This window comes from Labrus mixtus, chromosome 13 (genome assembly GCF_963584025.1).
Source record: "Labrus mixtus chromosome 13, fLabMix1.1, whole genome shotgun sequence".
In the NCBI taxonomy this organism is placed as follows: domain Eukaryota; kingdom Metazoa; phylum Chordata; class Actinopteri; order Labriformes; family Labridae; genus Labrus; species Labrus mixtus.
Genome location: NC_083624.1, coordinates 2,999,054 through 3,143,232, shown reverse-complemented (window position 1 = coordinate 3,143,232; position 144,179 = coordinate 2,999,054). Strand labels below are relative to the sequence as shown.

Sequence of the window (144,179 nt, the reverse complement as noted above, 5' to 3'; positions counted from 1 at the left end):
CCCAGGATTTCTAAAAGGAGTAAGGTCTTGTTTGATCTTATTTAATTATGATTTTAAGTCTTCACACATGCAATGCTTTGATTGATATATAGAAAAAAAAGAACTAGCAAAGCAGAAAATTTGGGGATACAAATCAAACTTAACCCACATTATGAATGCTGCAATGTACATATAAAACTGAGTAGGTGCACCCGGTTCTAAAACAAGAAAAATACATTTTGATTACAGCAACTTACAAGAATCCGTATTTCTGGATATCAGCGCCCAAACAAAAAAATGTTGGGCTTCAATGACGTCCCTTATCGCCTCGTTACCTCTATCAAGACGTTGGTACTGAGAATAGAAAGCCAAAGCGGGTAACAGGAGATGTTATTTAAAGGCTTTCTGATAGGAGATGAAGCCTCCTCAAACAAGTTACACAGTGCAAAATAAATAATCATCCTATTAAAAGTAAAATATCCCTAATCTCGCGGCGACAGCAGCTCAGACTGTGGAGACTTGGGCTGGGAACCAAAGGGTCGCCGTTCCAAGCGCCAGTGTGGAAGAAGTATGTGCCAGGTCACTTCCCGAGTTCTGCCGAGGTGCCCTTGAGCAAGACACTGCACTCCCAACAGCTCTGGCGTGCTCCCTTTGCAGCAGTGTAGCAGCCCCGCTCTGACATCTCTCCATTAATGCATGTCCATAAGTTTGTGTGTAATTCAGGCCTGTGTGTGTGAGAAGCATGCCTCTCAATAACAGAGTGTAAAACCAGAATTTCCCCTCTGGCATTCATGAAGAATGTAAAATAAATAAATAAGAAATACAAATTAATGTTGAGACTTTCTTGTTAATTGAAGCTAGACTCTATAACCCATACCATGTGTCAATCATATATAGTCTGATTTGTCCAGATGGTTTCCTGCAGTTTGTATACAGTACACTTAATGGTGAAATACTCAAATAAACAACATGGGCTTTGTGGACACAACAGGTGCAAACAGCAAACTGGATCAAATTCGCTAAATAGTGTTGGTATTTCATCAAACTCTTCAACACAGATGGATATACTATATAGCTTCTATATCTTCAATCACAACATGATTGGTTATTAAATTCACAGATAATCACAAACCTAATAACTTCATTGGGTCTTATTTCTTCCTCTCCTTTTGCCTTAGCCTTCACCCTTGGACTCACAAACACTCCACACACTCCAAATCCGATTACAACACATCTAATTGAAGTTTATGATGCCGGGGAGAGCATATGCTCATTGAGCCAATTGAATCATTAGAAAAGCTCACAGTAGGCCGAGGACCTGCCAGGACTGCAGCTGAGGAAAATATGTGAGGGCCTGGATCCTCTGTCCGAGACTGTTAGTGAGAGGAAACATGTGAACGCATCGACACACGCGAGAAGAGACACTTCGCATGCAGAGTGACTTGCAAAATCAACATTAGGTCATGTGGTACGTTTTGGTCAGGGTTTTTTTTTTTTTTTTTTTTTTGCCTCCATATCTTCACACACCTTACTTCCTCCTTTTTTCTTTTTTTTTTTTTTGTTGAGAGCCGGCAAAGCTCCGACATCCACACACATCCACACGTTCAGTCTGACATCAGGCCCTGTGGTAAGATGCTCCTTGACCGGCCTTGATCCGCAGAGGAGAGAGTAAGTGGAGGGGAAGTAAGACAGACAGGAGCAAAGACAGCCCGTCAGAGTTAAAGGCAAACAGACATTAGGCTTTCCAGAGCTGCAGTTGCTCTGTCTGACTCTGCTCGGCTCCGCGCTTTATGAAATTTACATGACGCATCAGAAAGGCCACAAGAGCCTCTTTGATTGTGAAACCATGCCTGAAAAATACATCAGTCGCCATCTTTTTCCGGCGGAGAAGCTGGGAGATGGGATGAAAATACTCTTGGCGCGTTTCACACTCCAACTCCAGTTCCGTTCGCAAATAATGTCACAAGACAAAAAAAAGGCAAAAGACGGAGACGCAGGCGTAGACACACGACTTCTTCTACCATGTGAGTCTGGGAAACAGTGGGACGTAGCTCCTCAGTGTCACCTCTAATCGCTGTGATCTAAATGTATAAGAATTGATGGTGCCTTCCACCAAATTCTGTTATCGGGGACCTGGTTTGTTTATTTAATGAAGCCGGGTGTCAGAGCGGATCTGCGTCCTTGCCTTTGGAAACGGTGGCAGGTGTTGGTGGCAGATTTCCCTCAAACAGGGCCACGGAATTAACAAATCAAATTAACATAACACTGGCGTCAGATCTGGGGGCCTGTGTCTCTGGCACGGCTGTCCCTGTAGTTCGCCTGTACGGACGCTCCCCTCTTGTGTCCAGATGTCCCCACAGTGCCAGCATCCTCTGCCCAGAAACCACTGAACACAACCCAGGCTGGAAGGGAAACAAATCGGAGGGCAAGGACGGAGAATATCCTCACGACTTGAATCAAACTTTTTAGTGTGTTATACATCCCATCATTTGATCTCTTTCTGGATTAGGTTAAACATAATGGTTCCTGAATATGAGTGTGTGTGTGTGTGTGTTAGTAACACAATGACGATGACGGCGTGGGACACTTTGTGGTGATAATGTTCTTGGCAGTGAAGAGGTAGGCAGACTAAAACTGTCTCTTGGTCTGATGGGTTTCATACTGACAAGTTTCACGCGATCATTTCGCTGATTTTAGACACTGATTGCTGAGATTTGAGAAATTGGAGCTATTATTGGATTATAGTACCAGGACTGGATAGGACTAAGAAGAAATCAAATAACCCAAGAGGGTCGACAGAGCTTTATTGAGACTGGACTGCAATGAGAAGGGCAGCAGTAGAGTTCAACTAAACAGAAAACCATCATGTGGAGTGGACTTCATTAGAATGGAGGAGAGTTTTTACACTATCACAAAATCTAGGAACATTTCCCAAATTTTTCAGGTTGAGCTTCATGAGTGGAAGATCTCTTCATACCAACTTAATCTGGATTTTTTTCCTGCCAGTTCCTCCAAGTAAAGATTCATAATTCAGGTGAGCCGATGTGTGAACGAAAATGTAAGAATATTTCACTGCAGGCAAGACGCCAGTGAGATGACGTCTACATCCATTGTGGACCATTGTCACTAAACTCTTCTCTGCTAGCAAATTCAACAACACAGTACCATCGGACTCTGTTGCATTTCCATGTCCACCTTCTTTTGCCATGTCCTGCGTCCTCCCTCTGGTCTGACAGAGAAGTAATACATAATACACAAACTCGGTTATACAGCACAGTGTTTGGATCCGCAGAGACTTCACCTCTTCGAGCAAGTCTAGGATGCTTTTCTGCCGCAGCCTGACCGCAGAAACCTCTACCGTGAGGAAGCCAAGCATCCTCTTAATGTTGTCCACTTCCTCAGACGAGGGGATCTTCTTTGGCCCCATTTATGCAGGTTTTGCTAGTTGTTTTTAGCAGGATCAGCTGCAGCTAGGAAGCTAGACGACAACTAGCTCCACTCCCGTTGCTTAAGTCCTTTATCAGGAATCTTTGTCTCTTACCTGCCTGGGTTCAAACCGGGGGTCCCAGCAGAAGGTACAGTTTCCGTAATCTAAAAATCAGTGGACAAGATGAACAAACAGCAGTCAAAAGAAGCCAAAACCAAGCACCAAAACACAGGAATCAGATTAAGTGACGACAGGAGGCAAGATCAACACAGATAGGAAGCCTCAACACAAACAGGACTGGCACAAAATCTGAAGGTATAGTACCTGAACGGACGCTTCTTACTTGTTTTGTCCGACTCAAACAACACACTCTGTAGGAGCAGCCTGTGCAAAGATATAAACATATCCGCTAAGTGAGCGATGAGCATATTTCACCTGTTCAACATTATAAAAGCTCATGTGAGGAAACAAAATCTGTAGATTACTGCAAACTTGTAGATAGATAGATAGATACTTTATTGATCCCGAGGGAAATTCAAAGCATCCAGTAGCAGGTTACAAAGACGTACATGACATGAAACATTTGTTGCAAATTAAACCACAAAACTGACGCCCCCCCCCATACATATATATTGACCTGAAAAAAGATTTAAAGAATACCCCTCGATGAAACAAACTTAAACTGTGCAATTAAAAATAGACTTATACAAGAAATGTACATAACCCGTGCAGGGATAAAAAATATATGTGTAATTTTAAAGCAAGAACCTAAAAACAGTTGAGGAAAAAATCTGTAATTAGACCTGAATATAAAAAAGTAAAACTAAAAAAGTGTTGACCTTTTGAAGTTGTGTAGTTGTAAATTGCTACAGAAGATTTTTTTACTAATGACTATGAACCAAACTGTAAAGTTGAATGTCATGAAAACAAAACATGAGCTAAAAGGTGCTAAAACGGTCAGTGAAGGAAGGTATGTAAAGGAAGAGAACCTATATAGTCAAAAGATCATTCTTAATTCTCCGTGGATTCATCACAACATTAAACATAAAGTGTATATAAAAAGCATAAATGCAGCTTTAAATAGAGTACAGTAGTAATAGCTGTCAAATTTGCATTTTTATCAAGTGTAAAGGCAACACTTTAGATAGTTATTATTTCACATCTAGTTTAGTACAGTCAGGACAAATAAATTAGTCATTAAGTATAATAAATTACTAAAGATTTAACTTCTAAACAGCGCTGTGCAGCTGAGTGAATTTGGATCCTGCTGTTTACAGACGTAATGCAGCTTTACTGAAATAGTAGAAGCGTTTAAACTGACTGTAAACTGGCTGTCACAGTCATTTACAGCCTCTCTATCCATCGACCTGATGTTGTGGATGTGTTGGCAGCACAAACAGAGACGGCCCAGAGACTGTCTCCCAGTGTTAAAAACAGTTAGCAGCATTTAGCTGTATTAAACAGAATATTAATGGATTTGGAATGAGACTACCGAGCCCCATTAAAACCTCAAAGTGAGCTGATATGCAGATATAGATTCATTTACCTCCATTTACCTTGCCTTTTATTCACTTGCTGACAGTGGTAAACAAAGAGCAAAGAGCTTAAAAATGCGCGATTCTCTGCTCCACATACAAAACATTTATTATTATACCTAAAACTGATTGTGACGTTACATTTTCCAATCACCTAATCTCGCAGCAGCATGCCTCTGCCAACAACACTTCAATGCCACTACCTGTCCCGAGGAAAACATTCAGAGTGAAGGCTCATGTCCAACTGACTCAGAGTTACATGTGCATCACAAAATGAAGCTGGACACTGGAGCTCAAGTCAGCTGCAGCATAAATGACATGAGTTCTGATAGAATGCAGGAAGAGGAGGGGTTTTTTTATTTTTATTCGTAATTATCGGTTTCAATCTTTCACATAACGTGCGCGTACAGTGCCGCGGATGAAGAGTGACGGCTCGGAGAGTTATGCTAATGCTTGTGTACAGTGACAGCGGATGGCTCAGTCAATCATAAACACCTCTTATCTCGTAATCACAAGCCCAGGAGCAGGGCCAGGGATGCCTGCGAGATACACTGCGGCACAACTCTGACAAATATAATGATCAACAAAACCGCTGACAATCTGCAATAAACACACGCAAAGATGCAAATACACACTTTAAGATCCACAAACGTGACAGAGAAGAGCCAAACGGTGAGAAATTTGTCGTCACTGCAGCTGGATATGAGCAAAAAGAAAGGATTGCCTCCAATAGAAACCTTAAATAAGGTGCATTATGAAAGTTTACGATCATGCTTTTTTACAAAAAATGCGAATTCAGTCAGAGGTAATTTTATTTTTTCCCAATGAATCATCATCAATCTTATTTATGTAGCACCAATTCACAACAAAGGCTATCTCTTGACAATTCTGTAGGAAATACTCTCTAACATTTATCCACCAACGAGCAAGCACTTAAGAAATAAACGTCCAATCAACAGGCGACACCTCGAGCAGGACCAGACTCATTGGAACCATGTAAATTGTTGTTTTACATATGAACTTCAATGATTGCATTATGGCTAGATAAACATCATACACTACATCTCCTGCAACATTTTTTTCAACTTTTACCTTTTGGACATTTGACAAAAAAAAAAAAAAAAATGAGGCAAGCCACATTCAGAGGTCACTGGATCATCTCCTGAACAGAAAGCATATATCTGGAAGGGGTAAGTAAAACTCCAACACATGCCCGTCCCTCATTACTGTATATCACTACTGAGCCGCCTTTCAGCAAGACCCCTAACACACACACACACACATGGAAACACACACAGAAACACACACTTTTAAACCTGCAAACTCAACAGAAGATCCCTGAGCTACAGGGTCATCTTTAAAAAAAAAAACCCACACAATTAGCTTGAAAGATTTTAAATCTGGAATACAGATATTTGGACCCTTGTTTCTTTGGGGCTGAAGGTTGCTAGTTTATTTGTTGATTGATGTAAATTCTGATTGTTATCTGCTGAAACTTTGTGATGGCGTCCTGGCCGAGACTCTCTTGTAAAAAAAAAAAAAGGTTTTGTATCTCACTGGGAATATTCATGTTAAAAAAAAAAAGGTTAAACATATAAATAATGGATGAACATTTCAGAAAAATACGCCGTAACTGCAGGGGAATACGTATCTTAATTAAGATGTAAGCAAATAGAGAAGAGTGTCGGCACGTAATGACAAAAGAATCGCCAAATCCGGGGCGCAAAATGAAAGTTTGCTTAGCTCCTCTCATTACTGTGTCAGCGCTGAGGTGGCCTTAAGCAAGATCCCAAAGACACACACACACATGCAAACACACACTTTTGGGTTGAAAATTGTGTCATCCATGCAGCTAGGCATCTTAATTTAGTCAAAGCAAACGAAAGGATTGCCTTCATTAAACGACAAAAGAAACCTCAAATCAGTTCCCAAATGAAAGTTTGCTTATCTTCTTTTAACAAAGGAATGCCAAATCTGTCAGAGTACTCTCCAATTCCCTGCTGCTGGGAATTTTTTTTTTTTTTTTTTTTTTGTGGGGGGAAAACAGCAGCAGCAGCAGCCACAGTGGCTCCCTCAGCTCTGTCCATTTCCATAAATGCTGCTGGCTGTCCTACCTCCACCAAGAAACACTGCTAGGCTAAATGCCCTGGCATATCATTTCCCTCTTTCTCTGCCTCACCTTTTCTCCACCAAATGTTCATTACCATGCAGCCTGCCTTGGAGAAAGAGAAGGAGAAAAAGACTAAGAGTACAGAGCTGAGATCATTGACAGCTTGATGTGACGAAGGTCAATTGAAATAACAGGTTTTGGTGTGTTTATATTCTAAATGGGCCACTTGTGTCGGCTGTTCTTGGCGTTTCTGCAACAGGAGGGGGGAAGCTGGGGAGCAGCGTGGCTATAGGGCTGTGTTGAAAGTGTGAGGCCGACACACACACACACACACACACACACACACTTACTTACAGTAATGAGCAGGTTATGCTAAGGCACAGGCCTGCTTAAATCTGTAATTATAATCAACCTCTCTCTCCACCTCTCCGTCTCCCTTCCCTCTCTCTTTCCTTTTTTTTTTTTCCACCGTCTACATCAGTGAGCAGGCATCAGGGAATCCTTCACTAAGCACCGCAGGTAATGAGTTTATTGATTAACATGCAGAGATGAAGCGGCTCGCTCAAATTAGTGTTGTTTTACATTATTAGATGGACTCGGGGCACTTCAGAGCGATGCAAGACCATTACCTCACCTCGGTCCCAAAACTCACATGCAGCAGCTCTATTACTTTACATTACGGAAGAATGTGCACAAAGGTGTTTGCACTTTGAAACATCCCAAGCTACTTTTGGCCGACGGTTTTTTTTTTTCTACTGAAATATAGATGTGTGGTAATTTTTGATGAATGCAGCTCTGTGTTTTGAATGTGCGCGCCTTTGTATGCAGGCAGGGTGTGTGTTTGCTGTCAGACGACTGGCAGCTCTGCATCTGGTAAACCATCTGGATGGGGAAGATCACATGTGACCCACATAACTTGTGTGTGACCCCCCCTCAGTGACATGTCTCAGAGCTCGACAGTGCGCTGCGTAAGAAGTTTGAAGATGAGGTGAATGACTGTTTGGATACAAAGGACAGGTATAAATGAATAGAGTATATGATTACATGAATGGAGGGATTAAATTTCACTGTACTTAAAAGACTCTGAACATATTATAAAAATCTTTTGGGGGCTAATTCAACTAATACAAAGCGTATACCCACTTCCCCAAGCACCACTACACCGCTGTTCTTAGCAATATAGCATGTACAACCAGCTAACAGAGATCAGGAACCACTACAGTAAGTGACTTTCCAGCTAGATAAATCAACAGGTTTTAAAAAAAATAACAGAAATGTTTTAATAGCATTGCGTAATGGACATTTCAATTTGACCCCAGCTACTTTATTTTTACTTACATTTATGTTTGTGCCTTTAATGGAGCGATAGGACAGTGGATAGAGTCGGAAATCAGAGTGAGAGAGAGAGGGGAATGACATGCGGGAAAGGAGCTACAGGTCGGATTTGAACCTGGGCCGCCAGCTTGGAGGACTACAGCCTCCATACATGGGGCGCACGCACTAACCACTGCGCCAACCATTGACCTGTTTGAGATGAATGTAAAATGTATTTTTCCTGTGAATGACTCAGAAATCTTATCCAAACATACCCGATATAAGATCAGAAGGTTGCCAGGTTGGATCCCCTCACCTGCAGCTGCTACACTGGAGCAAATACAGTCCAAGAACTTTTGAGACTATAAGTGAACCGGTGCGTCGAGGCATGGTTGTAAAAAACAATGCATGTGTGAACAAAAGGTACAAAACAAAAAAATGAAGTAGAGACTATCTGCACAAATAGGTAAAAAGAAAAACAGCTTGGTTCAGCGTGACTGTTCCATTATTGTAATATTTCTTGTAATGTCTCTTCTTTGCCACACATAGAGAAAAGTCACACTGCTTTATGACCCCCACCTTTGTTCAAAACAGCCCCCCCCCCCCGTCCCCGTCAACAACACAAACACATAAACACGAATCCATTTAAACAGCCTGTCATGTCCTCTGAGTGTATCACACACTCATCCTGCAGGAAGGTTACCCACTCTCACCGCTCAGCCAGAGGGGAGTCCCTCAACTCAGGCCTACCCCCCTTCACCCCCCCCCCCCCCCCCACACTTTGCCACCTGGATACTTCCTCTGAAGGTTCCTGGTGTGCAGCATGTCAGGGGCTCTATGAAGATACCAGCAGAGATGGCAGAGCAAAGGAGCGGCGTCAATCTCTCACCACCCGTGCCTCTCTCTCGCGCCACTTTGATGTGATGGCTGCTCTTTGCTTTGTGATGTGGAGGAGCTGTCAGATTAGCGGGCCTGTCACGGCTCTGTCTGCTCGTCTGTTGGGCTTGACAGAGCCTGTGATGGAGCTCAGACTAAACAAAAGGGTTATCACCTTCCCTGTGCTCGACCCGAGATACTCTTTCGTATACGGGGGAAGAAGGGAGGAGGAGGAGGAAGAGGAGGAGGAGGAGGAAGAGGAGGAGGAGGAGGAGAGCATGTCACCTCTCAGCCACCATCAAAAAAGATGTGAGCGAGAAGTAAAAGCAAACGTTTACTATCTGCTTTTGGAAATCTACTATATCAATATCTATAACACTGAGACTGAAGATCACTATCATAGACTGGACTGAAGATGGAGCTACTGAGACTTTTCCCAAACATCGACTTTGCCATTATTGCAAAGGCCGAGGTGACCGTTTGGACAACATGTAGGCGCTGGAGAGGTTAGCAATCACTCAGTTATCTAATCAATGCAGCCAATACTCGTGGCTTATCCTCTTGATGGATTATGAGCTAGTTGGTTGGCCAAAGGGTTTTCCCACATTAAAAGATGCTGTTTGTGTTTGCTAGCCGGAAATGTAGCAAACTCTCCGACCGCTTTGACAAATCTCTGCTTGGAGAGAAAGCAGCTGATAAACAAATGTACCGGGTAACGTAAAATGACCAATCAACTCATCAATACAGCTAGCACTCTTCTCTTATGTGAAGCCAACAACAGCTCTAACTCCTGTGCAGAGGCCGCCACACAAACAGCAATGATAAGCAGATACAGAACGAGTGTACAAGAAAGGCAAAGTGAGGGCAGACACCCACACCTGCTAATGAGAGCTAAGATATAGGTCTTATTACACATGAGAAACCAAAGAAAGCTGGAGCACAGAACTTGTGGGACATCATCTGACAACAAAAACTTCAACACGTCATAATATTAGTTTGATATTAACATGAAAATGTCCAAAAGACACCAGCAATGCAAACTTGGCCGAAAGAGTGAATTTCAGTGATGGCATTAGCTGAGACAGTTAGCAGTTTCCCCTCAGAAGTTAAAGCAGCCACGACCCTGATAAGACATAACTGAAGACAGATTAAATAAGTGAGTTAAAGTATATAAAATTCTTACCCAATATTGTTTTTGTCGCAAACTCAAAACAAGTTTTATTCTGTTGCAAAGTAAGGTAGTTTAAAGTGCGATGTAATAGGGATCGACTCGCTTTGGATTGAGACCTCAAGTGGCCATTTGTGGAACTGTAGTTTTTGGCGCTACTGCGTTGGCTTCATCTTTCTCCAGTTTGCTGCTTGGTAAGTATACGTCCTTACCAAGGTACAAAAACACTGTTTGTTAATAATGACAGTACGCAAAAAAAATGGACGATCATTGTCACAAGAAGCAAAGAGCTAAGTATGTGAAATGGTAAACCAAAGCCCACGCATTCCTTTACTGGAAGTCCCTGCTGCATGGAGTTCCCTTTAAACACATCTGTTACTTGAAATGAGCCATTCAAAGAGTGATCCATTCTGCGGACACCTGGCGCTCCACAGTCTACAGGTGCAGGGTGTGTGTGTGTGTGTGTGTGTGTGTGTGTGTGTGTGTGTGTGTCGACTGTTTCAATGAGGTGAAATAACACACTAATGAGGAGAGAGTGATCACTGCTGACACAGCCAGGCTCACACAGTAATATGAATTTCCTGTTTCAAGTAATTTTGATTTCCTGTTCGACTTGTACTGTAATTAAGAGGCCTGGACTGCACTCACCGCTGCCTGCATTACTGTGGGCCTCGACAGTATAAGTTTAGTACAAAAAACGGCCCAGTCCAGGCTCAACATATCACCATCTATATGTGGAAATGAATGATTAGAGAGATTGCCTCTAGGAGTCATTCAGGTTCTCGTGAAGCACAGCTGACTCATTAGAAATCCTTCTTTTTCTATTTACCACTGTTAAAAATGCTAAATTATTCATTTTTAAACTTCAACTGTATGTCCATATGGGCACGGTTGAATTTTCCATTTTGATTATCAGCGTGCAACCTTTGAGAAACGTCTTCTTTATTTAGCTCTGACGCAAAGCTCAGACTGAGATCTGACTGCACCATGGAGACTTAAGGTTCGTCTTAACAACGTAACAGCAAAGTCATGTGACCAATCAGGGAAAAGCTTTTTTCTTCATGCAGTGTTTGTTAAGGTGCTGCTTCATGTGCCTTATTGTCACTTAAGAGGCTATCAGCTGAAGATCACTTCTGTTAACTGCCATCAATCAACAAACAGAAATTAAAACATGGCATTATGATTAGCTGGTGACTGTAAAACTGCACCTTTATTCAACCGCCAATGAGTGGTGAAATTATAACCTAAAACATAAGGTAAGTTAAGGGAACCCCATTTTGTATTTTATCATGGATGAGATGATCTCAGCTTTTAGGAGTAAACTACAAAGTCATCATAACATAGTTCTGTAATCTATCACAATAGATGCTCTGCTGACGACAAACAGTGGGTAAAACTCTCTGCTCCTCCTCATCCTACAAGTTATTCCATCTTTCAAAGCGATACACGGTGACAGCCGACGACTTTACACCTACTAGTTGTGAGATTTATGTTTATGTATTCATGCCGATGTTGGAACCATCTCAGGTGGTGCGACACCTAAATCCTTAGTAGTGTGTAAACTCTGTCCTAATAAGAAACTATGTTCAAACTAGGTTATGAGTTAACTTGTTCATAGCTGTTGCAGACCAGTGCTGGAGTTTTGGGATGATTTATAGCCCTCCTAAACATTTAGAAGAAGAATCCTGTTTTTATTCCTTATAAAGATGTACTGCTTTATTGAATATGTGAACTTGTGAACTATGGTGTATGTGTTTTATAGCATTTTAAAATCTTTTTTTTAACAATGATAATTTTTTACATCATTAGAATAAGTAAATAAATAATGTTTGAGATGTGAGATTATACAAGATCATGTGACGAGGAACAAAACCCATACAACTATTACATAGTTTCCTGCAGTGATCCGCCTTTATTTAAATATCTCGTAGTGTGTGTATGTTTTGGATTACAGAAAATAATATCTGTGACTTCAAAACTACTCTGATCCGGACTGAACAGTTTGTAAAACCAAGTTTTTTCCTAACTTTTAACTAGAACTAAACCTTTAATTTGTCCCCTTTATCAAATACACCATGTGGTCTGCCTTTGCCTGAGAGGCAGCTGAAGGGCTGATGAAGATCATTAACTGCAGATGTCTTCTTCACCTGACAAATCATGAAAGGATAAGGCAAGCCTGACTGCCTCTTCCTTCTCCTGTCCTCTGCTGGACGGGACATCTGTCTTTTAAATAACGCTTTCAAACGAGAAGGAAGACGTTGTTACCCAACACTGTCGAAGCCGCTGATGGCAGAGCGAGCAGAGTGAGAAAGAGAGGGACAAACAGAAAAAAAAAAAAAAAAAAAAAAAGAACAGTCTGAATTCAAATGACGGAGGAGGAGGTAATGAGGTGTTTTGATGTGACACGACAGACAGCGGGATCTAACAAAGGTAGTCAGCTTGTGCCGCGCAGCTGCACTACGGGTCAGCTCGCACACTTGCACACTCTCACAGAAACACGGCCAATGAAAACTAGTTGCACACGTTCAATGAAACACACGTGCACAAACACTAAACACACACACACACAGAGGCGTATCAGGTTTTACCCGCTGATCTGTGCAAAACCACATTCATACCAGTTTTTATTAGAACTTTACATCTGCATGCGTCCAATTGTTTCTCTGCAAGCTGCAGTGTGTGCATATACCACACACACACACACACACATTCATAGATAATATACAATATATGCATGTTTTGTGTGTTTTCCTGTGCGTTTACATCTGCAGAATTTCCATTTGAAAGCGTCCATCTTGGCGGCGATAATAAGAAGCAGTGAGTGAGTGTGTGTGTGTGTGTGTGTGTGTGTCTCCCCAGAGGAGTGAGCGACAGTGTGAAGGAGCGCGATGATACACTTATTCACACTGATGGAGAGATCAGAGTGAAACATGGCAGACGTTGTCATTGCAGGCTAACACCAGAGAAGGGAACGTTTCCTAGCATTGATGTTACAGGCCTGTCTGGCAGACGACAGGACGGCTTGAAAGTGGAAACAGAAGAGGACGGAGGGGCAGGAGAGAGATGAGGAAGGAGAATGTTGTTAGCGGCCCCTTTAAGCTCCTCCTTTTCTACCATTATTTTACAGCTCTTTCACTGTCGTCCCATTTCATAGAGCAGTTGACGTCCTTAGTATGTTTTTGTTTTTTAATGTTAAAGTGTGCTTGGGTGTTGAAGTACTGATGAGGGAGTGACATCGTTGCAAAGTGTCTTGACTCGGGTCACTTTGACATGCGAGTACAGGAGCCAGCGATCGAACCGCCCCAACTTTCTGATTGAGTGACAGCACACTACCACTGAGCCACAGCCGCCGTCAAGCCATTATAATGATGATCTGTGCAATTAAATTCAAAATGTAAACACTGCTCCTAATATTTCACAAGGCTAAGAGTCAGAGCAAACTTCTGCATGCAAGTGGCTTAGACTTAATGTATGCTAACATGCTGCCATTGAAATTGCTAGCATGCTAATGATAAGTATCTCTTCGGTTTAACCCTGTTGACCTTTCCAGTTTAGCACGTTGGCATGCTAACATTTGCTAATTATGAGTAAACACAAATAACAGCTGAGACTAACGGGATGGTTTTTCAAACTGTTGAGATGTTTAAATCAGACACACTGATCGGAATTTGAATTCCTTTTACCTCATCCCTATTTTAGCTAAAAAGATGCAGCGACTAAAAGATGCTATAGTCAGATAACATAGTTCTTCATATCTATTAATGGGTGTCTGGATTGATTCCTTTACAAGTATCTATAAGCGTTCAACAGAGGGGCTAAGTACAACTAAGAAATCTGTAAAAAAAAGTAAACATAGCATTAACTGAATAAAAAGTCAGGCAGTGGAAGATCGTCAAGTACTCAATGACAAACATCATAAGTTAGAGAATACGGTGTTAATAAATGTTATTGAGACAAGTTGCCTCATAATTTTATTAAAGCATGGATTAGGCCAAAGGGCCTCCAAACCACCAAGTCTACTTCAGGGTGTTTTCATCATTAGTGAGATAACCTCTCTCCTCCACCCAGCTCCTCTGCTTTAGCCATGTGATCAGCTGACATCTCTCACCAAGGATACTCTGTTGCTTCCTAGACAGACTTTAGATAAGATCTAATAGGGGTCTAATGGGGTCATGCTCCCAATTGACAGTCTGTTCGTGGGAATCAATAAATACACCATGCATGAGAACCAGAGGACGATAAGGTACAAATACACACAAATACCTGTTGGGTAAAAAAAGGACAGAGAAGAGGAGGGCTGAAGAGGAAGGAGGGGAGGAAGGAAGGGAGGAAGGAAGGGCAGGGATGGCAGAAGATTTAGACTTAGGGCCTTGGCATGGTAACAAAGGCAGCAGCGCTCTCTCATCTGTCAATTCGCTGGGACTTTCATAAGTTAGCTGCATAAGCACCGTAAGCATTACTGTCAGATGATAATGAACCGTTTGATCTTTGAGATTTAATGTCTTTTTTCAGCGGCTACTCGAGATGTTTTCTCCGTGTAAATCTCCGCAGCAGACAAAGCAAAAGTCACAATCATTATCATCTCTGTAAGTGAATAATTGCTTCAGTGTTATGCACATTTCTGGTGTAGCGAGTGTGTGTTCGAGTGGGTGTGAGAGAGCATGCATGCCTTAATTCCTGGCTGCTGTGGGACAGTGAAATAAATCAGGCCCAGCTGATGTGTGTTTACCTTCCCTAAGCCCCAGGAGAGTTTGGGTAATTGAGCATGAGCAGATCAGCAATAGAAAACCCATTTCACACAGAGACAGACACGGAATGCTACACTGCCTCGGCAAGCACCGGCACACACACACACACACACACACACACACACACACACACACACACTAACTCTTGTTGCATATTGACCCTTTGTGTCACCTGACTCCAGTTAGTGTATGTCGGCAGGTATTCTTGAGAACTTGGAGATGATGCTTAGATCAGAATAAGAATACGCATTATTATATTATTTAATACTGAAATTTACAACAGCGGGGAACAATTAAACATTTATAGGTTGTACCTTAACAATGCTACTCTGACGTCTGTCGAAGAAAAAAACACTTTGGAGTAAATGTCGCGTTTACGTCACAGCAGTTGCGAGCGTATTGTCCCGGCAGAAGCAAGTGGAGAGAAAGGAGAAGCTGGACAGAAAGCTGGTATAAGGAGGGAAAAGATATAGATTGTTGTGCTGGTGGATGTCAGAACAGGAACGCAAAAAACATGCGTTACTATAGAATAGTGTCGTCAAAGATGCCCTTTGAAGCAAATTGAGACGTCTACAGCTTCTTGTTTAGCTGTGTTTTCATGTCCGTGCTGCTGGCTTGGCAGTACTTTGGTCCTCAATATATATAAAAAAACATTTGACAAATCTCATGACTGGACATGACCACAAAGTACAAGATTGTATGCGTCAAGAGATAAACCTCTCCCTATTGCTAAGGGTTAGCTTGTCACTGGAAGACATATATCGTCCTCCACTGCCAAACAGTTAGAATGAATTCAGTTTTGTCCAAAACTTTCTGAGACGTGAATTGACCACAAGCTAATGCTAGCTTACTTTCTGTCACCAGTCGGCCTCTGGCCACAAAACACAACGTCACTGTGCAGGTTTAAAATTAGCTTAGCCGAGTGGAAATCAAGTGACAACCTCTGGTGTTGAAAGAAGACGCCGATGAGGAAGTGCAAAATTCTGCTATCAGTTAGTTGGGTGTCCGCAGAATACGGGTAGTCACATACACACCCATTCAAAAAAGCCAGTTTTTACAGCAGAAATTAACGTGAATGAATGTTTACTGCTTGGTTTTAAAAAAAAAAGGAGATAATAGACGAGATCCAAGAGCGGATTCTTAGATGCATATGTATGCAAATGTGTTTATTTAATAGAAGATAAGAGATTTATAGAAGCTAAATAGTCTTCAGATGAACACTAATTGGTTCACGGTTGCATTATGGCGATGCATTCCACCTAATTTGCTCTCCATGATGGTTTTCCTATATACAACCAAAGCATGTTTAGCCCTCTAAGCTACGCTAAATGGCTGCTGGCTGAAGCTTCGAATGAAGTGGACGGATTGAGAGTAGTTTACATTATCATTTACATTTCCGCAAGAAAGCCATCAAGGGTTAAAAACAATGTATAGATAGAGCTACATATTTCCCATATATTGCCAAGCACTTGAATGCTGCATCTCTCACTATGCACTCATTCATCTGAATAAATGCATGGGGTTTGTGTCTGGGATTTCTGTATGTGTGTATATGTGTTTCTGTCAGTTTGTGCATGTTGATGGCATCCCTGTAGTCACAGCTCCCCTGCTCTTGTAATGTACCCATGTAATGGTGTAATGAAAATTCATGATGAGAGCATGTTAACTGCATTAGCCAGTCTCCCGAGTTCCAGCACATGAATAAAACGAACAAGGGTAGGGGGAGAAGAAAAAAAACAGGGAAACTCATTTTGATGCCTAATTATTTTTGGACTTGACAGCCTGGCAGCGGCCTGGCCTGTGTATCTATGTGTGTGTGTGTGTGTGTGTGTGAGTGTGTGTGTAGGTCGTCAGTGTTGCTGAGTAGATGCACAGCGGTAAGCAGGGCCCTTCATTATGGGCCATAATGAGTACATCCACCCCAGATACAACAGCCTAGGAACCTTTGTTGCATTGTTTTGTTCCGACACCTCGAGCAACAAATCAACACATTTTACACGGCTCAAGTACCTGCATTTTTATTTTTTTTCTCTAAACAGATCCTTTCCTTCTTGTATGTTTTTTTTTTTTCCCTACACGCTCTCCTTTCATTATGTTTGTACATTTTGACACACGCAGAAAACATGATCATCATAGTATAATTTTGTAAAACAATAAAGTAACTGCAGGGAATGTGTTTCACAGTAATGGTCCCATTACACCTGCACAGATTCCAGATGTCTGCAGTTAAACATACATTGTTTTGAGCGTACAAAATAATAGCATCTAATAATCCAGATTTAAAGAAATGTAGTTTTTAAGATAGTATAATGCTGTTTCTTAATATTTTACAGTATCAGTTCTTGCATTTCTGTTGCTGCCACAGGTTTTCTTCCTTCAACATCTTCCCGTAAGAAGAAAACTGTTGACTTAAGGGTTGAGCTTCATTCAACCGTGTCGGCTGTGTCTTTGTGGTTACAGACATGGATCTCTGTAATCCTTACACAGTTGTTGTTAGTTTAGCAGAGTCAGATGTTGTCCTCTACATGTTTCACTAGTAACAAAAATAGATCCTCGGCGGAGACTGTGGTTTGTTTGATTTCTGCGACTGACGTCTCAAAGAGAGAATCAAAAAAAAAAAAGGCAAAGCTACTGGATGTGATCGCACCGTGAGAATGAATCCCTCTTCTTTCTCGCTCTATATACTCTTGGAAAAAGCAGATGTCCTTAATGCGGCTAATGATCAGCTGACTAAAGGTTTCCTACCTTAATAAGAAACACCTGTGCAGCACAAATGAACTGTGTTTGTATGTGTGTGTGTAATCAACCCCTGGGGATGCACTGAATCCTTCCTGCCCATGATGGAGACGCGCTTCAGTGCAACGGCTGCATCGCAGGATTCCCGAAATCACAGTCTCCCCGGATTAGACATGGAATGGAAGAGAAGCGGAGCATCCGGACGTTCTTTATTGGTTTATGATTGCCCTTATCCTAACCACATTAACCTCCTGATTGCTTGAACAGACATTATTAGACGCTTCCATTGGAACAAAAAGGAAGAAGAGGGAGAAAATAAGAGGCTAACAGGCAATCAAGCCCGCCGTCCTATGTAGGGAACTTAAGGCCGAGGACACAAAGAGAGAGAGAGAGAGAGAGAGAGAGAGAGAGAGGAGTGGGGGAGGAAGGGGGTGAGAGAGGGTGTTCGATCGTCGATTAAAGTGCAATTGTGCAATTTCATTCCTGTTCCAGCACAATGAGGAATGAGATTAAGCTCAATTTGGACCTGTTCAAGAGATCTCCTCACCTCTGTCTGAGGTGCAAAACACACACACACAAACTCGCAAGCACACATGCATGCACACACACACACACCTACCTACACACCCCTGGAGCCCCTCACCATGTCAGCACCCCTCCAGGGAAATCAGGCGTCTGGAGACAGGTCAGCCCAGGCCCATGTATATATTCATGGGCTTAATCTGGCATCATTTCTCTGTGCTGCCCGGAAAAAGAAATGTATTTAATTTACACAATCCCCATTTGGCCTGCTCGCCAAGGAGGAATACATAGGGAAAGTAGGCCCATAGTCAGGGCTTCACCCCTTCAGCATAAACTATTCTGCAGCAGTGTGTGCATATACAAGTTTTGTGCATGAGTGTCTGTGTACTGTATGTCAGCGTGCATAGCAGTATTCTGTCTTTGGAGGGGAGAAGAAAAAAAAACATCTTATCATATTCTAGTCCTGTACAGTACACCCAAACAGTGGCAGCTGTGCTAGTCAGTTTGAATGGGAGGATGGGAGTTGTACCCAGCAGATGCTGTGTGTGTATTAAACAGATTAATTATTAAAACATGCTTGACAGATGAAAAGTGGGTCCTCGGGCTATAAAGGAAAATGTTTATTCTTCTGCCATAGACTGTAGTACACTTAGCTTCTGCTCTCAACTTATCCAGTGCCTCAATAAAGAGAGTAAACACTTTCTGTGCTCTGTGTGGTTGGAATCACATACATAATAATTCCAAATGGCCGCCTGGGATGAACCTTCAAATGTGAATGTGTGTTGTTCAGTGATTGGGGTGAAACATGATTAGCATGCAGCACTAGCATGTGTGTGTGTGTGGAGTGAGGTAGCCTGAACACAGACCGGATCACGTTCTTACAACTGCTCGACTAATCACAGAATGTTACTATTGTCCTAATCGAACTAGTTTTTCTCTCCCTTCAAATATTAAAAAAATGTTTGATTACGATCACTGTCAGAATTTGACTCTGATATACTTTGAACATGTTGAGGGAGCTGCTGCTATGATTAGTAATCATGTTAAGTAAAGATTGTGAAGAAGAGTCACTAAGATTTAGAGTATTCATGTTCAAGTGAGCGTGTTGGAAGACTTAAGATATTGTTGAGCCTGTCAGTATCTTTATGGACCTGTTACTGTGATCTGTTAGGTAGGTTTAATGTCGGGCTGATGCACAGTAACATCACAGGAGATGTGATGTCTGAGTGACCTGAAGTATGTGCTGCCACTTTTGTAATGCTTAATCCCCCAAAACTACCAGCTCTCTCATTTCCGTGACTCATCGACATTAAAAGTCTGTCTGATATCACCATCAGTAGTATAACTGACCACTGTGCATGCAGAGTCTGTGTGTCCCAGAAATGTAAAAAAATGTACAATCTACAGGTGATGCTGTCACAGACACCACGGCTCGACGCTTAAAATGAGTGTATTCCCACTATCAGCAGCTCCCAGTCAAGTTAATGTGCTGCTGTTTTTTTTTGTTTTAGCAGCTACACCTGCAGCTGAAGTGTTGTGTACGGGTCACAGGCAACTCAAGAATGTGAGCTTTCATTTAATTATCATAATAAGCTGTAATCACAGGGCTGGTCAGGTAGACTTACTTTACCTTTAATTAAAACCTTTAAAGGCTTTATATGTGATTTTTCACACTTAAATATAATATAAATCAAGTTTATCCTCTGAAAATAACTCTGTGAGTCATGACTGTCTACAATGGGTGTAACACCCGAGTCCCACTGTCTGTGATGTTTTCAGAGTTTTCAGAGTCCTATCTTCAGTTTGTTTACATCGCCCGGACGGCCGGCTGACTCCTCCCCTCGTGAATAAAAGTTGTTTAATTGAGGGACTAGAGAAAAGAAGAATAACATACTGTACTCACTGCTTAACTGTGTTTCTAGATCACGCTCATTTCGGGTAAATTTACATGCAGTGTGAAGATACGAGCAGAATAAAGATCGCTAGCATTAGCATGCTAACACAACAATGCAGCGCGAGTTGTTTTGGTTTCATGCTGGTGCTCAAGGGCGACATCTGCTGGATCAAAAAATCACATATAAAGCCTTTAATCAAAATCGTTTTAATTGAAGTATTTTTATAGTTAGTTTTCTTTCTTTTGATGGGTTCTATCGATCATCTACCCATGCCTAAACTCAATTAGGCAAGCCAATTTCTGGAGATTTTGTGCTTGGATATGTTGTACCGTTTTGTTCAGAGCAGGACATAGAAAATGAAACATGTTACATTTCGATGCACCTTTGAGCAGGTACAGTAAAGCACGTCATTACAGACTCACAAGTACAATTCAGAACAGTAGTGCCTCAACACAAGACAAGGTCTGATTATTGTGCATCTTATTTTAGACAAAAAGAGAGTGATGCATTGAAAGAGAGCCCCAGGAGAAGACGAGAGGATGGTGGGGTGGGGGGGGGGGGGGGGGGGGGTTGTTTTCAACTAGACACATCTGTCTACGGCACCAAGGAAGAGGGAGACAGAGAGAGAGAGAGGTACCACCTGCTCTGCCATTTCTCCAGTTCTTGGCTCCATGCAAAATAGGTGACAAATTATTCAGTTCAGGATCTAAGCATCACCGCGTCTTCTGAAGGTGGAGGCCGAGAAAAACGGACCAGTTACCCTCCCAGCATCCCTTAAAGAAAGCTCCACCCTCGCTTACACCCACATATACACATATAAACACCCAATGAAATAATTCCCACCATCCCCCACACAACACACACACACAGACACGGGTTGCTGGGCCCCCTGTTGCCTCATCTGTCAGCCCCCCCAAAAGCACTCACATATACACAGTAACATCAGGCACACACACACACACACACACTCCCATGGGAGAGGGTCTCAGATGCAGATCATCAGTATTAGCAGGCGGCTGAGGGATTAGCATCCCCCTGCAGTGACCTACAGGTGTAGCCCTGGGTTAGAGCAGACACTTATCTTCCAGAGCATCACCGGGCCCCGACCCCCGGCCCACGACCAAACACACCTCACAGGAAAAACAGGGAAAGATACACAGATGGGGGAGGAGATGGGGGGTAAGGATACGGGAAATACACAGAGATAAAGACTGACAGGTAAGGAAAGCGGACACATTACATGATAGAGTCAATCTGATATGAGAGCAATATGATGCTCAATTCTGATAAATAGTTTGAAATATTTTGGTACCACATTATTCAAAGGATGGATAAAAAATAATTATTTACCATTCACTGGTTATAAAGCAACACTTTGGGTTGCCAGGTTAAGAAATATCCCTTTGGCAGGACCTAAACATATATGTTGGTAATATATGTAATATTTATCATTTGGAAAATGACAGCTCTTTTCTGCAAGTAAGCGGTCAAACAGTGAAACTTGTTGATGTGTTTTCCCAATTTTGCAATCCAAAAATGATCCAAACAGTGATTCAAGGTTCAAAAAGCATCGGTAAAGATCTTTTTTACAAACCCAAAATGAATCCTGGTAATCATTAAAGGTCCAAAAAAAAATCTAATGAATCATCTGTTGTTGTTGTTTTTACCATGAATAAAGCTTTTAGTGAGAAGATATTTTATTATATGGAAAGATAACATTTTTTAAAAGTAGTGTCATAAATCTGCAGTATTAACTTATCAAGCTGAACAATCACACTTCACAGGGTAACAAAATGACACCTGTCTGAAAGATTGTGTGACAATGGAAGACGTTTTACTTCTATCATCTTATTCTTCTGATTATATCACAACAGTATTACTAACCTCGTGCACTTCAGCTTATCTACACGCAGTAGGTGAAGGTTAAAGTAAATATAAGTCAACGTCAGGTAATCAAACCCTACTGTATGTTAAGAGAAACAAAGTAAAGCACAGAGGAACTGGCATGTGGGGTGAAATAAAGGTGAGGCATACAAACACAAAGAAAGGTTGTTTTTTTTTTCCCAGCTAAATGAACAATTAAAACTATTTCGCAGGCTTAAATGTTTGCCTCTCTATCGTTCAGTTTCATCCCCCTGGTGTGTTTTCCTTTTTGTCACATGCCTGTAAGTTATCACATTTTTTGATTGAACGCGGGGAGAAAAGGACGGCTTGATAAACAGACAAAGTCAAAGACAACGGGAAGATCGAGGCAGACAAGCAAAGGGGCCTTTGGTGGTTGACGCTCATGTTTTCTTTTGCTGTAATATCATCTGAACCTGGCTTGTGTTGTTGCCTCCCGTCGGACTCGCCTCGTTCCGTTGACATTTTGCTGTTATTTGTACACTGCAAAGCGGTCCATTTTCCCCGCATCAAAAGTGCTTTTACACGCGTGTGTCAGGATGTCTTTGGTGCTTACCTTCAGCTCCTGTCAGAGAGCGAGAGCAGGGCCTGTGCTCAGGAGCAGAGGGGGGAAGGCTGCTTTGTGCCCTAAGCGTTTTTTAGTGAAGGCGAGAACTGGCTCAAAGGCTGTCAACGCACATGGAAACACACATCAATACACACACACACACACACACACACACACACACACCAACAAGCAGTGTTTTTCGCTCTCAGCTGCACTCACAGTAAGAGCCAAGTGTTTGAAATGAACTCTGATTCGTAAAGCGCACGTACACACAAGCACGCACCCTATGCTCATTACGCAGGTTTCTTGCCTGTGTTTGCCTTTCTCAAAGGCTATAGAAACATGAGGGTGGTGAACGCAGCCCTGATCAAAGGATGTAGAGTTAGGACTTAGGACCTGACAAAAGAAAAACAACACGCAGTGTGAAACAATGTGTGTGTAGCGGAAAAAAAGGCGGCCTGACAAACGACACCGCCGTTCCTTGTGAAACCGCAATTACGAAAAAAAAAGATTTTCACACATCATCCCGTGTCGCATGGCAAATCCACCAGATGGAAACGGCAATCTGGTGCTCCGAACGGCCTTTTTAGTTTCATGATGTTGCTGTGGAGAGGACAACAGGGTCAAACCAGCACTGTGAACTTAGTAGACGCTGGGAATTCATTTCATTAGTGGGCTTTCCGAAAGGATTGTACCCTCACGCTACTCATAATAATGATTCATTATAAAGCTCTGAAAAGAAATCAGAACTGCTACTTCTTTAGCAAAAAACTTTATATGCTTGGATGGGGTTTGCTTTTATATTTCAGACAACTTTTTGTGTGAAATAAAATACATTTTCGGATGAATGTATTTTATTCTTAAAGAGACTTTGGCTCCTGGTCTTCACTGAGGTGCAGGCAGGGTAAGAAACCAGAAGAAAACAGCTTGAGTTCAATTACAAATCGGACATTTCTTTTGCCCACATTTGTGGTGAATGAAAAGGGTTGACGGTTCGTCTGGTACGCCAAATGTTGCTTTTATGTCCAGCATTCATGTCTCCTCTTCGTTTTGTATTTCAGACTTGTGTAACAGCATCTAAAGTAAGAGGCTTGATCATTGAAGCAACATTTTTACCTAAAAATGACATCCTGAAAAACATTTTGATATTGCATGGACTAGTACTGGAAGAATGGAGACTTCTATTCCACGTCTCACCTCAACAACTGCTCTTGTACTATAAAAATGGTCAATTGGATAACATTACAGAAATGTAGTGTTTGACTGGTGTCAGAATCTCTGGTCTACGTCAAGTGACATCCATTGACGTATGATCAGTTGAAATCAAAAAGCTGGCAAATATGATAATTGATTTTGGGTTATTTCTGAACAATGCCGAAGAGTCAAGTCATCTAATGCATGCAAATGGTTTGGATTTGGTCAAATAAAAAAACACCAGGTTTATTCTTGGCCCACCTGACACGGTTCCACCAAAATACAAATTGGGCTCATGGCTTTTTATAATGCTGGTTGCAAACAACCAATTGGTTCTGAAAAATGACCACCTTGTCTGACATGACACCAGGTCATCGAAGGAGCAGGTTAAGTCATTCTTAAATCATGAAGGTTGTTGAACGGGTTAGCCTTTGGAATTTGAGATTTCCGACATTAAGCAAGTACCTCTCCTGCGGACTGTCATCATCAGAACCCAACATTACGCATGCAAACAGGGGGGAATGATTTACCCTCTCCATTCCATGTAACATGTGCCCTGTCTGTGGAATTTGGGATCTCAAGCATTTCTTCCCAGCGAATGACAGCAGTGTACCCCTGGTGTGTTGGAGGCTGCCAACCACTAAGCAGTCCTGGCATTCTGCAGACAGGCCAGACTTGTGGTTGTTGTTTTGCTCGCTCCTTCTCAGTCTTTGGCTGCAGGCTATATGCAGAACACAGACAGCTAGCCTGTTCCCACACCAGGGCTCAACGCTGAAGGTGCTCAACCCCATACTCCACTCTGGGTACATTAGCAGGGAAGTGTTGTAGGGGAATGTGAGGAGCACAAACCAAAAGGGGTGAGTTGAGGAAGAGGACAGCGAACAACTGAGCGATATCAAGATGTTTGCCCCGATTCAAAAACAAAGAACAACAGGAATCTGACACCTTAAAGATGGCAGCTCTGTAGCTGAACAACGAGATAATTCCAACCATTCACTTTCTCTTTCAAAACATATTTCCTTCCCTCCGCTTCATTCCATTCTTTGGTTTCTGCCGTCAAAAAATGGCTGACCACAAGCTCAAATGGTCTCATGTCATTCTCCACAAAAGGAACCTTGTAGGCTATGTTTGGGTTCCTCGGTGAGCCACGGGCAATTGTGACTCAAGCTAATCATCCCCTGTCATATTGCTTCAATTAGAAATGACAGAGAGGCCAGAGAGTTGTCTGAAAGAAAAAAAAAAAAGAAGTATTTTCTTGTAGTGGCCTGCTGTTTTCTCTGCCCAGTTGAAGAGTACATTCCTAAACATGGCATTCACTGTAAAACAAGCAAGAAAATATCAAGCATGTTATTTAAGTATAGTCACCAAATCTATGTCGAAGATGCAAAAAAAGTTGAATCACAAGGATGGAAATAATAATCTGGAGGCACAAAGTTGTTCTGACACTAAAAGCATTATGAGTATGCAGCATCGTTTTGTATCGTACGCTTTGGTATGACATGGTATGGATTTGTTTCTCATTGTATTGTTGCGTTTCGTATGGTTACAATTTCATATCTTACTGGATTGTATTAGATCATATTGCATCATTTGAATCCTGCATCGAATGGGATTGTTTTGTTTCACATCGTCTTGTGCCATATCATATCATATTGTTTCATATCACTGGTAGTATTTCGTAGTATTGGTTTGTTCCCCGATCAACTTAAAAAAACTGTGTGATGTTGGGTAGGGAGTATATTTTAGATCAAACTAGAAATACATTAGCACAGGTTCCAGATATATTTCACACCAGTCTCGGGGCTACTCTGTTCAGCTAGGGATCAAGTAAAAGTATTGGTGGGAACAAATGAATTGGAAGACCTTTACACAAAGTATTCCTTAATCTCCCTCTAATATCTGGTAATATTTTTATCAGAACTCCAGATGGCATGTTCAGAGTCTCCTTGTCACATCATACACCTCTCTAGTTAGCAAGTGTACAATAAGCCCCTGCTCGTCTTGATCTGTCAGTGTATTCATGTCCCACTGTGCCCTCCCTCCATCCCGACTCCACGGTTCGGTCACTAAGCTCAGACAGTCTGCGGCCTCTCCAGCCCTGGCCTGTTCAAATATGCAGTTTTAATTGAGTGATAATGAAGAGAGCTTGTCTGAGATGAGGTTAACAGGAGTGTATTAATTTGAATAGGGCCCTTTGGATTATCCTTGGCTCCCCAAGCCTCTCTGTGCTCTGAAAAAAACAGGCCGTTGTGCTGTCCACATGGGGAAGCGACAGCACATCATTTCTTTATGGACCACAGGGCAACATAAGGGTCATTAGCATGAGATTCAGACCAAGTGTTTATGTGTGCATGTGTCATGGATCGGGCTAGGTTTACCCACCTTGACACAAACTTTGGCACACTTTGGTTGAAGAGGTGAGCAGTGAGGAGGAGAGCTAATAACCAGAGGGCAAAGATAAAAAAAATCTATATCTCTTAATCACAATGTAGATTTCTATCTTTCTTCCTATTCCTTTCCCCGTCTGTCCCTCTCCCTTTCTCTCTCCATCCTCCACCATTGTTGTTATCAAATGATACAGTTGCTCAAGCGCAGCGTTTGAATCCTAAGGACCTCTGGGAGCAGATTTGTCTCCACCAAGCCCCTTCTAACGGGGATTAAGAGGATTAAAAACCATAAAATGACCCCAGCTCCAAGTCCCAGGAGCCGGGCCCAGCTTGCTTCAGCCCTGCCCAGCCAGAAACGGAGCGCAGGCCGCAGGCCTTCTTTACCAACGGCCCCTTAAAGCCCCCAGTTAGCATGACAAAGGAGAGAGCAGTCCCCCGATCCGCCAAGGAGGCCGTACAATGGAGTGGCTGCTTTCGCCCCTGCTCATTTTCATGGAGACAAACAGCATTACACTTGGCAGTGACATTGTTCTAAACTCCAACATGGAGCTTCTCTTTCTCTGCAGAGCTCAAGGTGTCATATTAATTATTTAAATCTGATGTGGATTTTCAGCGAGAGATCCCTCCAAGGCCTTACCCGCAGCCAGAAGGTCTGGGATCTGCATTCGTTTGGTTAATTAGACCTGAAACCACGCTTTGATCCCGACCAAAATCGGAAAAAAGGGAAACTTCCAGAATGAATTATTTTGGCCCTAACCTATTTTTTTCCATTATAGATCTTCCCTTCCCGTTTTTATCCCCTTTATGATGTTGTGAACGCAAATGTGTGTTTGTCGCCCCGTGTGTGTGTGCGTAAGAGCGAATCGGAGGGAACAATGAGCGAGTTTAGGGTTAAGGATTTTGCAGTTAACCAGCTTCATAAGGTCAATGATGAAGGTAATTGAAGGCCACTTTAATCCACTCAGGAGGCCTGACAGAACAATTTACTCATGTCGTCTCACCAAGAGGAAGGTACAGTTGGACTCAGATGAAAGGAAAAAAAAATAGAGGGGAAGATAGAGAGAACAAGACAGCAGAGGCCGGGGTGGTCTCGCTCACGGTCTCATTTAAACAAGTGGAGACTTTGGAGGGGGGAAAGGTCTAAACGCAGGAAAGAGACAAACATTCTGTAGCACGATAGGAGAATATAAAGCTTTCATGGTTAGTGAATGTTGGGTTAATCTAGTTCTAGGTCATTTTTAATTCAACGGGCTGCTGGAAATGTGTTGCCAATAAAAAAAAGTCCTGGAGTAGCTTCATCCAAGCCAAACTAACGACAGAGCCCAGCGGGAGCGGAGCTGGCAGAAATAAAAATATATCACGGGGGTGTATGGTGGCATTTCAGTTCTTGGCTGGGTTTAAGTTTTATCAAACAAGTTTAATAATACGACTGCGAGGATGGGTCACACAGGAGTGGGTGTAGGAGACAGGACAGTCACCAAGATGTGCATTAAGCTTTCCGTTGTCACCGTCTGAGATATATCCTCAGACAGCCCTCTCCACTGGATTCCATGTCATTCCTCTTTGAACGGCCAAATTGACGACTTTATGCATAATTGAGGCTTGTATTACGAAAAGGAGAATGAGGGGAGCGTCTCTTCCTTGAATAGGGGATTGAAAGGAAGCTGGAAAGGTGGGGGGGGGGGGGGGGGGGAAGCGAGAGGCAGCTCGGTTTCGAGATGGGGGAGAAGACAGGAAGGGAGAGTTGTAGGGATGTCAGAGAGAGAGACGGGCTGATGTTTGATGGGGAATGAAGACAGCCGGGCTCATCTAACAAGAAGAGCTCTGCTTGATTTCTTCACCCAGCTCAGCTACACACTGAGCTCCCCCCCCCCCCCCCCCCCCCCCCCCTCACTATCTCCACCGAGGCCAGCCTGCAATGAGCTCTGGGGACTGTAAGTGAATTAAGCCCCTCTGGTCTACTTGGAAAATTAATTTACTCTCTCATAGCCCTCACAGCTTAGAGAGACGCTCCAGAATGCTACATAACTCTGGCGAGGGATGGGGGGAGAGAAAATCTGAGTCTTCGGGATAGAAGTGAAATGGAGAACATGTGTCCTGGACAGGAAAACCAGTTAGTCTAATATGGATTCAGAGAGTGCAGTAAAAAACACACAGTATTAAGTATGAGATGAATGGCATGTTCTTCAAGAAGCTCATGATTAGAGTGTAACAAAACATTTGTCCTGTATCAATACTATGAACAGCAATTAAACAGGATTTCTGCCGGCTGGTAAACATTTAATATTATTAACGAGAATAGATCTTCTTCAACTGTCTGGAAGTTTGCAGTATAGTTGCCACATTGTATTTTACTTGTCTATTGTAGTACACAGAATGTTACTGTAACATTATATTATATCAAATGGGCCAGTTATAATGTCTCATATTAGTCGCAAGCTTCTACATTTGTTCAAATTAAAATGATATGCAGACTGGGGCGCCAGTAGCCCAGTGGGTAGTGCACGGCCCCATGTACTGTATACGGAGGCTGTAGTCCTCCGAGGTCGCGACCTGGGTTTGAATCTGACCTGTGGCTCCTTTCCCGCAGGTCATTCCCTACACTCTCTCTCCCCGATTTCTGACTCTATCCACTGTCCTATCTCTAAAATAAAGACATAAAAAGCCCCAAAATAAGCCTTTAAAAAAATCGATCTGCAGACTCTGTGATTTCATCAATAGCGTTCTGCTGTCCATAAGATAAATGTTACAGTATTATATTGTTTAGCTTAGCGACGCTTAGAGTTACAACAATTAGTTGATATTTTAACTGTAAGAACGTCCCTATTTGGAAAACTTATTCCTTATTCTTTACTTATTCAAATATTCCAGAATACTTTCTCAAATGGGATTATTTGCTGTTTTTTATTTTTTATATCACTGCAAAGCGACTAAAGAATACATGCAAGTTTTCATTCAAGTAAAGAGTTGACGGACTTTGGAAATTAGGTTAAAAATTTGCAGAAACTTCTTAAACATTTTATTGAACTTTCCCATACCTTAAGAATCTCAGCCCAGAAATGGATTAAACGGGACAAGCGACTTATTGTCATTTTCTTACTTCTGCTCTGACTGATGCTCCAGATGGGACGACACAATGTGGTCTGACGCCGACATAACTGCAACTTCTGAAATGTCACGTACCTCGTAGGTTAAATACCTTGTGAAATAACACAGAGGTGCAGCCAATCAAATCAAATCTAACCCGCCTACGGTCACACAAAGTCATTAATGAAAGTCCAAACTTCAGGCACAGTGGGCCTGCTCTCCTCTGTTTTCCTGCCATCATTCCATCGCCTCCTGAACGAGGCCAATTTAACCTGCTCCTCTTCGCTCCATTTCTCAGATGTAGATCAAACTCACACAACAAATGTGACTCACTCTAATCTCCTATTTATTTACAAGGGATAGCCCCTAGCCCAATCACGTGCGCACACACACACACACATATACGGAGACTAAATGACAGTGAGTGAAATAATCACCCGCCTCGCCTGTAGCACCATGGGCTTGAAGTTGACCCTCTGCCCTTCAACACACACACACACACACACACACACACACACACACATCCACACTAGCAGCGGGGCCCTCTCCTCAGGCCCATACGACCAGCCCTCGATGAATACAAAGGATTGTGGGGATTAGCCAGACATTTGGTCGGGTATTGTTCTGGCTTACTAAATGAGGTTTGGCCGGTGGCAGCCGGCACGGGGGCCGGGTCCTGCGTGAAGCTGAGGCAGAGGTAGCGGCCGCCCCTTGGAGGAAGAGTGATAATTACCTCTTCCTGAGAGAGATGACAGCTTTGGCCTCTGCGTCCCTGAATCTTGGACATTAGCAACTGAATAGAGAGCTTTCATACTGTATATCATTTTAATCTTTCATGTTCAGATCCAGCAGATGGCTTATTACTGGCCCGGGTGAGGAGGCAGCGAGGGAGACAAATGGCTCATGTCTCTTTTAAGGAGGGATGCCGGGGAATGGCATTCATATAGGGCAGGAGCAGCGGATAATTGTATATCTGGCTGTTTGGAGGTGCTGCGCTGCTCACACTCTGCCAGCCTATAAATCATAAAACTATTAATCTTAGACAAATCCCACTCGGAAGGCTTGACGGAGGGCAGCGGGTTTGGAAAAATGAGATCCGTCCAAACCATGAAGGATTCCTGTGTGACAGGCATCATAAGTTCTCATGCGAGCTTCATACATTTTCATTTGTTTACATTTGCATTTAACCTTCCTCCACATTACAAAACAAATCTGATACACCAGATATCCCACAATGCATTGATTAAACGCTTTAGTATTTCCCTGTATTCGGATTATCCACCTCGTATATAAATGATCAGATCTATTTCATCACTTTTTTTTTTTTGTAGGCCTTTTTGGTTTTCAGATCTGACAATTGACTCATTCATGTTTCTTTCTGACTTATTTATTATCTTAAAATGAATAATAACTGTAGACTTCTGCAGGGAACTCACTGCAGGACACAACTTTTGATATGATACCCAGAACAAGTCGGGGCGATATATAAATCATCAGAAAACTGTCCGGGGAAAAAAAAAAAAAAATGCACAAATAAAAAAAGAATTGATAAAAAAAAGTCTTGAACTGTCTGATTTCTTTCTATTAAGGGAGGTGTGTGTGGAACATCTCATTTCTATTACATTTCGATGCACTTTGCATTTAGAGAACATACTACATCTCTCTTCCTCTCCCTCCCTCCATCCCTCTCTTTCTCTCTTTTTTTTCCCCTCCTGCTGTCTTCCCATTGACACCACACCATCCAAAAGGGAAACAATACGGTTTCATCTCCGCGCTGACAATGATGCATGAGCCTGATGGAAAACACTTTTCAGGTGTTGTCATTATAGAGCCATTTTCTTCCCATAGGCCCCATGTGAAAGAAATACAAAACTGGGCCCAAAGTGTAATACTCTAATATCTCTGAAGCTTTTCATTGGCATCTGTGGAGCCTTGGCTGTTGGATTGTCTCCCTTTCAATTACCTGATCTTTTCAACTCGGTGGGAAATGAAAAATGTGCGGCGCAGTTAGTGCTCTGGAGCAAAAAGCCTTTGCACCACCTCTCTTTCATTCTCTCTCTCTCTCTCTCTCTCCAATCATCTCTCCCACATGTTCGACATGTTTCAGTGAGTGCTGCAAGAGAGCAGTGTGTTCAGAATAAACCCCAACTTTTGACGATAAACAGTTAAAAACCACCACAACGCCACATTATTTACCGCTGACGCTAACCACAGATGAGTTCCTGCTAATACACCGAGCATCCCAATATTATGATGAATGGTTTCATTCATTCACCGAGACTTTTTCCTGGGTCGAACATCGACTGGGCACCTCCAATTTCTGACTTCACTCTCCTGTCCAGCTGCATCGACGAAGACATTGTGCAGTTCTATATTTATCAGACAAGATGTTTGAATGTTTTTCAGTGACACAGAGCCAGGAGGAGGAGGAGGAGGAGGAGGAGGAGAAAAGAAGAAGGATAAGCTGGTTATTAATAAAACTATTTGCCAATTGAGTCATGTAAGAGAGACGGTTTGAAACAGGCCAAACAGCATCTGCTTTGAGCTCATCCTGATATCCTGATTACAGCAGTTACATCATGTGAAGTCATGCTCAACACAGAGTTTTAGATATCCTGGTTCAACGCCACTTCCCTTTATCAAAATGATAAGGAGGAAAAAGATTCCATAACTCGTTCAATTAGCCTGATGTTAGCGTATTCAGCTACAATTACAAATCAATCTCCACCCACAGCCCCCTCTTCTCTGCTTTAATAACTTACAGTTCTGAGGAAGTGAGGATGAAGGATTTCATATTCGACATTATGCTGGTCGGGTATTTCACAAATAAGAAGCACAGTGGCTTACCACATCACAGCTTAGCAAATGCCTGACAAACATTTAGTATCAGACGGGGAAAAAAACAAACCCCATAGGTTTGTAAAAATGATGTGGTCGTTTTGTAAGACATGCTCTCTCCTTTTGTCTTGCTTTTTGAAAGAGACACAGCACAAATATCTTTTGTGAAACATGTGCTACACGGCACAGACAAAGAGCACAGTTTACACCTCTGCAATCCAGCACAAAAGCAGCTGCATGCTGATTAGGGGCAAATGAAGCGAGCGACGTCTTTTGATTTCTTCACGAAAAACAAAACTGCACGAAAAGAGAGCCTCGCTCTCTTGTCTCGTCAGCGCTCCCTTCAGAAGCAGAGGGAAGATTTGAGATTTCAAAGTCACATGCAACCGCAACTGCATTGTCTTTTAACTGCGGTTGGAGTTCAAAACCTTGCAGCTCCTTCGATCGCGGCAAAGTGAATTCACTACACAGGGTGCGCGCACGCACACACACACACACACACACACACACACACAACACACACACAGGCAGATGTGAGGGGAGAGCAGCTTGGCCTACTCTCCGTGGAACAGCAATAGTGGGAAATGAAGAAGAAAAAAAAAAACAGCTTGCTCGCAATAAATAGCAACATCTGATAAATGTGGTACAATCATTATTTTGTTTGTGAATTTCTAATGACTATCCCAATAGCCTCGTTGAAGCTAGCTGAAAAAACAACAATGAGATTTTCTTTTAACAAAACAAAACAGGCCTGAAATAAACACATCAGTCAATTTTGCATATTGATAATATCTTTTTTTGCTTTTGTTCTTTGCTTGCTGCTGCTCCTGCCTTCACGTGCCATCGTTCATGTTAATAAAATACCAAACAAGTTATTTTATTTTTTGCTGTGGATTCTCCCTTGTGACTAATTACTACTCGACTCTAAGTGATATTTCACCCCTAGACAATAAAGAGGGACATGCTGATTTTGCACAATAAACCAATAAATGTAGCCTGTATCAAAAAAAAAAAAAAAGTCCTGTTGGAGTGATTTGGCCGACAAATCAGCGAGCGTGTGAGCCAGTTATCCAGATCACAGTGAGTGAAGGTTACCTCCCACTGCGCCGCGTTAAGGAGATCTGAGGGAGAGGCATGGGGCTTTGCTGGCCTGCTCGCTGGCCGAGCTACAGGCTGAGATTCTAGTCTCCTGCGTGCGAGTCATTAGAGAGCTACAGCAGCAGGAACTGTAGGGTGTCTCTGGTCTACAGAGAGATCCAGCGAAGACTGTGAAACAGAGCAGGACCGTGGAAGTGCAGCAGACGGAAACAGAACAAGAGAGAGAGAGAGAGAGAGAGGGAGAGGCACGTCTCATTAGCACTATCCCAGAGGTGAGGGGAAAGGGGCAGGGCGGGCTTCCCACTGGCCTCTCTGTGACTGGTGATGTCATCGAACTGTTCCCCCCGTTTGTGACTCGGATTGAGGGAGAACAGCTGGAGCCAGGTCCGAGGCTGTGACCCCTCTAATCATAGAGCTGCAGGACCTACCACCCAAAGGTCACGGCAAGCAGCTCGATCACACTCACAACCGAGAGAACACAGATAGCATGCTAGCATGGCGCACGTGTGCAGGAAACAACTGTGTTTTTTTGAAGTATCCATGGCCCCGCGACACACCGACTGCAAACCACACACACACCTTGCTCCTCCTAACTGCCGTCATTACTGCACGTCTTACAGATCAGAATCAATTGAGCTACATGGGGAGGACAAAATCAAAGGGCGAGTATGGAGGATGGGCTTTTTCACCTGGACATTTCCTTAATTGGACCACTCTCGACATGACTCAAAAAAGCTAGAAAAAAAAACGACAACAGCAAGAATTGTGCAAGTGTGTGTGCGTAGAGTTATCATTGGACACAGAGGGGGAAGGGGAAAAAAAAAAAGCACTGAGCAGGTGTTCCAACAATTGTCCTCAGATCAGCTGACAACTGTTGCTCTTAAAGTGCAGCAGCTTGAAATAAATGCTCGGTGTCCTTTTCCAGCCGTCACAGCCACAGCCTCTGTCTCACCGCTTCCACAGCTGACAGTGAAAGACGACTGAGTAACAATTATGACAGGCTGCTAAACAAACCCCTTCCCACAGGTGGAGAGCGATCGGGGGCCAGGGCGTTTGAGCTGCTCCGTGTTTAAAAGGCTCCCGCTCTCCAGTGGGCCGCAGACTCCTCCATTATTCACACGGCTCGCGTCAACCCATGACCCCCTCGCTTCATGCACTGACAGCGTTAATCGCAGCCACAGTAATTGCATCTGATTGAGCCGTGCCAACTGTCCCGTTTGATACGGGCCCAGTCTGAGACCTCTCACTCAGCCCCCGTCCCCGGAGGTCAAGAGGTCGGGGGCCGACGCAGACAGACACGTGCAAACCGTCCCCAGAGCGCGCGGGGCAGGTGACGGAGAGATGATGTCGGATGAGTGAATGGACGCGGACATGTAGTCACGCGGAGGGGGAGGCGAGAGGGAGAGTTTCAGAGAGGGTTGGAGAGAGGACGGGTCGACAGGGTCAGAGAGGGTGATAGTGATTGATTGGATACATCACCAGGTAGCTATTTTAGGTTTTAATCAACCCTCCGAACAATGCACACATGTGCAAGCGGGCAGATATACACACACACATACACGAACACATGACCAGAGCGTGAACGACACAAAGCTGAGAACATCCCACTGCAAATAACTCCCCCGTCTGCACGTGAAAATATGATGTGAGGAAAAAAAATCATGCCATTTAATCAAAGGAAAGGTAAGTAACAATCAATCAATCAACTTTTATTTGTATAGCATCAACTCATAACAAGTGTTATCTCGAGACACTTTACAAAGAGCAGGTAAAAGACCTTACTCATTGCTATGTTACAAAGATCCGGCCTATCCATCATGAGCACTTTAGCAAAGCAGCAAAAGTTACAGTGGTAAGAAAAAACTGCCTTATTAAAAGGCAGAAATCTTCGGCTGGATCCCCGGCTCATGACGAAACAGCCTTCACAGGTCTAGACTGCGCCGGGCTTGGAAAGGGAGAGGGGGAGAGATGGGATAAGATGCAGGAAGAGGGATAGGGAGCAAGGGGGTGGGGGGAGGCAAGCCGTCCATCAACAATCCAACAATAACTTCATCATATTTCTTGAGACAGGCACAATAATCAGGACGATTCAACACTCATTTTCACTATTTTTGGGTTAGTTAGTGGCAGCAGAAATACACTTTAAATGAAATACTGACTGTTTTGCAAAACTGTAAAAGATTGCTTCCTTTGTGATGCTTGTAAGGACGTAGTTTCTTATTTACATACCCAGAAATAGGTGGGCAACATAAGCATTAAGTTGTGTTTTTTCGGCCACTTGGTTACCAATGCTGGCTCCCTTCTACCTTTGTTTTGGTCTCCACCAACTCCTGAGTAAAAATATCGAGCTCTTTACCTCTCAAACGCTCTGGTTCAGGGCAGAGTGGGAATAATTGTGTTCATAAAACTGGTTTCAAAAACAGCTGCTTGATAGAATAGAAATCATATTCTCAAACTACTGCATTCAATCCCAATTTTTGTTCAGATATTTCTCGTTAACAAAGTTGAAAGGAAGATAACAAGTTTTTAAATTTAGCATGTTAGCTTTGTTTGTAAGTATATTAGCATACTGGTTACAAATATGTTGCATTCCACTCTGTTTGTACTTGAGATTCTCATTAGCTACACCACAACGATACCATACTATACAATAAGATAAGATACCGTACAATATGATACGATACCATAAGATATGATAGCGTAGGGTATGATACCATATCATACCATGCCATACCATAAGATAAGATACGATATCCTGCAATATGATACCATACCATAAGATACAATATAATAATGTAAAGCTCTCTCTGATACAATACTCAGATTCTATGTGATGCCATACGAAACCATACAATTTGATACGATATGATACCATACTATACCATAAGATCCAAAACTGTACAATACAACTCCATACTAAACCATACCATAAGTTGCCAAACCATACCATACGATATGATATGATGCGCTTTATTGTCCCCCTTTTGGAAATTTGTGTTGGATTCGAATGCTGCACACATTTAGCTGCTCCAGTAGCAGCATCAACATATGAAACAGTTTTAAAAATAAATCCACATGTCAAAAGAAAAGCATGCACTAATTACAAAAGCTTTGTTCTCTTGGGCTCAGAAAAAGGTAAACACGGAGGCCACCGTTACAACTTTGAATGCAAAACAACCCAAAAGTCTTGGGTTTAAATAATTACAACGAAATAGAACAAAGCCTGAAATTGACAGGCAATATAAAACCCTGACAATCAATTACCAAAACGACAGTTCATGAAATCAATTAACGTTATTAGGGAGAGTGTCTTCCATGTAAGTTATTTTAAATTAACCCTTTTGAGTGCATCATATGTTCAAGATATCAATCCCAGAGGTCCAGGAGAAGGAATATCAATGTACACTTAAAGTAACAAAGGGTGTTAGCCTGAAGTCAAATGGCTTTCTGTGTGATTAGAAGAGGCCAACTGTCCTGTTTGATAAATAAATTTAAGCTTTAAAGCTGTGACCGTCATCCAATTAAGACTCAGATAATGTGTTTGTTGTATGGTTATGAGATGTAAATATAATCAGGAGCGTATGTGTTGTTTCTAAATCAATGCAGTTAATGTACTGAGGGAAGGCTTTTGTTGTAGCACTTTCACACACCCGCACACACACACACACACACACACACACACACACACACACACACACACACATACACACACTTCACCCAGCACTGCACTGCTTCAGGAGGCAGGTTGGACACATCTCACTGTATATCTTTATCAAAAACCCAACTGCATTATCATAATTGTCAGCTTTTACTGTATCTTGTCTCTTTAACATCATTTTGGTTGTATTTTTAGATCTGCAGCCTGCTTGAGATTCAGCGCCACTAATTAAATAGACAGAGGCTCTCACCATGCCAAATAAACTGATGTCTTTTCCCAGGAACTGTACGAAGACTGTCAGCTGAACCTAAACACGCAGACACACACACACACACACACACACACTTCAAAAACAAACGATCCCGCCAGCGGAGCGATGCAGAATCGGTCCTGATTACTGCGATTGTCATCGGCTGACCAGCGAAGTTGTGATGAAGCTTAAAGGGATGATTACTGAAACGATAAAAAGTTTACCTGTCTGATAAAGAGGCAGAAAGTGAGAGGGATGGAATGTGTTTGTAATCGTGTGTCTGTGTGTGAGTGTGTGTGTGAGAGAGAGAGAGAGAGTCAGCGAGATAATGACCTGCTTGATTGATAATCGATGGCCTCCCTCTCCCTCTTGTCTCGTGTTTCTGTTCCAGGCTTGTGTTTTAATGTCGCTCCTCTGCTCGCTGACCTCATTAAAGGATCTGGTTACCCTCAAACAGCTTTTTAATTTAGCCTAATGATTTTTTGCATAATAGATCAGATACTCGGTAAGCCCCGGGGAGCGGCCCTCCTCTTCAAGGTGCCTTTATAGTGAGACGAGCAAAGGTTTGGGAGGTTGTTGTTGTGCTATACATGTTTGTGTTTAATTCTGGGAGTCTTTCTTTAGCTGCTTTGCTTCTTATTGAGTTGCTTTGTTGGTAAATGATTGTGTCTGTGAAAAGAGAGTTCCCCCCCACCCTCCTTTTTCCCTTTTACCCTGACTGAACTATTGTAAGAAAATAAATCACATTATGGATCTGAAAACATTGAGACAGAGCTTTTAATTGTTTAATTGGTCATAATCAGAATCCTTCAAAAATGCTTCCTCTGTGTTTTACCATTGATGAAAGCGTCCTTTTGCCGACAGCTTTAGGCAAAGTAACTTACGGTTAATTTTAATATATTCAACTAGTCAGATGTGGAATCCAAAATTCAAGTTTAAACCCGAATTAAAAGTTGATTTCTACGTCACGAGTTCTGTTTTTTAAGTGAGAAGACAATAGAGAAAGAAGCCCAAGCATAAGGTATCCATTCAAATAACACATTTCTGTGAAGAAGAACAAAAGCACAAGTTTAAATGGATTTCCACAGAGATTTGATGATGTCACACCCTTTTGTTCAAATTTAGAGTCAATAAATTTCCCTTTTGTGACAACTCAAAAATATGGAGAGACAGAAGGAGACAGAGACAAGAAAAAAAAGGATGGTGTTTACTTACTTTAAAAACTATGTATAATGTACTACAAACAAAATCATGGCAAAATCAAACCAACAATACAACTTGTTAGGGCTGGGCGATATGGACCAAAACTCATATCTTGATATTTTTTCGCTGAATGGCGATACTCGATATATATATCGATATGTCTTTTATTAACAGTCAGTTGCACAAGTTCAACATGTACATGAAAAAAAACTACCTGTTTGTGAAATTAATTTTCTGCATAACAAAATAAACACAGTTGTGGGTTTTGTTATCCATTTGGACTTGAGCTTAGTTTATAATTTAGTTTTTTGAGTTTGGCTGAGAGAGAGAGAGGAGCAGGGTGAAGAGGGAGAGAGAGAGGAGGAGCAGGGTGAAGAGGGAGAGAGAGGGAGAGAGAGGAGCAGGGTGAAGAGAGAGAGAGAGAGAGAGAGAGAGGAGGAGCAGGGTGAAGAGGGAGAGAGAGAGGAGGAGCAGGGTGAAGAGGGAGAGAGAGAGGAGGAGCAGGGTGAAGAGGGAGAGAGAAAGGAGGAGCAGGGTGAAGAGGGAGAGAGAGAGGAGGAGCAGGGTGAAGAGGGAGAGAGAGGGAGAGAGAGAGGAGGAGCAGGGTGAAGAGGGAGAGAGAAAGGAGGAGCAGGGTGAAGAGGGAGAGAGAAAGGAGGAGCAGGGTGAAGAGGGAGAGAGAGAAGAGGAGCAGGGTGAAGAGAGAGAGAGAGGAGGAGCAGGGTGAAGAGGGAGAGAGAGAGGAGGAGCAGGGTGAAGAGAGAGAGAGAGAGAGAGGAGCAGGGTGAAGAGAGAGAGAGAGAGAGAGGAGCAGGGTGAAGACGGAGAGAGAGGAGGAGCAGGGTGAAGACGGAGAGAGAGAGAGAGGAGCAGGGTGAAGACGGAGAGAGAGAGAGAGGAGCAGGGTGAAGAGGGAGAGAGAGAGAGAGAGAGAGAGGAGCAGGGTGAAGACGGAGAGAGAGAGAGAGAGAGAGAGGAGCAGGGTGAAGAGGGAGAGAGAGAGAGAGAGAGAGAGGAGCAGGGTGAAGAGAGAGAGAGAGAGGAGGAGCAGGGTGAAGAGGGAGAGAGAGAGAGAGAGAGAGAGAGGAGCAGGGTGAAGAGAGAGAGAGAGAGGAGGAGCAGGGTGAAGAGGGAGAGAGAGAGAGAGAGAGGAGCAGGGTGAAGAGAGAGAGAGAGAGGAGGAGCAGGGTGAAGAGGGAGAGACAGTGACATGAGAAATAGGTGAACTGGCAGCTCTACAGAAGAAACGTATAACGTTATTTTAATGCAACATGAACGATATCGATATTAACGATATTGTCCTACCCTATATCTGGATTGAAAATATATCGATATATCTTAAAAACTCGATATATCGCCCAGTCCTACAACTTGTATTGCATCTGTTGCCTGTTTACCAAATTCTCAATGGTATGTTTTATTTTGCTGTTCTTTAGAGCTCCGATACTGTCGACAAACTATTAGAAATAATGTTAGCAAAAAAAGACTCCAGTTAGGGTTAGGGTTAACATTATTGTTACAGCTTTCTGGTCATTTTTCCCCTTACTACAGAGCAAAACCTTTTTTTTTTTAATCAATGAGAATATATAGCTACATGTGTCCAGCGAATAATGATTAATGCTCTTAGTAAGTAAAAAGAGCATAGGGCTCAGTGTTATGGATTGATTATTGCTGGATGAAACTCCAGCAGGCAGAAGTATCTGGAAGTCTGAGGAGAACCCGTTTAATAAGGCTGGTTTTTTATTCACAGTTAAAAAAACTATTGTTATCCTTTACCTTTTAAAAAATTGAATATTTAATGATGATTTTTTTTTTTCACATATTCAAAACAGACACTGCTATAGATCACCTTAGATAAAAGCCTTTAGTGAGCCCGATCATTTAGTAACAGTAAAGTTAAAGAGGTGAAGAGTGGACGGGTATTATGATAGTTTTTGGGTTTTCATTGTCTGTTTGCAAAGCTGCTGATGGCTCAATAGCTAAAACCTCTGTCATAAACAACCATATCATCAGAGATTGAATTATGCACAGCACTCAAGCTCAGGTTCATATGCATTCCTCAGAGAAGTGTCTTGGGATCTTAGAGTATGCAGAGCTCATTGCTTCCTTGTGTACACACTGAATGAACTGTCACACACAAAAACCCCCGGTGATGAATGGAACTCAAAATCAATTTTCTACAACTGTCCTGGGAGGGATCCATCCTCTCCATGTTGAGCAGACTGAACTGTAATCTGTGCAGTTTCCTGCAGCACACCAACACAAACATATTCCCTTCCCCACACCCACAACATAAGCCAGAAGAACCACAGCATCACACACACACACACACACACACACACACACAGTAGTGAGTGTGAGGAAAAGAGACAGCCTCCGTCCCTGATCAGCAGTCACCCAGGCCTCTTCGTCTCGACATGATCACTGCCTGTCATTAGTCAGTTACGCTGTAAATTATTTAAACATGCACATGTTTGGAAGCTTCTAAACACACCAGACACAACGCCACGCAAAGCGCTTTCATGCCGCCGAGCGACGCGCTGACACACTCTCTGAAAAACGGACTCTTGGAATGAATGAATAAGTAAGGCTGGGAAATAAATAAATAAGCGAAACAAACAAAAAACAAGCGTCGACGGGGAGGGGAGGGGAGGGGTGAGCCTGAGCAGGGGGATGACGGCGTAATTTAGCACTCCACTTCAATCCCAGTCAAATTAAAAGGGAATCTTAATGCATGTGTCTCTCCCAGCATTGATGTGTTCTCTCTCTGTGATACGGCGGCGGGGATGGTAGCGGCAATATGCTTGACAATCTATTCCCAGACTGGCCTCGCTGCCACTCAAACTAAGCAGAGCGCTACTGTAGCTATTAGACAGGCTCTTTGGGGGAACTGATAGCTTTACAGTGGAAGGAAACTATCAGCTCTTTTGTGTAGGTTTTTTGGTGTGTGTGTGTGTGTGTGTGTGTGTGTGTGTGTGTGTGTGTGTGTGTGTGTGCACATGCAGGGCTACTCATATTTATACACTGAGTTTCTGTGTGTGTGTGTGTGTGTGTTTGCCCAGTGATAGACTGAACTATGCATGTATGAATATATGCGCGTTCAGTACGAGTGTCAGAACTCCAGGGTTTTTTTTTTTAATCAGCTCTGGGCGAGCGCTCGACAAGGCCGCTCCCCACCGCCGAGCATTGTGGGGCCTCAGCAAAACCGGAACTTAAGACAACATCGCGCACAAAGTGGGTAAACAGTGTTTGACATGTTTTCAATATGGTTACATTAGAACAAGCTGCGTTTGATTGAAAAGCTAATATTCAAGCCATGCAAATCATCAATCATGGGAAAAAGAGCCCATTAATTATTCAATAAAACCGTCTTAATTCAAGAATCAATGTGGGGAAGCGGAGCGAGGGATGAGGGGGCTCCCAGCAGAGAGAGAGAGAGAGAGAGAGAGAGAGAGAGAGAGAGAGGGTAATATAAAGGAATAGGGAATTACCCCTCTCTCTCTGAGCTGTGGCCCATCTCGTCCCGAACTGTCAAAAACAACTGCCGCTCCCGCGTTTCATCTCGCCAAGTTTAAAGACGACTTTGGAAACACTTCAATTTCCTCGCCAAAAACTCGTTAGGTCTTTGTTCCTCATTAGTCCCTCTTCTTTTCTCCGTCTCGGTCTCTGTTACTCCTCCTCTGTTGTGTCCCCCCCCCCCCCCTCTACTATATCGCTTCCTTTCTTTTTTCTTCGAAGTCGTCGTTGCGGCTCTTACGACCGCCTGGCTCGGGTCGTTTTGAAGTTTGGTATTGTGCCGTCTGATCTCGGGGGGCAATTACAACTGGGCCAAAGCTCTTCCTTGGGAATTCATTATTTACGTTCAATTAAACAAATTCGTCAGCGGTCTCCTCTGTAGAGTTCGGGGCGTGTAAGTGGTCGGCTGTAACGAAGCCGGGGCGCAGACCAGCTCAATCAGCTCTAATACAAAGACTTGAAGTGTTTCCTCAAGCCAGGCCCCCGCGGCCCCCGCGGCCCCCAGCACCTCAAAGGTGTTTCACAGGCTTCATTAGTCACTGGGGACTTCTAAAGTCCAACAGTACACCCACTTCAAAGCTCATTAGTATGTATTATTAATGAATTAATATCCAATATCTTTGATAGACCCGGGCTATCGTTAAAAGTTCTGGACCCAGACTTTAACTTCATTGGGAGCTCGTTTGGCTGCCGGCGTCTGAACTTCCATTCTTGTGACTTTTTTTTGCAGATCATTTGGGCTAAAGCAGGCCTCCGCAGCTCTCAGCGCTGTGAACTCTCTATCCTCGCGTGCTCGTAAAACTCATGAGGTGTCTATGAGGCGTTTAAAGCCCACCCTTCAACCGCACGGCCACAGCTGGCCTATCTGATAACAACTGTGCGGTTCAGGAACAGGAGGAAAAGTCAATACACGGCGGTTAAAGGGGATTCAGGGGAAATACTTGATGGAAAGGAGAGCTCAAGACGGTGAAAAAGTTGACGATACACTTAATATTGAACTTTGTCCAGTGAGAACTAGCGACTAACGTGAAGTCATTGACCTTTACTGATCAACAAAATGCATTTAAAACAAGAAGACAAAATTACGATGACCATGGGCAAGAGGAGCCAAAAATATTTTTAAGGTGAAATGAAAGCTTTACATTTTTCAACTACGTCCTGAGCACAACTCAGGCACCATTTTTGCAAAGTGTAGAACTTTAAAAGGGACATAAGGTTTGGTGGAAGGATGGGGTGATAAGTACAGCAAGTTTCTGTTTCTATCTTTTTCCATCTTTGAAAATGTAAAATTGTGGTCTGAAGTTTATGATTCATGTACTCTGTGATATCAGATAGGTTTGAGGATGAGCGATGCAAAAAACACATTGTTGTTTTCTTTTCCATGAAACAAAGTTTGGACTAATGCAAGTGACGTGTTCACTTTTACAGCCGGTGAAAGATGAGTTTGTCAAACTGTGAGAAACGTTTATGAAAGTCAGTCAGCGATGCTCACAGACACACAAACAGGTCGCTGGTGTGACCGGATTTCTTCAGCTACTCCGACATGATACACTGTGATCCAAGAAGGTCAGTAGATGTAGATTATCAGTGAGTTTGAGGGTAAACCAGAATTCAGGATATTAACAAGTTAGTTCTGACCGAGTATTCTGATTGGACAAGAGGTTTTCCATGAGTGCTGACATAGGGCCTTTCTCAAACCGCTGTGAACACCGCTTGACGTCACGCCCTCAGCTGAACGAGGTACCCTTCGTTAGGATTAAGGGTATAAAAACAGCAGCAAGCTTTGGCCCTCACTCCCACAGAAACATGAACTTCATGTAACTACGACACTAAAACAGAAAGTTGTCCACATTAATACCATTAGCAGAGTCATTAAAATCACTCCATAAAATCTCATCGTTTCAATCTGATGTTAATAAGATGATCCTTTTGTAAGTCCCTGTAAACATAAAACACTTCACAGCTAAATAAACATGTGCGAAACAATGTGTATGAAAGGACTATTCGATCTTATTTAAAAGTTAAAAAATATATATATATTTAACCTTTATTTAACCAGGGTGATCCCATTAAGACTAAGAACCTCTTTTTTCATCTCCGAGGGTTTAAGCCTGTGCAGGTGATAACGTGGAACTTATTATTATGCATACAGAGTGTCTCCCATGATGATCGATGATGTCCAGTACGCCAGCATCGGTGCAGATTCGCTGCTGGAGGGTTTAACAACCCACTCTCACTCCACTCTCAGAGGTTTTGGACGTCCGCTCAATGTGGCGGACTCTCCACGTGAGGGCACAAACAGAGAGGGAGTGGTTTGAGAAAGGCCATCGGATTACAACATCACCGGGACTTTTCACAATGTGTATCACTCCACCTCAGCCAGGCGTTCTGAATACAGTCACATAACATGACAGTAACCTAAACCTGCCCTGATTATTCAAGCTGGTAAATACAGTAACTCTTATTTACAGAACCTTTTTTTTTAACACTCACATTTTGCATAAATAAAACAGAAGCAACCAGCAATCTGCACGTATTTGATTAGCCAAGGTGTGAAGTGTCCAAGTGTCCCGTAACAGGCGAGGAATGAGACTGAAGCGGATTTGAAGCTTTATAGAAAGCGAGTTTGTGAATGACCAGAGGTCAACGGAGACGGAGCACAGAAACAGGATAGAAGGAATCACTGCACAAATTTGTCCCCTTTCTCTATCTCATCACACGCACGCACACGCACACACACACACACACACACACACACACACACACACACACACACACACACACACAGAGCAGCGCACACGTTCAAGAAGGATCATGAAACACAACACTGAGGGCCCTCTCTGTGCATGTTAAACAATACCCTGACTGTCAACAATCAGGCATAAATTAGCAGCCGTGGCCTGTACTGTATTTATTCTGGTAATTACCTCCCAGGAGGGCACACACACACACACACACACACACACACACACACACACACACACACACAGACAGCACAGTGTGGCACGACACACTTGCACTGCACCAGCCCGTCGCCTCAGTGTGTGAGGGAGGCAGAGAGAGAGAGAGAGAGAGAGAGGGAGGGAGGGAGAGAGAGAGAGAGAGGGAGGTGTCTGCAGGCATCCCATCAACAATGTGTGTGTGTGAGTGTGCGTGCACAGAAACATATGCGTGCAAGGCGAAGAATTATTTGTCTCTTTGATTGTGCTTGAGAGCTTTTAAACCTGATAAATCAGTGAGCTGATTAAAGCTCATCGTTCGCTTCCATTAGGGGACAGCAACCTCCGGTGACAGATAGTGACTGATTGATTGGCAGTTCTGAAAACAGTACAGATTCGGATATCAGAGTTCAATAAAACCTGACAAAGACGAGCGGAGCAGCGAGACAGACAGAGCGAGGGAGAGAGAGACAGGAGGGGAGAAGGATGAGAGACACGGGAGCGAGAGAGGGAGACAGAGGGAGACAGGGACACAGGCAGTGACAGCCACATGAAATCTCATCTCCATTTTTGACAATGGGGGAACCATCTGAAGAGCAGAGAACAGAGGGAGGAATTTAACTGCTTTCATCTTGTCATAATTATCTCCAAGAAGCCACATGAAAGGAAAAATCTGTGTTTTTTGTTTATAAATTAGAGAACAAGGACATTTTCTGTGTCAACTTTGATGGCATTTTTCCTCTGTGCATGGCTGAGCAGTCCTGGGCTAATGATCCCTTCTCTTCTTAAAGCGCTGGAAAAAAGCGCTGATGAAAATTGCAATAAAAACGACACTAAACACAATTTAGCAAATGATCGGAGAGCCGAAGTGTCAAGATTCAGAGAGCATCATTATCAAAATTGCTTCAATTGCTGTTGCACTCAAACATCTGTGAATACACACACGAGCGTTTCACATCGGCAGCAAAACCACAAAAAAAAAAAAAGAAACAAACAGAACACGGCCATCTGGAGGGAAACGGCAGAGTTCCTACAACCTGACTCTTAGTGGGTGAAGCAGTTATTTTCTCCTGAGCTCAAACATCATTAAAAAAAAAAAAAAAAAAAGAGCCGGAGTCATTTCTATGATCCATGCAGTTGGGGCTTTCATGGGCAGATCAACAAATGGAGGCAGAAACCAACGGCAACAGCGATCAATAGTTCCCATAAAGACACACAGGAGCACTCTGGGTATCCATCAATCTCCACCCTCAGACAGCGACTTAACCACAAACTGGAAATAATAACTGCGTTGGTTAGTTTGCGCCTTGTTGCAACAACTTATTTTTTTTTCCAGTGACACTTTATTATGACTCTCCCACATCGTGTATTTAATGTGTTTCAGATGGATTGTTTACACACATAACGTACAATATATCAAAGCTATAAACACTAATTACATTTTCCCAACTAAGAGTAATTATGACACTGAAAGACTGATTTTTGATGTATTTATTTTGGGGCCTTTTTTTTTTTTTTTAAGATTTGACAGAAGATAGAGTCAGGAATCCGGAGAGAGAGATTGGGGAGTGACATGCGGGAAAGAGGCCACAGGTCGGATTCGAACCATGGGCGCACACTATGAAGGATTTAAGCCTCTGTACATGGGGCGCGCACATTAACCGCCCCTCACGCTTTTGGAATTTCTTAATCCCATCAAACTTTGTCGTTTTGCATTACAGCGGTTGTACAGAGCTGAATGCAAAGAGGCTTTAAAAAGAATATCTGTGACGAACTAAATACACAGTGTCCAACAAATATGACGTAAAAAGTACGATATAAAAGAAAATAAAACAAAGTGCAGACCCTGAGCTCAGTGGCATGTTCAATACCAATGAACAAAGACTTTAAAAACTACAGAAAAAATAGAAACAGCTGAGCCACTTGATTGTTCGGTGTAGTTACTTGAGAAGGTTCCAGGTTTAAAGGACTATACAAAGCTCGTGTGCAGCCCACATTCAAAACCAGTTCAAGTTAAAGTAACCATTACATTAAAAGTGTCCGGTACATGCAGACTTCCAAGTACAAAAAAAAAAATCCCTCTCATAAAAACTGTACTGCTATAATGGAAGTACTGAACCTATCCAAATTGCACAAACTGAAAAAACGTACATGACTTCATGGTTGAAGTGGAAAATGTGGGTGTTTTTTGTGGTTTGTGTGTGAACTGGCTTTTTAAGGACAAGCATTCTTTAAGAGAAACAAAACCCCTACTTTACACTGAAGAGAAGCACAATTCAACAGTTCTCTTCTACAAAAGAACCTTATAAAACATCTGACACTTTTAATGGATCTGTTTTGGTTCAGTTTTAAAGATTTTGATGTGTTTTGTTTTAATGTCAAAGGGGCCCTGCTGAGGTTTTTTATGTCATCTTAAAAGTTCCTGCCTACATCCAGTATTACTCACCAAACTTTGCTTTCTGTTTCCTCTCAGGACAGGCAAACATTTGGAATGCTTTCACTTCCTGTAAATACCTTTGCCATGTTCAAACGCTCTTCTTTTCCCCTGCCGTTGCTGATGCACTGTAGCAACCCTGGGCTCACTGCTGCCACCTGTGGATCAAAACGGGAACACTCATAAAAACACTGCTCCACAGTGTCAAGTAGTTGTCACACACTCCTTCTTTTCTGGGTGTCATGTTTCTGTGTTTTTCACATTATTGTAAACAACTGCGACAAAGCTTTTTCATTTGCGGGGGATCAAGCGTTTAAATGTTCATAAATATGTATTAATCTCATTGTTTTTTTTCACTTTGTAAGATATACATTCTTGGCACAGTTTTCTGGATCAATCACACACAAACAAAAAGAGCTTGTATGTGAAAATGCAGTGGCCACAGCAATGCTGCTAATTGATCTTGATCCATGTTCTTCTCTGTAATGGCCATGTAACTGGAACCTGGGCTCCTAGAAACAAAACCTAGTTTCTTCTTTTACTAATTTGACCTAATGCTGATTTAAATTCAACTTTAGCATAACCCACATGCAACATAATACTGTCAAAAAATCTCAACCCAACACAAATCCGAGCACTGTGTGTATTGTAAACATAACGTTTCACTATAACTTATATTATGCAACTATATTTGACTCTCATTTATTGTGTTTTTATTGTTTAATTTGAACATATTGGGTTTATTTTATTATTCATTTACTTGTATTATTCCATTTAAGCTTGTACAGCACTTTGGCTAACTTGATTTTAATAAATAGGAATATGGTGTTATACCATTTAACAAAAAACATTTAGAGCGAGGTAATTGGCAGTTTAAAGTGTAATATGAGCTTTAGCGTGTGTTTAATTGAAATATACGTTTGGTTGACGAGTGTTGTGCCCTATTGTTTCTAAGTTCAGACTATTACCAGTGAGAGCTCAAGAGCACTTCATTAAATACATGAGTTTATAAAAGGAAAAGAAAAAAGCCACATAATAACTCCTGTTTATTCATAAATTTACATTTAGAGTGATTGTGAAGGATACTTAAGAACGACATATTCAGGTGGATTCATTACCATCTACAAAGACAAATCAATGTTTTTGGAGGCTGCAGTGAGAAATGAAGGTGTTTAGGCGCTGACCTGCCAGAGCAAACTGGCCCTGAACCAGTGGAGCCCACTTCCCCAGACTTCCTCCATCAGTCTGCCAACTGCTGAGCCGTAGCAAAAGAGTTTACCAAAGAAACACTTCATAAAAAAGCCTGTCATCTATCACCTTATTCACATGCAAACATCCCATGTCTTTTGACCGCTTTCCAGCGCTAACGCTGTGAACTGAATGTCTATTTCTCAAACAGCTGAAGCAATCAGCGGCTGCAAGCTGAGCCTAATGTGGCCAAAAAGGATGTGAGGCTGATCCAAAACATGCAACAATGCAGACCGAACCTAATTAATGTTTATTAAGAGTCAGAGCGAGGGATACGGCCAGGTTAGCTTCTGCTACTGCGATCTTAAATCCTGATGACTCACACAAAACCACGCCAGCCTCTATTCTGAGCCAGTTGTGGTGTTCTGTTGTGCGCAGCTCTGTGCTCATGTTTAAACAGAGCTCACAAGGACGGCTCAAAGTGAGCCATATGTCCTCACTCTGCGCACATTAGGCAGCAGAATCTGTGGTCATCCATCACTGCCTTGTTAGAAAGGAGAGAATCTTGGGAAGGGCAACATATTGCAGCAACATATTGTAGGAATACCAACACAGACAGAGGGCAATGTAGATTGTTGCAGATCTGTGATTCAGACTCAGTTTCTCCTTTTGTGAAGTTGTGAAATATCTGCATCCTGTCCCTCTGTCCACTCTTTTTTTTTTTTTGGCCAGCTTTCTCCAGCCATCTGTGGCCCCCTTGCCCCTTTGACCATTAGCAGAGGTCAACACAGGTCAGGCGTCTCAGGTTTGGCTATTGTATCAGATAAGCAGACGGCTTCTGCCTCAAATACTCAGACACGTTCACAGCTTTATCCTCAACTCGAAAACATGTCACACAAAATAAACTTTTACAAGTATGTACGCTCCACAAAAAAAATAAGACAACTGCTACAATTCTGCTCTATACCCTGACCAAAATAAGTAGATAGAGCAACAAAAAAAAAAAAAAAAGCATGGCATAGAACGAGGGGAACTATCCAGAGACATCATGCAATATGTAAATCACTCTACAGCAGGGAGGCCGAGGGGCCATGAAATCTGCGGGTGTACAACCAAAACAACTCAGCAACACACCACCGAAAAGTTGTCTGCGGAAATTAGACAAACAAGCAGCCATAAACCAGCGAGGGAAAACGCTCAAGGTTTTTCCTCTTGACTTGGCGGTCGGACACGTTTTGTTTCACCAACACCTCTTTGCTGCCTTTTCTTTTTCAGCCTTAATTGCAGTTTACAGGGAAAGGGTAATCACTTGTGAAACAGGGCGTGTTATTTTCTTGCCCAGAGTGTGAATCCTAAGCAGGCCAATCGCCGGCTCTATCGCTCCATCTCTCCGCCGGCTGAATCCTAATGGCTGGATAGAGAGAAGGGAAGGAGCACGGGGAGCGGGGAAGGAGAGGGAGAGAGAGAGGCTGACAGCGGGGCTTGACATGGGCATTAAATCATGCCCCGAGGAATCCTCCATCCACGGGCTCCTGACAGCCGCGCTGTCATCACGGCCAGGCCACTTCCTATGCCTCTTGACAACACTGGAGCAGAATTAGTCAGAGCATCAGATGTAAATTGGCGCTGTTCAAGGATGATAATGAGCACCAAGATACATGTCGGTGTCACTGACGGGACGCCATCATGATTGGCTGTCCCTCACACCGCGCTCCATTAGGTCTAATGGTATTCAGGCCAGGTACGGGCAGAAGGCAGGAGGAAGTGAGGGAGGGGGGAGAAGGGATGGACAGGGAGAAAGTTTTACTGTTGTGATCAGTTTGTTCTATTTGTGCGTGTTGGTTCCTGCAGGACCCTGTGGACAAAGTGGGGGGGGCTTTTGAGCGGTGTCAGACAGCCAATACAGTGAGCTGTCCACTTATTGATATGCTGTCTTCTGTTTGTCTACGTCTCTCGCTCTATCTCTGTGTATCATCACTCAAAGTTACTCACATAGTTGATCCAATAACAATACCAGTATGAGGCGACACCGATACCAGTATTGATCTTTTGCCACACGGCGTTGTTCTGACCAGTATCAGTATTCTGCCTAAAATGACGTATTAGACAATAATGTGAGTCAATACATCAATTCAATATCCAATTACCCTCTGTACAGGGGCATGTCCAGAGGGCTGGCCAGGGGTGGCATGAAATCTTATTGGCCACCTTAAGTGCCACACCAAAATCCAAATCTATGATTGGCAATCGGCCAGAGGCGGGACTTCAGATGAAATTCAACTATTCTAGCTGTTTTCAACAGGCATGCTTTGCTTTTTACACAAAAATATCCAAGCAAAAACCTCGTGCAAACTGTCTTACTTGTGATGGACTTTAGAAGTATTTTTACAAGTTTGAAAATGTACAAGAGTTTGCATGCAATTTTGTAACTAAAAATTGTGAATTTGCACAATCATCTTTGTTTTTGAGTCCCTAAAGAATTAAGCTTACAACGTTTATATTTAAACATATCATTAGTGGTGACAGAAAAGGTAAAAAAAAACATTTAGTTAATTTGCATGTGTGCCTTTAAACTCCATGCCACCCCTTCTTAAGTCAGTGCCCCAGGTGGGCCTCCCCAGTCAAAAAAAGTCTAGACAAGCCACTGCCCCCATAATCTACTAGATTTAGTTTATTGTGTGAAACAGCAAATAACAACTGTCTCTTCTAAGGCAGGAGTAAAATATTAGTCACAGGCAGTAAAATGTCAGCAATTTGTTGTTTTCCATCATTTATTATACAGACTTTTATTTAAAGTGCTCCTCAACATTAAATATATTCCAGCTAATCAGAAAGGGAAAAAAAGGGTTTCAGAACATCTCTAGTTTGAACATCAGAACACACAGAGTCACTTACTTTAAACCTCATCATGTATTGTGTTTTATGCATCACGGTGCCATTAGCAATATGCTACCTGTCAAAGAAGACACCAGTCTGATTCCAGTCTGAACTGGTGAAAAAAAATCCACTCTCACCTCCAAATTCTTTTACAACCCATTCAGTAAAACTCTTCACTAGTTCCTCTCTCTCTCTCTCTCTCTCTCTCCCGGTGAAGTCTGTGCATACAGTGTGTACAGCTTGCTAACATAATGCAGTAATAGTTGCCTGTGTGCCCATGCTGAGGATGAGCCAGCCAGAGCCTGCCCCAGATGCATACATTTCCCATAATGAGGCAGGTGGCCTCGACAGACGGCTCGGTCGTTGTGGGTGACACTGCGTACACCGCAGCTCTGGGCATCTGACTGACAGACAGTGCCAGTCCCTTCCCTCTTCTGCTCTCTCTCTCTCTCTCTCTCTCTCTGTATGTGTCTTTCTAGCGCTTCCTCTTCTCTCTCACTTTCCCTTGTTCAGTTTTCTGTGGGATTGTGTGTGTGTGTGTGTGTGTGTGTGTGTGTGTGTGTGTGTGTGTGTGTTTCTGCAGCTTTGTTTCACAGTGGGGTTTGAGTAAATTCCTCCGCTCCACGGCAATTTCAAATGAAGATAGCTGAAGGTCATTAATTGAACTACCGCCGCTGTAACAGGGTAAAAACTCACTGTAATTAAGAGCGAATAAATAATTGATTATGTATATTTTCTTGTAATTGGCTCCTCGTTACCCTTCTACATGCTGAATGCTAATTGATGCTGGGAGTTAATTATCATTTCACTGTGAAGTCGGCAGTATATCCAGAGAGATGTTGAAGGATGAAGGTCCCGTCATGACCGGTTCTATGAGAAACCAAGGTCAAGCCAAAATAGTACCACCAAAAAAAAGAAAAAAAAAAAAAGGAGGAGTGGTCAGGACTTGGAGCGATACAAAATGCCCCGCCAGCCACCTAATTGAGAGTATTTAGAAAACTAGCACAGGAAGTGGTAAATGGCAAGGATTAAGCCAGAGGCCCTAAGCAAGAGGATCTATTAACAAGGATTCCCAAAGGCCTAACTAAAGACTTCAGATTAAGACTCCAATCTCAACGTAGGTCTAGCAACAGAGGCCGCTAGCTGATTTAAAAAAAAAAAAAAAAAACACACATCTTCATCTTCAGAAAATATCACTTGCAGCAAGACACAATTAACGTATAAATTAGATTATAGAATTTGGCATGAACTTGGTGGTTCTGGACTGGGCCGGACCAGCTTTGCATGAATTAAACCCAAACTAGTTTGAACGTAATTCCTAATTTAGTACAGAGGTTACACACTTGCTTAGATAGTTCCAACATAGGTAAAACCTAAATCTTACACCTAGCAGGTTTAAGATTAAAATACGGTCTTATAGCACATCCGTTTGAAAGGTAAGAGAACTTAAAGGGTGAAAACGAGCAGCGTTTTATCGGCTGTTTGGCGTCAGCAGTGCGTTCTTGTTTATACATTACATCTCCCTAAAAATGTATTAGTCTGTTTTTACTCCCGCTTTTGTTTTCCATGGGCAGAGAAATTAAATCAATGTAATTGCTGTTGACTTTTATACTAACTGTAGATTAAGAGTTTAGACTTTAGCTACCTAATCGTAACGCTTTGTCATATTTTTACATACATATTTGTTGCTGTTTGTCAATAGACAGCAGTTAATCATGAATGGCAGCTCTGTAACAAACACTGCATTAAGAAAAACGCTCTTCATTGATTGGTCAAATGAAGTTGGAACGCCATTTCTGCGATTTGGTTAGTTTGGACGTTACGCTCCACAAGTTAAGATGAACCTGTCGTGCAAATACTGAAATAATCGAGTTACAAACTAACTGGTTTCAAAGTAGGGTTAAGTATGAACTTGGCCGCTGAATTTTTCCGTTATTCCGTTCTGGATGTCGAGCTGAAATGTGAAATGTCTTCACTTTTTTTGTGTGCGATGACATAAAACCTAAAATGGTGCAGCAGCAATTGTGTGTATTTTTACATTGTTCAAAAAGACGATGAGGACATATTTGTGGAAACACCGTCTACGATCCGTGTCCTCGGTTGAGCTTTGCATGGCAGCTGTTGACATTTGATGGCCGGTGTCGGAGGAGACATGCTGTCAACTTTCAGGATGTGCTACTGTCGGGAGCATGTCTAAGCCCGGTATAGCTAAACGCTGATACAAGGTTTTTTTTCTGGCTTTTTTTTTTTTTTAACCAAGAAAAAGCTGCACAATTCATGACATATGTGTCTTTAGAACATTTAACGATTTAGTATGGTTTAATAGGAAAACCTTTTTTTTTAATTTCATCTCAGGTCAGCCTTCAAATTTTTGCTGCGTGCGAGAGAAGAAGAAGTCTTCTGCTAAGTTGCTTGCTCAGTCAGAACAGAGACAGCCGTTACCTTCTGCACCAGGGTTTTCTTAATGGAGTAATAACGTGTCCAGCCGGGAACAAAAGACCACAGACTCCTCTTCACACTGCCTGCCTCACAGGACCCCTTCTGTCTGTCTGTCTGTCTTACTGACTAAGGTGTCCTCTGACTTGCCTGAATTCATTTTCTACAACAGGCCAGGCCTAGGGCAGCTGTGTCAGCATTTCAGGAAGCATGGTGAGGACTGCGTTTTTTTTTTTTTCAGTACGTCTGGTCTACAGACGCTGACAGTCCTGTCAGGGAACCAGAGGCAGAGATGGTGCTCAGCTCCTCTTACAAACCCCCGTGTGATCATCTGCCTCAGTGGAAGAGCTTTCAGAGAATGGAAAAGCGGGAAAAATGCTCACTTAGCAGTGTCAAACACTGCTGGAATATAACAGAGATACAAAAATAGATTTTCACAGGCAGCTAATGGTGGCTGGGAATTCATACACAATCTAAATTTGATCTAAATTGCTTATTTTGGTAATTTTTTCACTACTGTGCTGTACTGTGTCTGTTCCTGGAAAGACTGGGATTGGAGCACCAGACAACTGCATTGTACTGTACTGAGCAACATATTTTCCTTTTTTTTTTTGGTTTTTGGATGCATTGTTTTTGTCTTTGAACGCTCCTTCCCTAGTGTCCTCCCGCTGCTTTCTGCATGTTTAATGTATCAGTCATTCAGGTGGGGAGTGACTGGTATGGCATTGTCTTTTAGAAGCTGAGAACTCTGTGTTTTCCAACTGCTGCGCCAGGTGTAACTGAAATTGACACGTCTTTCGATACATGCAGGAAATATGTTATTGGAAGAGACGTCTTTTATTCTCCAGAACTTTACATCACACGGCAGCTTGGCCGAGCGCTCTGATCTGGATCCCTCTGTGGATAAAGGGGAGGGGAGGGCTGCACATGTATTTATGTGTGTGTGTGTGTGTGTGTGTGTGTGTGTGTGTGTGTGTGTGTGTGTGTGTGTGTGTGTGTGTGTGTGTGTGTGTGTGTGTGTGTGTGTGTATTAAATAAATAAGTCCAAAGACAAATCGATGAACTTAGAAGTGAAGAAGTTTTCCGGGGAAACTCGACAAGGAAAGGAGAAAAAGTTCTATGGAGCTACTGCAACAGAAACACTCTATTAAATGTAGGACTTTGATTGTACTCTGCTGTGTTATTCATCAAATACACTGAGTTCAAAGTTCAGACTGTAGGAGGAAGTGAGCTGTGTATAATTTAACATTTTCTAAAGATTTTGCAAAGACTTGGGAGGGAAAATAAGACATGAACAGAATGAAGTGAGTGAAGGAATAAGGACAAAGGCTACAAAGAGTCAAAGGGCATCAAGAGGAAGCATCGTGGAAGTATTAGCAATGCCAAAAAAAAATGTTATATGTTCAACATATATACTGCTTTTGTCAAAATCAATAACCACATTCTGAGTGAATGTTATCAAAGCGAAAAACAAAATGGTGCAGCAGCCCTGCGGCAACTCTCTCTGGCCTCATCCTCTGGACTCTGATAGCGTCAGCGCCCTGGGCTTTGGACAGTGCGGAGCCAACACCCGGAGCAAGGCCCGAGCGTCTGCGGGGCAGGCAGATCGAACCAGGCAGAGAATGAGAGGGACACTAACCCTGGAAGGGGAGACGCTACTTGGAACCACACACATGGTTTCAGCGCAGGATGTTTGAAGATAATGCAATTCAGCGATCGCGCGTCTCTGGTTGGAACGCGTCTGAGCTCTTCCCGATGTTTCCTGGCCATGATCGTCCCGCTTAGATGTGTCCTTTCTGGCCTGGTGAGTGCGACTTTATCTTGGACCGGCTTGATACATTTGATCGCAGGACGGGGGTTTTTGAACTCGGGCGTTTGGCTCCGTCTATCCAAGGCCTTGACTCACCGTCACACACACACACACACACACACGCACATTTCCTGGTCTTTTCTCTTGTTCCCTTACGGCTCTTCCTTCATCCCTTTGTCGTGTGCATAACCGTTGAGGGAGTGCCAAACTGGGCTGAGATGCTGATACAGGAGAAACCTGCGCTATCTCTTTAATGAGTACAAATACACACGCACACATGCACACACACTTCCCACTGTGTGGCTATTAGGCACCAAGAACAGGAGGAAAACTATTTGAAAGTGAATTTTAGATTTCCGGTCGTGGAGCTTTGCCTAGGAGTGGCAGACCGAGCAGAGGTGTGAGCATTACACACACACACACACACACGCGCGCGCGCGCACACACCTCACACACATTGCTGTTTCGGCTCCAGTTGCTCCCGCATACAGCATGGATGATCAAAAGAGGCCAACGGCTGCCGACCATTATGCCAATGACACTTTGAGTAAGAGTCCAGAGAGCGCAGCGACATGACAGCCATTAGGGATTGAAAGTGGGACTTTAAAGGAGGGCTGAAGGACAACTGTCAGTGCAGAATCAAAGGCAGAAAGTGAAATCTTCATAATGTATTGCGCTGGAAAGATTCCTTCACTAGCTGTCTCTCTCGAGCGCTCACTCAGAAGTATCCCATACACAGCTATGCCGTTCAACTCCCCCCCTCCCAAAAACATGAAACGGCCAGGAACAAAGGGCTGATGAGGGGAGTTCAGAGACTGGCACTCTGTAAATGAAAGCGAGCAGCAGTGTGGGCCATTGTGCGGGTGGTAGACAGATAGATCATTAAGGACTGGACTGAGTTACAGTCAGAGCAGAGTACGACTAGCAAGCAACTCCAGCACTGCACCTCTGTTTCCCCCCAGCTCAGATCCAGCTGACGAATGTGAGTGAAGCAGTATGGCAGCACAATTAGAGCTAATGGATCAAACTCTGTCACAGTTGCGAAAGAGGACTCAAAACTTTTTTCAAAAGCGCAAGAGAGCACCTTTCTGTCCACTTCATGTTTGGAGCTTCATGTGTTTAAAATCGCTGAATTACTTGAAAATCAATAATCTGGGACAAGCAAACTCCCCATCTTCCAACTTTAATTTGTCCACTTGTGGTTAAAATTGACAAAACAGAGGGTGTGTGTGTGTGTGTGTGTGTGTGTTACTTAGCGCTTTTCACTGGTGAATTCAAGGCCTGCTGCTGGCATCGGCCGAACACTCTGCTGCTCTCTCAGCTTGGCAGAAAACTGCCTCTAATGTGTCTCTCTGTCGCATAATCAAGGATTTCACACTCTAAATCTTTGATCTGGGAGAACCCTCTCTGATGGGAGAACCCTCCAACTGCTACCACACACACACACACACACACACACACACACACACACACACACACACACCCATCTCGGATCTCTGATCTCCCTCCAATTAATGATGTCAAATGAGTGTGTTTACAGGCTCATTAGATTACTGCTGCAGAAGTAAAGCACCGCCCTGCATCGCCCAAATATACACACACACACACACACACACACACACACACACGCACACACACACACACACACATGCATGTAGCCAGGCCTGGACTAAGACTCTCACTCTATCTTGACATGGTCCTTGGAGGGAAGCCTGATGGCAAAGCACCAAAGTATTAGTGCCATCACCGTCATCGCTGTGGCTCTGTGTGCTAACTCCCCCCACCCCCCACCACACACACACACACACACACACACACACACACACACACACCTACACACACACTCACTAGATGTCCAACCCAGCTGGACCAGTTTGGACGCTGTTCAGGGCCAGTTAGGCTACAGCCAAGCAAATCCCCTGAAGAGCTCCCAAAGCCTCGAGACACAGGTTGAGGCCAAGGCCCGGGGACAGACTGACAGGTGTGTGGAGTCAAAACCTGAAGAAAAAAGGAGGCACATGGGTGGTTGATAGAGGAAAGAGAAAATGTGAGGAAAAAGGCAGCATCAATTCCATCTAGAAATTTCCTCATGTTTCATTAATCTGCCAATCAGTTTTCCCTTTCACAACAGCTTGTTACCATGCAAAGCAGCATGTTCTGTAGCCTTAAAAAGACCTCATGCGCAGAGCCGCAGACGCCACGCAGGCTGGGCTCAGTACATCTCCACTGCCCCCTACTGGGTTGGAGGTCAGCCTCAAACCCCCCAACAGAGAGCGCCACGGGCCCGCACTCTCACCTTAGCGCTAGCCGAGGGGCCCGCTCAGGCCGGCGCTTTCCAACCAGCGGTAATTATGACACTAATGAGAAGAGCGAGAATCAGAGGGTTACACGCGGACAGGAAGACGGCTCTGACACGCTGCTTCAATTACAGAGCAGTCTGTCTTTGTAGAGCCCAAAGACGAAAGGGTTTGAGAAGGAGTTAAGGGGATGAGAGAGCGAGGGGAGGGAGGAGGAGGAGTGTGCGTGTGTGTGTGTGTGGCGGGGGGTGATAACGGCCTCTGTAATTCATATTTAATATCTGTATCTGTGTTTCACAGTAACCTAGCAGGCCAGCGGTGACGTAATCACCTCCTTAATTGGGCAGTAATGATTGTTAATGCATGAATTGTGTGCGTCATTATTTCTCATAAAAAGCAAAAAAGCATTAAGTAAACACACTTAATGCACAAACTAGACAATAAATATATTGAAAACTAAAAGTCCTGTTAACAGCTATAGTGGGGGAACAACTGCACAGCTGGTATTTAGATATTTTGTGTGGCATTTATGTTCATCCACAACTTAATATCACTTATTTAATACATTTATCAATTAAGTAATAACACTACTAAATCTAGCTTTTTCATTTTCCCCGCCATTGTAACTTTTCTAAAGGTTGCTTAGTGCTGTGCTCAGGGTGGATTAAATGTTATGCTTTCAAACCCTGACTGTATTTTTATGGATCCAGTGGACACTTTTCCTCTAAGCTCTGTAAGTCTGGCACTGAATTCATCGAGGGGGAAGAAAAAAAAAAAAAAGAGCATTACCCGTCAGTGCGTGTGACACCGTGACCTCAGCTGGAGTGACATAACCTGTAACGGAGAGCGCTGGCTCAGCAAACACGGCTGTAAACAGTCACTCTAAACATCACAAAACTCACACGCCCCGAGGAAAACACACACACACACGCACACACACACACACACACACACACGCACACACACACACACACGCAGGAGCACAAGAAGTGACACTGACAGTGACAAATACCTCTTTTCAGGTTTCACACCTAGCCTGGCTCTACACACACACACACACACACACACACACACACACACACACACACACACACACACACACACACACACACACAAACACACACACACACACACCAGGAGGAAGTACACACACACGGGGAGAAGTGGCACAAGCACATTACTATTCTATTGAGGTTTACAGCACTACCTTCTCGCCCCAGTGGGAATTCAATAAACAGGAAAAATCGCTGCATTTTTCACACACAGCCCATGGTTTTCCTCTTTTTCTACCTTGCACCTTACAGTCCTCTCCCTAAACATTTCCCGATCTTATAAGAAGAAAAAAAAAAAAACAGGCAACAAGATTCCTCTTAAGCTTGATCATATTAGAGCCATTACATCTTGTTTTTTTTTTTTCTTTTTTCCGGCCTGTATGTTTTAGCCCGGGCATCTTTTCTCTATCCTCTGGTCCTCTCTTATCTCGTTACACACTCTTCAGGCTTTGTGTTTAAATTATGTATTAAGGTCAATGTCAAAACACGGAAGATGTGTAATCTGCAGGGAGTTTCCTTTTATTCATTATTACAGTGAAGGCTGAGCACAACTGTCAGCCAGCCACGGTTGTGCTCAGCGTGGAGGCTTTATGTGCTCAGCGGGGGCCTCTCTCCCTCGCTCTCCTCTCCCCCTTCTCCACCTATCCCTCGGTTCTCCCCCACCTCCCCCTCCCACATACACACTCTTCATCCTCCTCCTCCTCCTCCTCCTCCAGAATGGACCCCTGATAGATTTACCCAGCTAACCCACCTCACTTTGGGATCTACCTCTTCAGCAGCAGCGCCAATCTGAGAGCTGTCAAGTGCACCTATATGCCCATGTCATAAATCTGAAGGAGAGGAACGTGCACGCCGGAGACCAAGAGGGGAGAGAGGAGGGGAGTTATGGAGAGGATAAAAAAAAAAAAAAAAGGAGGGGGAGCGTGGTGTCATGCCATCAGCTTGTAGTTTAGGGAATTTGTCTAATCTGGAATCATGTCAGGATATAGGGAGGTGATGCAAGACACTCTCTCCCCCCCCCCCCCGACTTTCTCCTCATCGTGTGAAGAAAGAGAAGGAGAAAATGAAGAGGATAGAAAGTTAAGCATTCAGAGAGAGGTCGGCTTTTTACATTTTTTTGTTGTATTAACTTAAGTTAAACTAATGTAATGTGTTGACGGGACAAGGTATCATCCATCGGATTTTACTCTCCCACAGGGACTGAGATGCAAAGAGTACATAAAACCAGAATTTCAAACTTTGATGCATTGCTAGTAAAAAAAAAAATCTAACAGTATTGATCGTTTTGATACCATAGCGACATGAAAGTACTTCTAGGAACCAAAATTGGGTAATTTATAGTTTTTTTAAAAACAAAAAATGCCAGCAAACCCCTGCACATATCGGTACCAAAATGTTGGTATGAATGAAGTTGTGAAATTTAGCCAGAGTCGTCAGTGGTCTTAATTGGGTATAGATCCAATTTTTTTTATTATTCCATCTCAATTGTTAGCCATAAACCAGTTGAATCAACCTGTGAATTTCTCTAGAAGCCTCGGGTTCAAAAAGTCAGAGGCACTGTAGTTTTTTTATGCTTTGATACTTTTTGATACTATTGATCATTAATTACAAAGATTGAATAATTTTAAAACACATGGCATTGAAAAGTATCAAAGTCCTTACATTTTTGACAACCTTAGTTCACACTTTTCTCCGTCTGACAACAGCTCCATACTTGACCCCTTGTTTGCTCAATTTGCTGTCAGTCAAACGTCAAACGCCTTTTCTGCGTCAGATATGTAGTGACAGGTGTAACACACGGGCGGCTTTGAGGTGCACTGGACGCCTTTGACTCCACCCGGCTTACAGAAGAATCTCCTCCTTTACTGGGCTCACAGTAAGCAGTTTGATAAATCTGGTCCAGCTTTGTTCCAGCCAGTGTAATTATCTTCCGATTAGATTAATTCAGTTAGGCCTCGGTCGCATTTACAACACTAACCGCATCCCTCGGAGGCGACCACTCTGTCATGTTAACCGTTACACAATTACGCCTGTAAGTGATAATAACTGCTGTTATTATCAAGCATGCGACATGCAAAGAGCCATAAATAAACATGTGCAACAAAGGCAGACACATTAGGATGAAACAAACAAGCACACATATGCAAACTGGAGAGAGAAAAGAGGAAAAAAAAACTAGGGTAATTTTAACTAAAAAAAAAAGCTTCAAAGAGGAGAAGAGAAAACAGTGTAAAAGAAAAGGGCACAAGACAAACAAAGCAGACAACCAAGGTTATCAGACGTGTTGTTTTATGATGGAGTGAGTGATGGAGCAAGGTTAAGATAGTCAGCGTCACCTAAGGAGGCCAGGGTTTGCTTTCTTTTTTTTCTTAAAAAAAACCTCACACCCTCCGATCCCCCTCCTCTCCCTGGAGCTCCTCTCCTGGTGTTTGCATCTTCTCCCTCTAAACCCTCACGTGTTGTGCTTAGGAAAATGCCTCCTGACTGGTGGGCCTAATTACTGGCTCTTCGCTGACCCGCGCCGGGCCGAGGCCTCGTCAAAACACTGATTCGACATGAGCCCCGCACCGGCCAACACCTCACACTAATGAATACTAATGAATAATTATCAGTGCCTGGCCGGCGCGTCGGCCCACTGCAGGGACACATGTTAACACACCCACTTGTAGAGCGGTAGGAGGAAAGAAGAGGCTCTTAAGCAGCATGCAGAAGGTTGTGCAGGAATATGCATCAACTGTCCCTTAAGGGATGCAGGGGAAGCAGAGAAGCCCTCAAGGTTAAACCGAAGGAACACAGAGCGGACTGGAGCGCTCTGACCCCTGTGCCGACTGTTTTGATTGTCATGACCCGTATGAGGCTTAATGTATATGCGGGTTTATTGTGGTAGGTGATGCAGGTCAACCAGCCGCCCAGAGACTGTGAGCTGCAGCTTGTTTTGGTGATGTGATCGTTTGAAACGTGTCAGCCCAAGCCAAGTGTCAATAACCTGAGGAACCGAAACTTATACTCTGCTTCCTCCTGCTTAACTGCAAGAAAAACTACACTTCCGTGTGACTGTGCCGGCTTTTTCTTATTGGACTGAAACCTGCCACAAAGTAGTGAATAAAAAGGTTGGACACATATGTGACCTCAAGTCAACCATCGTCATAAAATATCATAACTATTGATATTTCTTCCATCACTGGGATGAAAAGGTTATTTAAGCGATTAATAACTGTGGACAAAACTGTCAATAGATATTGATGTTTAGAAAACAGTGATGTTTCAATCGAAACAGACTACATGTATCATGTGTGTTTACTGATTTTGCGTTCTTCATTAGGCGCTGTTCTACAGTACTCATTCTGAGGTATTTGTACGGTTGATTGATTCACTTAGTCGTGCTTTTCTACACTCACAATCTACAGATTACAGATAGAAATAGTGAGAACCTTACTATATAAAACTTGAAAGTAAGTAATATGCAGCAGATTTCGGTTTTGTAGGATAATCAGGTCCAGATTTGAAGCTGTATGAATTTGAAGAAGAACATTACAGGCCAACTTTTTGGATCAAAATGTACATTAACTGTGTGTTCCAGCTTCTTGAATGTACGTTTCTTACCGGTTTCTTTTTTCATTTATAACATATATTTAAAGTCCTGGGGTTGACTTTAGACGTTACTTAAAGGCAACACTTCAGGCTCTGGGAAATTGTAATGAGCATTTTTCAAAATTGACATAGTATTGACTAAATGCTTGCTCCGTTATTTGTCAAAGTATTGTGCATGTTATAAGATCAACGGGAAGAAGAAAATGGAAGTTGCAGCCCTAGTGCTCATCTGTAATTCAAGGAGTCGAAGTCTTAGGAAATGAAAGTACAAAGTGCTTCGGTGCAGGTTGAACCCAGGTACAGAAAAGTGTGTGAAGAACGTTTAATGTAATATTTTTTGGTTTTCACACTTGGTTAACACTTTCATCACCCTTTAAACATTCAGTCCTTAACACCAGCTTCATTCTATTCAGAACAACTTTACAATATTACAGCTCAAGAAGAGAAGTTGACATTTTCCACAAATAAAATACAGTAAAGTGAGTTTATTTTTCCATTACACATGTGTAAACCTATGGTCACAGAAGCAGTTTAGGTTTCTGTGTGCGGCAGATGTTTGGATTGAATCACACCAAACCATTAAACACTGCTTATGAAGTCTGTGTGCATGTGCTCCTGTGCTCCTGTGTGTCTGTGTGAGTACGTGGGCGAGGGAGTGTGCACGCGCTGCTTTTCCCTCTTGTGCCGAAATGTAAAACTTCTTGGTGTGTTATTTTTCTCCCCACCGTTTGTTCTTTTGATCTGTGTGTACATTATCTCCAGCTCTTTGAATTTCAATTTCACTGTCATGTTAGCTCTTTTCATCACAGCCGACGGTTGCAGCTCTAATAATATTCAACTTTTAGGTCACAGTGGAATGCTAATTAGATTGCTATTTTAATTAATATGTCCCTGCAGGTTTCCATATCAAATCAGTTTTAACACTGTATCGTGCACTTTGAGCCAATAAATTACAATGAAACCCCAAAATAAAACCACTTCAAAAAAGGAGGATTTTTTTTAAGGTGTACAGGAGCAGCGCTCGTTTGAACTGTGTTTACATAAATTGCTTATTGTTGCCTAATAAACCGCATAATATTAACTACACTGGGGTATGTTTGAAACCGTTTCAATAAGCCATAATGGGTGTTTCTATTTTCTACTAATAAATCCATACATGAACCTGCTCACAAGATAAAAGCCTCAGCTTAGCTGGTTATTTTCAAGGGCAGTGCAGTGTTAAATGTGCTTTAAACAGAAGGAGATAAGTGTAGGTGTTTCAATATCACCGCCTGTGTAGGTGTGTGCAGGTGTGTGTGTGTGCATATGTGTGTGTGTGTGTGTGTGTGTGTGTGTGTGTGTGTGTGTGTGTGTGTGAGTTCTGCTGGTGGCATTTAAGGACTTAAAAGTGCTTCACTTTCCATCAGTGTGTCATTTGTCTGTCAGCATTTCTTTGTGTGTGCACGTGCAAGCAGGAGTGTGAGTGCATGTGTGTGTGTGTGTGTGTGTGTGTGTGTGTGTGTGTGTGTGTGTGTGTGTGTGTGTGTGTGTGTCTGTCAACCTGCGCCCACCAATGGTTGTTTTGTCCTGCAGCTCAGAGTGTCCCATTCATCATGTTGAGAGGGAACGGAGAGGCCTGGGATATGAGCACCGCTGTATTCCTCTCATAATCAAAGGTCAAACTGGGGCCCGGTGTTCAAATTGCTTTACTTCACTGCAGAGTGGATGCTCACACACACACACACACACACACACACACACAGACACACACACAGAGGGACACACAGAGGGACACAATCACACACACGCCAAAATTATGAAATGCCAAATATGCTCCTCTAAAAAATGATCAATCTAAACCTGCTTAAGTTGTTATATGTCGTCTTTAAACAGGTTGTTTATTCCCCATAACAACAGGAAACAGCAAGCACAGCATGTTTCAGTGAACTCTTTTTATCTTCTTTATCTTTAATTCTTCATCTTTATGTTATTTATATAAAAATGTAGTCTTTAAAATATTGTAGTCTATGCTCTTACTGTAGCTGAATAACTGGATCACTTCACAACCTGCCGCTTCCTGCAGAAACAGCGAGCCAGTCTTTTGCACACTAATAAAAATTGATATTCATGGATGTGGAGGGAGGGAGGCACTATTTGGATGTTTATTATACTTTAAAATGAAGTGATCCGCATTTCGCTGCCTGCGAGGTAATTAATGTGGGGAAATCTTGAATTAAAGATGTAAATCCTGACACTTTTGGCAGGGGGGCCGGTAAGGGACAGCGGTCTCCAAGGTCTAGATTATTCTTAGCGTATACCAATTAACACCATGTATCTTCTTTTATGTTCACTTCAATTAAGGGCCTTTACAATTTTTTAAGTTCTTTTCTTCTCAGTAGTTAGAGAATGTCAGAGAGACTGATCAAAGGCATTAGCTGCCGTCCGCGCACCATAGGTAATGCTGCTTTGCATAAAGAAATCTGCATATTGCTAAGAAGGTTTTTTTTTTTTTTTTTCAGTTTGCATGAATTACAGAGCTGGAGATGCAGTAGTAGATGAAGACGTGGAGGTGTGAAGGCATATGTGTGCACAAACACACCAGACAAAGCATTCAGGACTGAATCATAAAAACTTCTTTAAATCTTGGAGGATTCTGATTTCATTATCATCGCTTCAACATCAAGAAGAAAACACGCTCAGACCGTTAGAATCAAGAAATCCGATTTTTTTTTATTTATTTTTTTCAGTATCCTATTGTTCCAGATGTTGGGACTGTTGAGTTACACGAGGCTTGTGTTACAAGCTGTCGCTCACTATTAAGAGTGTTAATAATGTTAAAGGGTGAGCGCAGCAGTGTTAGCACCCAATAACTGCAGCTCCTGAAGTAATCACACCCTGATTTATGTGGGTGATTTTGGTACAACTGTCTCACAAAGCTGTGCTTGTTCTCTACATCAACATCTCTTAATGGGGCCTGCAAATCAGACAGCGGCCTAATAGCCTCCCCTTAAACTCCACTGATTCTCTCATTTGTTTTCCGCTCTATTCTTTTATTACTTATTCTTTAGCCTCAGGAGCAGCAGAGGCTAAAAAGGGAAATCAAATAATGCAGCCAGAACTTTATGATCGTTTCAGTTTTGTTCTAACTAATCTACAAAGATGTGTTTCATGTGCTTGAGTTAGCACATTCACGGATTTGAATACACGTGATTGTTCATGTGTAATTGTCTTTTTGTCTGCACAGTGCTGATACTGTATATACCGCAGCGGACAGAAGCAGGCAAAACAAACAAACAACCTGTTTGTTCGCGATAATCACTGCCGCTTAATTCCATTACACTGTCAGCTACCGATAAATCAATGAGCAAATGAACTGACCGCCTATGAGGAATAGCCATCCGCTCTGTGTGTGTGTGTGTGTACGTCTGTATTATTCTATTGATGTTCCACCAACCGTCGTCCTGGAGATATTGAATGCTCTTTAAGGCGAAGTGCTGACATCATAATAAAAGGCCACCACGAACCGGCCCGGCTGTGCGGTTTTGGGAGCTCCAGGCTAAAGAGACGGACGGCCTCTGAAGAAAAAGAAGAAAGGCAATCTTCAAAGTCGATACTGCAACCAAGTGCTCTATGTGGTCGCATTTACTGCACATAATGAAACTACAAATAGCCTCTTACACAAAACACACACACACACACAGAGGATGCACTAATATATAAGCCAAGCATGGAAACGCTGCTGTAGTTGGAATAACAATATGATCATGATAAAGAATGTGTTCAGTGGTTTCTTTTGACACTAATACTACCTCTGACTTGTTTTGAAATGTGTCAGTTGAATTGAAGTTTTCCTGATGCGCAAACAAAAAAATTGCGTTTTTTTTTAGTTTTTTTTTTAGATTTATATCAAAATTGACATTGCATAGAGTTTATTTTTAAATCTACTCTCGTGCACTTTCACCTCAGTGAGTGTGCATCTGTACCTGACTTTTGTGATGACAGTATATTGAATCCCCTTGTTCATGACTTCTTTAAAAAAAAAAAAAAAAAAAAATGAAGGGTTGGCAAATTCAAACATCAAAACATTAAGTTGTGTGCTATGTCTGTGTAACTGTGTGTTTTCATAACCCAAGTGTCTCAACGCATTATGAACAAAAAAAAATCTTTTGCTCAGCCTTTGCATTTCCAGGGGCCAATGGAAGCAGCATGGGGAGGCTGCACGGGTTGCTGAGCACACGGCATCCACAGCACACACAGCCATCTAGTGTTGGAAAGGAGCAGATGCAGGGATCCGGTGAAAAGGGAATGGCACTTCATTGTAGCCTTCACACGTTTGCGCCGTGTCATTTGGGGTTTTAAGGGCCACAAATGCAGCGGATGAACAGAAGAGAAAAACATTCAAATGAACTAACAAAGGCCGGATTAAGGAGCAAGTTATTTGTTGTGTGTCGTCATTACACCCACACGTTGGAAGATGAACTCTCATGCGCTTTCATAGTCCAGGCACAGGAGGTACGCTAATGGTCAGAACTTGTGTTTTCAACCCACACAGAAACACAGCGCAGCCTGGTTTAGCTTAATAGCTAGCCTGCTGCAAGCGCTTATAACCTCTCCCATGGATACTAGTGAAATAACAAGGCATCCGCTCCGGGAGACTGCGTCCACCTTTTTTTTTTTTCCACGTAGATCCTTACTTTGCCATTTGCATGTTCCCCTGTTTGCATTACAATCGAAATACAAAAAAAAAAAAAAACAGTGTTTCTGTTAATGTATGCAACCCAAATAAACAAAGATTATAAACAAATGTGTGCTATTGTGTGCATATTGGGAGCATGAATATGTATTTGCTGAGCGTTCAAACAAAGACACAAAGGGAGGCCCAACCTGTTGTCAGCTCAGCCCCTTTTTCTCCCCGCTGTGAAACACCCTGCTCCCTTAATAATCGCACATCGTTATGACAATAGACGTTAGGCAAAACACATAAGCAACGCTCAAGTCAAATATGGAGACAGACAAACACACGTAAATACTGAACAGCATGCATATCACACAGCTTCACAGATTCCTTCACCTCGTGTGTGAAGATCTAATTCACAGCCTGTTTAGGATCTAAAAAATATCTGACACATTTTCACACTTTCTACCCTCGTTCTCCTCTGTCTTTTAAAGGTCTCGGCCTCTGTAGTCGAGCGCCGCTGCCAGAGACTTATCATCTAATTGCTTTTCATTGATCCTGTCCGATCAGGTGCCTCATGTTCATCTTTTTCCGCCGCTGTCTCCCGAGCACTTCTGTCTTTTCCAATCTGAGAAGAGCTTTTCTTGTGCTTCTACAACAGCCAGACAAAAAAAAAACAGAGACACTATTGTTTTTGTAAAAAGGCTCCATTCAAAAACCCCTATAAGAAGAACATTTGCTCATGTATTTATGTGCATGAAACCGGATATCTCCTGGCCTGTTGTCAGTTCCCATGCAGAACAGATGAGGACACTTTGTAGCTTGAAATATATTAAATGCATCGCAGACAGGCTGTAACAGAGAGAAGTTTCATTACCCAAAGACAGGAAGACAGTCTGTGAGTCTTGGACAAAAGTGAGTACAATAATGAGTGTGTTTGTTTTGGAAGTCGGACAGTGAGGCTCATCCTGTAAGGTGAACCAGATCAAGGATTTGGGACAGAAACTCAAGCTCCTCCTAAAGATGAAATGATGTCAGCATCAGAAGTGCAGGCCAATGTGTTTTGGCAGGCGCTGAGCAGGACTTCTGAGGGATATTACAGTTTGTATGACTATCATCGGACAGCGCAGAACTCTGAATACATTTTCCTTGGATTTTTTTTTTTTTTGCTGTTGTTATAGCCTTAACCTGGACTACAGCCATGAGCCTACACACACACTCACAGACTTCACCCGCCTCTCAGGAGCTGTATCGCCACGTTCGGTTTAATATGCAGGCCAGTTCTTGGTGGTATCAGATCAATGAGGGTTTTTTTTCAAATCAGACACAGCCACTGAGACAGACAGAAGAGCCCATCTTTGGCACACATTAAGAGAACATTTTCCTTCCCCTTAAGATCAGAGTTATTTCTTTTTTGAAGGAGCCATTGAGTAAGACTCCACTGTCTTGTGATGCTTGTTAAAAATATTAACTTTCAATGTGGGAGAGTTTTTATCCGTTTCTGTGCTCCAAATTGTTGGATTGGGTTACTTTGAAAATAATGGCCTAATTACAGTAACTTAATGTATAATTATTATGCTAAGGCATCTCTGGAAAGACGTAAAATGGTAACCTTGAGTGCTTTGTTTCCGATCCTTCTGCAGTTTTCTGCTGTTAATGCTTACCAACATTCCCTCAAGAAAACTCTCATATTAGCGTTACAGTGCATAAAAATGACAAACTTTGCTTATATTTTATTAACATTTTCTTCTTTATCCATGAATACTTTTAATGTGGATTTTAAAAGCCACTGGGTGAGTGCATGAATCAAAGCTTTTTACAGTTTCATTCATTTTAATGTGTTTTACCTTCTCAATCAACCCTACAGTGTCTTTAAAAAACTGATTTTTTTAAAAAGAGAATCACAAGACAGTTGAGTCCAACTCAGTCGCTCCATCACAAAAGGTAACCAGGATGTAGATGAGCTTTTTTTGTTGTAATGAGGGATTTTTTTTTTATTGCTCCAAATTGTTGGATTCATGGGTCACCTGAAAAAAAAAGCCCAATTAAAGTAACTTAATGTATCGCGTCTGAAAAGATGTGAAATGGTAACCTTGGTGCTTTGAGTCCGAGCCCTGAGCAGGTTTTTTAAAATAACAAAACACGCTGCTAATAGTTTTCAAATTCCTTGAAAAGTCAATCTAATATGAGCTATAAAGGAGCATAAAAATGACACACCTGGCTAAAAGTTTGTTCAGATTTTCTGCTTGATCTGTGAATACATTTCTAGCGGGATTAAAAAAGACAGATATGACCAGGAATCACAGCTTTATTCATCAATTTAAGTCTGTTTTACCGTCTCACTCAAGGAACTGCTCGCCCACAGTTCTGTCTAGAAACACCTACATCGTGAATTACTTTTTTGGATGGAGCCATCAAGTAAAACTCAACTGTCCGGTGAGATATCCACTTTTAATGTGGAGAGTTTAGCTCCAAATTGTTGGATTGGGTAACTTTGGAAATAGCGGCCTGATTACAGTAAGTTAATGTATTATTATGCTAAGGCCTCTCTGAAAAGATTTAACATGCTAACCTTGAGTGGTTCTTTTGGGTCGCCTTTGCAGATTTTTGACAAAACTGCTGTACTCCTCTTAATATTTTCAAAATTCCTTCAATAGGAACTCTTAGGATTTGCTGTTAAGGTGCATCGAAGTGACAAACTTAGCGCAGATTCTCTTGAAATTCTCCTATGATCTACAAATAGTTCTGTTTTTTTTGCATAGTCTGCCAATAGAAATCAAAGCTTTATGGCTCTGTTCACTCATTTCAATGTGTTTTAACCATCTAAATCAAGAAGCTGCAGTTCTACCTAAAACAGCTCACACACACATTCTAGTTTACCTTGTAGTCTTGTGGTGTAAAAAAAAAATCTAAGAAGCTCTATGATCTATTTCTCTCACTTCGTGTACACGCAAACTGTTTCATATATGTGTTGTAAGGATGCAATCATGTGCGCTGTTGCCGACTCCCTTCAAGCCTTCCCCTGCCTTTACCCGTGCATTATTCAGTCTTTTCCTGAAGTAAAAGCCGCCCTCTACATGCAGGCGAGTCGACCACTAACACACTAATGTTATGTAAAAATGAATGATGAAATTCAAGGAGGCCAAATGAAAGAGAAACCGGTGTGTGTGTGTGTGTGTGTGTGTGTGTGTGTGTGTGTGTGTGTGCGCGTGTGTGTGTGTGCAAATACTGGCCCTGGTGTGAGCTTGTGTGCGCGTTCAAAGGTGAGGCCTTGGGTGATGGAGAACAGGATTCCCTTACCTCCTATAAGCACTGAGGAGGATAAAAGGCAGCTGTAATGACCTTGGTATAATGAAGGCCTCGCTGATTTCCATGATTTTCTTGCTTTCATGCCACGGATCTGCTGTTCCATAGAAGGCGCAAGAACCACCAAAAAAAAGAAAAGACAGAGGGAGCTTAGTCTGGCCAAACATTAGCAGACAACAACATGTGGTCAGAAGTGAATACAAACTCTAGTTCCCATGTTAGAGTCATTACGTAAACGATTATTATCAAGAGGCAAATGAATACATGAAACACTTTTTCCTTAATGGGCTGGTCCTTTTTTTTCCTGTTTCGTTTTTTAAGGTGACCAATTTACATGCAATTTCCTTAATTCATGAAGGTATTTAGAAGGTGATGTAATGCTTGTTCCCTTTAAACTTGAAAGCAAAGGCAGCGTGTTGTCGAGGGCCCGCTCGGTACAGCTAATATGGCACAATTGAAATGAAAGGCTTCAAACGAGCGCCTCCACTTGGAGCTGATGTAGTGCTGTGGCTGACCTCCAAATATGATTAGACTGCGGTAAACACAACAATAGCAAACAATAAACAACTGGTAATTGGTGTGATCCTCTGTTCCAACAAGATCTCTCTTGATTTGCTGTGAATTATGAGCGTTAATGTTTTGCGAGCGCCGTGCCCCTCTGAGGATATCAAAAAGGCTCCCGCTCTCCGTCTTGATGGGCTTGTCTCATTAAAGGAGAAATGGAGGCCAACGTGGGGAAGTGATGCACGGTGCATTCATCAGAATAACTGGCATGAACTCACCTCTAATTCATTCTGTCTCTGCGCCTGATATGTGATGATTACACGCGGATGAATATTGTTTATGTGTTTATTGTGTGTGTGCGTGTGTGTGTGTGTGTGTGTGTGTGTGTGTGTGTGTGTGTAGAAGAAGGGAGAGATTGGGAAAGGTGTAGTCCTGAAGCATCCCAGGTGAAGTGCGCCCTCTACAGGCAGCTCTTAAATACATATTCTTGTATCTCTACCAGACATGTATTGATAGATAGAGTGTGTGTGTGTGTGTGTGTGTGTGTGTGTGGGGGGGGGGGGGGGGGTGAATTTATTGCAAAGTTTGAGCTAACATTTTTTTGAGAAAACAAAAACAAAACAAAGCACACAACATAGTCTGTCATACATCTGTGCACACAAAGGCAGCTCTCCTTGGCACGCTCACTGCCAGGTTTTTCCTGCTTAAGCTCTCCAACTCCATACATGCCACCTCTTTCATTAATACGTGATGAGAGAGAAAATCTCCAAAGACCCCAATAGGCAGAGGCATTGTTTCTCTTTTAAAGTCATCTCAGATGGAAGGAGCAAACTTCAGAGCCTCAGTGAAGTGTCTAATGAAAGAAGTCTCCTCCTCTGCGGCTCCATTTCGCGCAGCGTATTAGGAATCTAAATGTTGACTGAAGACAGTTTGATTCTCTGTCTGTGATTTTCTTAAGGAATAAAAACAGTGTGGCGTGTTTACACTGTAAGCCATGAAAGAGCTATGAGAAGGCTCATCACTACCCGATGCCATTTTGGGATGCGGAAAAGTGAGGTTCATACCACGGTTCATTTGAAAAGCCATATCAAACAGAGAATGTTTAAGACCAAGATCAAAGTCGTTTCTAGGCAAAAAATATCACTAGACCAGCTACATTCTTGTAAAATTGTTACTTTATGCTAGCAGTTATTTCAACAACGTCTGGCTATTATTGGAAATCAGACAGAAAGAGAAATATCTACAAATCTCTCCTGGCTTCGGAGCTGTGGTCGAAAATGTGCACAATGTGTGACGGCAAAGTAACCCAAAGTGACGTTTCAGGACCGTCGTGGTGGCTCAGGTACCTAAAATGTATCAAATGCAAACTGATGATTTGAAAGTTCATGCTTAATCAAAGTGTAAAACAGCCTTTAAAAGAACAAGGAAGCATGTTATCCATTTTACATAGTGCAACATAAATGTTTGAAGGACATTTTTGCCCCACGTAGACGGAATGCTTTTCTCCCCACAGACAGTGGGCTCCGTTTAAAAGGACCTGAAAACGTTCCTCTTTAAAAGAGCCTTTCCCTAAAACCACTGCTTTTAAATCTTGTTTTATGCGCAGGTTCTTAACTCTGCCTGATTCTACCTGTCTGACTATTGCCATTGTTTTTACGCTTTTATTGTAATTGTAGCACTTGGAGATTTCCATTTAAATGTAAAGAGCGTTATTAATAAAAAAAAAAAAGTATTATTATTATAAGAATCCATTAAGGCATAACACAGTTTGAGTATGTGAAAAAACACATATTTGCTCTTTTTAGATATTATAAGGAAATAGACAAAAAGGTCAGTACAATATGAAATATCAAGTGGAATCTGTAAGAGTGCGTATATTGTGTGTTGATGAGTATTCAGAACAATAAAAACTGTAACATTTTCTCTTTATTTCATAGTTTAATGTAACTAAGAAAAAGTTTTTTTTTTAAATTTGAAATGCCAAGTCGAATCTAAAGAAGTTTATCATATCTGTGTTTGTTTCTTGAAGAGAGACGTGTTGTATAGAAACACTACATCAGCAAGAAGTCTTTACATTTTGTTATAATGGCCCGTTTATGATAACGTATGCTTTTGTAAATATTCAGACAACAAATGGTTTGTGTAATTTTAACAAAGGTAATCATAATTTAAAGGCTGACGTGTTGGCCGTTAAAAGAAGCATTTTTATGGTAATACCAAAGTACTTTTGAAAAACCTTAGACTACTTCACATATCCAGTTTAATCTGGTTTTCTTTATCTGTCTTTGTGTTTCAATCAAAGAGGAAGAATCTCTCAGTCGTCCCAACATGCTTATCCCATCCAGTAGAACGACAGATGTTGATTTGAAGCTATGTACTGAAGAAGCAGAGGATTTTTACCATTATTAACTTTACCAACTACCAAGGTGCGTGAAGAGTGAAACGCTTAGAAGAGGTCAAAATGCTCCAGCAAGTATGAAGATCAGAGAATTTTTCAATTTTTTTATACTACAAGTGTTGCTGAGACTTTAAGCTATGTGTCAGGTTGGTTGAGGAAAAAATAATCATTTAGCACAAAATTTCTTATTTCTATACTAATTAATGTACCTTGTAACTCCTGACAAAGTCTAGTCTATATTTATTTTTACTATAGTCATTCCAGAGACTTTTTCCATTACAGTACCTACCGAACAAGTTTGATCAGAATAAAATATGAATCCCAAAATCATCACATAAAATTTGTTCCAGAGTATGATTTCAACACCTTATGTGTACTTTAGATTTGTCTAATAAGAATAATGTTGAAATATCAGAATGGGTTTTTGGTATAAATTTAGTGGGATGACTTTGGTTTGTCTCACATGTTTAGTAACAAAATCAGCTGTTTGAAACTAACTGCTGAGCAAAAGTAAAAGACCAGATTAGACAGATCTGGAAAAGAGGAATCTTACCAACTTTATAATCCATCAGAAGCGTTGTTTTAATTATGAAAGTATCTGTTGTATTTAACCAAAATGACAGGAAGTTTTAACTTTAAAGTTCGCAGCAGCAGCATGTTCAGGAAGTTTAAAGAGCCAGAGTTCAAACAATCATCTGAGAGTCACATTTTGATTTTGTAAAGGAGGCTAATTTATCTGTTGCACTTTTCAATAAAGGAATAAGAAATCTCATTCTGAAAATAATTGTAAAGTAATAAGCGAGGCTAAATAAAAATAATAATTGTAGCCGAATGCGTATTCCACTATTTATCTAGACTACAGTCAAATAACTCTCTACAGAACATAACTACAACACAACACTTTCAACTTTATTCACTCGGCTTATTAGAGCAGATTGCTGCTCATCGCCTTCTTCACAGAGCACCCATATAGCATAGCTGACAGCAGTAAATAGAGAGAGACGCACACACCAACTCCTCACACTTTTCTACGCTAACCAGCTGTCCCCCTGTGGTTTCAGCCTCGGCCAAACCTTTGAAACGTCCTTCAAGGCGTAAAAAATAAAGAAGCAACATCATGCACACTGCTTTGGGTAAAATCCTATTTGTACACTGTAATTACGCTTCGAAAAGTTGCAGAGTTTAAAGTTTCAGGACCTTCATTTTTTTCTGATATTGATTAGGCTCTAAAACACATGTTTCTAAACCACAGACTGTTCCGAAGAACAAAGAGCTTTCTCATTACGTGCTGCGCCTCAGACAACTTTGAATGTCTCACAATGGGTTTATGGGTGTTATCAAGGGAAGCAATCAGAAAGAATGCAGTCAATAATTTTGTTCACAACAATGGAACCGCCATTAATTTCTTTTAAACAACCACACTAGAGGCGCTTCAGACGTGGTATTTCACAAGATAGATGTTTAGGGTGATAGGTGTCCGTTATGTACTCAATACTAAAAACACAGAGAAATAAAATATCATTAAAGGTTGTGTGGTAAAGTCAACATTCAAGCCTATTCATCAGGAATCAACGTTTTCATTCTTGACTCGAAAAGCTTTCAAAAATGGCATCAGAACCATTTTTATGTTGCAATAAAAAATGTTCATGTTAAACAAACAAGCATTTGCAACAAACCTTGATTACAAGACAAAATACCATTGAACAATATTTTCTAATCACCCAAAAGTACGGAGATGGGAGGTGATTAAGTTGTTTGGTTGCAATGCTTGTGTAAGAGTAATTCCAAGTGAAATAGTTATTGTATTAATGCCTGACCTTGAGATCATGTAATCTGTTTCTGTAGTTTGCATGTTACATTTTAGCCTCTTAAGTGCATCCAGCATGTGTTTCATCATCACTTAAATATGCTTTAATTGAAATCACTGGTGGCGGAAACCTGCTTTTTAGATTAAGTTTGAGATACAGAGTTGGAAAGTCCCATTGTGCTTAAAACAATTCACTCGATTTTTTTTTGTTGTCCCTGATGTGAAATACGGTGACCTTTCCAACACTGACCTTTACTTGTGTTTCCTGAGTTTACGCTGGGGATGCAGCGAGTCAGGCTGAGATATCGGGGAGCACTCCTCCCTACAGTCATCCTTAGCTTCGTACACACCAGGTGCTCAGCCCAGCTGCTTCAATGGAGATGGAATATGAGTAGAGAAAAGAGAGGGGAGTTAGACACAGATGTATTGTTGTTATTCGTGCAAAAAGAGTCTGGACTAAGTTCATTAGAGGCTAAATTGAACGCACAGAAGGACTCCTTTCTTGAAAATGAGTGCTACAAAGATGACAAGTTAAAATATGGATTTTGCGCAGCAGAAAAACAAACAGTTGTGAGTTAAGAAAAAGAAAGAAGATGGTAATTATTAAACTGTGCTGACCCTTTATATGAAAGTAGCTTCGATAATTAAGGTATGTCTAGATCAGGGGTGTCCAAAGTGCGGCCCAAGGGCCATTTGCGGCTTTTGAGGGGATTTTTTGCGGCCTGTGACTTCAAATGAAGAATCAGAAGATTTTGGCCCGAGGCCTCGATTAAGATTGGCACATTATCTTATTTTTCTTTTTCATGTTAACAAGGGCTGAACAATATTCCTAAAATAGAAAATGTTCAGTAACATGTATGTTGCTGGTTTTTTTTAAATCTACAGCTTTTACTATTTTCCACATTTTTTTGTAAACTATGAAAAAAAACAAGCGGACTGTTGTTTAACCATTTAATGACCTGAGCTAAATGCAGAAAGCTTTTCCAAAAAAAAATTAACCACGTTACAGGCTTGATTCTGAGAAAAAAAAACAAATGAAGTAGTAGAAAAAAAGTTTGGACACCCCTGGTCTAGACCATAGACTGTAAATATTGGGTCTAGACTTGCAAAAATATAAAATGAAAGTACAGGCAGAGGTGGCATAAAAAAAATACATTTAGTGAACTGTAGCCTACTTGAGTGCAATTTTGAGGTAATGCACCTGAGTATCACTTTACTATCAGTTATCAAGGCAAAAAAATACTTGTTTTCTGCTACATTATTTAAAACATAGCCTACAGTGACTGTTTTACAGATTCATTTGACATCAAAAGCACATCAATGTATTAAAAATGCAAGATTGCTGCAGATCAATTTACAAGATGAAAAGGTCAGTTGTTCACAACAAGGTATAAAGCCTACTACAACACTTTTTGGATATGCCATTTACTAGAGTATTCTTCCTTTCTTCATACTTAAATAATAACCTTATATAATACTTAGGAAATATTGGGCGTTTTACAACCATTTAATATCATTTCTGAATACCTCTTCCTCTGCTGATAACAGTAGGCCTATTTAGGGAAAAGTCTGATAGCTATGCCTACCTCATCATTGAAAGGCTTTTTGTGTATTAAAACAGCAGTGATATTTATATATATTATTATCTTATCGTATGGCCAATATTGTGTTTAAATATCTAACAGTGTAATTTTTCAGCAACTAATTAGAAAACACTTGTTATGCTCATTTACCTGGGGAAGATTTTGGACGCAGGACCTGAATTATTTTTTTTAAACGCAGTTTCCAATTCAGTCACAAACTAGGCCTACTGGGGCTTAAAATGAAGGACACCGCAACAATATTCTCTCAAACATTTGAAGGAAACAAAACCTTCAACAGGTGGTTTGAAAGTCTGTTTTCATCAGGGTAGAGGGGGCCGCGTTGGGCAGGTTGAACTATCACCCGGAAGGTCTCGCGATAACACGTAGTGGTTACCAGGGGAACGAGAGCCTGGGAAGTTGCGGTTATCTGCTCTGCTTTCACCCGGTGACATGGACACCAGAGATACTAGCGTTACTTTTCTAATTCACAGGTAAACAGACGTGCGTGCAACATCTTCGTTCATGTGGGAAGCATTGTAGAGCCTCCTCGACATTACAGTTTTATTCACTCCAAGGTTTGTATCTTTGTTATCGAGAAAAACGTAAAGTAAGCCTGCTAACGCTATAGTAGCTAACAAACTGTTGTTGTTGTCTGCTTCTCCCACGACAACCTTACTTACTCTGTCGACCCGGGATCCTCCTTCCTAAGTAGTCTGACAGCTTTAACCGATGCTTGCTGGTTTAAACCTACTCTAAGCAGCTGTTTTCTGACAAAGAAGTTAAAAATAGCCAACTTTACCAGTGTCAATATGGGTTCACGTTTACTTTGCCTGTGGGTGAAGTCATTGACGTTTCGCGCTAAAAAAAATTCAATAACGTCAGTGAGTGTTTTCTGTGAACTCACAGCAAGGACAGCTGATACCAAGCAATTGCAAGGTTTATTTTTTTTTCCTATCAGACACTGTGTTTACAACAACTTATTCGACTCCTGCGGGTACAACAGCCCCCTTATTCATTCCTGTGCAGGAAACACAGAAGCAAGTTGGTGTGTTGTAAACATTACTTTTTATTTCCACACAGGTAAGTTCGTTGGAGAAGACAAGAAGCAAAATACACTGCAAAATGCCGTCACCACAAGTCCTCCAGCCTGTTCTTAAGATGAAAGTGGATGAGCTCTTTCTTAACTGGTTGAGTGATCCTGCGACACAGTCACTTCTCAAGGATTATCTTGACCTAATCAAAACTGGACAAGACATTGATCTGAGCAGTGGGGAACCACAGGACAAAAGGTTGTTGACCTTCAACGAGAACAACAATGTTGCATCCCAAAAGAAGCCTGCCCACCTTGGCACTCCCTCCAGCCCCCCATCTGCCAGCACCCTGCCCTCTGGTAGTAGCAGTAATACAAGAATGACTGGACCCAATGGTAGAGTACTACGGAGATCTGTCAGCACAAAAAAGGTAAATACTAACAAAATAAACAAAACTAAAGGAGTGTATCACCAGATTTTCTTTAAGCGTGTAGCTCATCATTCTTATCAACATTGTAATGAAACAGTTAAGCAGGTTTTGCCAAGATTAAGAGGTTCTTAAATCGCCAAGCTACAGGGCATCCAAGGTGGCTCTTTCATAAAATGTACAAAACAAGGTGTGTCTGGCAGTATGAGCCATCTTGAGATACCAATAACTTAAGAGTGTGTCACACAATCTCCTTAAGCCTTGTCTCTTTTTGGCAGCAGGTATTAGCAATAAATTATAGGTAAATAACGTGCAGATAGAATGTGGCATGTGCCATTATTTTTTTGTGTAAGTTTAATATAATTGAAACCCAGGTTGATGATCAGTTCACAGTTTCAAATGGTTCTTTTGTATTTAAGTAGACTGTACACTCAGATAGGGTGTAGGGTGTATTTAATGCACCTAAACAATGGGATGCATTACAATACTGGAATGTAGTTACCGGTAATAACTGCCTCAGCAATACGCATGTGCTTTATACGTCACTAAGGCCAAGGAGGTAGAAAAAGTGCAGATGTAAGAATATTTTATTGAATGCTTAATAACATTTAGGCTCTTTAATATCAGGGTGTAATGTGTCACACTTACTGGGCTTACTTACCAACATAGGCGCAGGTAGTAAGACCTTTGCTTTTTCTTTTATGATAGTTCAAAATGTCTGCTGTTAGAAAGGCCTAGAGAGGTATCTGCTATCTCAGATTATGTTGATCTTTACTATACTTTCTTCGTGTTTGTTAACTTGTGAATCCGGCAACAACAATATATTGTAAATTTCAAATCATCAGACACAGAACTATACTACTAGTTATTGACTTCATAGTAAATCTTTCTCCTCCTGGCCAACGGTTAGAAAGTATCTTTCAGCCGAGGTACTGTAACTTAAAAAGTGCCCTAAAGTTAGAAAGTTCATTTTCCAAGGCTGGCCACAAGAGGCTGCTGAGTATCCTACAGGATCAGGGAGACTCAATGACTGTTCACCCTGCACCATCATAGTGGAGCCTTCATGTCTGTAGGCAAATGCTGTGATTGTAAGTCAAATACTTTCCAAATGTCCATGCCTCACCCTTGAGTGTGGTATGGGAGGTGGGAGTGTCTGAACCTAGCCTATCCCTGGTAACTTCTTTCGGTCTATGGGCTGCAGATTTTATTGTGGTGTGACTGGAGTCTCTAGAAGGGAATAGTATACTTGGGCCTGCTTTAATTAAAGAAACAATCAAGCAGCATTACACATTTCAAAGGCTCAAATGTGTCTGTTCAATGACTCTGCCTCTTTCAAGAAGGGACATTGTGATCATAGTAAGTGTGATGACAGTGAGACAGCCAGACAGCTGTGGCAATTCCTGTTAGGGACTCCTCTTTCTACATGTTGTTGACATGTTTAAGACAGGCATGAGGAGGCAAGTGGTCACTGGTGCGATAGCTGTACTTTCTCGGACTTAACAAGGAAAATCCTGTCTTTCAGATGATGATGAGTTGTTATTTGTAATTATTGTGAGACATATTTCAGTTTAACTAGATATTTTGTGGAAGAGTATTCAAAAGTCTTCAATGCTAGCAAAGGCATCAATGTTAAAGTTCTTGATCTTCTGCACACTAGAATTCCCACGTTTAAATTGACAAAACATTCAAGAAATTCTACATTTCTCAAACCACACAATCACAGGTGGAAGGGGCTGAAAAGGACGTGATGTCTCTTCCTCCCATTGATTCTTGACCCATAATGCCACTCTCTCACCCCAGCTTAAAATAAAGCAACTGCTGGACAGTTTGTGTATTCTGCTGTGATATGTCATGGCATGTGGCAACACTGTGTCACTCCTTTTTAAAAGGATTGTGAGGATATATCAAGTAATACTTCTATTTTAAGACAACAAAATGAATTCCTGCATAGAGATGCATTCTTCAAAGGATTAGTGAAAAATTCAATTTATGTCAGGCTGGTGCAGCCTGGAACAGCTGGTGTGACTTTGACATCAGACACTGATATAGATAGCCTTGGTTCCCGTGTGTTGGCATTAAATACCCAGAACTCTAGCCAGTGAGATGAGGTGTGGCAGAACATTCATCCCTTGTAATTTACTCTGAAACAACTTCAGTTATATGCTGCTCATTGTCAGAATATGTGGTGGTAGATCTTGTATTTACATCATGTACAGTAAATATGAGCTCCTCATTAAGGCCAAACTGTCAGTGCTGCTGTGAAGCTCAGAATTTTCTTTCTTTTATTTGTATGAAGGTCACACTCAGTCACAGAGAGGTTAAAAATGAAGAGCATTAGAAAGAAAATAACTTAGGTGTTTACTTTTTAGTATGTTCTCAGCATCTAGATTTAGGATCTGAGGTTATTCTTCAAGATGTGGCTTTATTTTTAACACACTTCGTACGGCTCAGCCCTATTGAAGCTATTTGAAGCGGGGGTCCAGGGTCACGTTATCAGTTGCCTGACCCGTCTGAGAGAACTGAGTGTTAGACTGTTACCCACAAGTCCTTTTACTTTGGAGTCTTCCTAACTTGGGGGTGTTTTAGTGTAAAATTGCAACCTGTTTTGGCTTTGACTGAGCATGTTAAGGCCCAATGTAAGAGTGTACAAAGAAATATGAGGTGTATGTCAAACTAGTTTGCATGCTTTGAATATTCCTTGAGCCTAACCCTTTTTGTTTATTTTTTTTAAACCTCTACAGAAGTACTGACAGGCTAATATAATTTAACAATACAGGCGTATCAAGAAACATCAGCATCTGTATGTTTTCTGATATGCACCAATTTTAAACCTTTTTTAACATTCAATGCAGTAGACAAGGCTTAGTGTGATAAAGATAAATAGATAAATGACATCAACTGAATGTCCTGCAAAGCTTGCTCCTATTTATGCCTTAGCACTGCTTGTCTGCCGTAAACATAGAGCACCACAACTAAGCAGACTGCCGTCGGCACTAGAATTGGTTGATAATGTTACACATACCTGGTAAAGATATTTGATTAAGAAAGCAGCTGTTTAAGTACCTTGGCATAGTCATAAATAATTCAGAGCTCAATCCCTGAAGAAACTACTAACTTTACTATATTGTCTGTAATCTGTGATATGTCTGTATATGTCTTCCCAAACGGATGTGGTATTATTAGTCACAAAAGACTTGTATAAGTTGGGTTACTTTCACTGTGTGAAAAGTAAGTTTTATTTCCTCGTACTTTTTTGTGCATATGATCCATTCACTTTTTGCCTGTGCAGCTTAATGTCACTTAAAACAATTATTTAAATTAAGTCAATATGTACCAACTCTAAATATGAATATTACAGCTTTTGGGGAAAATTTGGCATGTAATTTTTGGTCATGTCAACAAACAGAGTAGATCAATATTTGCATTTTCAAAGTTGCTCTAAAGTAAAATTTTCTTGTTAAATATGGACAGTATGGAAAATGCAATTAAAAGTAGTTAATGGTCTTGATCACGACGGCGGATGTCTCTAAAAACTAATAAACCGTCAGTGTTTATATAGTAGTAACACTTTATTATTGTTGTATTAGGTTGGGGGGGGGGGGTATTTACAGTAACCTCTTATCTGCAGATTCCTTCTTTAGTCTTCTGCCCCTTTGCTCCACTTCTGGTGCCATGTAGACTATATAGACATCTAGGCAGACCTTCATGATAACTGTCAGGCTCTGTTTTTGTTTCACTGTGATGCAAACCAGCTGATCTGCCTTCATCATGTAATGCATGTCAGCCTTCCCGGAGCCCACCATGTTGTCAGTCAATAGGACCTATTTTTGGGCCATGTTCACATGTTTCCCCAAATCCCAGTCTCAGACAGATGATTTTGGTGGATAAGCTTGAGCTTTCTGGATTTGGGTTTAGTACCCAATGTTGTGGGCCAGTTGTGAATCTACCCCATAGTCATGAGTTGCCACTTTAGGCACGTGTCACTGGTTCAATCATGTTACTGATGCAGACAAATATAGTATTTTTTGTGGGACACTGTGACTGTGTACGCTTGTATTGACAACATGGAGAAGCCTCTGGGGAGTTTTGATCAGTATTTTTGCTCCACCCATCTGTCATTTATTTCAAACAGCTGTGGTCTGCTACATGTTGTGTCTTGAATATCAATGTTTTAAAGTATCTGTTATGAATTCCTTCTTGATTAAAGCTCATCTAACTTGTAAAAGTCACCTTACTGCTGGGAGCTCTATAGCCTAAACCTGCCAATAGTTACTAACTCATTTGTGTTTCATAAGCTCATCTGTTATGTAATGAAGTAAACATGTCTGGACACATGTTTTTGTACTTATCAAATTAAGTACCGGTAGTTCACAGATTACACATTTTGTTGGATCAGTCTGGTTTCACGTTGTGTTTGTCACACTAGATCATTAGAGTGTGAACATAGTACTTGGGATTTGGACAACCTGCCTGCAATTGGAGTTATTCAATACAACCCCACCAGTATTGTAAAGGCCTTGGATACAATCACTAATCCATGAAGGATTTAGTATCAGGCCAGTTCATAAACCAGTCTGATTGAGAAATGTATACTCCCTCAAAAAAAAGTCAACTAATTTCACCGTAAATTAATTCTTCTTGATTGCTCCCAAACAGTAGCCTACACAGAAAGCTTCCTTTAACATTGTTTTAGCTTGTGTAAGTGCTCTGTTTTTTAGAGTTTAGGATTAATTCAGTGTTTAATTTCCCCAAAGTTGTTTTACCCAGATCAGAAGGCCACAGCAGATATCTGTTATCCTTGCCACTGTTTAAAAGTACTTGCCCAGGCCATTAGTGTGTGAATGTCTGGTTTCTGTGAATAGAAACCTAGATCTGCTCTTTTTGAGAAGTTTCATGCAATAACTTTGGTTTGAACTTTTCCCAGGCTTGATTTATACTCTGTAAGGGCAGATTTTGCAGTTTCAAGTATCAGAATTGGTTTTGAGTGGGAACAAATACAACCAGATGATCTCCTCCTCCACTAACTCCTAAGATAATTTTGTTACTTGGTAATACTTGCTGTAGTTTGTCCATTCTGGTTATTTAAAAGTCACATGATGAGGGGAGCTCACATTGAGAGCTGCTGTTCACTGGCTTTGTGTGTCCTTGATTTTAAAACGTCAATGGTAGAGTTGCCTCATGTGTAAACAAACACATCATTATCCCTACTGCGTTGTGGACCACTGTTTGTGATACACACTTCAAATATTGTTTGCTTACGCACAGAAACAGACACAACGGTGTTCCATGCGAGTTGACAGTTCAGTGTGATCCAGCAGGTTATATTTTGGCCTTAGTGCTTCTCTTTCCATATTTTGTTTGAATTGATGAGTGTGAACAAAAGGCAGCCAGTGTGAGAAGCCATCATACAAACAGCTTATCAAGCGTGTGCAGTGTCCTGTGTGGTGGATAACAGGAACTGGGTTTGAGCAGAAACCAGTGGAAAACTGTGGACGCTATGATCCCGTCAACTAAAAATACCATGGGTTGGCTTTCACTTTCATTGTAAAATAACAAACACATTAACACATACAGGCTTATTTACGTAGTCTAATGATGTGGACATCTGGGTACGGTTCATTCAGTCTTACATTATGTAGATGTTGGGCTTTCCTTGTGTACAGTGAAGGCAACCCCCGAGCTGTTAGATCAGCACATTCATGGTGAATTGATGTAATTGCCATCACTCCCGGACATCAACCGGGAGTGGATGTTTGTTGGAGGACTAAAGATACACCCTTCTATCTCTGGATGTTGTTCCTTGGATTGTCCAAACTGTGTTTGCTGGCGCTATTAATAGACGCAGACTGGTTGGGACATCATTCTTTGAATTTGGCATAAACCCCCTACCACCCATCAACTATAATAAGATGTGGAATGGCTGGCAGCCCAAGCTTGCAAAGAGAAGGCAAAACACTGCCATGAAATCGGAAGCAGAATAGTTCATTATATTCTCAGTGTTTCTTACTGTTGTGTGTGTATCATCAGGTGATTTGAGCCACACTCTTGTGAGCTATTTTCAAGTTGTCATACCAAGGTTGTTAGTTGTTGTTGTTTTTTGCCCAAGTCTTGTTAAGTTTATTTTGTCTGCCAGTGCTGCTATTATGATACAATAACAGACGCTGGCAGATTTAGCAGAAGTTACACTTCTGTTTTTACACTCATTCACTTTATTGGATTTACTTGGATTTTTTTTTTCAATTTGCACCACAAGAGCACAAGTAAAGTTTCTCTGAAGTTTTTGGTAGCTTTTCAGAAGGCCATTGAACGTGAGCATTGTAGCATTGAGGTGCATCCCTTCAATTTGGTTCTGTAGCAGCAGCGTGCTGATACAACAGGCCTGTCTCTTTACATAACCTTCATGAGTTGTGAGGAATGCAAACTGGGAAGGGCAGATCCATTGCACACACCCCTCCTATTCCACACATACACTAAGTGACTCCCACACGCATACAGCCCGTCACTTCTTATCTCCCCTGCAGCTTTGAGGCAAGGGCTTCCTGACCCTGTGCAGTGCGTGTGTATATATGTGTGTGTGTGTGTGTGTGCGCGTGTGTGTTCACATGTAAGGCAGAGACAGGGACAGAGCGGCAGGCAGAGCTAAGATTGTGCGACCAGATCTGGAATGGGAGAGAGAGTCACAGTAGCAGCTGCTCCCTTGCATTAAGAGGCTCTCACTCTGACAGAGGACAATCAGAGGGACACCACACACACAGGATCTCCACTGCTGCCACTGCCCCTCGTTCACAGAGCTGACTAGTACACTGTGATTTGTACGTTCAAGAGGATAACTCTGGATTGAGTGTTGTTTGTGTTTATGTGTTCCCCGTCCTGTCCGGAGCAAGGATGAGGATGAGGGAGCTCTCCCTGCGTCAGGACCCTGACCTGAGGAAGGAGTTGGCTCTGCTGGCACGCGGCTGTGACTTTGTGCTGCCCTCTCGATTCAAGAAGAGGCTCAGAGCCTTCCAGCAAGGACAGGCAGGTGTTTGTATGAGTGTACCCTCTTAACATACAGGTGTTTGTGGCCCTGTCAGCCTGTGGGCATGTCTAATAATATGGACTAGTATTTTGGACTACATGTCTTAGAATAAATCACTGGCCTTTAAACTAAATTAACTGCACTAACCCTCACTCTCACTAAGTATTCCTAACAAAGGGTAAATAAATGAAGCCAGTTTTATCCAAGACAAGTGAGGACCAACGCCCAGTTACATCACAGGAATTCTAAACTTTAAACATATAGAATACTACTGTGCCTGTGAAATCTGATCCTAATACAATCATTTCCCCCTTTGTAAGGGAATAACTTCTGCAGTTGTTTCAGGGAAAGGTATTCTTCTTTTGTTCAGAGAGATATGAGATTTAAGCCTTGGTTATTCAATTATGTTTAATCGTGCGTGGTATGTTACCCTCAGCTGCTTAACTGTCCTCTTTACAATCACATCATTGTGGATGTGCAAAATGTCACGGGGCTTAGCTGTTGTGCTCAAGAGCTCTGTTAGCTGTTAGCTTTAAGCAAGAGAGAGTGGGGACAGTGCTGGGAAGGGCAACAGGAGATGTGTATGTCCTTTTATAGCCATAGCTGACACCAGCACAGGGGACAGAGAAGATCAGAGGATCATCAGCATTTCTCATTTATTATGTTAGCCTGAGCAAGTTACCTTTAAGAGAAATTAGAAAGAAACAGTCACACAAATTCTTGTTGAAAAAGACATGGCTTGCTTTAGAGCCTTCATGCACTCCTCTATGATTTTGTGCTTGCTCAGCAGATTTTTTTTATTCGTATTTGCTGCAAACTTGGCTTCATTGAAAAATTGTATTTTTATCTTTTAGCAGAGGGCCTTGTTTTTCTGTTTATGTGATTATTATAAGCCATGGAAACTGATCTAGTGTGCAGATTCCTGAGTCATGTAAATAGTCTTGATGACTGAGAGTAAAGCATTTTCTGCTTGGCCTGTTTTTAGTAACAGGCTAATATGCTCAACATAGAGACATATTTGGATACTTGTTATGTGTCTGGCTTTGTGTGAGTCTGTGATATTGTCTTTACTGATTCATGTCGTTTACACCATGGACACGCAATAGAGATTTAATCAATGAGTATGATTGACCAAGACAACTCTTTGTCTTGGTAAATCCTACTGGTGTCGAACAAATTCATCAATACATAAAGAAGTGGCCTTAGTGTTGTTGAGTGACATAATCGTCACATGGCTTAAAAGCATATGCTTCAGAGACCTCACACACAAAGCTGTTACTTTGGCCCTCTGGCAGATGTTGTTATTAGGCAACACAGAGAAAGATCTAGGTTGTTACATACTGAAATTCTGTGTTACTGAGAAGTGCAGCACTGTGACATCTGTTGCATCATATGTCAGTCCAGAAGATTCTATGTACAGGGCTGTTACTGACTACCTGTGACTACCTGTATGAGGTACACGGTAAACAAGGGAAAACATGTTTTTGCATCATGACATTGTAGCCTTACTAGTCCTTTAAAGGGACTGTCTGCTGAGGAAGCACTGCTAGTTTGTTTTAGAATTTGACACTCCAAAGGAGAAACAGAGCAGCTATAATTAATAACACTGAGTAAGTTTTCCATTCAGGCCTGTAGCTTCAAAGGCCATTATATTTTCCATGCTGGCTCACAGTCCTAGCTTACTAAGAGGCTCAAATGAACAAATAGGAATGCATTTTCTTTTCTGTAGTCAAAATCTCATGAAGGAGCAGACATATTGACTACCTTGATATTGTTCCTACAATCTAAGTGGGTATAAAATTTGACCACATAGCCATTTAGTAGAGTTGGAGCACATCATCTACAAATTGAGTTTGATTTATTTTTAATAAACAACCTGTGTTTTCCTTAACTTATGATTGGAAATATTGGTCTGTTTTTAAAAATAACTAACCCAAAAAAAACGTTAAAAGCATTAACTTATTATTATTATTAATAAGTCATTGTGGTTGAGGTTGTGATGTGTGATGTGTCACCATTTCTCATGCTGTTTAGAGCTATCTCTTTGTTTACACTTAGTTCATGGATAATGCTGTAAAATACCAGAACCTATTTGTAAACATTACCGTGATGATGCCACAGATGTGGTGATTATTATCCTGCAGTGATTTATCACTTATCTTCATTTTCAAAAACAAATGAACTGATGTTCCACTTTGTCACCCGACTTATATAAATGTATACTCAAAAGCATCCAAGTAACTTATTGTTATTATTAATTATTATTATGTTTAAATGCTTGTGTTTATCATGCAAAAGGATGTGACGGGCTGTGTATCTGAGTAGATTGCCATATACATATATTGGAAACATATTTTAGTTGTGATATTACCTGCTTCTGTATCACACTTATGTCATTACTCTTTTGACCATCATCATCATCATAATTTCCTAAACAGATGACGCTAACAAGTTGCAAACATATTACGGTTTGTCATGATTTCAGTCAGTTCATTCCACACATATAAGTACATCCTAATAGACATCTATTACAATGTAAAAATGTATTAGAACGGATTACTTCATTATGCAGCACAGTGATAGCAATTAAAGATAAATGGATAATGATTATGATTGCTCTTCCCTGATGGGCCCTGGGGCTACTGAAAGATGTGGTTAAAGTAAAGCAGCGTAAAGTTTGTGTTAAGGCGAGCCTGTGCACGTGCTGGATTGCTTCAGCTGTGAGTTGTTGGCATTAGCCAGCATCAGTGGCTAACAGTTTGTATCTCTCTGTTTGTCTCAGGCCCAGGTGAGGACGGAGGAGCCCGTCACCACAGCGCTGAGTGAAAGCATTCCAAAGTTTTACTTCCCCCTGGGCCGGCCCCAAGCCAACATCAACATCGACAACCTCATTTCCAAAGTTGAGAAAATATTTTCCCAATTCCCAAATGAAAGGGCCACCATTGAGGACATGGGGCAGGTTGCCAAGGTGAGAATGTGATTTGCAGCATGGAGGTTCAGCTGCCACCAAGCAATTTAGCCCAACTTTTGAAATGTTTGCCGATTATTATTTTTTTTAAACCTCTCGGAAAATATTATCTCTGTCCCCGTGGTGAATGTTAGCAATGGCCTAAGGGGGACCTGAGTGAAGAGTGATATGACAGTTAGGTTTCCTCAGGGAAGTCTTTAAGTGATGTAACCCACTTATGTCGTTCCGCTCGTTTCTGCCTGAAAATTTGCAAGTAAATGTAGAAAGTTTAGCATGTTGCTTAACTTGTTTTTATATTCTCTGAACACAACACACTGCCCCATTTCTCCCCAGGCCTGCGAGTGCCCTCTCTACTGGAAAATGCCATTGTTCTGCTTGGCTGGAGGCGACAGGACGGGCTTCGTGTCTGTTCACAAATTTGTGGCTATGTGGAGAAAGTAAGACAATGCCTCTTCTTTTCTCACAAGACCTCTAGTATACTCACAGCCAAATGACACTTACACAATCGCCTTTGAACAATGATGACCACTCGCTGAGACAACAGACGCTGTATGCAGCTCTCTACTATTATGACATTTGCCTTTTTATCTGCTAACAGAAGTAATTGAATAAAAGCCTCACAAATACCCACAAGGGAATGGTTGTTTGCCATATACAGTATTTGAATTAAAACATCCATTCAGAGTCACATACAGATCAAATTGAAAGAAATACCGCAGGGCTTTTTGTAATGGCTGCTGCACACTTAGCAGTGTGGTTAATGCTTTCGTATGCAATAAGCATGCTCTTGTATTAATGTGTTAGCCTCCTGAGGGCTGCACGGACCTGGCCTTTGACTTGAGCTCATGACTGAGCCATTCTTAGACGAGAGGCCACAACACACACTTGCATTATTCCGCTGTTTCTACTTTAACACTCAACACTTGAAATCACAAGGCGCTGATTCAGAATCCTAATTTCAGAATGTATTATAGTTGCACTTAGACATTTCAGGGGAACAGTTTTTAAAAACTTGCGCTCTTGAAAGGATGATAACAAGGATAGAGAGAACATAAAGGCAAAGGACTGAGTAACCTTGCAACCATCTGTTCTCTCTTTTCTTCTCCAGAACTCTGCAGACCCGTCACGACGACGCTTCTAAATTTGTGCACCTCTTGGCCAAGCCTGGCTGTAATTACCTGGAACAAGACGACTTTATTCCATTCCTGCAGGTACTGGCTGCAGCACACCCAGGGAGAGGGCTGGACTTGGCAAATGCCGGGGTGGCTAAATTGCATTGGCTGGGATGGTGCAAACTGGACTTAATTTTAGGACTATGCTGCTGAGGCGGTGCTTTTTTTATGTGGTGGGGGAATCATTCAGGGACATTACTGTGAGCCAGTAATAAAGAGAGGTTCCCCGTGGTGATGGAGTTGAGTTCAGCAGAAATGAACAAAGTCGAAAAAGGAAGTGGAGATTTGTTTAATGTAAAACAAAAAAATGCCCCAAAATAATCCCTAAAAACATGGAGCAGATTGATCGAATTGTTTCATAGAAATAGTCTAATTGACTGTTGGTTCAGTCGTACCATGTGGACCTACTGTGCTAGCTTTTGTATTCTCACTCCCCCTGACAAGCTGTTGTTGCTCCACACAGGCCCCCGCCCTACACCTGATTCATTTTCATGCTGGCAGGAGCGGCTGGGCTGCACTGAACACCCGTTAGCATACCAACAGAGATGCCTTGTGGCACACGCTGTTTAATTTGTATGGTTCTGTTCAGCGTATCGGCTTTGACTGTTTTGATGAATGAAAAGCGGATTGCAGTGGAGTAGATTTGACTGTCCCCGCCTGTTTCCTGTGCCCTGTGATTTATGTGTTTCTCTATGATTTAATTTCTCACAGTAAGAGTCAAAGAGGCACGACGGCTGCCCTGAAATAAGGCCTTTTAATTTCATTGCCGCCTTCGCGTTTATGTCAACAATTCTTTCCCTCAGCAGAAGAGAAGGGAAGAGAAAGAGGAGAGAAAAAAAAAGACACAGGGTAGGTTCATGGCAGGGATTTAGCGAGAGTTCATTTAAAATGCAGCACACCCCCTGTGACTTTATGGCATGAGGAAGGAGAGAAGGTTAAGCACAGTCACTGGCAAACGTCTTTACTATGGCCTTCTCACCAGTTAGCTGTCAATCAGAGAGGCTTAAGATCATCCCAAAACCGGTCGACCCAGTGTTTCCTGACTTCAAAGAAACATCTACATTTGATGGCCTCTCCCAACGAGGCCTGGTGCCTTTTATTTATATAGCCCAATTTATAAAGCATATGGTATGACATAATGACGTAGATAGACACTGACAGCTTCTGATGTTTGAATAAGTATGCATTTATATGCCTGCTCTGAATGTCATGTGTCCTGTCTACAAAAATAAGAAAGACAGATGTGGTTTGCCATTCAAGTCCTCTCTTTAACTGAACTGTGTGTGCGCAGCAGGTCACAGAGTTGCTCTTTTGCAATTGTGTTTGTTAGCTTTGTGGACTTTGTTATGGAAATGAGTCAAACAATCACTAACACACAAACTGAGCTGACTTTACTTTATGTTTGCAGGATGTTGTGAACACACACGCAGGCCTGGCCTTCCTGAAGGAGGCGCCAGACTTTCACTCAAGATACATCACCACGGTATAGTACCATATTAAATTACAAATAATGTTTTGTTAAACTAAAGTAGTGAAAAGTTTAAATATTTAAATGTTGTTGTTTTTCAGTGATAAATGCTCAGATTGTGAACTGTTATTTCAGGTGATTCAGAGGATATTCTACAATGTGAACCGGTCATGGAATGGAAAAATAACATGTACTGAACTCAGGAAAAGTAACTTTCTTCAGGTACACAGTTTTTTTTGTGTTAGTTTTTTGTCTTTGTCTTAAGATTAAAGTGGTCTGTTGGTCCTTACGTCTAAAAACATTGAATGTTTTAATTACCCGCCTTTAAAAGTCCTTCAATTTCCTTGAAGTCAATTTGAAGTTATTGAATAGAATTATTTATTTCATTTGTCCAATCACATGCTTTGATTTTTTATTCTTATTCTTAAATTGAATAGCAAATCTAATTGAGCGCTCTGTGGATTTTATTTTTTGCTAACCACTATGTTTGCAGGATTGCAGAATCCTTGTGTTAAAAACCTAATGGGGTTTATTTAGGCCATCGTTATGATATAAGTGTGGCGGCTGTGGCTCAGTTGGTAGAGTCGTCGCCTGTCACCCAGAAGGTCAAGGGTTCGATCCCAAGCTGAGCAACATGTCTGATGTGTCCTTGGACAAGACACTTAGCCCTGCATTGTTCCTGCTGCTTCGGTGGCGGTGTATGAATGTATTAGTGTTTTACTCTCTGATGTACGTCGCTTTGGATAAGCAAGTAATGTCACACTTGGAAACGTACATTAACATGTCAGCAGTTTCATCTGATTTTCTAAACAACTCTTTGTGAAGATAAAACCAAGCGATGGGGCATCCCATAATGTTGTTGTTCTTGTTTACACTATCAAACAGTTTGCATTTACAACTGACAACAGTGGTCAGTCAAAGTCTAGTAACATGTTTGTCTGTAAAAGATATTGGACAAGAACAACAAACAGTTTTGATATTACTGACAGATGTTCACAATTCATAATAGAGAAAATAACTTGTCTCAACTCAACTCCTACGTTTTCCCTTTCATCCCAGAACGTGGCTTTGCTGGAGCAGGAAGAGGACGTGAACCAGCTGACGGAGTTCTTCTCCTATGAACATTTCTATGTTATCTACTGTAAGTTCTGGGAGCTGGACACTGACCACGACCTTTACATTGACCAGAAGGATCTGGCACAGCACAATGACCAAGGTACATGACACCAGAACACACTGAAACTGTAGAATAATGTATTGGTTTCACATGTGGTGTGTTTGGATTCACTTTATATCCTGCCACATATGGAGAGAAAAAAAAGCAATGACATAAGACAAGTGCTGATACTTTGTCATACACACCTAATTAGCTTCATCTTCCTGGCGTTTATTGGTCCAGTTGTTGGGCTGAAAGTACAAGAAAATAATTAGTAAATATTACTTGTTCTGCTACTCACATACAAACACATACTCATGAGAAAGACTTGTCTTTGACGCTTTCTCCCCACACACTCAACACCACATGTTCCTGGTTGATGGCCTGCGAGTGAGACAGGGGAAATGAGACACGAGATCAATAAGAGAGCAGCGTATATACTCTGCTCGAATGACGCCATGTCTGGAACAATTTCTGCCACTATATGGTCAAAATGATGACCAGAGGATTTATAGCACTGTCAAGATAAAACAGAGCTACATTAGCTTCTCTGGATTTACAGTCTGAGAGAATGGATTACATGTGTTGTGAAAAAGTTGTACATTAACCAAGAGAGCTGTTTTTATCCCCATGAGTCAGGATTGTAAGTAATCTGTGCTTTTCTTCCCAGCCATCTCCCATAAGATGATTGAGAGAATATTCTCAGGAACGGTAACAAGGCAAGACAAAATGTAAGAAGAAAGCTTATCCTACCTAGTAAACAATTCATTCTGATTTAATTGAGCTTTTGTTCCAATAGTGATTGTGCTGTTTTTTTTCTTTTGTTTTTCTGTCAGAGACAGACGGATGTTTAAGGAAGGGCGACTGAGCTACGCTGATTTTGTGTGGTTCCTCATCTCTGAAGAAGACAAGAAGACTGAAACCAGGTATGTAGACACACAGGGTGCTTTTATTATGCTAACGCTCACCATAGTGACCAAGTTGTAAATTGTCTAAAAATCTAATCTTGCCAATTACTGCTCATTGTGGACCACCTGTGCAAGGTCTCTTTGAAAAAAGGTTTATTTAAGAGTACAGCACAGACCTGCTCTTTTCACTTCTGTTTGACTGTCTGCTACATAGATACAAATTGATTGAATGATTGAAAAACAATTTCAAAACTTTCCACCCATCACCCATAAATTCTAACAAACAGACAGAAAATCTTAATTTTAAAATGTAATGAATGAGATGTATTATTGATGTTGTTGTTTTAATCATTTACTTTCCATTTATATTCTCCTGTATTTTTTAGATCTGTTATTTTCTTTCGTAACTTCACATTTTATTCATTTGCATTATTATTGTTATCGGCGAAACAATAAATTGTCATAAAAATGTTATTTGTGTGAGCCCGCGACAAATTTAAATTTAAAATTGTTAAAATGATTTTCTGAAGAGTTGGCTGTAACACTCGAGCCGGTTGCACATTATGTAACCTCTTAGCTCCTTAAGTCACTTTACATTTTGTTTTTGTTTACAGTCTTTTCTCACATGTACCCTTGCTCACTGGCCTTTTTCTTTATTTGGCTCCAGTATAGAGTACTGGTTCCGCTGTATGGACCTGGACGGGGATGGGGTGCTCAGCATGTACGAGCTGGAGTACTTCTACGAGGAGCAGTGTCAGAAGCTGGAGACCATGGCCATCGAGCCCCTTCCCTTCGAGGACTGCCTCTGCCAAATGCTGGACCTGGTCAAGCCTGAGATGGAAGGTCAGCCCCAGTCTTTACAGTTATACAACTTTCAGAAGTTTACACACCGATCAATCTGACAGGCTCCACAGACACAGTTTCAGGCCGGGGGCATTGATCACAAGCTGAGTGAACAGTTATAGATGAGACACTGGCTAACTGATCGGGACTGCCAGCTGTTGGTGTCATCCACACTGTCGACAAATTCCCTCCAGCACTTAGCTTTACTGCCTTCCCATTTAGAAGACACTGGTACATGGTGAGGGTACGCATATTTAGTATTGATAGCCACAGCAAGAATGTGACCCTAAGTCGACCTGCTGCTATTCTGCAGTAGAGGAGCTGTGTAACAGAACGTGCAATCTGAACCTCTTCCCACCAGAGCGTAAGTCGATACATTTTTAGCCGATTTTTAAGTCTGCTTAGAAGTGCCCGTAAATGTGAAATTATTTTGAGATTTCTTGTCTGTGGTAGATGGAGATGTCATATTTGATGACATGGATAATGACTTAATATGCAGATAAGAGGACTATTGTGACGTTTTCATAACAACCCAGCAAATGTCTGAAATGGAACGCAGAACTGGATATCTCTATCTGTTTTTTTCTACTCTTTAAAAAGCAAAAACTAAGATTTCTGAATGCTACAAAGGCATAAAAATCACTTTATTTAAGGAGTTGTTTGTTGGGGGAAGAGTTGAAAATAAAATCAAGTTTATGTCTTATTGTAAATCCACCTAGACATCTCACGCTTTGTCAAAGTTGAACTGTAGCCACCAACCATCAGGCTGCAAGTCTCATTTGATGACTTAACTCGGGGCACAGTCACACCAGCAAAGTTGTCCCGTACCGTGCTTAAGCACAACTCTTCGAAGTGTGCCAGGGCCAAGGAAGTGTACGGGACTTGAGCACGGATCAGAGCACTCACACTAGTCAAACGTGTGTCTGGGCTTTAACAAGTAGTACAGAGCTTTTTGAGCAGCTTTATGACAGTAAAATCAACATGATATAATAAATATCATCCAGTTTATCCAATTATGATTTAAAAAAAGTCTGATCTTCTTTGAACAGTTGTGATGATTTCATATCCTTGAGCACAATTCCAAACATTTCCCTCTAACAGATTTTCAGATGAGACACTATGCTGCTTTTTGTGTTTACATGTTTAAAAATGTATTTTCTTTGTTTCTCAATCAAAAAAAAAGTTTGAGGACTTGTCACTGAGCTCTGATAACTTGTTACAGACACATTGTTTTACATTTCAAAGAGTACAGAGGATTCAGTTAATTGGAAAAAATGATTGACAGGTTAATAAATAATGAAAGAAAAAGATTAGCTGCAGCACAAGTTTGAACATCATATGCCAATCTTTGTAGTTTGATCAGTAAGCAAATAAAGACGTCAATTATCGGTTTAACAGTCTACAAAATGATTTATGGAGATTGTCGGGGCCAAAACTCAATATTTACTGAGTCATCATAGTCTCAGGAAAATCTTGAAAGCTACATTTGATGTCTAGGTCAATATAAGAATCCTTCCATTGAGCCCCTGTGTATAGTTTAATACCCACACCTGAAATAATCAGTAACTGCTTGAGCACATGTTTGAGAGTGTTGATTCTGTCTGAACTGCCTCCTTTTTTGGTTCAGGTAAGATCACGCTGCGGGACCTTAAAAGGTGCAAGTTGTCCCACATCTTCTTCGACACGTTCTTCAACGTAGAGAAGTACCTGGACCACGAGCAGAAGGACCCGTTCTCCGTGATCAGGGTAAGAAGGTTCAACTCTGATAGGCTGTCAGCAGATGTGAGATAGCACCATGACTTGTTGTCCTGTCAGAGGTCAAGTGGATCGTGTAACTGTTCATGTTTTTCAGGAGTTGGAGACAGACGGACAGGAGATGTCAGACTGGGAGAAATATGCAGCAGAGGAGTACGACATCCTGGTGGCTGAAGAGGCCGCCAACGATCAGTGCAACGACGTGTAAGTCTGAGTTTACACAAAGTGGATGTGATGTGTAGATGTGGCTCCAGTCATCATTTTGAATCACAGATTATCAGTTTACTAATTTACTAATTAAATCAATTGTAAAGTTGGACGTTAACAATTAACCACTCTTCCTCACAATCTAAACAAATTATACCTCCTACATATTTAAAATGAGTTGCTGTTTAAAGGCAGCTGTCTGGTGTACCTTTTCTGCCAGCAGCAGACTTTCTTTATTTCTCAAATACAGCTTTCTTTTTCTATCAATTTCAGCCAGTTTTTATTTTCATCTTTATTTGCTTGCTTAAAATACATGAGATTGTTATTCATTTTGCATTTTCATTACAACAGGAGATAAGCAAAGTGTTTTACAAAAATAGTAAGGCCCGACCAATATGGGATTTTTTGGGGGGCCGATACCAGTGCCGATATTAAAAAGAGAGAAAATGCTGATACAGACATATTGGCCGATATCTTTCTTAGATCTAGCTTTGATCTTTAGCGATAGATCGATATAGATATACACACATTTATTGTGTTGTTCCCTTAAACGCAGTTATCAAACACTTGGGAATAAGGTATAATTAAGAAAAAGAAAAAAGTCTTTATTTTACAGTTGAATAAAAGCCTTTATTGGCCAGACTATCAGCAGTTCAGTGAATCACACATTTTTAGTAAGGAATTAACAATTATAAAATTAGCATTTATGAAATAAATAATAAACTTAAATTGATTAAACCTAGTAATATCGACTCCTATCGGAGATCAAGTTAGCCGATACCGATAGTCACTTGATTTGCTAATAACAGCCGATATTATCATCCTGCTGATTAATCTGTCTGTGAAGACTTTAAATCAAACAAAATGTGAGGGCATTTATAAAGAAGAAATGGCAGATCCATGATTGGCCATTTCTTATATAGAGGAATAAAAATCAATAATAGGCCATTTGATCACTTAATGTTTATTCCCACTCTATGCAGTTAGAAGGAGTGTGTTTCTTGAGTGTTATTATTTCTGAGATAAGGAATGATATAATAAAATTACATTCAGGACTAGTGCTAGCAAATCAGCGGTTGTGTGCCAGTTTAGCTTGTTTAAAACAGCAGATACATTTTAATACAAAGGGGTCCTGACTGTTGTTGTGACTGATTGATGTCATTACAAACAAATGATCCACAATATGAGTTCTGTAAAGCTACTCTATTATTGTCATCAAATGTGGAAACATATTTTAGTTGCACATGTTTCTACTTGTCGCGGCAGAAACTGGATAAACTGGAGAACATTTTTATGACAGTCTGTCGTAGACTAAGGCATTATGATGTCAAAGTTCATGTATGTAGATTATAATGCCTTTGCAGTTTTTGATGTAATTTTGTAAAATCAGCTAAACACAAGGTGATCTTTCTAAGTATAGGATGTTAACAGCAGACTGACAGAGCTGAATGTCTCCTTGCTAAAGCCGGCGTTGTGTCCGGCAGCAGAGCCCCTCTGAGAGAGAGTCAGTGATAGATGAGGCTGTTGACAGGAATGTTGTATGGCGGTTTTAGGAACACCACCGACTTCTAAAGACAGACTGCTAACCAGAACAGGTAAGACACTCAGGGTACCAGCAGGGACTAAGTGTTCTCCTCCTCCTCTTTCAGAAAGTCTAGTCCTAAACCCCCTCCCGGTTTCTGCCCCCAACCCTCCAGTTGAATCAACCTGTTGACAGCAGATTGTAGTTCTGTCAGGCAGCATGGTGTGTGTATGTGGCACGTCTTAGAGCTAGGAGTCTGTTTTTGGACCTGACAGCTTTTGGTTTTATCCTCCCTCTTACGAAAAGTCTTTCCTGCACCATTTTCGTCCAGCCTTTATGTACTACTCCTTTGTCCTTTCCAGTCACAATGATTAGTTGAAAATGTCCTGTCTGTTTGGGAACAACTCTTGTTTGCTGTTCTGCTTTTGTACGGTAAATATGAAGCTAAAAGCAGCCAGCTAGCTCCGTTTAGCATCAAGACTCGACATGGGGGAACTAGTGACTTGGCTTTGCATATCAGCAGCTCTAAAGCTCATCATTAAATATGTTTCAACCCTAACCCTAACTATTTAAACTGTCTCAGACACCACATAAATAACAGATCCAGGCTTTGCTAGAGTAAAGGTTTGGACTATTTCATGGTTGGATTTGGTTACTTTTTGGATTCATGCTGTTAGGATTGGGTCACTAGGCATCCAGAAGGGACTCGTGTTTACAGATTATACAAACAAGAAGAATAACATGTATCTCAGTGAGGTTTAGGGGTAACTTTGGATAGACTAAAAGTAATCCCGTTTTCAGTCTTTGTGCGAGGTTATTCAGCTTCTGGTGGTAGTTTCAAATTTACCGTTCAAATAGAAAGGTTTAGTTATCTTCTTACTCTTTGCAGAACAGCAAAATACTCATAACAGACATGGTTGTGCTGTTGCATAATCACCAGAGTACGTAGTTCTCCTCACTGTGTTTCACTGACCATATTATGAACTAAAGCAAACTCTCCCTCTGAGTGCTATATAACTTTTTCTCCATGTTTCTGTTTAGGTATGAAAATCCTCTGAGCCCTTTAGGGCAGCACATCTCCACTGACCTGGGTCTGACAAAGAGACACTTCTTTGAGATCCCAAGTCCACACTGCAACCTCGACCTGGATGAATATGAATATGAAGACGACTATGAATGACCCGACATCCTGAAGGGTTTTTTTTGGGTTTTTTTTTTCACACATCTGCTGAGACACACAAAGTTATTGGACGAATCTCCTCAAGCTAGAAAGATTTGCAGGTTCAGGCCGGTTCCCATCCTGCATACCAGGACACACTTCATTAAACTGGAAGTGACCACAGTGCCAGACCACTCTGTTGGAGCTCTGTTGGGTCAGATGTGCCGGAGGAATCTGATACCGTATTACACATTTGGGAAACGGGAGATGTGACGCGGTTTGAGCACAATACGGTATCACACCACAAGATTTAATTAGAGTTATTCCGATACCAGTACCAGGATTAACTGCCAATGAGTCTGCCATTATTACACAGATGTCATAACCAATTGGACCCCCAATAATGAACTGGTTTCAGGTAAATTATCATGCGACAACCAACAACAGTGGGGGGCTGGCAGAGAATATAAAGTTTAAGCTAGAAAAATGTCAGAAATCATGGTTTTACACCAATTTGTCACTCTGCATCTGATGATATCCACTCATGGGTATCAGATCGATATCAGTTTGACATGAATGATATCGGAACATCTCTATTCTACCTGATCCCTTTTTTTTTATAAAGTCCCAATACCAACTTTATGACACGAGCAGCTCATTCAGACCTTTGCTTGATCGCCATGGCAACACATTGAGGGTTGTGGTTTGCATGTAACGCTTTGTACAGATGATGTGTTGTCGAGTGTTTTTTTTTCATCAGCGCTGTTGTCACACTCACACGGGCTAAATCGCATTCTTTGCACACCGGAGCTCGCTGGATGTTTTGCACATAAAACACGTAGATTGGATTCAGGATCTTGAACTAATTCTCATCTGATGTCATTGGCTAATACATTCCAGTGATAACGGAAAACTGTAAAAAAAAAAAAAAAAAAAATGTATTCATAGATGTTTTGCTGAAATGAGGAGTTTCTGTAAATGCCAAACAAGCCATCTTAAAGCCTGCTGTACACACGAGCACACAGTTCACACTGACACGCTGGGTATATTGTACAGGTCTGTATTCATTATGATGTCCACTTTCTGTCTGTGTGAGGTGGGGTTCTAAATTATTAGACATGGATTTATAAATAAGTGTAAATATTTATTCGGTGCTTGCTGTGTTGTATATGGTTTTGGCAAGTGTTTTTAGAAATATTGTTTTTCTATGTTATGAAGTCATTTGAATGTACTTTCACAAAACAAAAGGAACCAATTTACAAACGCTGTGCTTTTCTTTAAATTCATAATAAAGCCTTGGTTAATTAAAGAGTACAGAGAGAAACCTGTGATTTCTAACTAACACTTGTGCAGTGTAATTTCTCCCTGAAGATGTCCGACAGCTGAATACCAAAGGAAACAAATGGTACTAAAATAGAACAATAGTTCAGTTTGAGGGATGAACTCATTTCTTTATTTCATTGACAATAATACATTAAGAGTCAGTTTTGGCAAACTTTGGCAAAAAAAAAAAAGTCCTGTAAGGTGCAATGATAAAGTGGCAGACAGCATATCACACATCGCATATTAAAGCATGTGAGTCTAATCTGGAAGTTAGTGTGAAAGATGCATCACTTTGTGCTAGTGTTGTACTCGAAATCCGTCTTGGTCTCGTCTCAGAATCAGAAGAATTTTTAATCTGTCTTGTCTCGGGTTTAGACTAGTTGGACTCCGGAATTTAAATCAAGACGACCACTGATCGGTTATTTCTTTACATCATCACTATGATTAGTTCGTTTAGTGTGGTGTTTTATTACAACACTACTTTGTGCACACAGATAAATGTTTACACACACAGATACACTTTGTCAGTAAATGAGAACATAAAGTCTGCAAGTAAAATACAGTTAACCGTAGTCTGAAATTAAAGCTTTTGTTTTGTTTTCTTATCTCTGAATGTTTCAAAAAAAAAAAAGAGATTTGAGATTTTTTCCAACTTCCTCCGCACCGAATGTCGCCCGAAACACGTTTGTTTCTACACGGTTTTTAAAGAAATCTTTAAATCTGATAACAGGTCTGTTGATCCCTTTTTATTAATAAATAATCTAAATATGTTTTCTTAATAAATATAACCTCAACCAGAATAGAAAGTGCATTCGCTTAGAATTACCTTACGCTGTGTATAAATACATTGTTGGTGAGCTGGTCGCTATTTATGGCAGCAGGATCTTAAATTTAGGGTAGAAGATTCGATAATAAACGTGGGAACTATGAGGTCACTATGAGGTCACACCGAGCAACAATGACCACGTTGTTAACCTTGTGATATAGCGGCGGTCACTGATGTCTTTTGAATACATCATGGGCGACAAATAAAGTGTAAAGCACTGATATTTAAAGTGAACGGTATATCAGACATTAGCCAAACACATAACAGAAGGAACATAATTACTTTGATTAAGTTGAAAGAGAAAGATATAGAAATAAAGTGCAACCCTTTTCTGAACCATTCATTCATTGCGCTTCATTGGCAGATCATCAATACGTCTGTGGAGTGTGAAGACAGTCAGATTTATGGACCTAGAAATATAATATACAAAATACTGACTCAGTCTTTTTTTTCTGAAGAATGTTCCATATTTTTGTGCCTCCATTGAAGAAAACATCAGAGAGAAGGAGAGATGGGAATGAGATGTGGAAAAGGGGCCACAGGTCGGACATGAACCCGGGCCGCCTGCCGGTCACTGAGACATCATACTTACAGACTGACTGTCTACTGGTCAACAGAGCGTAAAGCATTAAAAAGAGATTTAACAGGCTTTGTCACACGATGCCGTCCCTGTTTGAGTAAACTTTGAGGGTCAGGTAAAGCTAAACTTCATGCAGAGGGAAATCATAATTTCAGCTTCATCCAGTCGTGTTCTGGATCAGATTTTGGAGTTAGACAGATTTGGACGGAATTCAAAGTAGATTGTAAAACAGTCTTTAAAAAAATGGGCTTGGCGTATACTGAATGGATTCAACTGGATCAACAACACCATAGAGATTAGGATCAGACATTTTCTGACATTCAAAGGTCCAAAAGTTACAATTTAAATGTAACATTATTTTGACATAAATTGCATCTAAATTGGCACTGCACTACCTTGGTTCCTTTAGCAATACGGCGATAATCATCAGTGATTATCGTCTCTAGACTATCTCTCCTCCCACGTTACATAACATGTACAGGATGTGATCCCCTTCTCGTCAGAGTCCTTGGATGTTACTTGAGGACACTCCAGATCGCCCGGTCACGCCCTACAGCTCATCTTTAAAGAAACTATGCTGGCGTGTAATCACTGATAGTTTGATCTAAACGTGTCTCTGAGCTGCCTAAGGGCTGGAGAGATAGTCTCTTCTCTTCACTCAGAGAACCAAGGTTACAAAGTAACCCTACCATTTATGCTTTTAACAAAAATTATAGGAAATAAAGACAATTAGACATCCTCATATAAAATATAAAGTGCTGCCTTTTTAACACCTGTATCAACAGAATGAATAAACGGACATTGGGATGTCTCTCTCACAGTTCATTGTGTCACCTTAGGTCCAAACAGAAGCACCGATTCCCTCCAAAGCTCCGCCTTCTCACAGTTCCACTTCCACAGTGTCGTTCTCCACCTCGTTGCTGGTGCCGCCGTCTGATCCTCCCATGTTTAACCTTTTTGCTGGCGGTTCCACGGGGACAGAGAAGGGGTCCGCCGCATCTGTCGTTTTTTCCTGACGGCTGAGAAGTTGCATGACGTTCAAGAAATTAATTAAATGAGCAACTTGTAAAATAAAACAAGACTACTAGAGGAATAAGAAGCTGATTGTCCGTCTCACCTTGGACTGAAGTTTGATCTTTGTACTTTACTGACTTTGGAGTGGGTGGGGGTGAACAGGCCTGGGGATTTGCTGCCTAAAATAAAAAGATACACATAAAGGTGCTGCTGATGTTTGGTGACAACAAAGACACAAGGATTCTGTGCTTGATTTTGTGTTGTACCTTCTAGTTTTTGTTTGTAAAAAGGAGAACGATTGGGCATGTGAGGCCTCCTGTCAGAGCTAACGTTGGACACAGCGTCCTCCCCTTCTCCCGCAGCCAATAGGGAAGCTCGATAGTGGATAAGAGGCTGCCAGCGCTCCTCCCTGAGGTCAGTGACGTGCTCTGCGGTGTGCTTCTGCAGGTAGGAGAACCTGCACAGACAAGAACAGTCTCAAAAGGCAAAGTTCAAAAAGACTTTCAAACCCTGTTTGTAACTGTGTGTGCAGCACTTACACTGACTTCTTGTCTGGTTTGAGCAGCTTGCTGGAGAATTCGCTGAGGATGGTCAGGTAGTAGAGGTAAAGGGGCGTAGGCGTTTCTGGAGTCTGACTAAACTCTTGGAACACAAACTCAATCCCGTTCCTGCACATTTTGCAACACACAAACCTTAGGCTCAAAAATCCGGCAGCGATATTCGAAAAAAGTGAGAAAAACAAGAGCCAACGACCGACCTGTGGATCACGACGACGCACTCGCGGAACTTGACAAGGTCGCCGAAAGTGAGGGCAAAGCGCCTGGCGAGCTCTTTGATGCTGGTGAAGGTCTGGACTCCTGGGTGAGCCCTGCCGCCGCTCTCCTGCTCTCGCTTCAGGCGAACGAAGAGCTGGGAGAAGTGGAGGAAGAAAAAAAAAACATGTCAGAGTGCTGCGGCAGCCTGGGTGGAGCTGAAGTTTATTTTTGAAGGATGAAGTGTACCTGCTGCAAACAGAGCACCAGAGTGCGAGCGCTCTCTATCTTATCCGTCTGCCGGGTCCGGTACATCGTCTCCTTGATGATGTCTCCAAAGTCATTGTAGTACTGGGGACAGAAAAAGGAGCAACTGAGGTTATACAATCCAAACGGTTTTACCTACTAACCATGAAGGAAAACTATAAATAAAGCCTTATGGTCGTGTGCTTAGACATAGACATAGATTTACTTTTTATTGATCCCAAACTGGGAAATTGTGGTGTTACATCAGCAGATAACAGATCAAATAAAACAATGTAAGAATAAGTATAAGGTAAGAATATAAAATAAGAGGAAGAAGAAATATATACATCAATGATTCCACCAAACAGTCGAGTCACAGTTAACAAAGACTCTGATAATAGACGTAGGGAAGACTTTGGAGGTAACAAGTGTTTTTTTGTTTTTAATCAAATTTTCATCTATAGACTTGTTGGATTCTAGTGAATCATTTTTGAGAAGCCTTTTTCAGACAGAAGAGCTTCCACAAACACGCGGAGAGAATAGGTTCAGAATATTCACACAATTTAATCCCCGAGTCCACGTGGATGGTTTTGACAACGAACACTACCCAAAGGCGTGCCTGATCATTTTGAAGTGCGAGAATGCCGTGGTGGACGGACGATTAAGTTTCCACCCACCTTGCGTCTGTTTGTTTGTTTAATATGACGCTATCACCAGCAGGCGTTTATCTGAGTTTAAGATAAAGACTAGACATAGACTGCGCAGCGCTGTAAATACAAACAACACAACATTTGTCTGTTTTTCAAATAACCCTAATTTGGCAGAATCCGTTTGTGTTCGTTTATTAAGCCTTTTATTGTTAAAACTTTTGTGCTGTGGATTATACAGTGAGTTGTGAAGTTCCTGTGCAGCATTAAAATGTAGCTGGCTGCCCTTTTGTGGCACAGTTTTTCCAACTTCTTCAAGGAGTTCTTGGTCCTCCAGACAGCTCAGTGTGATATTTATGTATTTACTGCCCCTATTGTGTTTCCTGGTGTCCAATGTCCTTCTAAATGTTTCTTTCATTTGTTTGGGTGATCGTTTTGGGGGCACTGCTGGTTGTAAAACAAATTTCCCGACGGGGGCAAATACAAATATCTCTCTGGCCTGTATTTGGGATCACTTTTAATGGCCCCCAACCTTATTTAAGACCAGCTTTCACTTGACTGACAGCTTTTATTTCAGGAGATATGGTTTTCATCATACAGACATCAGATGTATCAATCATCATATCTCACTGTAAGAAACTTTTTTCCCCAAGATGTCGACGTTTACCTTCATGTAGTACGTATACACCTCAGCCGCCATGCTCATCTCCAGCACTCCATGCATGATCAGTTTGCAGAAGGCCGCGAGCAGATTTCTTCGCCTGTGCAGGTCCTCCAGCTTCTCCGCCTCAGAGTTCTCACTGACTGGAGGGATCCAGATGGAGTCGAGGCGTGCGGTTGGACGCGAAGTGGATCGAGAACGAGATGAGAAGAAAGTAAGAAGGGTGATTAATCACGAGGAATCATACAGCAGAGAGCGGAGAACAAAGTGGAGAGGCAGAGAGTGTTTGAGTAGGTTTTCAGGACAATGGCTTTAGCAGGTGGAAATCAAAGATAACATAAGACTAGAGTTATAGTTGTGACACCATGTGGCTTCAATCTTTCACAAGGCTAATAAAATAGGCTCGGAGGTGAGCCAGAGTTAATGGAATTTTCTCACGGAAAGAGATTGGCCTGATTTTATGATTTAACTCTGTGCCCCTGCCCTCCGAGTGATCTCTGATCCAGCAGCTAATAGAAAACACTGTCTATATATATAACAAAACCATAACCAGGCAAATCCAATAAAACAATCGCTTTTTATTACATGTTCAAAAACCAATAATCCCCTATTGCATTTGGTTGAACATTTAAGAGATTCCCACCAGGACCGCTAGTGCGTGCTCTGAACTAGCCCATATTTGGATGCAATATGTCTCAGAAAGTAGAAGCTGTTGTAAAGATGATCAAATGTTTAGGATACAGTCAGCCATGAATGAAATCAAATGTTTACCTGCAGGACTTCAAACAGAGAACTCAGTTTATTCCCAACATCTTGTTTTTCTTACTCTTTTTTTTTTTTTTTTTTAGAACATATTGCCACCAACAATTTATAAGCTTCATCACTTTTTTTTATACGCCATGTCAAACATGTTAGTGGAGCGTGTTCCAGCCTGGGGTTTTTTATTAACTGGGGTTCCTTTGTAATTGAAGGTCCATTGTGAGGTCACGGTGGGAATCAGACCTGGTTTGCAGTCAGCAGGCAGATCAGCGATGAGCTAATAAGCCTAATGTGTGACCGTGCCTATAATACCACAGCAAGCTGAACGCTGAATCAATGCTTCACTCAGAGCAGACCTGAGAAACATAGTGAGAGCGCCATCTGCTGGGTAACAGTGCAATGTGTTTAATCTCAAATACACCATAACAAGGACGCTGTGTGTAAATGATAGTTCTCAAAGGTTTAAGATACAAAACATACGGTACGGTTACTGAGCTCAGTTTGTGCAACGGAGGAAAATAACATACTTTTATTCAACTAATGTAATTATAATTCTGAGGTTCTTAACTCACATTTTTAAATGTTGTTTTACATTCAAACTACACTCCATTTCAGAGGTCAACGTGCTTTTAAATGTTTATTCTGGGGCTTTTTGTGTCTTTACTTTAGAGATAGGACAGTGGATAGAGTCAGAAGAGAGAGCGAGAGAGAGAGAGAGAGTAGGGAATGACATGTGGGAAAGGAGCCACTGTCGGATTCGAACCTGGGTTGCCCCCTTGGAGGAGGACACATGGGGCGCGTGCACCAACCACCGTAAATGTATTTTCATATCCGCTGGGAGCCACAGTTTCAACTTAATTTTTTACACTCAAGGTTTTAAAATAAATAAAAAAATGTTTTTGTTACAACTTAAACCCAGGATCTCCAAACCGTTTGGCCTTCTGGGTCGGTCTGGTTAATGGTAGTCTGAAGGTAGGGCCCCTTTATCATATCTTACATTTCTATGAGTCATTAACATTTACAGAAAATTTAAATAATCAAAGAGGAAGAATTTAACGATGTGTATAACTAGAAAATTATAAGAAAATGATTGTAAAAATGTGTAGAACAGAGATGTTTACTCTTACCTCTTACTCTATTCTCCCTCTTAGAGAGTCACTGAGTCACTAACTTTACAGTGAGCAGCTGAAAAAGTAGAAGTGTGCTCACAGTTTGATACCTTCACAGTTTGTCCTGAAGTAGGAATTGAATGCAGCAGGTTCTGATTTTGGTGTCTTTTTTTTTTTTTTTGTTCGTTTGTTCAATTATTTGACTAGTTTTTATTAAACTCAGGGAAGGATGAAGCCTGCCTGGCACCATGAAAAACAAAATGTATCTTTGCATCCCAGTCGGACCAGATGTCATAATAAATAACACAAAAAGTGACATGAAGCAGACGACAGCTGCACCTAGTTTAAAGTTATTGAGGATGTGATCTCACCACTGCTCCGGCTGTCACACTCCGATCCAACAAAGGCGTGCTGGCATATAAAGGTCAACAGCGCCCTCTGCAGTTTGGGACTGGTAGTGTAGAGCAGGGGGCCGAAGGAGGTGGGACTCCACACCTGAAGCTGGTAGGAGTGAGCCGTCAGAACGTCACACACACCCAGAAAAGCCTTACGCAGAAAGAAAACGTGACGTTAGAGAGGGAAGAAGAAAGAGATGGTGATGCTGTCATCTGTTAAACAATAAGTGTTACCTGCTGTCGCACACTGGGCTCAGAGTGAGACAGGCAGTGATGACTCCTCTCACAGAAAAGTCGCAGCTGCAATCTCTGGGCCACGGCTTTATCCTGAATCACAGAAACAAACAGACGAACAGCAGATCAGCGTTCGGCACACCAAATAAACACATAAATGATTAATTAAAAAATGATGCAGCAAATTGACTGAAAACTTGTAAATTACGGGATAAGCTCTCTACAGGGGTTCAGGAGAAAAAACAATTGAGAAATTCTCAAAACGTCACCACATGCCAGCTTCTAGACTTACAGTCCTGCATTAAAACTCTGAGTTTATGTTTCCAGAACTTTGGATATAATGTCAAAACTGACCACAAATAGTTCTTAGAATCCACACTGAGCCCTTTAAATGCCTTGTTTTGCTGGACTCGATGTCTTAAAACCAAGAAATATGCCTTTATCAACAAATCAGTGAGACTCCTTTCACTGATGAAATGTTCTCTCAACAGACTGATATTTTAGCTCTACCTGTGTCCATGCTCAAGCTCTTGATATGCAGACACTCCAATGTTACTGGTTTTCACACATAATTAAAAATAAACTCTTATTCTACTATTGTGATCAGAGCTGAAACCAATAACTGATCAATTAAAACAGTGAAATCAGTGAGAGAGAATTCGTTTTTCCTTTTTTTTTTTTGCAACACAGTAGTACAAAAAAAAACTGCTTTTTCCCCCATCGACAAAAAGAAGCCACCGCAACATTTTGTCTAGCAGTAAATATATGTATCATTGTTCAAATCCCACCGTGGTGTATTTTATCAGTTTGCATTACATTTAATAATCATGTTGCCAGATTTTTCTCCCATTTTCACATGTTATAACGCTTTGTCCGTCCACTGTTGCACCCTATATTTTCTGTATTATTCCCCAACACAGCTGTTCATAAAAACGTACTATTTTCCTTTCTTCAAATTCTTTATTTGTGATCATAATACTTAAAGGCAGCAGCGTAGTATTATATCTTTTCTGACAGCTTTTATATTTTTATCTTATTCTATTCAAGCTGTCAGCAGGAGCTCTGCTGTTTTTATATTTCCTTTGTTCAGTCAAATTCCTTGTGTGTGTAAATGTACTTGGCAATAAATACCGATTCTGATTCTGGTAAAAGTCTGTCAATAAAATCAGAGAAACTCACTCTGGAGCTGAGCGATTCACCACTCGTGTTGAGAGACCAGATCATTGAGTAACACAGACACTGCAGCACCTCCAGCAGCACCTTTAGAAAAACATGAAGACCAAGAGATCAAATGATGGAGACTCTTTAGAGCAAAACAGGGGGACGAATAAGTCCAAAGAACTTCATCAATTTGATGTCAAAGGTGATAAATAAATAACCTCTGGTGGTGGTCCTCTCTCGCTGCCCTCCACTGACAGGAGAGGGGACAGCAGCTCAAACAGGTTCCAACGGGAGAGGTCATGACAGCTGACAGGAAGAGAAACAACCAATAAATCACTCCAGTGGTAGAATATGAGCAGCGTTAATTTCATAGGAGGAAAATCTTACTTGTGAAAAGCTCTGAGTTTCTTCAGTGTCAGTAGAATGTCTCCAGTGTGTTCCTTATCAGCAGTGAAAGTGTCCGCCTACAACAACAGAGACACAGGCAGATAAACAGGTCCTTATCTCATAAAGGGTCTTTTTATTGTTTACATTGAGCGGTTCAATCAAAGCAGTGACGTTGTTTCAGAAAAAGTCGAGGTGTTGCAAAGATAAACACACAAGAGTAGAAAACAATACAGTCAACGGACCAGGGCGGGCTCTGGTCAATTTGCGCCTTGAGCGACATTATGGTTTTTGCGCAGTCTGTGTCACTTTAAGAGTACGCCATCGTATCAAACGAGTAGCCTTTATCCTGTTAGCTTAACCATGGAGTGCACAATCATGATGAATCAACAATAATTAAGAAGTTACTTCAGAGGCTAGCTTCCTACCCTTCCTTCTCTTAGGAAAGCGATTCAAGCACTGAATTGTGGTTTTTCCACACGCATTTGAACGCCCCACCGTCTCTCCTCTCTTCCATCTGTGAAACACATGGAATAGAGGAGAACACAGAGACACATGCTGAATGTAGCTTTACCTTCAGCGCGTCCTGCAGCAGAGCGGTCAGTCTGTCTGCCCAGCTCTGGACCACAGAGTCTCTTGCGGCGTGAGCAGCGGAGCAGCAGGACGTCTCCTCCCCGCACAGACTGAGGTACGTGCGGGCTGCAGCCTCCAGGACAGCGGGGCCTGAGTGACGGCCCAGGACAGCTCCAATCTCTGCCAGCAGGTCTGACACCGCCTGAGGAAAAAACAAGAGGAATGAAGAGATTCAAAATGTGTGGCCACATTACTACCACAACAAATACTTAAAATGACGGCAAACACAGACCGTCTGCAGGATTCAAATATAATTAATGACAACTGGGAACAGCTTGAACCCCCCATGACCCATGAACAGGAAAAATAAGTATAGATAATAGATGGATAACTTGGTTGATAACTATAAAATCCATAGGTTATCAAGAACAAAATAAAGTCTAAATAAATCTCCACAACTTTGCACAGTGCAGTTTAAAGTCTTTATATGTGATTTTTCACACTTAAATATAAATCAAGTATCTCCTCTGAAAATAACTCTGTGAGTCATGACTGTCTACAATGGGTGTAACACCCGAGTCCCACTGTCTGTGATGTTTTCAGAGTTTTCAGAGTCCTATCTTCACTTTGTTTACATCGCCCGGACGGCCGGCTGACTCCTCCCCTCGTGTATAAAAGTTGTTTAATTGAGGGACTAGAGAAAAGAAGAATAACATACTGTACTCACTGCTTAACTGTGTTTCTAGATCACGCTCATTTCAGGTAAATTTACATGCAGTGTGAAGATACGAGCATAAATAAAGATCGCTAGCATTAGCATGCTAACACAACAATGCAGCGCGAGTTGTTTTGGTTTCATGCTGGTGCTCAAGGGCGACATCTGCTGGATCAAAAAAAATCGCAAAGTAAGCCTTTAAGGCATGAAAAAGGCATCACATGTTTTGCATTTGACATTTTTTGTTGCATTCTTTCTTGTCGTGTTTGTGGGAATTCGAAGGCCGGTGTGCAGACCTGTGTGTTTCCAGCTTTAGGACACTGCGGGATGAAGAACTGAGGAATCCTCATCAGGGAGGCAACGACGTCAGGACTATCTGAGAACTGCACAAAACAACGACACGCATCACAAGACCAGATGTTATCGTGACATAATGCCCAGGATCACATCGTGCAGCATAGAGGTCTGAATTTATCTGACTGAGTCTCTGACGTGTGAACACCTTGGACAGTAAGTCAGGAAGCACCACGATGAGATGTTCAGTGAGTTTAGTGCAGTCATCAATCTGAATTTTCTTTTCCCTGGCACTCATGACCTGAAATATAAAGAACACAAACATATACCGACTTATCAGAAAATCATGTGATACCAGAAACTCCCAGAACTGTATTGAAGTATTTACTTTTCAAGGCACGCTCTACAGAGTATCTACTCCCCTTTATCTCAGAGGCACATAATACTATTTTCCACCACAATAAGTACAGTACTAGCTTTTGTTACTTTTTCAGATTCCTCACTTTAAAAAGCTAAATGCAGCTGTAGCGTCATGATTGGCAGCTCTGTTGACAACTGTGGCTCCTGCAGCAATCTTTACCTGACAGTCAGAGCAGAGGGGGGAATGACGAGAGGAAACACCCCAACACATCTCTACAATACCCAGATGGTTTTCATTTCAACAATTTCTTGAAGATCGGAGATGTCAAATTAGCCAATAGTTCACAAACAGTACTAAAGAAGAATGCACATTTGGGAAAATCTTATTTTGTACTAAATAAATAATCCCAAGATCCCCCAGGTCTATTTTATGAACATGAAAATTAGGGGCCCGTCCCCTAGACTAGCAGCCTTTAGAAGCAGCTTGAGGTTAAGGACACATCGGACATGTGGCTGCAGGAGCTGGGGATCCACAGACCTTTGATAACCTTTAAGATCTGTTTTATCTCGTTAGTGGTACTTTTACTTATGTTAAGGTGATTTAGCTACAAAAATAAATGAGATGGATCCCCCTCTGACCTTCTTGGCTCCACTCCTTCCTGCCAGCACTGGTCCCTCCGCGGCCTGACGCACCGACGCAACCAAGATCTCCACAAGCACAGCTTTTTCTTCATGAGTGAAACCTACGCCCACATACAGAGACACAACAATAACAACTTGATGAAATCAACGATCGACAGAAAGATACTCTGATTTAAGAATGTAGAAATGAAAGTACGCTCTTCATCGCTGAAAACATTGCAGTTGAAGTTTCTGTGAGGAACTTTCATTTTGTTCTGATTTTGGCAACACCCTAGGCCTAGTATCAGTACATACATGTCGTACATGTGATGCGTTCCCAAAAGAAAAACCTCTTCCTTCATCTTTTTAACTGGCTAACATATTGCTCACTGTGATCATTCGCAGGGGAAAAGAAAGCAAAGGCTCGTCATGCTTCACTAATCATTCTGATTCTGATGACATTATTTACTGACAGTGGAAGGAGTCAATGTTCTAGCTGATGGTTTGATTTTCTTTGAGGCTGTTCACAGTGTAGATTCACAGTTCACTTTAAAGTCACACATTAACAGTTACCCTGACGGTGTGAGGGAGGGTCCTGCAGCAGTAAAGATGTGAGAGCAGGCCAGTCCTTCAGCAGAGCTCCTCCACAGTCCCACAGACTGTCCACCAGGTACACCACATGCTTGTGCAGCTGGAAGTGGACATAGGCACGCATACGACGCATACACGTTAGTCCACAATGTCGTGGAAAACAACATGCTCAACCCAACTGCATTGAATCCCTCTGTGAATTTTCACCTGAGACTCCTTGAAGAACTGCAGCAGGGCCTTCAGCGTGGAGAACATGTCTTGTTTTTGTGCCTCATCGTCATTTATTTCATCCTGAGTTTCAGATGCAGGTGCTGCCGTGTTGAGAAGCCTGTCAGAGACAAACAAATAAATACAGTCAAACTCTCCCCTTTTTTATCTAGTTTGGTTTAAAAAAAAAAAAAAAAGTGATGGAGGTCAATGCACCTTGAGTAGAGCAGCTCCCCTGCAGTCACAGCTAGAGGGCGCTGTGACGCGTAAACAAACTGGAGCAGCTGTTTGTAGTCCTCCGGGCTGAGAACGTCGTCAGAGGTTCTGAGGAGTCGAAGTGGATTGAGGTAAAGAAAAGCAGCAGAAAAAAAAAAAGATTGAATAATTGGAGGATGATGTGAAAATGCTTTGATTGGTTGACGGTGCTTTCATCTTTCATGCACCTTTCATGCTTTTAACATTGATCTGTTTATTGTTGTTATTTAGTCATTTCATAACACTGCACTCTAACTTTTTAATAGCTTTTTAAAATAATTGTAATTGCTTCCTTATAATGTTTTTTTAAGGTTTATTTTGGGGTTTTAGTGCCTTATTTGAGAGATGGGACAGGAAAGGTCCGCTTCGAGGACTGTAGCATTTGTAAATGGTTTGGCGCACTAACCACTCGGCTACCTGCGCCCCATAATGTGTTCTTTTTGTCCGTTCTCATGTTTTTCATGTCTTGTGTGAATCACTTTAAATTGCCCTGTTGCCCTGAAATGTGCTCTATAAATAAAGCTGTCTCGCCTTCATACTAACCACCGTCTCCTGCCCAGTGATTAAAGGTAAAAGCCTTTCTAGCCAGCTTGGGCACACTTGAAGAAAAGTTATTAATGTGTACTCTTACAAAAGTTTCATATACACATGTTTAAATAAACTGCAAACAGGCAACTCACTTAGAGATGATCAGCAGTAGTTTCATGGTCTGCACTGCCACTTCGTTGTCCTTATCCAGGGTCATGGAGATCATCCGGTCCTGGAACAACACAGGGAACATCAGGCAGGAACACACACACACTCTAAAAACTTTCATTCAGCTGTGAAATTGTTGTTTGGTTCCGTTTTTCTGCACTCATCCACCTTATCTCCATCTTAAAACCCTTTAGAACAGCCTAACCCACATTGACATATCCTCAAATAATTAGATGTAATATTTTTCATTTTTTCTGTGACAGGAGCTGCATACTACAGCTGGAAACAATGTTATCAGAGTGGTGGAAGTGAACCAAATCAGAGGTGTTGAAAACCACACAAATGAACAATCAGCTGAAACTTAAAACTTAACTTAAAAAAAAAAAAACTTAAAGCTCTGTAAAGGCCATCTCTTTCACGGCAGTGTTACAAAAGCATATATCTCTTTAAGGAACTAAACAGTCCACTGATGTATCTGGGAGTTGAGTTGTTTACCTTGAAGCGGCTGGTGAACAGGTCAAGTTTAGGGTGCAGGACTGGATCTCCATACAAACCCTGAAGACCTAACACACACTTGAGACGCACATCTGGCACCTGATCAAAGAAAAGCATGTTAGTGCAAAGACGGGGTGTAAAAACAGTTTTTTTTTTCATTGCATCAGATGACGTGTTTACCTTGTCGTGCAGCATCCAGCCCATGTATTTGAGGTAGCTATCATTGAGAAACGAAGAGCTGTAGAGCTTCATCCACAGACCCAACTCTTCCAGACAGATCGAACGGATTTCAGGAAGCACGTCTCTGCTCAGGTACACAAAAACAATTCAGCTGAAATACACGCTGAAAGCTCTGCTGACACTAGAAGAGTCAGGGAAACACTTACCGATGTCTTTTCAGAAAAACTCCTTTGAAAATGATGTCCATCATGCTCTCGATCTCCGTCCTTTTCTCCTGCAGCTGGGAGAGCAAAAGGAAACACACAAAGAAGCCAAACAATTAGTTCTACTCATCACCGGGATAATAATCTTTTATTTTCTGCTGGACACTGGTCTCACCTCTGTGATCTTCTTCTGTATTCTCTCCTGTTGCAGCGTGCTCTTCTGTCTCAGCGTCTTTGTTTTCTGCACCTGAAACAGCTTCTGACTGTTCTCGATGCCGACGCTCAGGCTCAGAGCGACGCCCGCCAGAGAGCTCAGCAACTTCACCGCTTATCACAGAACAAAAACAAATACTACAGTATTAGTTTACTGAACGGGTTTATGCACCTGTTTGTGTCTGCTTTTAATTCCTCACCTGCCAGTGTGCAGGTGTGCCTGAACGCGCGTACGAACGAGTCGGAGAGCTCGGTGAGCAATGAGATGATGGCGTTCATCAGGTAACAGTCAAATATGACGCTGTGCTGACACTGAGCCACAAGCACCGATATGAAGTCACAGAACTCGGAGTGGAACCAGCGTCCATACGGCCCTGCCTGTGTCAGAGGATACTCCACGCTATCCTGCAGCAGAGAGAAGAAAGAAGGATAAAAAAACAGAGTACACCAACTTTAAAGGAAAGCAACAACCTAAAGGGTGAAGCAGCAAGTCGCTCTCCAGCCCAATTATTTGTTGGGGGTTCGGTGCCTTGCTCAAGGGATCATCTGCAGTACTCGGGATGTGCCCTGGCACCTCTCCAGCTACCAGACCAAATTCCATATTATGATCGGCACCTGGACTCGTACTGGTGACCCTCAGGTTCTCTACAGACTGGGCTACTGCTGCATCTAGTGTAGGTACCACACGGCTACATTTCTTAAGCAGTGTTTATAAGAAAGTGTCCTGGGTCACATTGAATAAACAACTACTTCACAAATATCCTCTGCAAGTGTCTCCATTCTGTGTCTACTGCTCCGAATAAAGTACAAAACACAATGACAAACCACAAAAATAGACTAAATGGATTCTTAAAGGACGGTGTCTGATAATCATTTAGGCTCCCGGTTAAGAACACAAACAGGTTTTGGTCCTTGCAAACAGAAATAACGTACTACGTTTGCATATGAGGTGAGAAAAAAAATCAAGAGTGGTAACTCAAGAAGCATGTGCCGACATTTTCTAATCGCAGGTGAGCACTGCTGTACCTGAGGTGAAGTACACTTTTAATGACATCGCCCCGAAAGCATGTGAATGCCAGCTGTAGACAGCGCTTTAAACAGGGTGTTCCTGTAAAACAGGATGCGTGCTCACTGAAACAAACCTGGATATATAAAGGTAGGGAAGCATCAGAGCTTCATTTTCCTCTTCAGTTTACGTTCTTTGTCTTTCACTGTGAGTCTGAATTCAAAGCATTAAATAGATGTACTTTGTGTCATTATATTGAATTTATTTATTTAATAGGGACAATGCAATTTAACATAATTTAAATACAAAGCATGAAACTGATGTGCTGCATAAAGAGTATATAGCTATTGCTAATTTCCAACTTGTGTCCCCAGTTGGGCCTTTGTGTAAACAAACAGATTAAAATGTACAACATTTTCAATCATTCAATTATAGATCACATCCTGAAGTTGTCAAAACTCCGTTGAAGAAGAACAGCTTTAACCCCGATGACGACCACAACAACATGTTTGTCGGCTCATTAAAGTAGCTGGGGTTTGACCTCTTTAGACATTTTTTTTGTATGTGTGCGGGTTTAGATGTGCAGGAAGAATTATACTCTGCTTCTGCAAATACTCAATAGAAGCATAAATCTAGTATTGTTTGTATGTACACTACTTTAGTTCCCACAATGCAATGCGTTTGCTCCACACAGTTTCAAATTATTTTAAATCAACAGTGTCCCTATGTCTAAGATTCCTTATGAGGGGATTGTCAGGTAAATAGTGTCCAAATAAAAACTATTATATTGACTTGTATTATATATATTGTTTGGTTAATTACTGTTCATCATAGGTGAAAAATCTGATTTAATAATGATCCATAAGGCACTGACTGTATCCATGGGCCAGGTGACGGTGAGGATCCAGGGAAAGGCCAGAAACTTCTTATACTGCAGACCAGAGACCTGAACACACACAGTCGCACAGATTCAGTTTCGAGGGTTGAAACTGACGCAACAATGAAGGAAAAGGAAGAAAACTCAGGCCGCACCTCATCCAGCTCCTCCACCATCTTACTCATGACGTCACTGTCCTCTTTGTTCTGACACATCTCGGCTGTGACCAGACCTGAGAGAGACACGGGGGGAGGTAAAGTAGACCCAGTATGTGCAGGTTTTTCATTCATGTTTGTGTGTGTGTTTGACCGCCTTGATTGTGCGTTTGTGCTCGTGGCGTCTACTTGCCTTTACAGCCACAGCATTGGATGAAGAAGCTGATGAGATCGAGGAGAGGTGAGTGTCTGTCGGTCACATAAGCCTCGATCCAATCATCAATCACGACCTGCTCAGACATTACAGAGAACAGATTGAGCTCCTGCTGATGACACTAATCATTTCTTATATCTGAAACTGGACACATTACCCTTCCAAAACCAGAACACATATCACATTGTACCTGCATGGCGCCCCTGCCCATGGTGACCACCTCAAACAGGGTGACGGCCTCCACATGTTTCTGTTTCCTGCCTCTTGTTTTGCTGACACTGCCGCGGCTGGCTCTGGCATTTTTGCTCTTAACATTCTCTGAGGCCGTGTGCGCTTTTCTCCTTCGCTTCTGTGAGGTTTTTGATAATGTGACACAGACACAAATTCATGTACAAATAAGTCCAAACAATGTGTGCTGCATCCTAAACGGGCAAAATTACAATTACAATTATTGCATTAAAGTCCAAATACGATTTAGACATCTTCACTCCTCTTATAACAATTAGTGTAACAGCTTTTAACAAATGATTTAAGCAGAAGACTTTTGCTTTATCAATGAGGAAAATTGTGGCATACTTTTACATTTGGAAAAAAAAATACAACCGCAATAAATTAGGCTCAACAAGTCGGCATATCTTTTGGTTTCAGGAGTTGCAGCAGAGTTGGCAGAGTTGATCTTATTACACAGAAAAGTGGCAGACAAAATGTAAAACTGTAATAAACTTCTGTTTTAGATTTTTTTTTTTCCCTACATTTGATTTGAATAATTGTATAATGATATAACTGATAGTAATCCCAGTCATTTCCACCTCTTCTTTACAAACTTTATCGTAGCATATTCTCTTACAAAAAGGTCAATTGTGATTATTAAGCATGCAACATCACCAAGGAAGCATCCTATTTATGTGCATTACTGTACGCATACTTTCTACTACTTCTACTTCTACTCGACCAATTCTGGAGGTAACCCAGCATGCACGCGTATCAGTGTACCAGTATAAAAACACCTTACACTCCTTCGTCTGTTCTCATTTCCAGAGTCCTCCCCTGAATGATTGACGGCTCCAGAGGAGTTTGCCCCACCCCGAGAGTTCTTCCTGGAAAGTGAAATAAATGATTCAGTAAGATAACGTTTGATTGTGAATTAAATGAGAACATAAAGATGCTTACTTTTGCTCTGAGGACCTGGATGCAGCTGCTGCAGCTGTGGGCTCAGGTATCATCTCCTTCCTGGTGTCTTTACACACACACACACACACACAACACTCAGGTGTGTGTCTGCATCTGGAGAGATATTCAGACAACCATAATTATGATTACTTAGGACAATTTTAATCCCATAGAGAAAAGAGGTTACCATATTCATAAATGTATGGCTAATAATGACCCTGGGGCAATATCCACTTTTGCAGAAAAACATAGTTCCAGTCATTTAATGTAGGACAGGGAGGAATTTAAAGGGTTGCTTAAGGACAGAGAGAGAGAGAGAGAGGGGGGGGGGGGGGGGGGGGAGATGCTTCTAGCCCCATGATGCTTGAAAAGGTTAAATGTAACATTCTGCATGCAAAGATTTAAAAAAAACATCCGACATTTCCTTATAAAGTCCAGTGTTGTTGTGTTCAATGTAACAAAGATTACACCTGACTGACAGACAGCTCGGCCGCTGCAAAACTTTTCAAACTCACCGTCTTCACCTGTTAATTATCCTCCTTCTGTATCCATTGATGTGTCTTCTTTAAACCTAAATGTTGTCACATTCATAAAAATCAAACATTGACCCGAGTATCCTCCTTCTTTTCCCACAGCTCTCATAGTCAAGACTGGCCGGGACAGCCTAACCCGCCCTGATTGGCTGCTGCTCCAAAACAAACGTAGATGATTTGTTAGTCTGATACGTCACTCACTGTTTAGTCCCTCCTCCCGCGGGTTTTGACAGACTAGAGTGTCCGGTTTAGCTTTCTGGATACCACAGCTCTGAAAACATCTGTTGAAGACAAGCCTGTAGTCGTCTGAGACTTCAGCTAGTCTGCATATATGAATACTAACAAAGTGCTGGTTTTATTCAGAACAGAAAAACAACAATAGCACACGTGGTATTGCGCCTTTCCCGCTGTTTTTGTGTGTGTGTGTGTGTGTGTGTGTGTGTGTGTGTGTGTGTGTGTGTGGTTAAAGGGGCTTTGTCTGTGTCTTCCTCACATTTTAAATGACCACGCCAGTATAATTCAGAAAGGAGCTGTGGTGGCATTTTCTGGAAATACACTACTTAAATGGAACAGCAGGGGGCGCCAGTCACTCATCATAAAATCAGAATCATAATATCGCAAAGTAGGTTTATACTTTGTACATGCAACAAACTTAAAAAAGAAAAACAGAAGGCGAGTAAGAAATAATCTGCTTTGAGTAAGATGAACAGAGTTATAAAAAATATATGAAATATGTACAACATCTATTATTCTTATGAGGTTTATTCTTACTTGAGGTAACTTGTATGGCCCGTCTGAACTGAGGTCATACACACACACACACACACACACACACACACACACACACACACACACACACACACACACTGATACCTGGGAGAAAGGAAACGCATTTCTCTATTGCATTCATTTTTATTATTTCACTTTAGGTATAAAAAAAAAAGCTCAGAACAGTTGTTAGAACAGTAGTGCATGGAGGGATTTGCAACTGTACGTTCATTTCCATATAACCGACTCACTATAGCGACTAATATTCATCACATCCATAAGGGGAATATTAAAACCTGCAGGGTTTGTAAATAAAGTAGGTTCTTCAATCCAACCATCGATCGGTTTATATACTTCGTAGCACCTTGTCACAGTCATAACATGTTCTGTTTATGTAGAAGCAGGCGACTCCTGCAGAAAACCTAGTGCATCCAAACGAGATTCAGTGGCGTTTTTTCTCCAGAGTCGGTCAGGAGAGGAACTGAGACACAAAAGTCACGGCCTGGTGAAGGTCGTCTGTCAGCTCCTCGGGAAGCGACAACACCATAGATGTTAATTTTTGAGTTATTTCTAATATCCTACAAGGAGAAGAGCACATGGTTGTTACAGCTGCATCACTTATCATCTCTGCAAACTTTTTTCTCTCTTTTTTAACTCACCAGTTGATGTAATGAGCCGCCAGCTGAGGTTCATGTCTGGAGTCTTCTTCTACCACGAGGCATTGTTTCATCTGTTTGAAGTTGGCCTCAATGTCTTTCTTTATGTCAGAGAAAGCCTGAATCCCTCTGAAAGAGCTGACGACTTGCTGCAAAAATAAGGGGCATTTCAAAAGCACAAAGCTGATAGTAGAATTTTTTTTTTTTTAAATAGAGGTTTATTAAAATAAGAAAAAAGTCTCAAAATGATTGTGTTGTGATCTGTTCTCCTTACATATAATACAGAGAGCTGGTGGGCGATGTATTTGTGACTTCCAAGGTGTCTGATATCTTCTTCCAGCTGTTGACTCAGCACCAGGAGCTGGTTCAGTTTGGCAATGTGGAAAAAATATTCTGCAAAAAAGTATCAGCTTATTATTATTATTATTATTATTATTATTATTATTATTATTATTTTGTTTCTTTACTTGTGGGAAAAAATGCAGTTTCAATAATGAGAAAACACTTAAATACAAGTTCTAAACAAGTTCTTAAATTCTAATTTAAACACAAAACAGGATATTAAAATATGCACAATTATTAGAAACATGCAGGTTCTTACCAGTTATGCAGTTTCATTATTAATGCCTTGAACTGAACGCCAGTTGGCACAAAAGGCGTTCTAAATCCATGCATGATTCGCCATGCTTAAACAAATGAAAATAAACGTTGTTTTTTCTTAGTAAAGTGTTATTTCCCTCTTAGATTGATCTCTTACCGTCCATTGGCGGCCTCTCTAACATGTCCACTGGGCTTCCCTGAATTAGGAAAACCTCCACTCGAGGAAACATTACTGACAGACCCATCATGTCCAGGTAGTCCTGAAAAAAAACAGGCATGTAAAGAGGATCGTCTGGTGTTTCATGACGTGATGTAATAAGTCCGGTTCCTGTGGTATCTGAAAAGTATTGTTGGTTGTGGTACCTCCAGCTGGGGCATAGGCTTTGGTAGGTGTTCAAGGCACTGCAGCATCTGGTCAAGAATCTCTGAGCCTTCAAGAAAAGAGCACAAACCAAAATTAAATTCATGACAGCTGTACAAATTAAAGTGATTTGCATCACTGACCTTGAGCTTGGAAAGTGTCCGACTCCTCTGGGCTGCAGCCGTGGCCTAACTGCTCCTGGAACTGCAACATACAAACAATGAATGAAGTCACAGGATAAAGAAGAAGCATATAAACAGAATAATGTAAAATGCTTATTATGAGAAAGAGAGACTGCACATTGGACCTCAAAGCAGTTGCTGCCATCATTTTTTTTGTTGTAAGGTATCATGTTTGAGCCACCAATTGCTTTTCAAATTTAATGCTGCTTTCGAGTGCTGTTGTAAACGTCAGTGAGACACTCTGGGAGCGATTTGAAAACGGTAAATTGAACTTGTATGGCAACTTTACACTACAGTAGCTACATGTCAAATTCACCCATTCACACATTCACACACTGATGGTAGAGGCTGCTTTGTAAGGGGCCAAACTGCCCCTCACAACTATTCCATTCATGCTTTCACACAGCAATTTGGTGTCAGTGACTTTAGCTTAGTTTTAACTTGATATTATGACTGAAACTGATAAAAAAATTAAAAAAAAGTGGTGGTAAAAGTGAGCCTTGTCAGCATGTTAGGTCCATGTGAGTCTACCTGCTGCATCTGTGCCCTGATGAGGAGGTCCAGCTGCCCACACAGACACAACATCTCCAGGCCCACCTGCTCTGGACTCAGCTGGACCGGCATCAGAGGTCTCTTCACCTGTAGCTCCACTGACCACACAGCAACCAAATCAGTCTCGCCCATCCCCCCCTCCCCCTCTCCTTTTCCTGCCTTCACCTCTTCACCAACACACACTGCAGGCTATAAAAGGGACGTGCATTATGTCATCTAAAGCATCTATACAGATCCAAGGAGGGAAGAGGAGACACTTATAGGGACAGAAGGGGAGTGGTCAGAGACAGATTCTGCAGGGTGTAGGTACTCCTCGCAAGACGCAATATCATTCAAACAGAAGAAAAATATAAACAAAAAAGCTACCACAGCCAAAAAAAAAAAAAAGAAGAGACTGATGCTGGGACTTACCTTTAAAAGCCTCATGGTAAACGCAAGGCATGCAGAGCGGCTCTGTGATGCTTACTGCCATATCTGATTGATTATCACACTGTTTTCCTCAATCTGTACCGCTAAGAAAAGCCACATAAGGCAAGTGGAAGCAAAACAAAATAGCCTGGTTGAGACTATTTTACATCTAAATGTATTTTTAAGGCATTTGGTCGGGACTGTCTTTCGCAAGTGGTGCGTTTGAGTGTCGGTCGTTCATGGAGGCTGAACACAAAGCCGATATTCATCCGGAATTAGTCGTTTCCATGCAGGTGACGAACTTCACACGTAGCAGCAACGCGGATGATACATCCCATTACCCCGGTGGATCCATAAAGCTGATGAGAGATTGATGGATAAAATAAAGCAATGTCCACGCCCTTTGCAACCACAGCCGTACAGTCAGTCTGCGATTTGCAGTTTTGAACGCCCCCCCCCCCCTCCACATTCACACACTGAGCGCCTTACTGAATGATGTCATGATTTAGGGATGAAGATCTCAGCATCACCACTTGGTGAGGATGCAGACTTAGATTATATGCTGTCTATTAACAAACAAACACCTATTGTTAAGTAAACACGTAGGCTTTATTAATTCAAGTAGCCTATAACGTTTCACAGTGGAATTTACAGGTTTTGTTTCTTTACCCAGGTATTATTATCTTATCAAGGAAATATTATAGCCTAGTTCTTACCCCAATTTTTTCTGGGGTTTGAATCTATGTGTCATTCTGGTATTGATATGAACATGAGCGATAGAGTGCTGCTCTAAGGGAACTCTTATGTGCAGTTTTTAAATGAAGAAAGTCCTATATCATTGTAAAATCAATGCTGTATCTGGTTAGGTTTAAAATGATTATCTGATAACATTATTTGTCACAATTAAAATATAATGTTAGTAGCCTAATAACAAATTGTTGTATTTGTTATGGGCTACAAACAGTATTGTCCCCCAGTTAGACAAAGACTGTCAGAGCAAGACAGCTGATGAGACAATAAGTAACAAAGGCAAGGACATATTTCACAATTTGTTTTATTTACTTTTTCCCTTATAGATCCATTCAGTAAAATACTACTTGGGATTCAGTAGACATTGGCATTTTCTCGCCTATTGCGATTTGGATGATTTCTACAATGTTAGGATGTCACATTTTCATTTAGCAGACGCTTTTTGTCCAAAGTGACATAAATCTGACAACACAGACGAGTAGCCTAACACAAGCAAGGATCTAGACAGGAGGAAACAACATTCGTGCATACAAATAGCCTGAAATCAGATAGGGCCCAGGAGCTGACAAGCAGTGCACAGATGCCCAGGGTGTATAGAAGTATTTTTTATCAACTGCTTCATCCCCATCATCATCATCACTAGGATCAATATCATTAAGTGCGTATGTGTTTATAAATGACAGAAAGGGGAATGACCGGAAGAGCTGGGTGAACCTTTCTTCGCATTGCAATGGTATGAGAAACCATGGGAACAGATGAGATTACTATACAAAGGGAGTTTGAGAAAAGAAGGGGGACCAAGCACTGACCCTTGAGGAACTTCCGTGGATAAGCTGTGAAGCTTCCAGTGGACACTTCTCCCTTCCAAGATACTCTAAAATATCATCCTGCAACCTGGTAGGGTAGGGAATAAACCACTGGAGTGCTGATCCGGAGATACCAAGCTCAAAGAGGGTGGAGGGGATTTGGAAGTGCACTGTGTAATAGGCAGCAGCATTAGAGTTGAGGATCGACCAGTAGCTCCAAACGCAGTGATTCCGTAAGGTCAAACACGTTTTTCTTAAACAGGACTCCAGAGAGGGGACTCGAGTATTTAACATGAAAAGCAGACGTGAAACCAACCTGTGTTGGGTGGGAGAAAGCCAGAAAATTCTAGCTCCACACTGTTAGGGTTTGTATCCTGAACCCACTAACTATGAGGCAGCAATGCTAACCATTCCACTAGGGTTGCACACTGCTGTGCTTGCCTGTTAAGATTTATATAGTCTCCTTTTCAGCTCATCAAGGTAGCCTATAGTTCAAAATCATGATCCAATCTCTAGGGGGAGAAAGCCAGAACACTCGTGGGAATGACCAAACAATGGCCGGTTGCGAGGCCAGGCCACAACTCAGTGCTACAGTCAGTGCTCTCATAAGAAAGCTCGGCAGCATCTGGCAGAAGCTGAACGATTTGGTAGGCGTACACCGAGACCTCAGTGTTTGGGTTGCAGACAGGTTGCTGTGGCAACGGTTGGCTGTTTTCCGTTGGAATGTTCACGTTGCTTACTGTCACTTTAAATTCTCATGTATTTTGTTATTGTTTGAATTTGACATTGAAATAGTTTTTTTAAGATTAAGTTGGGGGGGCAGAACTTTGGAACTCAACATCAAAGCAAAGCAGAATGGAACCTTAACGCATCATCAAAGCAATGATTCCAGTATATATATGCCAGGCTTTCTGGTTATCAGCTGTTTAGTCTTTAGGATTATTTCAAATCTGTCAGAGGTAACATTACTGAGACAAAGAGATATCTTAAACTCATAACAAAGGCAGACCACTGACACAGTCTACAACTGTTTATCAGAACCAACTGCAACTATTAACATCAGCTTTACTTTGACACTGATCCAACCAGTCAGTCAAAATGACCCAAAAGAAGAATTCAGAGCGAAAGGTCCAGACCTCTAAAAAAGTGGTCATAGGAAAAGCCAAACGGCAGGGGGACCTCAAAGATACACTTAGTGAAGATGTTAAATGCTTGAATACGGAGAGGGAAAGCTGCAAAAAGAGAAATAAGAGAATGTGGTTTTGTGATGAGTCGGAAGAGGTGTCAATCCAAGGATCCAAGAAAGAAGTGGATGTAGAGGAGCAGCAAGTTTCCACTAATGAAGACACTCCTGAAATCACACAGCTAAAAGCTGAAGAGATGGAAGCTGTAAAGAAAATGCCAAAGAAACTTCTTCAAGAAGCGTATGTGCAGCTGAAAGTGGATCATTTCATCAGCAAGGGAGAGGTGAAGAAGAGGGGAGGGGACAGTGTACTCCAAAAACAGCAGGGGGGGAAAAAGTGTGAAAGGGAGGTTATAGAAAGACAGCAGGCTGACATCCTTCACGCTGAGGAGAAAATACAGTCTCTGGAAGACAGGGCGTTGGAGGACCAAGAAGTGATCTCCAACCTGAGGGCTGAAAAAGACGCCCTCCTTCAAAAGGAGAGGGATCTCTTGGAGGAGCAGGAGACTATGCTCAGCCTCATGAGACAGCTTCAGAAAGAGAACAAGGAGCTTAAAGAGGAATGTAAAGACAGCCAGGAGAATTTTGCTGTTGAGGTCCAGCTGGAAAAAGAGAAGAACAAGCTTCTTCAAGAAGAAATGGAGAACCTCCAAAGTACTTACAATAAGCTCAGCCAAAGCTATGAGAAAAAAGTCGTGACAGTCCAACATCAGGCTGACATTCTGCAACGAGAACTTGTGGAGGAGGTCCAGTCTAATGCAGACAGGGCGATGGAGGACCAAGAAGTGATCTCCAACCTGAGGGCTGAAAAAGACGCCCTCCTTCAAAAGGAGAGGGTTCTCTTGGAAGAGCAGGAGACTCAGCTCAGCCTCATGAGACAGCTTCAGAAAGAGAACAAGGAGCTTAAAGAGGAATATAACGACAGCCAGGAGAATTTTGCTGTTGAGGTCCAGCTGGAAAAAGAGAAGAACAAGCTTCTTCAAGAAGAAATGGAGAACCTCCAAAGTACTTACAATAAGCTCAGCCAAAGCTATGAGAAAGAAGTCGTGACAGTCCAACATCAGGCTGACATTCTGCAAAGTGAACTTGTGAAGGAGGTCCAGTCTAATGCAGACAGGGCGATGGAGGACCAGCGAGTTATCAAAAAGATGGCAGAAGAGAACCGCATAATGGAGAAAAAAGCTTTGGAGGATGCTTCTCTTTTGAGAGAGCTTGAGGAACTTAGAGCTCAGCTCAGTCTCCAGACCTCACTCAACCTTGAGCTTTCTAACAAGCTCAAGGTCTGTCAAGAACTCCGGGAAGAGGCTGAGGTCCCAGCCAACTCAGAGAATCCTTCAGTCTGGAAAAGGTTCAGACACTCAATTGGACTGAGAAAACCAAAGAGTTGGAAGAAGATGAAGGAGACCACCGCCTAATCCTTCTCAGTCCACCTTACCTCCCAAATAACTCCTCTCCTCTCCTCACCTCACCTCTCCTCACCTCTCCTCTCCTCTCCTCTCCTCTCCTCTCCTCACCTCACCTCTCCCCCCTTCCCCATCCTTGTGGGTTTTTCCCCGGGTCGCTCCGGTTTATCCCACAAATCCAATTTGAAAAAAATTAAATATTATTAATTAAATATTAAGAACTGGTTCAGTCAAGTTATTAAAGAATCCTGTTGATTGGAATACTGGTTTTCTTTTGCTGATACTATCTGAAATGTGTTTTTTACAAAAAAGATTTAGAAAGATGAAGATGAAGAAAGTCCTATATCATTGTAAAATCAATGCTGTATCTGGTTATGTTTAAAATGATTATCTGATAACATTATTTGTCACAATTAAAATATAATGTTAGTAGCCTAATAACAAATTGTTGTATTTGTTATGGGCTACAAACAGTATTGTCCCCCAGTTAGACAAAGACTGTCAGAGCAAGACAGCTGATGAGACAATAAGTAACAAAGGCAAGGACATATTTCACAATTTGTTTTATTTACTTTTTCCCTTATAGTTCCATTCAGTAAAATACTACTTGGGATTCAGTGGACATTGGCATTTTCTCGCCTATTGCGATTTGGATGATTTCTACAATGTTAGGATGCCACATTTTCATTTAGCAGACGCTTTTTGTCCAAAGTGACATAAATCTGACAACACAGACGAGTAGCCTAACACAAGCAAGGATCTAGACAGGAGGAAACAACATTCGTGCATACAAATAGCCTGAAATCAGATAGGGCCCAGGAGCTGACAAGCAGTGCACAGATGCCCAGGGTGTATAGAACTATTTTTTATCAACTGCTTCATCCCCATCATCATCATCACTAGCATCAATATCATTAAGTGCGTATGTGTTTATAAATGACAGAAAGAGGAATGACCGGAAGAGCTGGGTGAACCTTTCTTCGCATTGCAATGGTATGAGAAACCATGGGAACAGATGAGATTACTATACAAAGGGAGTTTGAGAAAAGAAGGGGGACCAAGCACTGACCCTTGAGGGACTTCCGTGGATAAGCTGTGAAGCTTCCAGTGGACACTTCTCCCTTCCAAGATACTCTAAAATATCATCCTGCAACCTGGTAGGGTAGGGAATAAACCACTGGAGTGCTGATCCGGAGATACCAAGCTCAAAGAGGGTGGAGGGGATTTGGAAGTGCACTGTGTAATAGGCAGCAGCATTAGAGTTGAGGATCGACCAGTAGCTCCAAACGCAGTGATTCCGTAAGGTCAAACATGTTTTTCTTAAACAGGACTCCAGAGAGGGGACTCGAGTATTTAACATGAAAAGCAGACGTGAAACCAACCTGTGTTGGGTGGGAGAAAGCCAGAAAATTCTAGCTCCACACTGTTAGGGTTTGTATCCTGAACCCACTAACTATGAGGCAGCAATGCTAACCATTCCACTAGGGTTGCACACTGCTGTGCTTGCCTGTTAAGATTTATATAGTCTCCTTTTCAGCTCATCAAGGTAGCCTATAGTTCAAAATCATGATCCAATCTCTAGGGGGAGAAAGCCAGAACACTCGTGGGAATGACCAAACAATGGCCGGTTGCGAGGCCAGGCCACAACTCAGTGCTACAGTCAGTGCTCTCATAAGAAAGCTCGGCAGCATCTGGCAGAAGCTGAACGATTTGGTAGGCCTACACCGAGACCTACCAGAGCTACCACGGTATAGCTTGTAGCTTGCACATGTGGCAGATGTACCGGGAGCTGCAAGGGTGACTAGCGATGCTTCCGCAGCTACCGAGACCTGCGTGAGCTGCTGCGGAAATTCTATCAGCTTCTGGAATGTTAGAAAATATAACACAATAGTCGGCGTACATTAGTTTTTAATGTTATTTATTTCATTATTCTTCTTCTTTATCTTCTTCTTCTTCTGGGGAATTCCAGCAGACGGTAAACTGGGAAGTGTAAAGCTGAGTTTTACTCATCGTTTTACTATTCACTACTGTTACCTTTGTTTATAAATGCTAACGACCCAGGTATTATTTTTCTAGCGGTACCATTATTTGATTCACATTTTGGATGAAATATCAAATCACAGCGACTCTGAGAGGAGAATGTTTGGGTTGCAGACAGGTTGCTGTGGCAACGGTTGGCTGTTTTCCGTTGGAATGTTCACGTTGCTTACTGTCACTTTAAATTCTCATGTATTTTGTTATTGTTTGAATTTGACATTGAAATAGTTTTTTTAAGATTAAGTTGGGGGGGCAGAACTTTGGAACTCAACATCAAAGCAAAGCAGAATGGAACCTTAACGCATCATCAAAGCAATGATTCCAGTATATATATGCCAGGCTTTCTGGTTATCAGCTGTTTAGTCTTTAGGATTATTTCAAATCTGTCAGAGGTAACATTACTGAGACAAAGAGATATCTTAAACTCATAACAAAGGCAGACCACTGACACAGTCTACAACTGTTTATCAGAACCAACTGCAACTATTAACATCAGCTTTACTTTGACACTGATCCAACCAGTCAGTCAAAATGACCCAAAAGAAGAATTCAGAGCGAAAGGTCCAGACCTCTAAAAAAGTGGTCATAGGAAAAGCCAAACGGCAGGGGGACCTCAAAGATACACTTAGTGAAGATGTTAAATGCTTGAATACGGAGAGGGAAAGCTGCAAAAAGAGAAATAAGAGAATGTGGTTTTGTGATGAGTCGGAAGAGGTGTCAATCCAAGGATCCAAGAAAGAAGTGGATGTAGAGGAGCAGCAAGTTTCCACTAATGAAGACACTCCTGAAATCACACAGCTAAAAGCTGAAGAGATGGAAGCTGTAAAGAAAATGCCAAAGAAACTTCTTCAAGAAGCGTATGTGCAGCTGAAAGTGGATCATTTCATCAGCAAGGGAGAGGTGAAGAAGAGGGGAGGGGACAGTGTACTCCAAAAACAGCAGGGGGGGAAAAAGTGTGAAAGGGAGGTTATAGAAAGACAGCAGGCTGACATCCTTCACGCTGAGGAGAAAATACAGTCTCTGGAAGACAGGGCGTTGGAGGACCAAGAAGTGATCTCCAACCTGAGGGCTGAAAAAGACGCCCTCCTTCAAAAGGAGAGGGATCTCTTGGAGGAGCAGGAGACTATGCTCAGCCTCATGAGACAGCTTCAGAAAGAGAACAAGGAGCTTAAAGGGGAATGTAAAGACAGCCAGGAGAATTTTGCTGTTGAGGTCCAGCTGGAAAAAGAGAAGAACAAGCTTCTTCAAGAAGAAATGGAGAACCTCCAAAGTACTTACAATAAGCTCAGCCAAAGCTATGAGAAAAAAGTCGTGACAGTCCAACATCAGGCTGAGATTCTGCAACGAAAACTTGTGGAGGAGGTCCAGTCTAATGCAGACAGGGCGATGGAGGACCAAGAAGTGATCTCCAACCTGAGGGCTGAAAAAGACGCCCTCCTTCAAAAGGAGAGGGATCTCTTGGAAGAGCAGGAGACTCAGCTCAGCCTCATGAGACAGCTTCAGAAAGAGAACAAGGAGCTTAAAGAGGAATATAACGACAGCCAGGAGAATTTTGCTGTTGAGGTCCAGCTGGAAAAAGAGAAGAACAAGCTTCTTCAAGAAGAGATGGAGAACCTCCAAAGTACTTACAATAAGCTCAGCCAAAGCTATGAGAAAGAAGTCGTGACAGTCCAACATCAGGCTGACATTCTGCAAAGTGAACTTGTGAAGGAGGTCCAGTCTAATGCAGACAGGGCGATGGAGGACCAGCGAGTTATCAAAAAGATGGCAGAAGAGAACCGCATAATGGAGAAAAAAGCTTTGGAGGATGCTTCTCTTTTGAGAGAGCTTGAGGAACTTAGAGCTCAGCTCAGTCTCCAGACCTCACTCAACCTTGAGCTTTCTAACGAGCTCAAGGTCTGTCAAGAACTCCGGGAAGAGGCTGAGGTCCCAGCCAACTCAGAGAATCCTTCAGTCTGGAAAAGGTTCAGACACTCAATTGGACTGAGAAAACCAAAGAGTTGGAAGAAGATAAAGGAAACCACCGCCTAATCCTTCTCAGTCCACCTTACCTCCCAAATAACTCCTCTCCTCTCCTCTCCTCACCTCTCCTCTCCTCTCCTCTCCTCTCCTCTCCTCTCCTCACCTCTCCTCTCCTCTCCTCTCCTCTCCTCTCCCCCCTTCCCCATCCTTGTGGGTTTTTCCCCGGGTCGCTCCGGTTTATCCCACAAATCCAATTTGAAAAAAATTAAATATTATTAATTAAATATTAAGAACTGGTTCAGTCAAGTTATTAAAGAATCCTGTTGATTGGAATACTGGTTTTCTTTTGCTGATACTATCTGAAATGTGTTTTTTACAAAAAAGATTTAGAAAGATGAAGATGAAGAAAGTCCTATATCATTGTAAAATCAATGCTGTATCTGGTTAGGTTTAAAATGATTATCTGATAACATTATTTGTCACAATTAAAATATAATGTTAGTAGCCTAATAACAAATTGTTGTATTTGTTATGGGCTACAAACAGTATTGTCCCCCAGTTAGACAAAGACTGTCAGAGCAAGACAGCTGATGAGACAATAAGTAACAAAGGCAAGGACATATTTCACAATTTGTTTTATTTACTTTTTCCCTTATAGTTCCATTCAGTAAAATACTACTTGGGATTCAGTGGACATTGGCATTTTCTCGCCTATTGCGATTTGGATGATTTCTACAATGTTAGGATGCCACATTTTCATTTAGCAGACGCTTTTTGTCCAAAGTGACATAAATCTGACAACACAGACGAGTAGCCTAACACAAGCAAGGATCTAGACAGGAGGAAACAACATTCGTGCATACAAATAGCCTGAAATCAGATAGGGCCCAGGAGCTGACAAGCAGTGCACAGATGCCCAGGGTGTATAGAACTATTTTTTATCAACTGCTTCATCCCCATCATCATCATCACTAGCATCAATATCATTAAGTGCGTATGTGTTTATAAATGACAGAAAGGGGAATGACCGGAAGAGCTGGGTGAACCTTTCTTCGCATTGCAATGGTATGAGAAACCATGGGAACAGATGAGATTACTATACAAAGGGAGTTTGACAAAAGAAGGGGGACCAAGCACTGACCCTTGAGGGACTTCCGTGGATAAGCTGTGAAGCTTCCAGTGGACACTTCTCCCTTCCAAGATACTCTAAAATATCATCCTGCAACCTGGTAAGGTAGGGAATAAACCACTGGAGTGCTGATCCGGAGATACCAAGCTCAAAGAGGGTGGAGGGGATTTGGAAGTGCGCTGTGTAATAGGCAGCAGCATTAGAGTTGAGGATCGACCAGTAGCTCCAAACGCAGTGATTCCGTAAGGTCAAACACGTTTTTCTTAAACAGGACTCCAGAGAGGGGACTCGAGTATTTAACATGAAAAGTAGACGTGAAACCAACCTGTGTTGGGTGGGAGAAAGCCAGAAAATTCTAGCTCCACACTGTAAGGGTTTGTATCCTGAACCCACTAACTATGAGGCAGCAATGCTAACCATTCCACTAGGGTTGCACACTGCTGTGCTTGCCTGTTAAGATTTATATAGTCTCCTTTTCAGCTCATCAAGGTAGCCTATAGTTCAAAATCATGATCCAATCTCTAGGGGGAGAAAGCCAGAACACTCGTGGGAATGACCAAACAATGGCCGGTTGCGAGGCCAGGCCACAACTCAGTGCTACAGTCAGTGCTCTCATAAGAAAGCTCGGCAGCATCTGGTAGAAGCTGAACGATTTGGTAGGCGTACACCGAGACCTCAGTGTTTGGGTTGCAGACAGGTTGCTGTGGCAACGGTTGGCTGCTTTCCGTTGGAATGTTCACGTTGCTTACTGTCACTTTAAATTCTCATGTATTTTGTTATTGTTTGAATTTGACATTGAAATAGTTTTTTTAAGATTAAGTTGGGGGGCCAGAACTTTGGAACTCAACATCAAAGCAAAGCAGAATGGAACCTTAACGCATCATCAAAGCAATGATTCCAGTATATATATGCCAGGCTTTCTGGTTATCAGCTGTTTAGTCTTTAGGATTATTTCAAATCTGTCAGAGGTAACATTACTGAGACAAAGAGATATCTTAAACTCATAACAAAGGCAGACCACTGACACAGTCTACAACTGTTTATCAGAACCAACTGCAACTATTAACATCAGCTTTACTTTGACACTGATCCAACCAGTCAGTCAAAATGACCCAAAAGAAGAATTCAGAGCGGAAGGTCCAGACCTCTAAAAAAGTGGTCATAGGAAAAGCCAAACGGCAGGGGGACCTCAAAGATACACTTAGTGAAGATGTAAAATGCTTGAATACGGAGAGGGAAAGCTGCAAAAAGAGAAATAAGAGAATGTGGTTTTGTGATGAGTCGGAAGAGGTGTCAATCCAAGGATCCAAGAAAGAAGTGGATGTAGAGGAGCAGCAAGTTTCCACTAATGAAGACACTCCTGAAATCACACAGCTAAAAGCTGAAGAGATGGAAGCTGTAAAGAAAATGCCAAAGAAACTTCTTCAAGAAGCGTATGTGCAGCTGAAAGTGGATCATTTCATCAGCAAGGGAGAGGTGAAGAAGAGGGGAGGGGACAGTGTACTCCAAAAACAGCAGGGGGGGAAAAAGTGTGAAAGGGAGGTTATAGAAAGACAGCAGGCTGACATCCTTCACGCTGAGGAGAAAATACAGTCTCTGGAAGATAGGGCGTTGGAGGACCAAGAAGTGATCTCCAACCTGAGGGCTGAAAAAGACGCCCTCCTTCAAAAGGAGAGGGATCTCTTGGAGGAGCAGGAGACTATGCTCAGCCTCATGAGACAGCTTCAGAAAGAGAACAAGGAGCTTAAAGAGGAATGTAAAGACAGCCAGGAGAATTTTGCTGTTGAGGTCCAGCTGGAAAAAGAGAAGAACAAGCTTCTTCAAGAAGAAATGGAGAACCTCCAAAGTACTTACAATAAGCTCAGCCAAAGCTATGAGAAAAAAGTTGTGACAGTCCAACATCAGGCTGACATTCTGCAACGAGAACTTGTGAAGGAGGTCCAGTCTAATGCAGACAGGGCGATGGAGGACCAAGAAGTGATCTCCAACCTGAGGGCTGAAAAAGACGCCCTCCTTCAAAAGGAGAGGGATCTCTTGGAAGAGCAGGAGACTCAGCTCAGCCTCATGAGACAGCTTCAGAAAGAGAACAAGGAGCTTAAAGAGGAATGTAAAGACAGCCAGGAGAATTTTGCTGTTGAGGTCCAGCTGGAAAAAGAGAAGAACAAGCTTCTTCAAGAAGAAATGGAGAACCTCCAAAGTACTTACAATAAGCTCAGCCAAAGCTATGAGAAAGAAGTCGTGACAGTCCGACATCAGGCTGAGATTCTGCAAAGTGAACTTGTGAAGGAGGTCCAGTCTAATGCAGACAGGGCGATGGAGGACCAGCGAGTTATCAAAAAGATGGCAGAAGAGAACCGCATAATGGAGAAAAAAGCTTTGGAGGATGCTTCTCTTTTGAGAGAGCTTGAGGAACTTAGAGCTCAGCTCAGTCTCCAGACCTCACTCAACCTTGAGCTTTCTAACGAGCTCAAGGTCTGTCAAGAACTCCGGGAAGAGGCTGAGGTCCCAGCCAACTCAGAGAATCCTTCAGTCTGGAAAAGGTTCAGACACTCAATTGGACTGAGAAAACCAAAGAGTTGGAAGAAGATAAAGGAGACCACCGCCTAATCCTTCTCAGTCCACCTTACCTCCCAAATAACTTCTCTCCTCTCCTCTCCTCTCCTCTCCTCTCCTCTCCCCCCTTCCCCATCCTTGTGGGTTTTTCCCCGGGTCGCTCCGGTTTATCCCACAAATCCAATTTGAAAAAAATTAAATATTATTAATTAAATATTAAGAACTGGTTCAGTCAAGTTATTAAAGAATCCTGTTGATTGGAATACTGGTTTTCTTTTGCTGATACTATCTGAAATGTGTTTTTTACAAAAAAGATTTAGAAAGATGAAGATGAAGAAAGTCCTCTATCATTGTAAAATCAATGCTGTATCTGGTTAGGTTTAAAATGATTATCTGATAACATTATTTGTCACAATTAAAATATAATGTTAGTAGCCTAATAACAAATTGTTGTATTTGTTATGGGCTACAAACAGTATTGTCCCCCAGTTAGACAAAGACTGTCAGAGCAAGACAGCTGATGAGACAATAAGTAACAAAGGCAAGGACATATTTCACAATTTGTTTTATTTACTTTTTCCCTTATAGTTCCATTCAGTAAAATACTACTTGGGATTCAGTAGACATTGGCATTTTCTCGCCTATTGCGATTTGGATGATTTCTACAATGTTAGGATGCCACATTTTCATTTAGCAGACGCTTTTTGTCCAAAATGACATAAATCTGACAACACAGACGAGTAGCCTAACACAAGCAAGGATCTAGACAGGAGGAAACAACATTCGTGCATACAAATAGCCTGAAATCAGATAGGGCCCAGGAGCTGACAAGCAGTGCACAGATGCCCAGGGTGTATAGAAGTATTTTTTTATCAACTGCTTCATCCCCATCATCATCATCACTAGGATCAATATCATTAAGAGCGTATGTGTTTATAAATGACAGAAAGAGGAATGACCGGAAGAGCTGGGTGAACCTTTCTTCGCATTGCAATGGTATGAGAAACCATGGGAACAGATGAGATTACTATACAAAGGGAGTTTGAGAAAAGAAGGGGGACCAAGCACTGACCCTTGAGGAACTTCCGTGGATAAGCTGTGAAGCTTCCAGTGGACACTTCTCCCTTCCAAGATACTCTAAAATATCATCCTGCAACCTGGTAGGGTAGGGAAAAAACCACTGGAGTGCTGATCCGGAGATACCAAGCTCAAAGAGGGTGGAGGGGATTTGGAAGTTCACTGTGTAATAGGCAGCAGCATTAGAGTTGAGGATCGACCAGTAGCTCCAAACGCAGTGATTCCGTAAGGTCAAACATGTTTTTCTTAAACAGGACTCCAGAGAGGGGACTCGAGTATTTAACATGAAAAGCAGACGTGAAACCAACCTGTGTTGGGTGGGAGAAAGCCAGAAAATTCTAGCTCCACACTGTAAGGGTTTGTATCCTGAACCCACTAACTATGAGGCAGCAATGCTAACCATTCCACTAGGGTTGCACACTGGGGTGCTTGCCTGTTAAGATTTATATAGTCTCCTTTTCAGCTCATCAAGGTAGCCTATAGTTCAAAATCATGATCCAATCTCTAGGGGGAGAAAGCCAGAACACTCGTGGGAATGACCAAACAATGGCCAGTTGCGAGGCCAGGCCACAACTCAGTGCTACAGTCAGTGCTCTCATAAGAAAGCTCGGCAGCATCTGGCAGAAGCTGAACGATTTGGTAGGGCTACACCGAGAGCTACCAGAGCTACCACGGTATAGCTTGTAGCTTGCACATGTGGCAGATGTACCGGGAGCTGCAAGGGTGACTAGCGATGCTTCCGCAGCTACCGAGACCTGCGTGAGCTGCTGCGGAAATTCTATCAGCTTCTGGAATGTTAGAAAATATAACACAATAGTCGGCGTACATTAGTTTTTAAGGTTATTTATTTCATTATTCTTCTTCTTTATCTTCTTCTTCTTCTGGGGAATTCCAGCAGACGGTAAACTGGGAAGTGTAAAGCTGAGTTTTACTCATCGTTTTACTATTCACTACTGTTACCTTTGTTTATAAATGCTAACGACCCAGGTATTATTTTTCTAGTGGTACCATTATTTGATTCACATTTTGGATGAAATATCAAATCACAGCGACTCTGAGAGGAGAATGTTTGGGTTGCAGACAGGTTGCTGTGGCAACGGTTGGCTGTTTTCCGTTGGAATGTTCACGTTGCTTACTGTCACTTTAAATTCTCATGTATTTTGTTATTGTTTGAATTTGACATTGAAATAGTTTTTTTAAGATTAAGTTGGGGGGCCAGAACTTTGGAACTCAACATCAAAGCAAAGCAGAATGGAACCTTAACGCATCATCAAAGCAATGATTCCAGTATATATATGCCAGGCTTTCTGGTTATCAGCTGTTTAGTCTTTAGGATTATTTCAAATCTGTCAGAGGTAACATTACTGAGACAAAGAGATATCTTAAACTCATAACAAAGGCAGACCACTGACACAGTCTACAACTGTTTATCAGAACCAACTGCAACTATTAACATCAGCTTTACTTTGACACTGATCCAACCAGTCAGTCAAAATGACCCAAAAGAAGAATTCAGAGCGAAAGGTCCAGACCTCTAAAAAAGTGGTCATAGGAAAAGCCAAACGGCAGGGGGACCTCAAAGATACACTTAGTGAAGATGTAAAATGCTTGAATACGGAGAGGGAAAGCTGCAAAAAGAGAAATAAGAGAATGTGGTTTTGTGATGAGTCGGAAGAGGTGTCAATCCAAGGATCCAAGAAAGAAGTGGATGTAGAGGAGCAGCAAGTTTCCACTAATGAAGACACTCCTGAAATCACACAGCTAAAAGCTGAAGAGATGGAAGCTGTAAAGAAAATGCCAAAGAAACTTCTTCAAGAAGCGTATGTGCAGCTGAAAGTGGATCATTTCATCAGCAAGGGAGAGGTGAAGAAGAGGGGAGGGGACAGTGTACTCCAAAAACAGCAGGGGGGGAAAAAGTGTGAAAGGGAGGTTATAGAAAGACAGCAGGCTGACATCCTTCACGCTGAGGAGAAAATACAGTCTCTGGAAGACAGGGCGTTGGAGGACCAAGAAGTGATCTCCAACATGAGGGCTGAAAAAGACGCCCTCCTTCAAAAGGAGAGGGATCTCTTGGAGGAGCAGGAGACTATGCTCAGCCTCATGAGACAGCTTCAGAAAGAGAACAAGGAGCTTAAAGAGGAATGTAAAGACAGCCAGGAGAATTTTGCTGTTGAGGTCCAGCTGGAAAAAGAGAAGAACAAGCTTCTTCAAGAAGAAATGGAGAACCTCCAAAGTACTTACAATAAGCTCAGCCAAAGCTATGAGAAAAAAGTTGTGACAGTCCAACATCAGGCTGACATTCTGCAACGAGAACTTGTGGAGGAGGTCCAGTCTAATGCAGACAGGGCGATGGAGGACCAAGAAGTGATCTCCAACCTGAGGGCTGAAAAAGACGCCCTCCTTCAAAAGGAGAGGGATCTCTTGGAAGAGCAGGAGACTCAGCTCAGCCTCATGAGACAGCTTCAGAAAGAGAACAAGGAGCTTAAAGAGGAATATAACGACAGCCAGGAGAATTTTGCTGTTGAGGTCCAGCTGGAAAAAGAGAAGAACAAGCTTCTTCAAGAAGAAATGGAGAACCTCCAAAGTACTTACAATAAGCTCAGCCAAAGCTATGAGAAAGAAGTCGTGACAGTCCGACATCAGGCTGACATTCTGCAAAGTGAACTTGTGAAGGAGGTCCAGTCTAATGCAGACAGGGCAATGGAGGACCAGCGAGTTATCAAAAAGATGGCAGAAGAGAACCGCATAATGGAGAAAAAAGCTTTGGAGGATGCTTCTCTTTTGAGAGAGCTTGAGGAACTTAGAGCTCAGCTCAGTCTCCAGACCTCACTCAACCTTGAGCTTTCTAACGAGCTCAAGGTCTGTCAAGAACTCCGGGAAGAGGCTGAGGTCCCAGCCAACTCAGAGAATCCTTCAGTCTGGAAAAGGTTCAGACACTCAATTGGACTGAGAAAACCAAAGAGTTGGAAGAAGATAAAGGAAACCACCGCCTAATCCTTCTCAGTCCACCTTACCTCCCAAATAACTCCCCTCCTCTCCTCTCCTCTCCTCTCCTCTCCTCTCCTCTCCTCTCCTCTCCCCCCTTCCCCATCCTTGTGGGTTTTTCCCCGGGTCGCTCCGGTTTATCCCACAAATCCAATTTGAAAAAAATTAAATATTATTAATTAAATATTAAGAACTGGTTCAGTCAAGTTATTAAAGAATCCTGTTGATTGGAATACTGGTTTTCTTTTGCTGATACTATCTGAAATGTGTTTTTTACAAAAAAGATTTAGAAAGATGAAGATGAAGAAAGTCCTATATCATTGTAAAATCAATGCTGTATCTGGTTAGGTTTAAAATGATTATCTGATAACATTATTTGTCACAATTAAAATATAATGTTAGTAGCCTAATAAGAAATTGTTGTATTTGTTATGGGCTACAAACAGTATTGTCCCCCAGTTAGACAAAGACTGTCAGAGCAAGACAGCTGATGAGAGAATAAGTAACAAAGGCAAGGACATATTTCACAATTTGTTTTATGTACTTTTTCCCTTATAGTTCCATTCAGTAAAATACTACTTGGGATTCAGTAGACATTGGCATTTTCTCGCCTATTGCGATTTGGATGATTTCTACAATGTTAGGATGCCACATTTTCATTTAGCAGACGCTTTTTGTCCAAAATGACATAAATCTGACAACACAGACGAGTAGCCTAACACAAGCAAGGATCTAGACAGGAGGAAACAACATTCGTGCATACAAATAGCCTGAAATCAGATAGGGCCCAGGAGCTGACAAGCAGTGCACAGATGCCCAGGGTGTATAGAAGTATTTTTTTATCAACTGCTTCATCCCCATCATCATCATCACTAGGATCAATATCATTAAGAACGTATGTGTTTATAAATGACAGAAAGGGGAATGACCGGAAGAGCTGGGTGAACCTTTCTTCGCATTGCAATGGTATGAGAAACCATGGGAACAGATGAGATTACTATACAAAGGGAGTTTGAGAAAAGAAGGGGGACCAAGCACTGACCCTTGAGGAACTTCCGTGGATAAGCTGTGAAGCTTCCAGTGGACACTTCTCCCTTCCAAGATACTCTAAAATATCATCCTGCAACCTGGTAGGGTAGGGAATAAACCACTGGAGTGCTGATCTGGAGATACCAAGCTCAAAGAGGGTGGAGGGGATTTGGAAGTGCACTGTGTAATAGGCAGCAGCATTAGAGTTGAGGATCGACCAGTAGCTCCAAACGCAGTGATTCCGTAAGGTCAAACACGTTTTTCTTAAACAGGACTCCAGAGAGGGGACTCGAGTATTTAACATGAAAAGCAGACGTGAAACCAACCTGTGTTGGGTGGGAGAAAGCCAGAAAATTCTAGCTCCACACTGTAAGGGTTTGTATCCTGAACCCACTAACTATGAGGCCGCAATGCTAACCATTCCACTAGGGTTGCACACTGGGGTGCTTGCCTGTTAAGATTTATATAGTCTCCTTTTCAGCTCATCAAGGTAGCCTATAGTTCAAAATCATGATCCAATCTCTAGGGGGAGAAAGCCAGAACACTCGTGGGAATGACCAAACAATGGCCGGTTGCGAGGCCAGGCCACAACTCAGTGCTACAGTCAGTGCTCTCATAAGAAAGCTCGGCAGCATCTGGCAGAAGCTGAACGATTTGGTAGGCCTACACCGAGACCTCAGTGTTTGGGTTGCAGACAGGTTGCTGTGGCAACGGTTGGCTGTTTTCCATTGGAATGTTCACGTTGCTTACTGTCACTTTAAATTCTCATGTATTTTGTTGTTGTTTGAATTTGACATTGAAATAGTTTTTTTAAGATTAAGTTGGGGGGGCAGAACTTTGGAACTCAACATCAAAGCAAAGCAGAATGGAACCTTAACGCATCATCAAAGCAATGATTCCAGTATATATATGCCAGGCTTTCTGGTTATCAGCTGTTTAGTCTTTAGGATTATTTCAAATCTGTCAGAGGTAACATTACTGAGACAAAGAGATATCTTAAACTCATAACAAAGGCAGACCACTGACACAGTCTACAACTGTTTATCAGAACCAACTGCAACTATTAACATCAGCTTTACTTTGACACTGATCCAACCAGTCAGTCAAAATGACCCAAAAGAAGAATTCAGAGCGAAAGGTCCAGACCTCTAAAAAAGTGGTCATAGGAAAAGCCAAACGGCAGGGGGACCTCAAAGATACACTTAGTGAAGATGTTAAATGCTTGAATACGGAGAGGGAAAGCTGCAAAAAGAGAAATAAGAGAATGTGGTTTTGTGATGAGTCGGAAGAGGTGTCAATCCAAGGATCCAAGAAAGAAGTGGATGTAGAGGAGCAGCAAGTTTCCACTAATGAAGACACTCCTGAAATCACGCAGCTAAAAGCTGAAGAGATGGAAGCTGTAAAGAAAATGCCAAAGAAACTTCTTCAAGAAGCGTATGTGCAGCTGAAAGTGGATCATTTCATCAGCAAGGGAGAGGTGAAGAAGAGGGGAGGGGACAGTGTACTCCAAAAACAGCAGGGGGGAAAAAAGTGTGAAAGGGAGGTTATAGAAAGACAGCAGGCTGACATCCTTCACGCTGAGGAGAAAATACAGTCTCTGGAAGACAGGGCGTTGGAGGACCAAGAAGTGATCTCCAACCTGAGGGCTGAAAAAGACGCCCTCCTTCAAAAGGAGAGGGATCTCTTGGAGGAGCAGGAGACTATGCTCAGCCTCATGAGACAGCTTCAGAAAGAGAACAAGGCGCTTAAAGAGGAATGTAAAGACAGCCAGGAGAATTTTGCTGTTGAGGTCCAGCTGGAAAAAGAGAAGAACAAGCTTCTTCAAGAAGAGATGGAGAACCTCCAAAGTACTTACAATAAGCTCAGCCAAAGCTATGAGAAAGAAGTCGTGACAGTCCGACATCAGGCTGACATTCTGCAAAGTGAACTTGTGAAGGAGGTCCAGTCTAATGCAAACAGGGCGATGGAGGACCAGCGAGTTATCAAAAAGATGGCAGAAGAGAACCGCATAATGGAGAAAAAAGCTTTGGAGGATGCTTCTCTTTTGAGAGAGCTTGAGGAACTTAGAGCTCAGCTCAGTCTCCAGACCTCACTCAACCTTGAGCTTTCTAACGAGCTCAAGGTCTGTCAAGAACTCCGGGAAGAGGCTGAGGTCCCAGCCAACTCAGAGAATCCTTCAGTCTGGAAAAGGTTCAGACACTCAATTGGACTGAGAAAACCAAAGAGTTGGAAGAAGATGAAGGAGACCACCGCCTAATCCTTCTCAGTCCACCTTACCTCCCAAATAACTCCTCTCCTCTCCTCTCCTCACCTCTCCTCTCCTCTCCTCTCCTCTCCTCTCCTCTCCTCTCCTCACCTCTCCTCTCCTCTCCTCTCCTCTCCTCTCCTCTCCTCTCCTCACCTCTCCTCTCCTCTCCTCTCCTCTCCTCTCCTCTCCTCTCCTCTCCTCACCTCTCCTCACCTCACCTCTCCCCCCTTCCCCATCCTTGTGGGTTTTTCCCCGGGTCGCTCCGGTTTATCCCACAAATCCAATTTGAAAAAAATTAAATATTATTAATTAAATATTAAGAACTGGTTCAGTCAAGTTATTAAAGAATCCTGTTGATTGGAATACTGGTTTTCTTTTGCTGATACTATCTGAAATGTGTTTTTTACAAAAAAGATTTAGAAAGATGAAGATGAAGAAAGTCCTATATCATTGTAAAATCAATGCTGTATCTGGTTATGTTTAAAATGATTATCTGATAACATTATTTGTCACAATTAAAATATAATGTTAGTAGCCTAATAACAAATTGTTGTATTTGTTATGGGCTACAAACAGTATTGTCCCCCAGTTAGACAAAGACTGTCAGAGCAAGACAGCTGATGAGACAATAAGTAACAAAGGCAAGGACATATTTCACAATTTCTTTTATTTACTTTTTCCCTTATAGTTCCATTCAGTAAAATACTACTTGGGATTCAGTGGACATTGGCATTTTCTCGCCTATTGCGATTTGGATGATTTCTACAATGTTAGGATGCCACATTTTCATTTAGCAGACGCTTTTTGTCCAAAGTGACATAAATCTGACAACACAGACGAGTAGCCTAACACAAGCAAGGATCTAGACAGGAGGAAACAACATTCGTGCATACAAATAGCCTGAAATCAGATAGGGCCCAGGAGCTGACAAGCAGTGCACAGATGCCCAGGGTGTATAGAAGTATTTTTTTATCAACTGCTTCATCCCCATCATCATCATCACTAGGATCAATATCATTAAGAGCGTATGTGTTTATAAATGACAGAAAGGGGAATGACCGGAAGAGCTGGGTGAACCTTTCTTCGCATTGCAATGGTATGAGAAACCATGGGAACAGATGAGATTACTATACAAAGGGAGTTTGAGAAAAGAAGGGGGACCAAGCACTGACCCTTGAGGAACTTCCGTGGATAAGCTGTGAAGCTTCCAGTGGACACTTCTCCCTTCCAAGATACTCTAAAATATCATCCTGCAACCTGGTAGGGTAGGGAATAAACCACTGGAGTGCTGATCCGGAGATACCAAGCTCAAAGAGGGTGGAGGGGATTTGGAAGTGCACTGTGTAATAGGCAGCAGCATTAGAGTTGAGGATCGACCAGTAGCTCCAAACGCAGTGATTCCGTAAGGTCAAACATGTTTTTCTTAAACAGGACTCCAGAGAGGGGACTCGAGTATTTAACATGAAAAGCAGACGTGAAACCAACCTGTGTTGGGTGGGAGAAAGCCAGAAAATTCTAGCTCCACACTGTAAGGGTTTGTATCCTGAACCCACTAACTATGAGGCAGCAATGCTAACCATTCCACTAGGGTTGCACACTGCTGTGCTTGCCTGTTAAGATTTATATAGTCTCCTTTTCAGCTCATCAAGGTAGCCTATAGTTCAAAATCATGATCCAATCTCTAGGGGGAGAAAGCCAGAACACTCGTGGGAATGACCAAACAATGGCCGGTTGCGAGGCCAGGCCACAACTCAGTGCTACAGTCAGTGCTCTCATAAGAAAGCTCGGCAGCATCTGGCAGAAGCTGAACGATTTGGTAGGCCTACACCGAGACCTACCAGAGCTACCACGGTATAGCTTGTAGCTTGCACATGTGGCAGATGTACCGGGAGCTGCAAGGGTGACTAGCGATGCTTCCGCAGCTACCGAGACCTGCGTGAGCTGCTGCGGAAATTCTATCAGCTTCTGGAATGTTAGAAAATATAACACAATAGTCGACGTACATTAGTTTATAATGTTATTTATTTCATTATTCTTCTTCTTTATCTTCTTCTTCTTCTGGGGAATTCCAGCAGACGGTAAACTGGGAAGTGTAAAGCTGAGTTTTACTCATCGTTTTACTATTCACTACTGTTACCTTTGTTTCTAAATGCTAACGACCCAGGTATTATTTTTCTAGCGGTACCATTATTTGATTCACATTTTGGATGAAATATCAAATCACAGCGACTCTGAGAGGAGAATGTTTGGGTTGCAGACAGGTTGCTGTGGCAACGGTTGGCTGTTTTCCGTTGGAATGTTCACGTTGCTTACTGTCACTTTAAATTCTCATGTATTTTGTTATTGTTTGAATTTGACATTGAAATAGTTTTTTTAAGATTAAGTTGGGGGGCCAGAACTTTGGAACTCAACATCAAAGCAAAGCAGAATGGAACCTTAACGCGTCATCAAAGCAATGATTCCAGTATATATATGCCAGGCTTTCTGGTTATCAGCTGGTTAGTCTTTAGGATTATTTCAAATCTGTCAGAGGTAACATTACTGAGACAAAGAGATATCTTAAACTCATAACAAAGGCAGACCACTGACACAGTCTACAACTGTTTATCAGAACCAACTGCAACTATTAACATCAGCTTTACTTTGACACTGATCCAACCAGTCAGTCAAAATGACCCAAAAGAAGAATTCAGAGCGAAAGGTCCAGACCTCTAAAAAAGTGGTCATAGGAAAAGCCAAACGGCAGGGGGACCTCAAAGATACACTTAGTGAAGATGTTAAATGCTTGAATACGGAGAGGGAAAGCTGCAAAAAGAGAAACAAGAGAATGTGGTTTTGTGATGAGTCGGAAGAGGTGTCAATCCAAGGATCCAAGAAAGAAGTGGATGTAGAGGAGCAGCAAGTTTCCACTAATGAAGACACTCCTGAAATCACACAGCTAAAAGCTGAAGAGATGGAAGCTGTAAAGAAAATGCCAAAGAAACTTCTTCAAGAAGCGTATGTGCAGCTGAAAGTGGATCATTTCATCAGCAAGGGAGAGGTGAAGAAGAGGGGAGGGGACAGTGTACTCCAAAAACAGCAGGGGGGAAAAAAGTGTGAAAGGGAGGTTATAGAAAGACAGCAGGCTGACATCCTTCACGCTGAGGAGAAAATACAGTCTCTGGAAGACAGGGCGTTGGAGGACCAAGAAGTGATCTCCAACCTGAGGGCTGAAAAAGACGCCCTCCTTCAAAAGGAGAGGGATCTCTTGGAGGAGCAGGAGACTATGCTCAGCCTCATGAGACAGCTTCAGAAAGAGAACAAGGCGCTTAAAGAGGAATGTAAAGACAGCCAGGAGAATTTTGCTGTTGAGGTCCAGCTGGAAAAAGAGAAGAACAAGCTTCTTCAAGAAGAAATGGAGAACCTCCAAAGTACTTACAATAAGCTCAGCCAAAGCTATGAGAAAAAAGTTGTGACAGTCCGACATCAGGCTGACGTTCTGCAACGAGAACTTGTGAAGGAGGTCCAGTCTAATGCAGACAGGGCAATGGAGGACCAAGAA

At 41.8% G+C, this 144,179-nt stretch overlaps 3 protein-coding genes across 8 annotated transcripts; 1 reads left to right on the top strand and 2 right to left on the bottom strand.

Annotated features, from left to right (window-relative positions):
- Positions 1-77,946: 77,946 nt before the first annotated feature.
- Positions 77,947-100,375, top strand: ppp2r3b (protein phosphatase 2, regulatory subunit B'', beta). 2 transcript variants are annotated; one of them, XM_061053164.1, is made up of 13 exons: positions 77,947-78,327; positions 88,125-88,310; positions 88,644-88,747; positions 89,419-89,521; positions 90,891-90,965; positions 91,086-91,172; positions 92,010-92,166; positions 92,777-92,837; positions 92,943-93,032; positions 93,682-93,857; positions 95,485-95,603; positions 95,710-95,816; positions 98,383-100,375. In XM_061053164.1, exons 1-13 carry the CDS (start codon positions 77,989-77,991, stop codon positions 98,519-98,521), a joined length of 1,743 nt encoding a protein of 580 aa, XP_060909147.1. In that variant the 5' UTR covers positions 77,947-77,988; the 3' UTR covers positions 98,522-100,375. The 2 variants fall into 2 exon arrangements, with proteins under 2 accessions (XP_060909147.1, XP_060909150.1); XM_061053167.1 differs by lacking the exon at positions 77,947-78,327 and adding an exon at positions 84,829-85,341.
- Positions 99,931-118,064, bottom strand: si:ch211-269e2.1 (cohesin subunit SA-2). 4 transcript variants are annotated; one of them, XM_061053163.1, is made up of 32 exons: positions 117,932-118,064; positions 117,417-117,530; positions 117,259-117,343; positions 116,437-116,595; positions 116,226-116,322; positions 116,033-116,109; positions 115,875-115,946; positions 114,195-114,399; positions 113,957-114,108; positions 113,785-113,858; positions 113,579-113,702; positions 113,399-113,497; positions 112,888-112,967; positions 112,169-112,276; positions 111,953-112,073; positions 111,728-111,845; positions 111,173-111,276; positions 110,382-110,474; positions 110,176-110,262; positions 109,166-109,366; positions 108,595-108,671; positions 108,426-108,513; positions 108,226-108,306; positions 107,047-107,139; positions 106,789-106,963; positions 104,556-104,692; positions 103,245-103,346; positions 103,001-103,152; positions 102,783-102,911; positions 102,510-102,700; positions 102,347-102,422; positions 99,931-102,248 (listed from the first exon to the last, which is right to left on the bottom strand). In XM_061053163.1, the coding sequence occupies exons 2-32, from the start codon at positions 117,467-117,469 to the stop codon at positions 102,110-102,112; spliced, it is 3,549 nt and encodes a 1,182-aa protein (XP_060909146.1). In that variant the 5' UTR covers positions 117,470-117,530; positions 117,932-118,064; the 3' UTR covers positions 99,931-102,109. The 4 variants fall into 4 exon arrangements, with proteins under 4 accessions (XP_060909146.1, XP_060909144.1, XP_060909143.1 ...); XM_061053161.1 differs by having other exon boundaries at positions 116,033-116,322; positions 117,254-117,343; positions 117,932-118,063; XM_061053160.1 differs by having other exon boundaries at positions 116,033-116,322; positions 117,941-118,063.
- Positions 118,065-118,841: 777 nt separating this feature from the next.
- si:ch211-218d20.15 (uncharacterized) lies at positions 118,842-121,922 on the bottom strand. Of its 2 annotated transcripts, XM_061053158.1 has the most exons (8): positions 121,480-121,922; positions 121,048-121,166; positions 120,478-120,538; positions 120,337-120,404; positions 120,131-120,233; positions 119,648-119,766; positions 119,377-119,522; positions 118,842-119,295 (listed from the first exon to the last, which is right to left on the bottom strand). In XM_061053158.1, the coding sequence occupies exons 1-8, from the start codon at positions 121,538-121,540 to the stop codon at positions 119,187-119,189; spliced, it is 786 nt and encodes a 261-aa protein (XP_060909141.1). In that variant the 5' UTR covers positions 121,541-121,922; the 3' UTR covers positions 118,842-119,186. The 2 variants fall into 2 exon arrangements, with proteins under 2 accessions (XP_060909141.1, XP_060909142.1); XM_061053159.1 differs by lacking the exon at positions 121,048-121,166.
- Positions 121,923-144,179: the final 22,257 nt, after the last annotated feature.

Bases quoted from the DNA above. Each gene is read 5' to 3' on its own strand.
- ppp2r3b (XM_061053164.1), top strand. From the start codon at position 77,989: ATGCCGTCACCACAAGTCCTCCAGCCTGTTCTTAAGATGAAAGTGGAT. The intron at 92,167-92,776 runs GTACATGACACC...TTTTCTTCCCAG, and splicing joins GGCACAGCACAATGACCAAG to CCATCTCCCATAAGATGATT. The intron at 95,604-95,709 runs GTAAGAAGGTTC...CATGTTTTTCAG, and splicing joins ACCCGTTCTCCGTGATCAGG to GAGTTGGAGACAGACGGACA.
- si:ch211-269e2.1 (XM_061053163.1), bottom strand. From the start codon at position 117,469: ATGATACCTGAGCCCACAGCTGCAGCAGCTGCATCCAGGTCCTCAGAG. The intron at 116,596-117,258 runs GTAAGGTGTTTT...AAAACCTCACAG, and splicing joins ATGAGAACAGACGAAGGAGT to AAGCGAAGGAGAAAAGCGCA. The intron at 114,109-114,194 runs GTGAGGAATTAA...TTCTGTGATAAG, and splicing joins GCACACCTGCACACTGGCAG to CGGTGAAGTTGCTGAGCTCT.
- si:ch211-218d20.15 (XM_061053158.1), bottom strand. From the start codon at position 121,540: ATGGCAGTAAGCATCACAGAGCCGCTCTGCATGCCTTGCGTTTACCAT. The intron at 121,167-121,479 runs GTAAGTCCCAGC...CTGTGTGGTCAG, and splicing joins TTACCATGAGGCTTTTAAAG to TGGAGCTACAGGTGAAGAGA. The intron at 120,234-120,336 runs GTACCACAACCA...GTTTTTTTTCAG, and splicing joins AGCCTATGCCCCAGCTGGAG to GACTACCTGGACATGATGGG.